Consider the following 102,552-nt stretch of genomic DNA (forward strand, 5'->3'; position numbering starts at 1 on the left):
ATTGCCGAGCCCTGCATATCTGCATACGCATTATGCAAATAAGTGTAAATATCTGCAAATGCTGATCTGCTCACTCCCCCAACCTCGCAGGTGCTGGGAACTGGGAGCAGTTTCCCTGGACCCAGGCTGGGATCAAACCCCCTCTGCTGGGAACAGCCCTGGGCCAGATCCGCCCCCTATAGCCCTGGGGGGCTGCTCTCTGGGGGAGAGGAGGGGGTATCTCTTACCTGCCCCCGCAAGTGGCAGGGACTGGGGGCACTGCCCTGGGAGAGGTTCCTACATCGCACTGGCCCTGCGGGAGATTCCCCCTCCTGGCAGGTGGCACTGGGGGAGCTCTGAGACTCCAGGGCAAAGGCCTCCAGCCCCCCAGGCCTGGGATTAGGAGGCCCTGGAACCAGGCCCTCTGGAGTAGCATTGTGGGTAGGGGGCTCTGACCCACAAGGTGGCTGGCCCCAGAGCCCAGGGCCTAAGCTTGCCCAGGCTCACGCCAAGGGGCTTTCTGTGGTGCCGGGTTGGGGAGGGAGGCCAGGCCCTGGCCAGTGGGAGAAGGGGCAGCGCCTGCCAGGGCAGCAAGGGGAGCTGCAGGGAGCGAGACGCGGTGTTTCTGTCTGGTTTCACTCAAGGGTCCTTCTGCGGGTGAAGCGCCTGTGACACCCCTGTGCTGCTGGGTTCTCCTGCCCCTCCCCTGGGAGGCCGTCCCCTTCGGGGGCTCTTGCCCTGGCACTCAGGGAAGGGCCAAACTGGGCAAAGCAGCCTGCCCCAGGCACCTTCCATAGCTCAGCTGGCAGAGCAGAGGCCTGTAGCGGGTGCTCGGCAAGTGCCCTTAGGTTGCTGATTCAACTCCAGCTGAAAGGAGAGATTCTTCTCCCTCCCCCTGGCTGCAGGCCCGGCCTTAGGACCAGGCAGCTGCCTTGGGTCTGTGCCTTTGGGGACTGGGGCTATAATTGACAAAAAGGTTTTGGGTACCAGCTGTCATGGCTCCTTCCCCACTCTGGCATGATAAATGTAGAAGTGGGGCCAGCAAGTGTACCCCAAAGCCTTATCTACCAGGCTTTGGTATAAAACTTCCCCCAAAATCTTAAAAACCTAGATCTTGGGAATAAAACTTCCGCTGCCACCACCCAAATGTTGATAAAGAAATCAGGAGGAAGATCATTTGGGAAATCTCACCCCTAAGCTAAAAATCAAGGCACACAATTAACCACTGCCAGGTTAATAAAAAGAAAAGAAAGAACTTTTATTATTACAACAATATTCCTGTTGCAAACATAATGACTAGATAGGGAGGTAACAAAATATACTCATGGAGAAACTCCATGGGCCTAGAACTTAGTTACAAAGAAAAGCCAAACCATCTTTTAAGCAGTGCCAGATCTCAGATCCCATACCCAATCCTTAAAACAATAAAACCTAACGAAACTACCTAAACTTTACCCTACTTACAGAAAATGAAGAATGGTGTCTTGGAGAGAGAGAGAGAGAGAGAGAGACATGCTTGTCCCTCTCTGTAGCTGCAGAGAACTCACCCAGAGAGACAAAAGGGAGGAAAAGAAAAAAAAACCAAATTCCTTTGTCCCAGTTTGAAAGTCCCACCTACATTCCTATTGGTCACTCCACCTGACTTGGTGTAGTTAACCCCTTAATCCCCAGGCTGCTGGCTAACCCTCATAATCATGACATGCCCACCAAATCACAGACGGTGCTGGACAGCCTCTGGCCACGCTGACTGTGATTTCTTCCTGTAGGTCTGAGATAAAACATAGTAAATACATTATTGACCACTTGACTAGACTATTGAATACATGAAAAGTAAACAAACTGCTTTCATATCCATGGAGTACCATAACAGGTGTATGTATACTGGTGAGCTGGGCCAGCAGTTTGCTGTGCCTGAGGGGGGTAAAAGTGACTTAGGGTTAGAAAGGTCCAGTGGGGACAAGGGTAAGGAAGTTGCAGAGGGACTGGAGGTTGTTTCAGATGGGGTGGGGATAGCCAGGAAGATGAACCAGCCCTCTGGTGACCAAGTGACTGTGTTTGACCAGCTTGCTGGAGAGTGTGTGTGGCTGGGACATGAATGTTTCCAGTCGGAGTCTGTGAAGGGACCAAAGATCCATAAGTCTATCAGGCCAGGGCACCTAGGCCCCGTCGCTGTGAAGCAATGGCCCACTTGGAAAGCTAGATTGAAAGCAGGGTGCCAGGGTACTGTCTGGACAGATTGCTTCATGATTAGTGGAGGAAAAAAACCCCTACTTTACCCTACTTACAGAAAATGAAGAATGGTGTCTTGGAGAGAGAGAGAGACATGCTTGTCCCTCTCTGTAGCTGAGGAGGCCACTCCCAGAGAGACAAAAGGGAGAAAGGAAAAAACCCAAATTCCTTTGTCCCAGTTTGAAAGTCCCACCTACATTCCTATTGGTCACTCCACCTGACTAGGTGTAGTTAACCCCTTAATCCCCAGGCTGCTGGCTAACCCTCATAATCATGACACCAGCTGCCAATCAAACGTCTTGGGCTGCGCAGGCCTTGAGTCATGGCAAGAGCTGGAGGGGAATGGGGAACGGCTGCACTTTGGAATGGGAAGGGGGTGTCTGGGACCATAAAGTAGAACAGTTTGAGCAGTGCTTTCAAGGAGGGCACCATGGCTTAGTTGGCTAAAGCACCTGCCTCGTAAGCAGGAGATCCTGGGTTCAACTCCCAGTGGTGCCTTGTTGTCAGGTCAATGGGTCTTTCCTTTCTTCAATATGTATCTGGTGTTGATTTTACCTTCAGCTGAGCTTGGTGGTACCCTCACAGTGGGAGTAGGATAGTAGCAAAGAGCAGGAGGTGCTCTAGGGGTTTGATTTAGTGAGGCTTAGCTAGACTTGCTAAATCAAGCTCTGGAAGATGGATTGCAGCAGCGATCTCCACCTGAGTGAAGACATGGCCTAATGGTGCAATTAGTTAGATGCCGACAATAACAGCCCCACTGCTGGTAACTCACAGAGGCTACATCTACACTAGAAGCTTTCTCCTTAAAAAAATATGTTAATGACGGACTCAATTGCACAAGTCATGATCTCATTTGCATATTTTCTGCCAATGGGATTGTTGTGCAAAAACAAGCAGTGTGAACATATTTTTTTGCACAAAATCCCCTTTTTTCACAAGATTCTTATGCCCCCCCAAAAGAGGTATCCTGATCTTGCAGAAAAAGGGGGTTTTGCACAAAAAGAAAACTTCCACACTGCTTGTTTTTGCACAGCAACTCCAGCACAAAATCAGTTTGCCAGAAAATATGCAAATAAGATCATGACTCATGCAAATGAGACCCTCGTTAGCACCTTGTTTGCTGAGAAAATTTGTAGGGTAGCCATAGCCGGAGATTCTGGTGCTGATCATGCAATAGAAGCACATTATGTTTAAACAGCTGCCGTATGAACGTACCTGAAAGTCACAAGGATCAATGATCTGTGTGAAAGGCAGGTGGCCAGTAATTAGAGCCCCATGTATGTTGTGTGCACAAGGGAAGGTAGGAATGTGCACGGGTAGTCTGATAACGGTGTTTAGTGTGTGTTTGTAACAGGCTCCTGCCCATCTCCGGTAGATTTGGGCACCTCCTCCACCAATTGCAATACACACTAGGCCGTTCCTCCCCAGCTGGGTGTGGTTCTTGTTCTTCTGCACAGCACAGCCCGTGGAGACCAGGGACCTGCCATTGGGCTTCCAAATCACACCCTTGTTGAATGGATGGAAACAGAAACCAGACCCACAGCGGGTTTGAGCTGGCTCCAGCTGAGGGACGGGTTTGCCTGGTTTATGGGCATTGGCACAGGACAGCAGTAAGGATTCGTATTCATTTATAGAATCTAAAAAAATAGAAACCTAGAATGTAATGGAATTGGAGAGATAAATGTGTCCATTGAATGGTCAGTTGGATTCAAAGTAACGCTCATATAATTTGTAGTCTATCACTGAGCTACATTCCCCAAAGTTTGCACTGTTAGGAGTTGAGAAGGGAACAAGAGGCTTTTGCAGCTCACACACCCCTGGGCCTGTCTCCATCACTTCTGCCTCTGCCAGGTGAAGGGAGGCCACTGGGCCCAGCATCTTTCTCCCCAACCAGGGCCGGCTTTTGGGGAGAGGGAGGGGCCACTGGAGCTGCTTGGTCCCCTAGCTGTGTCCATGGGGAAGTGGCTCTGCTGAAAACCAGACTGGTTTTCCTATTGTTAGGCAGGACCCCGCAATCCATGTTCTCTCCTGCTTTTGTAGCCTCTGTTGCCTTCTGCAGGTGTCCCTTCTGATGGGACAGGCACGTTCTTCTCAGGATCTGGGTACCATGTTGCCCTAGGAAGGGGTGTGGCCAAAACACAGGTTTTGCTGTGATCAGGATTTGAACCTGCACAGGAAAACCCTATTGGATTTTATAAGGCCAATGCCTCAACCACTCGGCCATCACAGCTCAAAGTAACAGCAGGCCAGGGAAACTCATAAATAATCTCAGTGCCCAGGCCTGACGTCACCTGACCCACAGAATTCACTCAGCAAAACATTTCACCAGTCATGCAGAGGAGTCCTGGCTGTTCAGGTCTAAGGCTGCCTTAGAGGGGAGTTCTGCTTCCAGGTCTCCCTCCTCCTTCTTGGTCTTCTTCCTTCCTTTCCCTCCTTCTTCCTCTTCTCATTTCCCCTTTTCCTTCTTCTCCCTGGTCTCCTGGGACCCCAGTTTATATAGTGAAAATTGAGTCCTACTTAACCAATTATTTTAATATGATTTTACTAACCAAAGCTAACATACTATTATGATTTACCTAACCAATCACACTCCACCACCTTTGTTGATTTTCCCCCAGCAAAATTAATGATACAGCCGACAGAAACAGCTACAATCCAGACAGCGATCACACAGAGAAACAATAGGAAAGTGAAGAGAATTATCACAGAGTTCAAGTGGAAACCTCACAAAGGAGATTCCAGGCAGCCAGGCCATGGGTGTCTCTGAAATTGCCCCTGTCCTGCCTGGCTGTTGCCAAGGTTGCTCTGTGAGGTCACTGCCTCTCAGCCAATGAGCTGAGGTGCTGTAAAAGTTCCTTGTGATGTCACTGCTGCTTTGCAGGCTCATGTCCTGCCACTGGCCAGCCCCTTCACATGTGTGAGCTGCTCCCCCTCTGCCCTGTCACTCATGGCTGGTTCTGGGGCTCAAGCAGGGAACATCAGAGGCTGCTCAGGGGGCCACATTGCTAGGCCAGGGGCCCTCCTGTGGGGCTGTGAGTGTTGCTGTCCCGGCTGTACAGACAGGGCCATAGAGCCTCAGGAGGCTGCAGCGGTGGGAGACACTTCCCTGGTTTCGGGAGGGAGACGAGACGTCAAGGCCCATGACTCGGAGCCAGCTACAGATACCCATGGAAAGCTGATTTTCAGAGGGGTGTGATCAGCCCTTCCTGTGTATCTGGCTTCTTCAAAGGGGCTTAATCAGGAGCTAAAAGTTGAAGAAGGGAGATTTAGAAGGGAGAATTTCTTTCCCTGACAGTCTTTTCTGTGTGCTCCAGTGGCCTAATGGACAAGGCCCTGGCTTCCTAAGCCAGGGTTTGTGGGATCAAGTCCCCTCTGGGGTGACAGTTTTTCTCACTGGCAAAGAGTTTACATTCCTCTGGTCTCTGAAACAATTAGCATGGATGCTCCACAGTTGCTCTCTCCCTCTCTGCCGAAGTTGTTCAGACCCTGCACTAGCAAATGCTGGTGTAAGATGCAGATGTTAGTGCTAAAAGCCCAGGTATTCAAAGTCAGAATGAAGAGGCATATTTTACTCTAGAAGGCCCAGGAGTGACAGCCTGTGGCAGAGCAGGGTCTGTCTGGAGACAAAGTGGACCTGAGGATGAGAAGGCCCATAAGAGGCAGAGACTCCAGAGCAGTGGGGTGGTTAGTTATTTGGTCTGGCAAAAGGACAGAAAAACCCCAGGCCCTGAGCATGGTGCGGGTGAAGCCCACGGGGCAGTTTGCCTGGTGGGGTTTGGAGCGTGGAGAAGCTGTGAAGCTCTGTGAGTGGCTAAGGTCCCTGGCTGAGCTGCGCCACCAGCCTTATGTGCGACTCAAACTGTCCTTCGTCCCCTTTTGTGTGTCTGTTGCGCTTCCAGCTTCTTTCCTCAGGTATGTTCATCCGGCAAAGACCCCAGCAGGGATCTTGTATCTTCCTTTGTGCAGCTCAGCCACAGACACAGCCAGGGCTGGAAGGAAATTGCTGCACTTTGGGAGTCAAAGGTGTTGTCTGGGACCACAGAGCAGTTTCACCCAACATCTTGAGGGGGGCACCATGGCTTAGCTTGCTCCGTCTAAACAGAAGAGCCTGGGTTCAACTCCCAGTGGTGCCTTGTTGCTTCCTTTGCTCACATTTTCCCAGGTCCTTCTGGGACACAGAAGAGGCCTCCCCTGGACACCCATGGAACTGCTGGGCTGACCCAGGGCCTGAAAGGGGCTGTAGCTGCTGCTGACAGGGAAGAAGCTGGGTGGTAAGATGCTGATAGGAAGAGATTCCAGCTGCCTCTTTGCCCTTGGTCTCAGTGCACCATGCCAGCCAGCAGCCACCTTGACCAAATGTCAAACCAGCTGGACTAGCCACCCCACATCACAGTGAGTCGCTAGTGGCCCTGTCAGAGAAGAGCCATTGGCAACTGCAGAGACGTCCCTTCAGCTGCCAGACACGCCTTTCTAAAAGGGCTATTTGTGAGCTGTGTTTGGGTTGGCTGGCTAGTAAAGTTGGTTAGTGCACGAAGCTAGTAATGCCAAGGTCTTGGGTTCAAGCCCTGTGCTGGCCACAGATATGTTTGCTGTGGTGACTGTTCTACCCCTGTCTCCCTCCTTTAGCTGCCTGCTATGGACAGGGAAAGAGAAATAGGCGAAAAACTGTGAGCTTTTCAGGAAATAGGCCAGAAAACTGGTAAGAGGAGGCTCCAGCCTGCACAGACCCAGGGGCTAAAAGGGCCTTGGCCTGGCCTGCTTTCCCCAATAGCAGGGAAACTCTTCTCTTCCCTCTATAGTGGGGCCACTTGTGGGCCTGCTGGCTCAGCTGTTTAGAGCTTGATGCTAAAAATAATGCCCAGGTCATGGGTACAAGCCCCTGCAGACCCCACAACAGCCAAATTAGTTTTGTTTGAGCTGCTCCCCATGAAATGCGGTGAGAGGGAGCCCTTGGCTGTGGGACCCACTTGTGCCTGTTGTTCAGGGTTAAATAAGTTCTTCCCCAGGAGGCTGCCTGTTCCCTTCCCACCTTGCATTGGCTGGGAATCAAATCAAGCAAGGGGCAGCAAACCCCAGGCACCATCATAGTCTGGGCCACAGATAACGACCCTCTTGGAGCTGTGATCCCAGGAGGAGTCTCTGAAGGCCCTGCAGTCCATACGGAGGAATGCCGACATTTTTGGCCAAATGGCCAATGGTCTAGCAAAGAAAGGCCACCTCCCTCCTACCCCCGCATCGTACCAAGTCAGAGCCAAGGTCAAGGAATTGCGGCAGGGGTATGTGAGGGAGGAACCACATTACTGTGCACGCTCTCGGAGAGGATGAAGAGCGGTGAGAGGCAGCCCACAGCTGCAGAACCCATTTGTGCCTGTTTTTTCAGGGTTCAAGTAAAAGTTCAGCAAGGAGTTTTGATGCTCCCTCTTTACATTGCATTGGCTGGGAATCGAACCCAGGTCAACTGCTTGGAAGGCAGCTATGCTCACCACTATACCACCAATGCCTGCCTGCAAAGTTGCTGGGAAAATTAGTTAAGAAATCCTACATCTGCCATGAGGCTAGCCAGAGGCGAGAGGGTGCCTGTGTGGTTTGGGTAAAGCAGAACTTCTTGGCTATTAGGCAGAGACCAGAAGTGGTGACGCTGGGGTAGTGGCTGCCCTGCACTCTCCGTGGTGTGAGGAGCCGGGCGGGAGAGGAGTCCCAGAGGTTGTTGGGTGGGAGAGTAGAGTTTATCAGACTTTGGGCTAAGCTCTAGAGCAGCCAAGGGAGAGACGGGGAAGTGACTTCTGGATACTCTGTGTGGCCCAGGGATGCGGACTAAGAGCCGTCCTTGTGTTTTTTGCCGTAAAGTGTTGTTTCTGGGTCCTTTGCCTAAGATCGAGCACGTCTGCCTTTCGGAGAGCCATGTCACAGGCACAAGCCCCCAGAGACCACTCCAGGGACACATCACAGGACCAAGCAAGGGGCAGAAACACTGGGCACTGTCAGTGTCTGGGCCAGAGATAAAGACCCTCTTGGAGCTGTGATCCGAGGGGGAGTCTCTGCAGGCTCGGCAGTCCAGGAGGAGGAATGCAACATTTATAAACATAAAAAGATAAGAACGGCCATACTGGGTCAGACCAAAGGTCCGTCTAGCCCAGTGTCCTGTCTGCCGACAGTGGCCAGCACCAGGTGCCCCAGAGGGGGTGGACCGAAGACAATGATCAAGTGATTTGTCTCCTGCCATCCGTCTCCAGCCTCTGACAAACAGAGTCCAGGGACACCATTTTATCCCCTGGCTAATAGCCTTTTATGGACCTAACCTCCATGAAATTATCTAACATATGGCCCAATGGCTGATGGCCTTGCAGAGAAAGGCCACCTCCCCACCCCTGCATCCTAGACCAAGTCAGACCCAAGGTCAATGAATTGCGGCAGGGGTGTGTGAGGGCCCGTGAGGGCAGGTCCCGCTCTGGGGAAGCACCGCAGCACTGTGCATACTGTGAGGAACTGGACCGAATCCCGGGGTGTGGGGAGCCCCTGTCTCCAGGGAGAGTTGTGGAGTCTGGGATGGAGATACCTGGGAAGCAGCGGCTGCAGCTTCAAGATGACAACGCTGATGACCTGCAGCTCCAGGGGACGCAGGAGGACTCCCAAACGTCTTCAGGCAGCGGGGAGGGAACATCAGGTGAGTGCTGGGAGGTTGCAACACCCAGGACATGTCGACACTTGCAGTCTCCTTCAGGAGAGGGCTGCAAATGGAGACATTCAAAATTGTAAATGAAACCGGGATTTAAATATCCTGCGCTATATTTGCATAATCGTGTCCGGGTGCTGTTTCAAAATACTTTATTATGAAATAAAAAACACTGTTTAGATGCAGTTATTTGGGGAGAAAACCCTTCTTCGGAAATAACCCTTAAACCCTCCCCTCTGGTCTGGACCTAACAGCGGTGTCAGCGTTTGGTAGTCGGGGCTCTGGACAGCACCTGCACAGAAGGAGATGGCAACTGCGGGACGCCCTGGCCAACTGTCCCAATGTCTCACAGCTGAAAAGAAAACAAAAGAGGCCAATGCAAACAGCCCCCTGGCAGCGAGGGAGTCAGCACGTCGGTGGCTGGGGCAGGGAGCTGGGGGCAGATTTTGACTCTAACTAGCTGGGTGACCTTGGCCCATTCAGTGAACCTCTCCCTGTCTCCATGGCCCTGTCTGTACAGCAGGGACAGCAACACTCACAGGCCCACAGGAGGGGGCTGGTTTAATGCTTCACCCCAGGGCCCAGCAATGAGCCCCCAAGCTTGCCCTGTGCGCTGGAAGCCAGGTTTGCTGTGTGAATTCTGTGGGGCGGGTGAGGTCAGGCCTGGGCACTGGGATTATTTACCACATTCCCTGATCCTGGGACACTGCTGTCTTCACAGCTGTGGTGGCCGAGTGGTTACGGCGTTGGACTTGAAATCCAATAGCGTTTCCCTGCGCAGGTTCAAATCCTGCTCACAGCGAGGCCTGTGTTTTGGCCACACCCCTAACCAGGCAACAAGCTGCACAACCCCTGCGCCACTCTCCCTGTCCCCAGTCAATCCCTTTCTGCGCCTTCCGAGAGAGACAGGGGCCATGGTGCCTCGTTATGGGTCCCTGGGCTCTAGGGAAACGCTCAGCTCCTGCAGCCTCTGCCCATGGCTCAGCCCTACCCTTGGGGGCTGCCCTGCTCCAGTGTGTGATAGGAGTTGAGTGAGAGGATGGAGCGTCTGGGCCTGCCCCCAAAGGTCCATCCATGAAGGGCAGAAATGTTGGGGATATGATGTGGGTCACTCCTCCCGAGGCACACAGTCCCCCCCACCCCGCCCCGTGTTGGGAGCAAAGGGTCTAGAGAAGTATTGGGGGGGGGGGGTCTTGTTCCCTGCTCTTGCTCTGCCTTGGGCAAAGAATTAGTAACAGAATATTTGTCCAAGTTTATGTACAGAAAAAAACTGACAAGCATGTTTCTGTGGGGTGGTGGGTATCGTGTTTGCTTAATGTGCAAAAGGCTCCTGGTTCAAAACCAAACAAAAAGTGGGAACAGGGGGTTCTGCTCCTATTTGTGGCTCCCCAGGTAAACACAGCCCCTGCTGCTTGGGGATAAGCCCAACTCCCAGGTTGAGTAAAGCAAGGAACAGCAGGAGCCCTGACCTAGAAAGGAAGGGGCCAGTGTGTGTGAGTGCATGGCCCAGACAGACAGCCCCAGGGTGCAAGGACAGAGCTGCTGGACATTTTTAGTGGTCCTGAGGCCAGGGGGGGCACATAGGTGTTAACAACACGCTCATGTGGTGCCATGTTCCAGCCACACCAACAGGGAAGGTTTTTTGTGGCATCACCTGATTGCCCCCAACTGTAGCACTTGTACCTGGCTAGATAGAGACCCAGGGCAGCTCCTGCAGGGCACCTTGGAACGACAGCTCTAAGCAAACCTATCAACTTCAAGTTATTAACACCTGCTAAAGCCTGGAATGGAACCAGGGACCTTTAGAGCTTCAGTCTAATGCTCTCCCAACTGAGCTACTTCGGCTGTTTCAAAAAATGTCTCTGGCCTGTAATTCTCTGTCCGGGATGTTTGGCAGCCGGGCCACATGTCGCCCTGCCCAGGAAGGCGAGACTGGCTTTTCCACAGCGCCCCTCCCCCACAGCCCAGAGCCAAGGTTCCCTCTAAGCCAGGCCTGGGCAATACAGGCCAGCGGGCTGGATCCAGCCCATGAAGCCACCCAACATGGCAGCAAGAAGCCTCAGGCAGATTCCCTGCTCGCCCTGCCCCCACGCACAGCTGAGAGAAGGGGCTGCTGGGCCCTTTGTGTCTCTCAGCTGTAGAGGAAAAGGCTTCATGCCTGGTCCCTGCTCCCAGCTTGTTTGTGGCCAATGGGAGCTGCCTGCTTGAAGCCCTGGCCAGTCCCCACAAGCTCTTATTCACCCAGGCGTGTGACCTGTACCCCCTGCGCAGGGAAGGGGCTGCCTGAGAAATGTGCTTGGCTGCTGGGAGTGTCTCCCAGTCAGAGCCTGCCTCTGGCACCCCAGCCCCTCCCTTCCCTCAGCCCACTGGCCCTCCCTGTGATGGAAAAGGGCAAAGACTTGGCAGATTTCATTAATACAGATGAGGCTGGTTTCCCTGACTGGGAATTGAACCCAGGTCTCATAGTGAAAGTGCTGAACCCTACCCACTAGACCATCAGGGACACATGAAGAGGCCTTTTTGCTCACCTACACTAGCCTTTCACAGGCCACTTTCTGTCCCCTTCAGGACACGGGTCCATTTTCCATTGCCCAGAGGGGACAAGAACAGAAACCAAACAGAACATCAGAACAGCCAGATGGGGCCATGCCAGTTGCCAAACTAGCCCAGGATCCTGTCTCACAACAGCAGCCAATTTCATTGCCCAGTGGGAATCCTCAGGACAGACACTTGTTAAGTGACCCCTCCTGTCGCCCATTCCCAGCTTCTAGAATACACCAGCTAGGGACACCTGCGCTGTCCATCCTGGTTAAATGCCATTGATTGACCTTCCCTGCATTAAATTATCCAGTTCTGTTTTGGATCAAATGTCTTGGGCTGCGCAGGCCTTGAGTCATGGCAAGAGCTGGAGGGGAATGGGGAACGGCTGCACTTTGGAATGGGAAGGGGGTGTCTGGCACCATAAAGTAGAACAGTTTGAAAGCTATTTTGAAAGAGGGCCCCAATGGCTTAGCTGGCTAAAGCACCTGCCTTGTAAACAGGAAATCCTGGGTTCAAGTCCCAGTGGTGCCATATTGTTGCATTTGCTCATGTTTACTTATGCCCTTCTGGGACACAGGAGCCGCCTCCCCTGGCCACTGACCACTGCTGGCTCAGGAAAAGGCTGATTGGGGAGGAGTGTTGGGAAGAAGGAAACAACAGGTGAGAAGCACCTGATGCCCACAGACCCTGACTCTCTATGGCTGCAGGAGCAGCAGTGGTTGCTCCCTCAGGATCTCTAGGCCCTGACCTGACCCCCTGAGGGAATCACAAGGGCATGTGGTGCTGGCTCTCCTGTCCCAGCAATTGCAGTCAGAGCCCTGCCTTGCCAGTGCCAGTCACAGCAGCCTCTGTACCTGCTCCAGGCTTGTTGTTTCCTTCTTCCCAATACCCCTCTCAAATCAGCCTTTTCCTGAACCAGCAGTTCCATGGGTGGCCTTAGATGCTGGTATAGACACACAGGACTATGGGTAATAAGCAGGAAGAAGTTGGTATCACAGGGACTTGGTGGGATAATACACTTTATTGGAATATTGGCACAGAAGGGTTCAGCTTGCTCGGGAAGGACTGGCAGGAAAAAGGGAGGACGAGTTTCCTTCGATATGAAACATGCGAACACTTGGCCTGAGGCGGAGATGGACACAGGAGACTTGTCAGGAGTCTCTGGGTGAGGTTAAAGGGGTAAAACCCCAGGGTGATGTCACACTAGAAGTCTATTACAGACACCTCCCCAGGCAGAAGAGGTGCCTGAGGCTTTTTAAACAATTAACAAAATCATCCAAAGTGCAGCTGGTTTCACACACACTCAGCCTCACCCACAGCTGGGAGGCAGTTTGCAGGGAGCTGAAAAGAAACAGAAGAGGGGAAACTGGAGCCTGGCAGAACCAAGTCTTGGGATTCTTCTGTGTCCAGATGTGCTAAACAGCTGGCAGCCAAGCTCCCAAGTGCTGGTCTGTTCCCACCCTCCCCAGGCAGGTGAATTCAGCGTCACCTACAGCTGGGACGCAGTTTGCAGTGAATTGAAAAGAAACTGGCTGGTAGAACCAAGGCTCAGGATACTTCTGTGTCCAGATGTGCAAACAGCTGGCAGCCAAGTGCTAGTTTGTTCCTGCCCTCCCCAGGCAAGTGAATCCCCTCCTCTGGGTGTTACAGGCAGGACTTTGCCTGTCTGGCTTTTAGCCAGGGAACTTTTCTATGCCCAGCAAACGTGACACCCACTGCACTGCAGAAACCAGCCCCCTGCCTTTTGCAAAGAGGCCCCTAGAAGCACTTAGCCCCCTTGTTGTCTCTGCCTGTAAAACAAGGAAAAAGCAAATATCTATCACTGGAAAATGTGGGTGTCAATCCCACTGCCTTTCACATGCAAAGCAAGCACTCTACCACTTGAGCTAATTCCCCACCTTTTATGGAAAAGGGATGCAATCTAGACACAGGCATTGTGTAGACACGGCCTTGGGGTGTCACTAAACTAGCCCCAAGACACATTCCTTGCTTGGACCAGGCATAGTCCTACCTGAGACGTGTGTGACTCAAAAGCCTCCTGTTCCCTGCCCAGTTCCCAACACTGGCTGCAGACCCAGCGATATTTGGTGACTTGGCTGCTGTCCCTGCTGGCAGGGAGCTGTCCCGCACCTGCAGTTCATCCGCCTCCCGGAGAGGCAGCAGCTCTGTGAGGGGGAGAAGCCGGGGCATTTCCCTTCATGTGTAAAACCATCACTGCCGGCCCGGCCTGGGCCAGTGCGCTGGCATCCCTCATGTCTGGAGCATCCGCCAGGGAAAAACTGAAACTGTATCCTGCCAGGCGGGACTCTGACCCGCTATAGGGCTTGGGGTCCCTCCAACCCTCCCCAGCAGGAAATACCAGACAAGGGGTCCCTCCACCCCTCCCCAGGAGGAGCTATGGGGCCAGGGGACCCTCCACCACTCAGCAGGAGCCAATGGGTGCCAGGGGGGCTCACACACAAACAGGGGCACACTCCCTCAATATTGGTGCCCAAGGAAAAACTCACTCTGTTCCTGGAACAGTGAGGAAGACAGAAACTGTGCAGCATCCTTGCTAACTGTTTCAGAGAGCAGAGGAGAGTAAACTCTCTGTCAGTGAGAGAAACTGTCACCCCAGGTGGGACTTGAACCCACAATCCCTGGCTTAGGAGGCCAGTGCCTTGTCCATTAGGCAGAAAAAATTGCCAGGGAAAGAAATTCACCCTTCTAAATGTCCCTTCTTCAACTTTTAGCTCCTAATGAAGCCCCTTTGAAGAAACCAGATACACAGGAAGGGCTGATCACACCCCTCTGAAATCAGCTTTCCATGGGTATCTGTAGCTGGCTCCAAGTCATGGGCCCTGACATCTCGTCTCCCTCCCGAAACCAGGGAAGTGTCTCCCACCGCTGCAGCCTCCTGAGACTCTATGTCCGTGTCTGTACAGCAGGGACAGCAACACACACAGCCCCACAGGAGGGTCCCTGGCCTAGCAATGTTCCCCCCTGAGCAGCCTCTGATGTTCCCTGCTTGAGCCCCAGAACCAGCCCTGAGTGAGGGGGGCAGGGAGAGCAGCTCACACATGCCAAGGGGCTGGCCAGGGGCAGGACATGAGCCTGCAAGGCAGCAGTGACATCACAAGGAACTTTTACAGCACCTCAGCTCATTGGCTGGGAGGCAGTGACCTCACAGAGCAACCTCAGAGACCCCCATGGCCTGGCTGCCTGGAATCTCCTTTGTGAGGTTGCCCCTTGAACTCACCTTTAAGCCAGATCCCTGGTCAATTTACCCTCTGGACCTTACCCACAAATCACGCTGAGCCAATCCTTTAGCATCTACCATCTAAAGGTTTATTACTACAATAATACAATATAGGGCACAGGACACATGCTTCTTTGCTCACCTGCACTAGCCTTTCCCAGGATGAGGGGTCCCTTCTCCCTTGCCCAGAGGGGACAAGAACAGAAACCAAACAGAACATCAAAGCAGCCAGACTGGGCCATGCCAGTTGTCCAACTAGCCCAGGATCCTGTCTCACAACAGCAGCCAATTTCATTGTCCCGAGGGAATCCTCAGGACAGACAGTTATTAAATGATCCCTCCCGTCACCCATTCCCAGCTCCTGGAATACACCAGCTAGGGACACCTGCCCTGTCCATCCTGGTTAAATGCCTTTGATTATGGCTGCCAGGGATCCCGATGTTGAGTAGCTCTGCATTAAGGGTTCTTATTAATGTCAAGAACCTCAAGCAATGTAAAGCCAGAGTGTGATGGAACTGGAAAGGAAAATGTTTACACTAGAAGGAATTTTTTCCAAGGGGGCACTTGGAGTTGAGACAAGGACCAGTTGATCTGCAGTCAAAGACTCTATCACTGAGCTACACCCCCATGGAAGTTAGAATCAGCAGCCAATGTTGGGAACTGAGCAGGGAACAAGAGGCTTTTGTGTAACACCCAACCCAGGTGCTACCCTTGGGCTTGGTCCGCACACTGAGCAGACGGGTGGGAGGGGTCTGATGCTGTCACATATGCAGGGCAAGTCACTCACCTGGCCCCCAGGGGAGGCGGGGGATTTCTATATTTTAGGAAGGGTCCTGAGTCCTGGCTCCCAGCCACGCACCTTGGCAGAAAGACCAATGGCCCCTGCACAAAGTGCATTGTGGGAATAAGAGTTGGGGCAGCAGGAAAGGGGCCGGCCCCTCAGTACCAGGGCGCAGGCAGGAGATGACGGGAGTGAATCCTGCTACCTCTGCCATGGCTTGGCCCAGGAGAGCTGGGGTCTAGCAGCTTTTCACCCCAGCTTTGTGGGAGGCCAAGTAGGAAGGGGCCTCTGGAGGCTCATAGCCCCCTGGCCTGCTGTGTCTGTGGAAAGGGGGGAAGAGGACACATACCTCTCACTGGGGAACAGGGCGCATGGATCCCACTCGTTCCTGCAGAAAATGAAACAGGCTGAGCATTTTGCAGAGAACAGGCCAGAGCCCTTCTCCTGTCCCTGGAGAGATGGAAATGGGGCCGTTCCTTGTGGGGAAAGAAGTGGGTGTGTCGGGAGTGGGGTTCGAGTTCAAACCTCTCCACAGACCAGAACCCCACATTAGGGGCAAGAAAGAGCCTTGAGTCAGGCAGTGGAGAACACTTGGCTCCTATTACCCTGAGATGGGATATTAGGAAATTTTTCACATGCAGCCTGGCTAGCTCAGTTGGTAGAGCATGAGACTCTTAATCTCAGGGTCATGGGTTCAAGCCCCATGCTGAGCGGTGCCCTTCCTTAACTCACAGTCTCAGCCTGTGAGCAATTGGCTCTCACCAGGGTTTTAGAAAGAAAAAGTCTAGTCCTGGGGTCCAGCTTTAGGAGAACCAACTGCAATTTCCATCTTCTGAGGAGAAGGGGAGAAGGGAAGAGGATTTTCTTCTCCTCAGTTCTAGCCACATCAGCCCAGGGGGCAGAAAAAATAACCCTCTGCCCGCTGATTGTCCCCTGTCAGCTTCTGTAGCTTCACCTCCTTCCACAGCAGCTCCAGCTTTGAGCTACTTTTGTGTGTAGGTTGAGCTACTTTTGGGTTCAAGCCCCATGCTGGGTGGTGCCCTTCCTTAACTCCCAGACTCTGGTGCTGATCATGCAATAGAAGCACATTATGTTCAAACAGCTGCCTTGTGAATGTACCTGAAAGTCACAAGGATCAATGATCTGTGTGAAAGGCAGGTGGCCAGTAATTAGAGCCCCATGTATGTTGTGTGCACAAAGGAAGGTCGGAATGTGCACTGGGTAGTCTGATAATGGTGTTTAGTGAAAAGTTATAGGTGTAACGGCGTTGCGCAGGAGGGTTTTTCTTGCACAAGAAGGGGCAGTGTAGATGCTCCTTCTGGTGCAAGAGTCTCTTCTGAAAAAAGTGGTGGCTCATTAGCTATGCAAATGAGGCTCAGCAATATTCTACATTTAGCCTCATTTGCATATTACTCATGCAAGAAGCTACAAGTGTAGACATAGCCCATGTGTCCCTTCTGCTGGGACAGGCATGTTCTTCTCAGGAGTCTCAGAGTTTGGGTACCTTGTTGCCCTAGGAAGGGGTGTGACCAAAACACAGGCCTCCCTGTGAGCAAGATTTGAACCTGTGCAGGGAAACCCTAGCGGATTTCTAGTCCAACATTTTAACCACTCAGCCATCACAGCTCTGAATCTTAGTAGCTCAGGGAAACTGGTAAATAATCCCAGTGCCCAGGCCTGACGTCACCTGTCAGAATTCACACAGCAAACCATTTCAACAGTCATGCAGAGGGGTCCTGGCTGCTCTGGTCTGAGGCTGCCTTGGAGGTGAGTTCTGCTTCCAGGTCTCCCTCCTCCTCCTTGGTCTTCTCCCTTCCTTTCCCTTTCCCTCCTTCTTCCTCTTCTCGTTTCCCCTTTTCCTTCTTCTTATCTATATAGTGATAATTTAGTCCTGCTTAACCAATTATTTTAGTTTAATGTTACTAACCAAAGCTAACATACTATTATGATTTACCTAACCAATCATACTGCACCGCCTTTGTTGATTTTCCCCCAGCAACATTAATGATACAGCCGACAGAAACAGCTACAAACCAGACAGCGATCACTCAGACAAACACTAAGGGTACGTCTAGACTACAGGTTTTTGTCGACAGAAGTTTTATCGACAGTTACTGTCGACAAAGCTTCTGTTGACAAAGAGCATCTAGACTACATTCAGTTCTGTCGACAAAGCAAGCTGCTTTGTCGACAAAACCCTGTAGTCTAGACACAACCCTACAGGCAATAACACCTTCTGTCGACAGAAGGCGTTATGCCTCGTAAAATGCGGTTTACCAGCGTCGACAAAACTGCTGAGTTCTGTCGACGTTATGTCGACAGAACTCAGTGGTAGTGTAGACGCAGGTATAGTTTTGTCGACAAAAGTCCACTTTTGTCGACAAAACTCTGTAGTCTAGACACACCCTAGGAAAGTGAGGATGATAATCATAGAATGCCAATTGCACAAACTCAACTATTGCTAAGCAGTTTTTTTTCTGAACAAATGCTGTTAACTAAGTTCTCTCTATCCACCCTTAGACCTGTTTCTTACTTGGTGATGGTGGGGGTCAATAGGATCAGACCCCCTGGTCACAGTCTAGTGTGACCCTATTGAAATGCCATTTAGGTGGAACATGAGCTCAGGCTTTATAATTAATTGCTGCCACTTTGCCTGCAGAAGGTTTTAGTTTAGATCTGCCAAATAGCTAGAGGCCTTCCAATGGACACACGTTGTTACAGAGAACCATTCCAAGCATAAGACACCAGAACCCACAAGCACAGTCAACACAACTGCAAAGGGATTCAACCCTTCAGTCTTCTGACCCAAAGTCTGATGCCTTTTCTTTTAGGCCACACAGTCCTGTTTAGGAATGGACATTTCAAAGTGTGTAAGAAGGGAGCAGTCTAGCTAGCCAAAGCCGGTTGTTCTGCCAAAGCCGGTTGGGTGGGGAGGGGCTGGTTATGGGGAGGCAGAGTCCTGTGCCTGTCTCAGGGCATCCCAGGGAGGCTCCTTGCAGCCCAGGAGAAGAAGGGGGCTCTGGGTGGAAGGAAACAAGCAAAGCTGGTCCGAGTGGCCATAAGCCAGAACTCCAGTTCAGCCTAATTGAATCACTACTGGCTCATGTAGGTCCCTTGGGCTGTGTCTCGACGGGCCAGTTTTTCCGGAAAATCAGCTGCTTTTCCGGAAAAACTTGCCAGCTGTCTACACTGGCCACTTGAATTTCTGCAAAAGCGCTGACTCCCTACTGTAAGAAATCAGTGCTTTTTGCGGAAATACTGTGCTGCTCCCATTCGGGGAAAGGTCTTTTTCCAAAAGACTTTTGTGCAAAAGGGCCAGTGTAGACAGCTGAGATTTCTTTTTTGCAAAAAATCCCTCCAACTTTATGAGCTTTGGGCTCCCTATCTGCAGGCTCCCCAGAGAAAGAGTTCTGTGCCTCCTGCTGGGTGTCTGATGCCCCCTGGAGCTCAGTCTGATGCTATGATCTGCCTGGCTGAGATGGGCTGGGCCCTAAAACTTAACCTGCCTGGAGCTTGCTGCTTACCCTTGTGGTCTCTTGTGTGGTCCCCAGGAGCTGCCAGGCTCTGACTCTTGCCCCCTGGCACTAGCAGGTGCCCCCCCCAAACAATCTTTTAAATTGTTCTTTCTGGTCCCTCTCAGGGTGTTTTTCTCCTCAGCAGCAGCGCACAAGAGAGAAGCTGTTGCCAGTGGCCCTGCAAGACAAGATGAGCTTTGCCTGCCCCCCTCAGCCTGACTCGTTACTTGGCCCCATTCCTGCCTCTCTTCCCAGTGGCTGAAAGGGGCTGCGGCTGCTGCCGACAGGGAAGAAGCTGGGAGGCAAGGTGCTGGCAGCAAGAGATTCCGGCTGGTTCTTTGCCCTGGGTCTCAGTGCGCCATGCCGGCCACCAGCCACCTTGACCAAACCTCAAAGCATCTGGACTAGTGAGCCCACATCACAGTGAGTTGCTAGTGGCCCTGTCAGAGAAGAGACGCCTTTCTGAAAGGGCCATTTGTGAGCTTGGCTTCTGAAGGCCAACTAGCTCAGTTGGTTAAAGCGTGGTGCTAATAACGCCAAGGTCATGGGTTCAAGCCCCATGTTGGCCACAAGGTTGTTCACTGCAGTGACTACTCTCCCTCCCCACCAGACACACTCTTTAGCTGCCTGCTATGGACAGGGAAGCAGAAACAGACAAAAGGCTGAGAGCTTTGCAGGACTGAGGCCAGAGAACTGGTAGGAGGAGGATCCAGCCTGCACAGACCCAGTGGCTAAAAGGGTCTGGCCAGCTTTCCCCTAATGGCAGGGAAAACTCTTCTCTTCCCTCCATTGTCCCCAGTGGGGTGACCTGATCCCAAATTCCTGCTGCTGCAGTGGCTGGCCCATGGTTCCTCCAGCCCAAGCCACAGAGGGAGGCTCCATATGTCCAGGTGATGGGACCATGTGTACAGCCCACAGAGCTGCTGCCAACCACCTGGTCACCTGCTTCAGTGGCCCAGCAGCCCCTCCCCCAAACCTGCTCCTGCTCAAGGCCCCCCTGAACCCACCCAGGCTCCTGCTCCTCTGACTTCTGCACTAGCCAGCCCACATCTCAGTGAGTCGCCCGTGGCCCCATCAGAGACGAGCTCTGGGCAGCGGCAGAGACGTCCCTGCAGCTGCCTGTGGGGTCTTTCCCAAAGGGCCCCTCGTGGGCTGCTGGCTCAGCTGTTTAGAGCTTGATGCTGATAACGCCCAGGTCGTGGGTGCAAGCCCCATGCAGGCCACAGGGGTGTCTGGTTTGGTGACTTGCCTTTGTGTAGCTGCCTGCTATGGACAGGGAAGGAGAAAGAAGCCCTGGGAGGTGAAGCAGCGGGAAGGAAGCAAGGAGCAGAGTGTCAGCTGCCAGCCCAGAGTCACAGGTGCCCTCTGCCTCCTGGGACCGCCCCTCCCTGAGCCGCCAGCCCCCTGTCTCTCACCGTGCGCCCCGTGGGGAGTCCACTCGCTCTGGGCTCCGGGGGCCTCCCGCTCCCACAGGGAATGACACAGCCCTGTGCCCTAGCCCAGAGCCACTCCCAGCCCGTGTGAAACAGGAGGGTTCATTGAGCATCTGACACAGCACAGGGACCCAGGCAGGCAGCAGGGGCTGCGGGTGGGGAGTGAGGGCACCAGAGGGGGCAGGGAAACAAGTAGCACCAAGACTCTTGCCACCAGGGTCTGGCCACCCGACTCCCTGCCCAGGCTGCTGGGCCCCCGACCACTTCAGCTGCCAGGTCAGCCCGGGAGCTAAGGCAGGAATGGGGGGAAGGAGCCAGTCAAACTGCAGGTGGCAGGAAACACCAGTCTCGCCTTCCTGGGCCGGGCACGACGGCATCATGTTAGTGACACGGCTGCCAGACATCCCGGACAGTTAATAACCAGCTAGAGGGGTTTATGGGTAGCTCAGTGTGGGGAGCCTAAGATGAAATATTTAAAGGTCCCTGGTTCAATCCCAGGCTTTGCCATGTCTCTCGGTGCAGCAGGGCCCTCTCTGGTCCCCTTGCTGTGCTAGTGCCCTGTGACATCCCCTCATCTATCTTAGCCACAGCCCAGCACTGGAAACTCCCATCCATCTGATTAACCCCCTTCACTTCCAACCCCTCCTCAGAGTCCTTGCTTCCTTGGCTAAAGTCCCCTCCCTTGTGTGTGTGGCTGGCAGTGGTTACTAGATGGATCCATTTACATGTAGCTTCACTGAGACCCCCCTTGTTGGCCTGCGCCAGGTCAGTCCGTGTCACTGGCTCAGCGGTTTCTCCCCCCAGCACGCTGCAGAGAAAGCCCTTGTGTGTGAAAGGGCCTCAGGGAGCCCAGAAACCAAGTTAAAAATAAACCAAAAGGAAACATTTTTGCGCCCAGTGGAACTCCTTGCCAGAGGATGTTGTGAAGGTGAAATCTACAAGGAGGTCCAAAACAGAACTGGATTATATAATGCAGGAAAGGTCAATCAATGGCATTGAACCAGGATGGACAGGACAGGTGTCCCTAGCTGGTGTATTCTAGAAGCTGGAAATGGGCAACAGGAGGGGTCACTTAATAACTGTCCGTCCTGAGGATTCCCTCGGGACAATGAAATTGGCTGCTGTCATGAGACAGGATCCTGGGCTAGTTGGACAACTCACATGACTCAGTCTGGCTGCTTTGATGTTCTGTTTGGTTTCTGTTCTTGTCGCCTCTGGGCAAGGGAGAATGGACCCCCTCCCCCCAATCCTGAAGTGGACAGAAAATGGCCTGCGAAAGGCTAGTGTAGGTGAGCAAAAAGGCATGCTTTACGTGTCCCTGGTGGTCTAGTGGTTAGGATCCAGCACTCTCACTGCTGTGGCCTGGGTTCAATTCCCAGTCAGGGAAACCAGCCTGCAGTTTCATGTGACACCTGCCTAGTCTCTTTTCTCACCTATCTGACAGCAGCTGTGACCCAAGAGGTTACTTCAGGTTCCTTCCCACCTCCCTGGTACTGCTAAGACAGCACTTGCCATTTTCAGAAGGGGCAGAACTGGGTCACTCAAACTGCCCCTTTCCTCTCCCATGTCTCTCCCCTGCAGGAAGCTCTGTGGCACACACAGCACTAGCCCAGCGCAGTGTCAGCTCGGCACAAGATCCATTGGTTCAGTTTGGTTGTTGGAGAAGACAACACAGAACTGGCTCCAGCCCCCACTCAGTAACCTGGGGAAATGACCCACCAGGCCTGGGCCCCTCGGAGAGGCAACGATTCCCCACTGGCCAGGGCAGAGCCTCCCTTTGACACAGTCATGGAGCCTTCTCCCCCTGGGCCTGCCTCCCCCTTCACTCAGCTCTCACTGCTCGGTGCTGCCAGGGAGGGGCCTCACCGCTACTCAGTGTTCCTGTTCCAGGAGCAGGTGAGTTTTGTCTTGTGCACCAATATTGAGGTCTTGTGTCTCTGTTCAGGTGTGAGCCCCCAGCGGCGCCTGCCAGTTACTAACAAATATCTTAGCTACACGTTATGGGAGAAAGACACTAACCCAAGGGATAATTAACACTGGGCTGCGGCTAGGCTCTGCCTCCCACAGGGTCACTAGGGAACAGATGGGAGACAAGGCATAAGGCAGATCCAAGGGGCTGGCTAAATCCAGTGTGAGAAGCAAATGGAAAAAGACCCAGCAGCAGGTGAGATAAAAGCATGAAAACATCAGGATCAGGACCAGAGCAGTTCGGCTATGTCTACATTGGCAAGATTTTATGCAAAATCTTGCCGCCTCTCTACACTGGCCACGAGTATTTGCGCAAGAACACTGAGTTTGTAACATACAAAATCAGTGGTTCTTGTGCAAATACTCTGACGCGCCCACTCACGGATAAGCCCTCTTGTCAAGTATTCTTGTGCAAGAGGGCCAGTGTAGACAGCAACGTTAATTTCTTGTGCAACAAAGCCCAATGGCTAAAATGGCCATCGAACCTTTCTTAAACAAGAGAGCATCTACACTGGCACGAATGCTTTTGCACAAAAGCACATGCTAGTGTAGGTGCTCTCCTGTACAAATGCTTTAATGTAAAAATTCTTGCATTAAAAGTATCTGCACAATGTCATACCAGTATAGATATAGCCTACAAGTAAATCCAGGAATTAAACAAAAACCAAAACAAAACAATAAAATGAAATCCCCATTCCTCTCTACTGCAAAACTAATTTTGACCTTTTTGACAATAGCCAACCACTCAGCCTGTGCTCTCTTCCTCCTACTTCCCAACAGGAAAGAAAGAACAATCATCAACAGCAGACAGCAATTACATTAAAGCAACACTGCCTGCCTGCCTGCCTGCCTGCCTGCCTGCCTGCTTGCTTGCTTGCTTCATGCTCAGAAAAAAACACTGTCACTCATTCTCATGGATAGCAAGACCAACCACTTTCAACTGCATTTCTCTAGTTATCAACTATAGAAATGATCCCTGAAAGTACAGTTTTATTAGCACCCGCTTCCTTACACACCCACACTCATGTGCATTCACTTTCTCCTCATGAGGAATGTTTTCAAACAACACTTAGAAAACTAAAAAACAGAAATAATCTCAGCAAAGTGCTTGTCCCATTCAAACACACTCCACCAGGTTTAGAAATCTGCATACTAGAATATGCTCCATGTCCCTGTTTACAGAAACATGCCTCCTGATTAGCATGTGGAGCACCTGGCAGCCAATCAAAATCTCCTGGGCTACGTCTATACTGGCACCCTTTTCCGGAAAAGGGATGCAGATGAGCCAAGTCAGAATTGCAAATGCAGCGGGGATTTAAATTTTCCCCGCTGCATTTGCATGAACATGGCTGCTGCTTTTTTCCAGCTCGGGGCTTTGCCGGAAAAAAGCGCCAGTCTAGACGGGATCTTTCAGAAAATAAAGCCTTTTCCAGAAGATCCCTTATTCCTCTTAAAATCAGGAAAATTTAAATCCCCGCTGCATTTGCAATTCTGACTTGGCTAATCTGCATCCCTTTTCCGGAAAAGGGTACCAGAGTAGACACAGCCCTGCTGTTTCTTCCTGAAACTGCAGTTCCTGGGGCTCCTCTAAGTCAGTGGTAACAAACCGCCAGTTCTCAGACCAGCAAGGGGCCAAGAACCCCTGCGTGCCGGGCAGAGGTAGAAAGTAATAAAGTAGAATTACTTGATCACATTACTCAAAACCTTTTTTAGGTATTTGTACTTTACTCAAGTAATTTATTTTTGTCACACTTTGATTTTTATTCAAATTATTTTATTTTTTTTAGACAATATTGTACTTTTTACTCCACTCCCATGTCCAGAGGTGCTGGGTTACTCACGACTCGCATCATTCTGATTTGCTAAAGCCCAGCTGCATGTGCAAGCACCAGGCATCCAAAAAACAGCCAATCCACAAGCACAATGCCCCTGCCAAGGAAGAAGCCTTTTAATAGCTGCTCCAACACCTTGTCATTCAAACCCAGTATCCCTGCAGGCCGTGCCAGCCTGAGACCTGAGCGAGCAGGGCGGCTGCCCAGGGCTCCGTGCTGAGGGGGTGATATGAGCAGTCTCATGTGACCTTACCTGGGGCCAGGCAGCTAAACAGGAGGGAACCCAGCAGCCAGGGTCAGGGGGGACAGAGGCACTTACTTGTACCGGGTGAATCCTCTGCTCTAGGGGTGTGGCATCGAAACCTTTTGTGCTGGCCGTAATGTTTTTCCTTTATTTAAAATGAAGTTTGATCAACTAACATGAGACAGTTCAAACGTTTAATCATTTAATGATTTAAGTTAAAATTTTCTCCCCAGCTGCAGCCCTAGCAAAATGGCTGGGGTGTGATTATGTCATTAGTGGCGAGTGTCCATTAGTAACCAAGAGTCCATGGAAAGGTTTGGGGCGGGCAGGGGCTCAGCAAAGGGGTGGGGTTTTGGGGAAGGGACGGGATAGATCCTGGCTTGCCCTGACATTTAAAAGGTGCCCTTGGGGGCACGTGGCACCCTGAGCAGCCTCTGATGTTCCCTGTGTGAGCCCCAGTACCAGCCCTGAGTGACAGGGGCAGAGGGGGAGCAGCTCACACATGCCAAGGGGCTGGCCAGGGGCAGGACATGAGCCTGCAAGGCAGCAGTGACATCACAAGGAACTTTTCAAGCTCCTCAGCTCATTGGCTGGGAGACAGTGACCTCACAGAGGGTCCACGGCAACAGCCAGGTGGGACAGGCTGCAGGGCTGGGGCATCTCAGAGACCCCCATGGCCTGGCTGCCTGGAATCTCCTTTGTGAGGTTTCCCCTTGAGGGCAGAAGGGATTGAGGGTCCCATCTGGGAGTGTCTCTGTGGAGATTTCCCCTTTCCCCAGGCTGTAGTGGGAGGGGCTGGCACTGAACTGAAGAGAGACCTGGGAGAAGCAAGAGGAAGGGCTGCAAACACCCAATGAGGATGGGATTTGAACCCATGCATGCAGAGCACAATGGATTAGCAGTCCATCGCCTTAACCACTTGGCCACCTCATCTGAGCTGTTGGGCTTTGTTACCAATTACCCAAAGCCATCACTGCCAGGAACCTTTGTGCCACTCGCTAGCTGGCCAGGGACACCCAGGGTAGGAAGGTTTTGGCTTTTCACAATGTTCCCTGGGCTGTTGTACAAAGCTCAGTGCTCGTAACAAACCCAAACAACCCTTGACTACATCTACACTGCAGGCTTCTTACACAAGAACTGTTTTGTGCAAGAGTTCCTGTGCAAAATGTCTTGTGCAAGAGCACGTCCACACTGCCATGTGCTTTTGTGCAAGAATGTCCGTGGCAGTGTGCACACTCTCTTGTGCTGGAAAGCTCTGATGGCCATTTTAGCCATAGGGATTTCTTGCACAAAAAAACCCGGTTGCCCATTCATACTACCTTCTTGTGCAAGAGCTCTTGCACAAGAGGGTTTATTCCTCATGGGGAGAGGAATAACTCTTGCCCAAGAAGCCCTTTTCCTTCATTTTGCTGTAAATTTACTTGCACAAGAACGCACGCACAGTGTAGATGTTCCTCAAGTTTATGCACAAGAACGGCCATTCTTGAGCAAGAAGCCTGCAGTGTAGACGTAGTCCCTGGGAGCCCAGAAAGGGGCTGTCTAGTCACAGTCTGACTCGGCGCGCGCTCTGCAATGGGAAGACGTCCACGGAGCAGGCAGATGGCAGCGGCACACGGCTCTGGTGGGCCCAGCATCCAGAGGAGCGTTTCCGATATGAGTGTTGACTGACAGTGTCCATCTCTGGTCTGATTTCACAGTGTGGTGAGACACTGGCACCCACAGCAGCATAGATGGGGTGGCTGGAGGGAGTGGCTGGCGGGCGGTCGGTAGGAGCAGCGGCAAGTGGCCAAGGGAGAGGGTGAGCCTCATTTGCATATCTAATGAGCCACCATTGTTGTGGAGGAGGCTCTTGCGCCAGAAGCTGACGGGGGACAATCAGCGGGCGGAGGGTTATTTTTTCTCCCCCCTGGGCTGATGTGGCTAGAACTGAGGAGAAGAAAATCCTCTTCCCTTCCCCTCAGAAGATGGAAATTGCAGTTGGTTCTCTCTCTGGTTCTACTAAAGCTGGACCCCAAGACTAGACTTTTTCTTTCTAAAACCCTGATGAAAACTGAGAGCCAATTGCTCACAGGCTGAGAAAGGGAGTTAAGGAAGGGCACTGCCCAGCATGGGGCTTGAACCCATGACCCTGAGATTAAGAGTCTCATGCTCTACCAACTAAGCTAGCCAGGCTCTCTGTGAAACATTTCCTACTATCCCGTCACAGCATAACAGGAGCCAAGTGTTCTCCACTGCCTGACTCAAGGCTCTTTCTTGCCCCTAATGTGGGGTTCTGGTCTGTGGAGAGGTTTGAACTCGATCCCCACTCCCGACACACCCACTTCTTTCCCCACAAGGAACGGCCCCATTTCCATCTCTCCAGGGACAGGAGAAGGGCTCTGGCCTGTTCTCTGCAAAATGCTCAGCCTGTTTCATTTTCTGCAGGAACGAGTGGGATCCATGCGCCCTGTTCCCCAGTGAGAGGTATGTGTCCTCTTCCCCCCTTTTCACAGACACAGCAGGCCAGGGGGCTATGAACCTCCAGAGGCCCCTTCCTACTTGGCCTCCCACAAAGCTGGGGTGAAAAGCTGCAAGACCCCAGCCCTCCTGGGCCAAGCCATGGCAGAGGTAGCAGGATTCACTCCCGTCATCTCCTGCCCGTGCCCTGGTACTGAGGGGCCGGCCCCTTTCCTGCTGCCCCAACTCTTATTCCCACAATGCACTTTGTGCAGGGGCCGTTGGTCTTTCTGCCAAGGTGCGTGGCTGGGAGCCAGGACTCAGGGCCCTTCCCCCAATCCTCCCTCTGGCCCGCTCACACTGTCTGGCTGCCTCCAGCACGGGCTGAGCTCAGGGGCCAGGTGGGTGACCTGCCCTGCAGCTGTGATGGCATCAGGCCCTTCCCGCCTGCCTGCTCAGTCTGGAGATGGAGCTCCAGTGGCCTCAGACACCCAGCAAGAGGAACAAAACTCTCTTTATTGAACCTCAGGTGATAGAAACCAAAACACCTGAACCTTGTAACAACCTCCTGAGTCTTAGTAGGTCCCACTGAGATTTGAACTCAGATTGCAGGATTCAGAGTCCTGAGTGCTGCCCCTTACACCATGGGACCTGTGGTGTGACAGTGCAGTGGGCACCTCTGACTCTCAGCTCTCAGGCTGGCCTCTGCTCTCCTGGCTCCCTCCAGCTGCTTCATCTCCCAGGACTCCCTGTGAGAAATGTGTCACTTTCACCCCTGGGAGCAGCTCAGCCATGCAAAGGGGCTGCCTGGGGCAGGACATTAGCCCTGGAGGGCAGGGGTGGGTGTGGCAGTGACATCACAAGGGCCTTTTGCAGCCCCTCAGCTTATTGGCTAAAGGAGGTTGGGAGGTGGTGACCTCACAGAGAGTCCATGACAATGGCCAGGTGGGACAGGCTGCAGGGCAGGGGCCATCTCAGAGCCCCCCCATGGCTTTGCTGCAGGGAGTCTCCTTGAGAGTTGCCCTTGAGGCCTTTTCGGAGCCTTTTCCTTTCCCACGACTAACTGACGTAGATGACAGACGTCGCCGTGGAGAAGGAAAGAGCCTCCAAGAAGGCCTCTGTAAATGCAGCAGGGGAGTTAGCTCAAGTGGTAGAGCGCTTGCTTAGTATGCGAGAGGCAGTGGGATCGATGCCCACATTCTCCAACTGCAGCTCAGATCTTATTCCTTATTTTCACTGTCAGGGGCTCAGTGGCCCCCTCCCTCTTCCTACCTGCTCTCCCAAAAGAGACCGACCTGGCTCCCCTTTCTTTGCCACCAGCAATCGCCATGCTGCAAAGCAGAGAGTGGAGATATCAGGCTCCGTGGTGCAATGGAAAGCATGTTGGACTTTTAAGCTGCAACAAAATACAGGACTATGTAGCACTTTAAAGACTAACAAGATGGTTTATTAGATGATGAGCTTTCGTGGGCCAGACCCACTTCCTCAGATCAAATAGTGGAAGAAAATTGTCACAACCATATATAGCAAAGGATACACTTAGAAAAACCGAACACATATGAAAAGGACAAATCAAATTTCAGAACAGAACGGGGATACCGGGTGAATCCTCTGCTCTGGTGGGAGCAGCAGCAGGGTGGGTGGGTGCCGGGGGTAGCAGCTCCCCATTCTCCCTGGGACAGAGGCCCCTGTGGAGGCCCTGTGGGGGGGAGGGTGGGGCAGGCTGTGCTGGAAGAGGCTGGGGGTGGGAGGCTGAGTGGCGTGAGGATTGAAGAACAGGACCCAGAAGCCTGATGCTGAAACTGCCCCTTAATGTGGAGTTTACATCCTGACTGATCAGAATAAAGTGTCTCAAAGGAGCTACAGCCCCACAGCCCAGCCTAGGGATGGCTCAGCCAGTGGGTTAGAAGCACCGGGACACAGAGAGACTCAGGAGCTGCTCAGAGACAAGCACTGGCGAGAAGCAGAACAATTCCCTGAGCAGTCGATTGGTTCTGGCTCATTTGCTGGGACTTAAGGAGAACAACAAAGTCCTGAGTCTCCTCCCTGTGACTGGCCGCTGCTCAGCCAATCAGAACTGGGACTAGAACTGGAACACTGTGTCTACACTGGTGGGCTGTGTCTACACTGGTAGGTTATTGCACAAGAAGGGCCACACTGCCCACTCGCTCTTGTGCAAGAAGTTTTATAGTAAAGTGTAGTAAGAAAGGGCTTCTTGCACAAGAGCTCTTCTCTTTTCTAGCAGGTGTAAGTCTTCTTGCACAAGAGCTCAGGACAGGGGTTTCTTGCACAAGAGAGTGTCCACACTGCCATGGATGCTCTTGCACAGAAACACAGCAGCATGGATGTGATCTTGCACAAGAACCCACCAGTGCAGATATAGCCCACAGGACCTTTGGAGACAAAGTCCAGGGCCCTGTCTCACAGCAGGGCTAAACACCATCCCAATCAATGTCTCTCCAAAGAAGGGAAGTTACCAGGAGTGGGGTTTGAACCCACACAGATAAACATCCATCGGAACTTTAAGTCCAACACCTTAATCACTCGGCCATCATGGTGCTGCTGGAAAAAGCACACATGAGAAAGTTCTCTCCCCAAACAGCCCAGGGACTCGCTCTCAGAGCATCTGCCCATCCGATCTCTGTACCAGGGCTTCCCACCGCGAGGGCGAGAGCTGACCCCTCCTCACAGCGAGGAGGGAAGCAGGGAAAAGGGAAACCAAACAAGACAAAACCTAACGTCCCCAGGAATTCAGAGGGACAAAGGCCTGGAGGGGAAAATATCCCCCCCCCCCTTCACCCAGTGTTTTCCCTGCCTTGCATTCGGCCAGCCCCCAGGGATCAGGCCAGTGTTTCCAGCCTTTGTGTTTACACCATGGACAGACAAACCCATTCACAAACCTTTGCCAGACCAGTAACATTTTATTTAAATATCACTGCGCATGCGCAGACTGCACTGAGCGCCGCACCGGGCTAAAATCTACTCACGGGCAGAGAGATTGCCCTAATTGCCGAGCCCTGAAATATCTACATATGCATTATGCAAATAAGTGTAGATATCTGCAAATACTGATCTGTTCGCTCCCCCAACCTCGCACGTGCTGGGAGCAGTTTCCCTGGACCCAGGCTGGGATCGAAGCCACCTCTGCTGGGAGCAGCCCTGGGCCAGATCCTCCCCCTACAGCCCAGGGGGCTGCTCTCTGGGGGAGGGGAGGGGGTATCTCTTACCTGCCCCCGCAAGGGGCAGGGACTGGGCTGGGGGCACTGCCCTGGGAGAGGTTCCTACATCGCACCGGCCCTGCGGGAGATTCCCCCTCCTGACACGTGGCACTGAGGGAGCTCTGAGGCTCCAGGGCAAAGGCCTCCAGCCTCCCAGGCCCTGGGATTAGGAGGCCCTGGAACTTGGCCCCCTGGAGTAGCACTGTGGATAGGGGGCTCTGACCCACAGGGGGGCTGGCCCCAGAGCCCAGGGCCTAAGCTTGCCCAGGCTCACGCCAAGGGGCTTTCTGTGGTGCCGGGCGGGGGAGGGAGGCCAGGCCCAGGCCGGTGGGAGAAGGGGCAGCGCCTGCCAGGGCAGCAAGGGGAGCTGCAGGGAGCGAGACGCGGCGTTTCTGCCTGGTGTCACTCAAGGGTCCTTCTGCGGGTGAAGCGCCTGTGACACCCCTGTGCTGCTGGGTTCCTCTGCCCCTCCCCTGGGAGGCCGTCCCCTTCGGGGGGCTCTTGCCCTAGCACTCATGGAAGGGCCGACCTGGGCAATGCAGCCTGCCCCAGGCACCTTCCATAGCTCAGCTGGCAGAGCAGAGGCCTGTAGCGAGTGCTCGGCAAGTGCCCTTAGGTGGCTGATTCAACTCCAGCTGAAAGGAGAGATTCTTCTCCCTCCCCCTGGCTGCAGGCCCGGCCTTAGGACCAGGCGGCTGCCTTGGGTCTGTCCCTTTGGGGCCTGGTGCTACAATTGACAAAAAGGTTTTGGGTACCAGCTGCCAGTCAAATGTCTTGGGCTGCGCAGGCCTTGAGTCATGGTAAGAGCTGGAGGGGAATGGGGAACGGCTGCACTGTGGAATGGGAAGGGGGTGTCTGGCACCACAAAGTAGAACAGTTTTAGGGTTGCTTTCAAGGAGGGCACCATGGCTTAGTTGGCTAAAGCAGCTGCTTTGTAAGCAGGAGATCCTGGGTTCAACTCCCAGTGGTGCCTTGTTGCCAGGTCAATGTGTTTTTTCTTCCCACCATTCTTCAACATGTATCTGGAGTTGGTTTTACCTTCAGCTGAGCTTGGTGGTGCCCTCACAGTGGGAGTAGGATAGTAGCAAAGAGCAGGAGGTGCCCTAGGGGTTTGATTTAGTGAGGCTTAGCTAGACCTCCACCTGAGTGAAGACATGGCCTAATGGTGCAATTAGTTAGATGCCGACACTAACAGCCCCACTGCTGGTGACTCACAGAGGCTACATCTACACTAGAAGTTTTCTCCTTAAAAAATATGTTAATGAGGGACTCAATTGCACGAGTCACGATCTCGTTTGTAGATTTTCTTCCAATGGGGATTGTTGTGCAAAAACAAGCAGTGTGAACATTTTTTTTGCACAAAGCCCCCATTTTTCACAAGATTCTTATGCCCCCCCAAAAGAGGTATCCTGATCTTGCAGAAAAAGGGGGTTTTGCACAAAAAGAAAACTTCCATGCTGCTTGTTTTTGCACAACTACCCCAGTGCAAAATCAGTTTGCTAGAAAATATGCAAATAAGATCATGACTCATGCAAATGAGCCTCTCATTAGCACCTTTTTTGCTGAGAAAATTCGTAGGGTAGACATAGGTGGAGATTCTGGTGCTGATCATGCAATAGAAGCACATTATGTTTAAACAGCTGCCGTATGAATGCACCTGAAAGTCACAAGGATCAATGATCTGTGTGAAAGGCAGGTGGCCAGTAATTAGAGCCCCATGTATGTTGTGTGCACAAAGGAAGGTAGGAATGTGCACCAGGCAGTGTGATAACGGTGTTTACTGTATGTTTGTAACAGGCTCCTGCCCATCTCCGGTAGATTTGGGCAACTCCTCCACCAATTGCAATACACACTAGGCCGTTCCTCCCCAGCTGGGTGTGGTTCTTGTTCTTCTGCACAGCACAGCCCATGGAGACCAGGGACCTGCCATTGGGCTTCCAAATCACACCCTTGTTGAATGGATGGAAACAGAAACCAGACCCACAGCGGGTTTGAGCTGGCTCCAGCCGAGGGACGGGTTTGCCTCGTTTATGTGCATTGGCACAGGAGAGCAGTAAGGGGTAGTATTCATTCATTTAAAGCAGGGGTCTCCAAACTTTTCAGCCCGAGGGCCGCATTAACTATCAAACAGCAGTTCGGGGGCCGACTACACACTTGAGGTCCAAATAAAAAACAATCAAAACATGGATGTTGTTTTTAATTATTTATTTAATATTATTTTATTCAGTTATTATTTAATAACACATTGATACACTACACATGAACACCTGTATTAGTGTGAATGGTGAAATTGTTTCCTGGATGCCAAAATAGAGCCCAGCCCACTAGTGACCTCATGAGAGAGCTAGCCAATAGGATAAGAACGCACTGGCCAATAGGGAGCAATTGTCCACGCCAAGTCCCAACCCCTTTTGCTGTGAGGGACGCGCAGAGCCCGGGCTCGGCCGTCGGTCTGCAGGGCGTGTGGCCGTCCGTTGGCGGCTCCGATCCCCCGCACCCCCGGCAGGGCGAGTCTCGCTGCCCAGGGCAAGGGCTGCGCGGGTCCAGAGTCCCTCCTCCGTCCCGCTGGCTCCTCCGGCTTCCCTCTCCTGGCTGCCTGCCCAAAAGAAAGTGAGTGCCGGCCGCCCCTGTCCTTCCGGCCCCTCCCCCTTTTGAGCCGGCACGCACGGGGCGTGCCGCTTACCCTGGCGTCCCTGCCCCTTCTCCTCCTGGGTCCTGCCGCCTTCCTCGCCTGCCGCGCCTGCGGCTGTGCGCCCTCGCTCCCCTCCCCGTGGGCTTTCCCCTGGGCTCCGCTGCGCTGCGCCGCTCGGCGCTTCTCCGGGGGAGGGGCTGACAGTGTGGGGAGTTTCTTCCCCGCCCCAGCTCCGCGGCGCTGCGCCGCTCGGCGCTTCTCCAGGGGAGGGGCTGTTAGTGCGGGGAGTTTCTTCCCCGTCACAGTCTCCACGGGCCGGATGAGAGGGCCTCGCGGGCCGCATCCGGCCCGCGGGCCGTAGTTTGGAGACCCCTGATTTAAAGAATCCAAAAAATAGAAACCTAGAATGCAATGGAATTGGAGAAATAAATGTTTCCATTGAATGGTCAGTTGGATTTGAAGTAACGCTCATATAATTTGTAGTCAAACACTCTACCACTGAGCTACACTCCCTGATGTTTGCACTGTTAGGAGCTGAGAAGGGAACAAGAGGCTTTTGTAGCCCACACACATCAGGTAGGACAGATCCTCACTGTTCGCCAGATTGTGACTGGTCCTAACAAGGGATTTGCCCTGAAAGCAGCAGAGCTGGGGCAGGATGGAGAGTCCTGAGATGAAGCTGATGGAGGGACGGCAGGAGAGCAAGACACCAGCTGTAGGTCTCTTACGGTGAAATATGCTGCTGCCACTTTGCCACCTCTGCCTCTCACTGACATTCACGGGTGTTCTTTTGTGCTGCCCAGTCTCTGTTCCCCACATGAACTCCATGGCCCCCTGGGCCTGTCTCCATCACTTCTGCCAGGTGAAGGGAGGCTGCTGTGCCCAGCATCTTTCTCCCCAACCAGGGCCGGCTTTTGGGGAGAGCAAGTGGCCACTGGAGCTGCTTGGCCCCCTGGCAGTGTCCATGGGGAGGTGGCTCTGCTGAAAGCCAGACTGGTTTTCCTATTGTTAGGCAAGACCCTGCAATCCATGTTCTCTCCTGCTTTTGTAGCCTCTGTTGCCTTCTGCAGGTGCCCCTTCTGATGGGACAGGCATGTTTTTCTCAGAGTTTGGGTACCATGTTGCCCTAGGAAGGGGTGTGGCCAAAACTCAGGCCTCGCTGTGAGCAGGATTTGAACCTGCACAGGGAAACCCTATTGGAGTTCTAGTCCAACGCCTTAACCAATTGGCCATCACAGTTATGAGAAAAAGCACGCCCGGGAAACTGGAAAATAATCTCAGTGCCCAGGCCTGACATCACCTGACCCACAGAATTCACACAGCAAACCATTTCAACGGTCATGCAGAGAGTCCTAGAAACTCTGGTCTGAGGCTGGCTTGGAGGTGAGTTCTGCTTCCAGGTCTTTCTTCCTTCCTTTCCCTTTTCCTCCTTCTTCCTCTTCTCTTTTCCTCTTTTCCTTCTTCTCCCTGGTCTCCTTCTTGGACCCCAGTTTATAGAGTGAAAATTGAGTCCTGCTTAACGAATTCTTTTAATATGATTTTACTAACCAAAGCTAACATACTATTATGATTTACCTAACCAATCATACTCCACCACCTTTGATTTTCCCCCACCAAAATTAATTATACAGCAGACAGAAACAGTTACAATCCAGAAAGCGATCATACAGACAAACAATAGGAAAGTGAGGACAAGAATCATAGAATGCCGATTGCACAAACACAACTATCGATAAGCAGTTTTTTGCCAGACAAAATGCTGTTAACTAAGTTTTCTCTACCCATCCTGAGATCTGTTTCTTACTTGGTGACAGTGGGTGTCATTAGGATCGGACCCCCTCCTCACGGTCTAGTGTGACGCTATTTAAATATCATTTAGATTGAATGTGACTCTATACTTTACAGCTCATTGCTGCCGCTCTTCAGTCTGGCTACAGAAGAAGGTTTAGTTTAGTTTAGGCTCACCAAATAGTTACAAGCCTTGCAAGAGGACTATAGAAAAACCATATTGTTACAGGCACAAGGTAGCAGGATCCCAAGCACACAAAATACTACTGTGAAGGGGGACGACCCCCTCAATCTTCTGATCCAAAGTCAAATGCCTTATCCATTAGGCCACGCAGTACTAGAAATAGATATCTTGACGTGCAAGTAGGGAGTAGTCTAGAGAGTCCATCCGGTTTTATTATTTTCCTTGTGTGAGGGCTTAGAAATCACGTCTGAACTGGTGTATTATTTTTAATTGGTGCAAATAAGGATTGCAGCCCAGGGATTTGTCCTGAGTCTATGTCACTCCATGGCTCTCTACCACCTAGGTCCTAGGCTATCTCTATACTGCACCTCTCTTCCACAAAAGCGTATGGAAATGAAGCGCTGATTAGGATATTGCCATGCTTTAGTTGCATAATTAATTAGGGTCCATTTTTGCACAAAAAGTAGCTGTGTAGACGGGGCTCTTCCTCCCTCCTGCTTCCCCTAACTCCAGTTTGCCCCTGGGCTTCTCCACATTAAGGGCTTGCTGTTGGTCCCATGGTGTAGGGGCAGCATTCAGAACTCTGAATCCTGCAATCTGAGTTCAAATTTCATTGGGACCTTTGTTGGCTGGTTGCTGCAAAACCCTCCCATTCCATGTGCTTTAGCCTCCTTGTCCTCAGGATGGTGAAAAGAGAATTTCGTGCCTCCTGGTGGGTGTCTAATGCCCAGTGGTGCTTGGTGTCTTGTCTGGCTGGCTCAGCAGGAGGCTGGGATGTGCTGCGGCCATGGAACCTACCAGCCTGGCTAGAGATGCAGGGGGCTGAGTTTGTGTTTCTTGCTGATGTTTTCACGTCTGTTCCCAGCAGCTGCCAGGCTCTGCCTAGTGCTCCCTGGCGCTAAAGGGAGGGAGTCTCAGGACTGGGCCTCAGAGAATGTGTGTTCCCTGCTTCTGAGAAAGGTGAAGAAACCTGTTCTACTCCCTGCGCTGGCTCTAGGCTGAGGGAAATTGACTCAACACACCTTGACTAGCTCAGCTGGTCGTGTGGAAAGGTGTAGTGTGTGCTTGGTAAGTCATTGTTAGGTTGCTGCTTTGACTCTGGCTTGAAGAAGAGCCTTTTCCCTAGAGCCCACCCTTAGCACAAGCTGGTTGCCTTGAGTCCATGTTTTCAGAGCCCTGCACTCAATTGACAATAAGATTCTGGGTACCAGTTTCCAATCACATTTCTTGGGCTGCACAGGCCTTGAGACCCTGGAAGGCTGGAGGGAAATGGGGAATGGCTGCACTTTGGAATTTAAAGATGTTATCTGCAACCATAAATTCGAACAGTTTTAGAGACACTTTTCTTTTTTCAGAAGAGGCTTTTCCGACATTTGGCCCATCTACACGGGCCCAAAGGTGGGGAAAACCTCCTCTTTCGGAAGAGCCCTTATTCCTAATAAAATGAGGAATACGGGCCTTCTGAAAAAACATGCCCATTTTTTTGGAAAGTGATCCGAAAAATGGGACCGATTCCCTGGATGTGGATATAAAGCTAGCTAAGTAGGGCACCATGGCTCATCTGGCTAAAACACCTTCCTCATATATGGGAAATCCTGGATTCAACTCCCCTTGATGCCTTGTTGTAGTCTTTGCTCACATTTTCCTATGTCCTTCTGGGACACAGAAGAGGCCTCCCCTGATCACCCACGAAACTGCTGGTTCAGGAAAAGGCTGATTGGAGAGGAACGTTGGGAAGAAGGAAACCACAAGGCTGGAACTGGTGAAAAGGTTGCTGTGACAGGCACTAGCAAGACAGGGCTCTGACTCCCACTCTGAACCCCTGGGTACCGCAAACTGGCCACTGAGTCCTGCTCTATGGTCGTCCCAGTGCTCTGGGAGCAAGCGATGTGCCTGTAACTCCCTGCCTCCCCCCGCCCAAGGGGTGGTGCCCAATAGAACAGTCCCTGTAAGAAATGTGTCACTTTCACCCCTGGGAGCAGCTCAGCCATGCAAAGGGGCTGCCTGGGGCAGGACATTAGCCCTGGAGGGCAGGGGTGGGTGTGGCAGAGACATTACAAGGGCCTTTTGCATCCCCATAGCTTATTGGCTAACGGAGGTTGGGAGGCGGTGACCTCACAGAGAGTCCATGACAATGGCCAGGTGGGACAGGCTACAGGGCAGGGGCCATCTCAGAGACCCCACCCCCCATTGCTGCAGGGAGTCTCCTTGAGAGTTGCCCTTGAGGCATTTTTGGAGCCTTCTCCTTTCCCATGACTAACTGACCTAGAAGACAGACGTCTCTGTGGAGAAGGGAAGTGCCTCCAAGAAGGCCCCTTCTGGTATAGCAGAGGAATCAGCTCAAGTGGTAGAGCGCTTTCTATGCATGTGAGTGGTAATGGGATTGGTGTCTGCATTCTCCAATTAAGGAAGAAATCCCAATTCTTCTTTTTATCGGCAGAGCCAGCCAGGGGGCTAAGTGGCTCCAGTAGCCCCCCTCTCCCTCTGCTTTGTACTTGCTCTCCCCAAAAGCCAGCCACGTTGGGGCAGAGAGCTGCTGGACTCCAGCTCTCCTGGGCCAGGCAGTGGCTGGAGCACTGGAGACAGGTTGCAGGTGGGGCAGAATTAGCTCCATTGGAAAAGTGCTACCTTTGTGCATGAGAAGTATCAGGATTCACTCCCATCTTCTTCCACCGGCTCCTTGGTTCTGAGGGGCCAGCCCCTTTCCTGCTGCCCCAACTTTTATTCCCGCAATGCTCCTTACACCATGGTACCTACAGCTGAGACCCAAAGTGGCGCCTGAGTCTCTCAGCTCTCAGGTTGGCCTCTGTTCTCCTGGCTTCTCTCCATCCCCTTCATTGCTCAGGACTCTCTGTCCTGCCGCATCTCCGCTGCTTTCAGGGCAAATCCCTTGTTAGGACCAGTCACAATCTGGGGTCAGTGAGGGTCCATCCCATCTGAGATATGTGTTACATGAAAGCCTCGTGTTCCCTGCCCAGTTCCCAAGACTGGTTGCAGATGCTTGTTTTCATGGGGGTGTAGCTCAGTGGCAGAGTGTTTGACTGCAGATCAAGTGGTTCCTTGGTTCAAATCCAAGTGCCCCCTTGGTGAAATTTCTTTCTATTGGCAATATTTTCCTTTCCACTTCCATCACACTCTGACTTTACATTGCTTGACATTCTTGACATTAATAAGAATCCTTAATGCAGAGCTACTCAACCTTGGAAGGCCCGGGGGCCACAATGAATGGCATTTAACCAGGATGGACAGGGCAGGTGTCCCTAGCTGGTGTATTCCAGAAGCTGGGAATGAGCGATGGGAGGGATCATGTAATAATTGTCTTTACTGAGGATTCCCTTGGGAGAATGAAATTGTCTGCTGTCCTGAAACAGGATCCTGGGCTAGTTGGACAACTGGCATGGCCCAGTCTGGTTGCTTTGATGTTCTGTTTGGCTGTTCTTGTCCCCTCTGGGCAAGGGAGAATAGACCCTCCCCTCCGCCCCCTGCATCCTGAAGTGGACAGAAAATGGCCTGTGAAAGGCTAGTGTATGTGAACAAAGTAGGTTGCTTCAGTTGTCCCTGGTGGTCTACTGTTTAGGATCCAGCACTTTCACTGCTGTGGTCTATGTTCAATTCCCAGTCAGGGAAACCAGCCTGAAGTTTCACAGGACCACTTCCTAGTCATTTTCCTCACCTCATTACCACATGTTACAGCAGCTGTGATCCAAGAGGTTACTTCAGGCTCCTTCCCACCTCTCCCTCACTGCTAAGACAGTACTTGCCATTCTCAGAAGGGGCAGAGCTAGGTGACTCTAACTGCCCCTCTCCTCTCCTGCATGGGCAGTGCTACAGGAAGCCCTGTGGCACACACAGCACTAGCCCGGTGGGGAAAGCACTGGGGGCTGGCAGTGGATGGAGTCGTGGTTCGCATGGCAGCCAGACAAGCAGTTAGGCTGGGTTTGTGGATGTTCTTTACTGCTGCCCTGTCTCTGTTCTCTGACTCGCCCCTTTCCCGTCCTGCCCTGCTCTGACTTCTGCCTGGCTGCCTCCCGCACAGGCGGAGCTCAGGGGCCGGGCTGGTGACCTGCTCCACCGACACCTCCCATCAGTCTGCTCCATCACTCAGTGCATGCCAGGGAGCTGAGCGATTGTGCCCTTGAGTGGCATTCTCAGCCACCCAATCAGCTTTGTGAGGAGGATCATGGAGGCAGGGCAAAGAGCTCTCTTGTTAGGCCAGCAAGGAAGCAGCCAAGGCCCCACCCCCAGAGAGCCAGCTAGAGACCATGTGGAGGGAGCCGCTGCCTCTCCCCTGTGTAGCCGGCACTTTTCCAGGAGGCAACTCTGCCCCTTGGGGCCTGTCTCCACTGCTTCTGTCACTGCCAGGCAATGGGAGGCTGAGTCCCAGCAGCTTCCTCCCCCAGCATGGCTGGCCTTTGGGGAGACAAAGTAGGAAGAGGGAGGGGCTATTGGACACATTTAGCCCCCTGGCTGGCTCTACCTGTGAGAAGAAAAACAGGGACTGTTCCCATTAATGGAGAATGTGGGTATTGATCCCACTGATTCTTGCATGCTAAAGAAGCGCTCTACCACTTGAGCTAATTCCCCTACTCTGGCTATAGGACCCCTCTTGGAAGCTCTTACCTTCTCCACAGGAACGTCTGTCTTCTAGGTCAGCTAGTGGAGGGAAAGGAGAAGGCTCCAACGAGGCTTCTCCTCACACTCATTCTCTCTCTGGTCTCAAGGGCAGCTCTCCAGAAGGAGACTCCCTGCAGCAAAGCCATGGGGGGCTCTGAGACTCCTTGCAGCAAAGTCTCTGAGTTTTCCGCTGCCCTGCAGCCTGTCCCACCTGGCCATTGTCATGGACTCTCTGTGAGGTCATCACTTCCCAACCTCCTTTAGCCAATAAGCTGAGGGGCTGCAAAAGGCCCTTGTGATGTCACTGCCACACCCACCCCTGCCCTCCAGGGCTAATGTCCTGCCCCAGGCAGCCCCTTTGCATGGCTGAGCTGCTCCCAGGGGTGAAAGTGACACATTTCTTACAGGGACTGTTTTATTGGGCACCACCCCTTGGGCCAGGGGGGAGGTTCAAGGCAGGAAGTTGGGGGAGGGGTTGTGATAGGACAGTACCTGTAAGAAATTAAAGTGTGGATTGGAGTGTGGGAGGCTCAAGGCAGGGATTTGGGGAGCGTGTGAGAGTGGTGAGGGTATCAGGGCAGAGGTGAGGATGTGCAAGGGTACAGAAGTTAGGACACAGGATTAGTGATATGGGGGGAGGTGCTTGGGGCTGGGATTGAGTGTTGAGGGGATCAATGGGACTAGAATCCTGCTCTGAGCTCCCTGAGGCCCTTTAACACACAAGGGCTTTCTCTGCAGCGCACTGAGGCGCGGAACCCCTGAGCCAGTGACATGAAATATCCATAGTGTGGACGCTCCACTGCTGCTATTTCAAACACACTCCTCCCCAGAGCCACTAAAAATCATTTCCTGGGGCTCCAAATCTACACTGAGCACGTCCCCATTAGATCGCTGGCAGAGGGGCCACTGACAATCAAGAGAACTGACGGGTTTTCTGATGGCGGCAAACCTCTTTCTCTGAGGAAGAAGCCATTTTTCTAAAGAAGCGTTTTCGGGGAAAGGCAAATGTGGACACGGAAGGGGGAGTTCTTTGCAAAGAAGAGGCCTTTGGGAAATAGCACAGGTGCCCTGGTGGCCACTCCAGCCACAGTAATCACAACTGAAATTCAAGACAGCGCCCATCAATGTGGACATTATCATTCCAAAAAGCAGCTCAGTTTTTCAATGCACATTTGCTGTGTAGACGTTCTCTTTCAAAATAAGCATTTCCAGAAGATCTCCTCCAGAGGCCGTATGTTTGCTCCACCCCCATTTTCACTGGCTTGCTTATCTGTGAGCACACAGCCCCCTCACACAGAGACTTGTGGGCCCTGGTGACCAGCCCTCTGTGTCTTTCCTTGTTCCCAGACTCATGGGGTGGCCTGTTCTGTGGGAGCAGATGCTAAAGTGACTCTCGTGCAATTTGAACCTACAGCCTTTACTAGACTAGCCTGGTACCTACTGAGCACTGCAGCGTAGAAATCCAATAAGCTTTTCCTTCTGCCAAAGAACCCCACCTGCTAGATGAGCCCACATCTCCTCTCTGTGTCTGACGGGGAAGGGGTTACAAGTCCCTTAGCCTCCTGGCTGGCTCTGCCTGTGAAAAAAGGAAGATGCCCTGAAGAATGAGGATACCGATCCCACATGCAAAGTGAGCACTGCCCTGCAATTAGACGTTCATTATAGGCCACCCATCTCCCTCCAGAGTCCACAGCATCCCTGCAGCTGCCTCTGGCTCTCCTCTGAAAGGGCCACTAGCGACTCCCTTTGCTGTGGGCTGGTTCCTTCAGCCACTTAGCGTTTGGTGCTAATAGCATTAAGTTGTTGGGCTCAATCCCCTTGGTGAGTTGGTGTTTCTAAGTCTTAGTGGTCTGATCTTCAGTCTAATGCTCTCCCAAATGAGCTGCTTTGCCTGCAACAAGCAGGCCTCTCTGGAAGAGATGGAGGGGGAGGGCGCTAATCAGATTAAGATGATTTGTCAGTGCCAAGCTGTGGCTGAAAACCCTGACATGACGATCAACCACAAGAATAACTGGAGGTTAGCAAAGAGATCCCTGCTACATGTTCCAAAGACAGGGATTGAACCAGGGATTTTCAGACCTTCAGTCTAATGCTCGCCTAACCGAGCTACTTTGACGGCAGCCAGCAGACCTCAGTGGCCTGTGACTCTCTGTCTGGGATGTTTGGCAGCCAGGCTGCATGTCATCATACACTGCCCAGGAAGGCAAGACAAGCATGGAACAGGCATATTCTTCTCAGGGTTTGGGTACCATATTGCCCTAGAAAGGCTTGTGGCCAAAACACACGCCTCACTGTGAGCAGGATTTGAACCTGCACAGGGAAACCCTATTGGATTTCAAATCCAGCACCTTAACCACTCGGCCATCACAGCTCTAAGTAACTCTAGGCCAGGAAAACTGGTAAATAATCTCAGTGCCCAGGCCTGACGTCACCTGACCCACAGAATTCACACAGCAAACCATTTCAATGGTCATGCAGAGGAGTCCTGGGTACTCTGGTCTGAGGCTGCCTTAGAGGTGAGTTGAAGGCGAAACCTCACAAAGGAGATTCCAGGCAGCCAGGCCATGGGGGTCTCTGAAATTGCCCCTGTCCCACCTAGCTGTTGCCAAGGTTGCTCTGTGAGGTCACTGCCTCCCAGCCAATGAGCTGAGGTGCTGTAAAAGTTCCTTGTGATGTCACTGCTGCCTGGCAGGCTTATGACCTGCCCCTGGCCAGCCCCTTGGCATGTGTGAGCTGCTCTCCCTCTGCCCCGTCACTCAGGGCTGGTTCTGGGGCTCAAGCAGGGAACATCAGAGGCTGCTCAGGGGGCCACATTGCTAGGCCAGGGGCCCTCCTGTGGGGCTGTGAGTGTTGCTGTCCCTGCAGTACAGACAGGGCCATAGAGCCTCAGGAGGCTGCAGCGGTGGGAGACACTTCCCTGGTTTCGGGAGGGAGACGAGCTGTCAAGGCCCATGACTTGGAGCCAGCTGCCAAGTCAAAAGCTGATTTTCAGAGGGGTGTGATCAGCTCTTCCTGTGTATCTGGCTTCTTCAAAGGGGCTTCATTAGGAGCTAAAAGTTGAAGAAGGGCCATTTAGAAGGGTGAATTTCTTTCCCTGGAAGTCTTTGCTGTGTGCCACAGTGACCTAATGTACAAGGCACTGGCCTCCTAAATCAGGGATTGTGGGTTCTAGTCCCACCTGGGGTGATAGTTTCCTTTCATTAACAAGGATTTTGCATTTCTCTGAAATGGTTGGCAAGGATGCTCTGCAGTTACTGTCTCCTTCTCTGCAGAAGCTGTCCAGACCCCTCACTAGCTAATGCTGGAGTTAGGTGCGGATCTGGTTGCTGAAACCCCAGGTATTCAAAGTCAGAATGAAGGGGCACATTTTACTCTAGAAGGCCCAGGAGTGACAGCTAGAGGGAGGTGGCTATAGCAGAGCAGGGTCTGTCTGGAGACAAAGAGGAGTCTGAGGATGAGAAGGACCATGAGAGGTAGAGACTCCAGAGCAGTGGGGTGGGTAGGGGGCTAGTTATTTGGTCTGGAAAAAGGACAGAAAATCCACAGGCCCTGAGCATGGTGCGGGCAAGGTCCATGGGGCAGTTTGCCTGGTGGGGTTCGGGGCGTAGAGAAGCTGTGAAACTCTGTGAGTGGATAAGGTCCCTGGCTGAGCTGCACCCCTAACCTTGTGTGTGACTCAAACTGTCCCACGTCCCCTTTTGTGTGTCTGTTGCGCTTCCAGCTTCTTTCCTCAGGCACGTTCATCCGGCAAAGACCCCCCCAGAGATCTTGTATCTTCCTTTGTGCAGCTCAGCTGCAGACACAGCCAGGGCTGGAAGGAAATTGCTGCACTTTGGGAGTCAAAGGTGTTGTCTGGGACCACAGAGCAGTTTCCCCCAACAACTTGAGCGGGGCACCATGGGTTAGCTTGCTTCTTCTAAACACAAGAGCTTGGGTTCAACTCCCAGTGGTGCCTTGTTGCTTCCTTTGCTCACATTTTCCCAGGTCCTTCTGGGACACAGAAGAGGCCTCCCCTGGCCACCCATGGAACTGCTGGGCTGTCCCAGGGCCTGAAAGGGGCTGTGGCTGCTGCTGACAGGGAAGAAGCTGGGAGGTAAGATGCTGATAGCAAGAGATTCCAGCTGCCTCTTTGCCCTGGGTCTCAGTGCACCATGCCAGCCAGCAGCCATCTTGACCATATGTCAAACCAGCTGGACTAGCCAGCCCACATCACAGTGAGTCGCTAGTGGCCCTGTCAGAGAAGAGCCATTGGCAGCTGCAGAGACAGCCCTTCAGCTGCCGGACATGCCTTTCTAAAAGGGCTATTTGTGCGCTGTGTTTGGTTGGCTGGCTAGTAAAGTTGGTTAGTGCATGAAGCTAGTAATACCAAGGTCTTGGGTTCAAGCCCTGTGCTGGCCACAGATATGTTTGTTTTGGTGACTGTTCTCTGCCTCCTTTAGCTGCCTGCTATGGACAGGGAAACAGAAATAGGCACAAGACTGTGAGCTTTTCAGGAAATAGGCCAGAAAACTGGTAAGAGGAAGCTCCAGCCTGCACAGACCCAGGGGCTAAAAGGGCCTTGGCCTGGCCTGCTTTCCCCAATAGCAGGGAAACTCTTCTCTTCCCTCTGTTGTGGGGCCACCTTTGGGCCTGCTGGCTCAGCAGTTTAGAGCTTGATGCTAATAATGCCCAGGTTACGGGTACAAGCCCCATGCAGACCCCACAACAGCCAAATTAGTTTTGTTTGAGCTGCTCCCCACGAAAAGCAGTGAGAGGGAGCCTTTGGCTGTGGGACCCACTTGTGCCTGTTGTTCAGGGTTAAATAAGTTCTCCCCCAGGAGGTCACCTGTTCCCTTCCCACCTTGCATTGGCTGGGAATCAAATCAAGCAAGGGGCAGCAAACGCCAGGCACTGTCATGGTCTGGGCCACAGATAAAGACCCTCTTGGAGCTGTGGTCCCAGGAGGAGTCTCTGCAGGCCCTGCAGTCCATGCGGAGGAATGCCGACATTTTTGGCCAAATGGCCAATGGTCTAGCAAAGAAAGGCCACCTCCCTCCTACCCCCGCATCCTACCAAGTCAGAGCCAAGGTCAAGGAATTGCCGCAGGGGTATGTGAGGGAGGAACCACATTACTGTGCACGCTCTCGGAGAGGATGAAGAGCGGTGAGAGGCAGCCCACAGCTGCAGAACCCATTTGTGCCTGTTTTTTCAGGGTTCAAATAAAAGCTCAGCAAGAAGCTTTGATGCTCCCTCTTTACATTGCATTAGCTGGGAATTGAACCCAGGTCAACTACTTGGAAGGCAGCTATGCTCACCACTATACCACCAATGCCTGCCTGCAAAGTTTCTGGGAAAATCCTACATCTGCCATGAGGCTAGCCAGAGGCGAGAGGGTGCCTGTGTTGTTTGGGTAAAGCAGAACTTCTTGGTTATTAGTCAAAGACCAGAAGTGGATGCCTCGTTATGGGTCCCTGGGCTCTAGGGAAACTCTCAGCTCCTGCAGCCTCTGCCCCTTGCCCAGCACCCCATGGCTCAGCCCTACCGTTGGGGGCTGCCCTGCTCCAGTGTGTGATAGGAGTTGAGTGAGAGGATGGAGCGTCTGGGCCTCCCCCAAAGGTCCATCCATGAAGGGCAGAAATGCTGGGGATATGATGTGGGTCACTCCTTCAGAGGCGCACAGGCCCCCCACCCTGTGTTGGGAGCAAAGGGTCTAGAGAAGTATTGGGGGGAGTTCCTGGTCTTCCTGCTTCAGGATGACAATCTGCTCCTGCAGGCACCAGTGCTGCCAGGTGCTAAGTTCCCAACACTGGGCTGAAAAGTACAACCACTGTCAGGTGTACTCAGTGGTAGTGTTTGAGTGCCGATTGTAGAGGCCGATTGTTCAATCTCAAGTGCCCCCTTAAAAAGTTGATTATCCTAAGTGAAACATTTGCACCTCCAGGTGTGTCAGTCATGGATTTCTATTGTACAGGGATTCTTAAAATGTCAGCAAACCCCTCATGTGTTCTTGTGCCAATGCATGTAAACCAGGCAGACGGGTCCCTCAACTGAAACCAGTTCAAACCTGCTGGGTGTCTGGTTTCTATTCCCATCAACTGAGCAAGGCTGAGATCTGAATGCCCATTGGCTGTTCTGTACAGAAGAACAAGAACCACGTCCAGCTGGAGAGGAATTGCCGTGATCAATCTTCTGGAACTTGATTCAGCCAGTCAAACTAAGACTCACTAAATCAAACCCAGAGGGCACCCACCAGCATCCTGCACTTCTGCTCTTTGCTCCCTTTGGCTTCCTGCTGTGGGGACAAGGCAAAGTTCAACTAAAGGAAGCCGACTCCAGGTACAGATGAATGGATGGTAGGAAAAGCAGACACATTGGTCAGGCACCGCTGGTTTCATGCACACTCAGCCTCACCTACAGCTGGGAGGCAGTTTGCAGTGAGCTGAAAAGAAACTGGCCGACAGAACCAAGGCTCAGGATATTTCTGGGTCCAGATGTGCAAACAGCTGGCAGTCAAGCTTGTTGTCCTTGTTAGGGGTGTGACCAAAACACAGGCCTCAGTGTGAGCAAGATTCAACCCTGCACAGGGAAAAGCTTTTGGATTTTTAAGCCAACTCGTTAACCACTTGGCCATCATTACTGTAAGAGACCATTCTCCTGTACTTATATGAGAACAAAAAAATTGTGACTTGCTCGCTGGCCAATTCGGATTGCTATAGGACAAAGGAATTCTCCCTTAATTCTGTGCCCTCAGGAAGGGACAGACCCAAGGAGGCCAGGCCCCCACCTGGGGTCGCCAACCCAAACTGTGAGACCCAAGGGCTTACAGTCCAGACGATTAGTGTTTGCTGCACTTTTCCCTTCCCCCAGCAATTCTAAATCTCAAGGCCAACTCTACAGTCCCAGTGGCTGGGGGAGATGTGCATGTTAGAGCCTCTGCCCACTGAGCTGTAGCTTTCTGTTCCCAGGGAGCCAGACACTGCCAGGGCTGGAGGGAAATGGGGATTGGCTGCACTTTGGGAGTCAAAGGTGTTGTCTGGGACCATAGAATAGAACAGTTTTAGGTACTGGACTGCAGAGGGCACCATGGCTTAGCTGGCTAAAGCACCTGTCTTGTAAACAGGCGGTCCTGGGTTCAACTCCCAGTGGTGCCTTGCTGTGGCCTTTGTTCACCTTTTCCTATGTCCTTCTGGGACACAGAAGAGGCCTCCCCTGGCCACCCATGGAACTGCTGGTTCAGGGTGGCTGGTTAGGGAGAAGGAAACCAGAAACCTGGAGCGGGTGCAGAGGTGACTGGCACTGGCCAGGCAGGGCTCTGACTCCCACTGTAAGTCCCTGGGTACCACACATGGGCCAGTGAGTCCTTCTCCATGGTCGTCCCAGTGCTCTGGGTGCGAGAGACGTGCCTGTAACTCCCTGCTGGGAGCGTGGGCCCTGCCCTGCCTGGTGAGGGAGGGGACAAACACAGGCTGGTTGACAGGGGCTCTGACACTCCAGCATCGGGGTTGTCCAGCCCATCAGACGGATTTAAACCAGGCCGGTCGGAGCCTCCTGCGCTCGCCAAGGGGGATTCTGCACTTGCTGCCTTGGGAGCCAGGGTCACATTGCAGAGCTCCCCCAGGGATGTCCCATGGCACCACCAGCCCAGCCCCAGCCTCTCTCCCTGCCCTCAGCAACGTGGCTGCGTTTTATCCTTCCCCTTCAGTGACAACTGCCCATTCCCCACCAGCCCCAGATCCTGTGGGACCTGCTCCCTTCCCCACGAGCAGTGAGCGCCAGTGCGACTCCCTGCTGAGGCTGCAGCTGTGGGAACAAGCCCCTGGCTTTGTGATGGAGACGAGATGTCAACGTGTTGAGTTTCACCCATGGCTAGTGTGGGGTGACCCACACTTTGGGGGCAGCTGGAGATGCCTCCTAAGCGCTGGTTTTCAGAGGGGTGTGATCAGCCCCCCCTGTGTTTCTGGCTCCTTCCAACGGCTTGAATCTGGCACCTAAAAATTGAGGAATGTGCATTTGGAAGAGGGAATTTCTGTCTCTGTTCTCTTTAGTGTGCCCCAGCAGCTTAATGGACAAAGCAATGGCTTCTTAAACCAGGGATTATGGATTCAAGTCCCACCTGGGTTGACAGTTGTGATGTTTCCTGGTAGGTGTAGAGTCTATTTGGCTTCCTCTTTGCCATGTTACCTGTGAGATGTTTCAACACTGGGCAAGTGTCCCCTGGAACTGCCATTTCCCCCCAGACAGGACCCCTCAGGAGCAGACAGTGACACTGGTGTTAGGCGCAGACAGGAGGAGAGTGTTTGCTAAAAGCTGAGCTGTGCACAGTGAGGTCACTTGCAGAGATGCAGGCGCTGGCGTCTCTGTATGCGCCTTGGCACCTGTTACCCATTGGTACCCGCCACCTCCCACCCCCTGCCAGCACCCAGACAGAAGGCCAGTGCACATGGAGCCAGCGACCATAGCAAGGGAGGCAGCTGCAGCACAATTCCAGGCCTGGGGCACATTGAACAATTGTTTGAAATATTTTTAAAACAAAAAAATATGAAAAACTTTAGGCTCCGTCTACACTGCAGGGTTCTTGACCAAGAACGGTTTTGGGCAAGAGTTCTTGTGCAAGAGCTCATCCACACGGCTGTGTGCTTTAGCCCTAAAAGCAAGGCAGGATAGCTCAGTTATTTGAACGTTAGTTTGCTAAGCTCAGGGTTATGAATTCAATCCTTGAGATAACCATTTAGTTATCTGGGGCATATCTGCCAAGGATGGTTCTTGGAGCTTCCATAAGTGCAAGGACAGAACTACCTGACCTCTCAAGGCTCCTTCCAGCTCTATGAGATGGTGTATCTCCTTATAAAGAGAATTGTGGACACTCTCTTGTGTAAGAAAGCTCTAGCCATAGGGGTTTCTGGCGCAAGAAATCCCTCTTGCCTGTGCACACTGCCTTCTTGTGCAAGAGGGCTTATTCGTTATGGGGAGAGGAATAACTCTTGTGCAAGAAGCCATCTTTTCTAATGGTTTACTGTATATTTTCTTGTGCAAGAATGCACATGCAGGGTAAACACTCCGCTAGTTTTTGCATAAGAACGGCCATTCTTGTGCAAAAAGCTTGCAGTGTGAAAAACCTCACACCAACAAGTGCACCCCAGGAGATCCCATTGAGATATGAACTCACATTGCAGGTTTCTAAGTCCTGAATGATGATTCCAAAATAGCTTATTTCGAACTAGCACGTCTACACTGCAGGGAAACCTCAGAATAGTCTGAGCCAGGCTCCCCATTGTGGATGAGCTGTCTCGATTTAGAGCCCTGGGAAGAATAACTCAGAATGGCCCCAGGGAGGGGCTAGTTCAAACTAGCAGCAGTGGCGCAGCTACACAGGCCTTATTTTGAAATAGCTAAGTGACAGGGCAGAGGGGGAGCAGCTCACACATGCCAAGTGGCTGGCCAGGGGCAGGACATGAGCCTGCAAGGCAGCAGTGACATCACAAGGAACTTTTTCAGCACCTCAGCTCATTGGCTGGGAGGCAGTGACCTCACAGAGGGTCCATGACAACAGCCAGGTGGGACAGGCTACAGGGCTGGGGCATCTCAGAGACCCCCATGGCCTGGCTGCCTGGAATCTCCTTTGTGAGGCTTCCCCTTGAGGGCAGAAGGGATTGAGGGTCCCAGCTGGGAGTGTCTCTGTGGAGATTTCCCCTTTCCCCAGGCTGCAGTGGGAGGGGCTGGGGCAGGCAGGGGTACAGGAGGGGCTGCCACTGAACTGAAGAGAGATCTGGGAGAAGCAAGAGGAAGGGCTGCAAACACCTGATGAGAATGGGATTTGAACCCCTGCATGCAGGGCACAATAGATTAGCAGTCCACCACCTTAACCACTCGGCCACCTCATCTGATTTATTGGGATTTCTTACCAATTACCCAAAGCTGTCACTGCCAGGAACCTTTGTGCCACTCGCAGGCTGGCCAGGGACACCCAGGACTGGAAGGTTTTGACTTTTCACAATGTTCCGTGGGCTGTTGTACAAAGCTCAGTGCTGGTAACAAACCCAAACACCCCCTGGCTACATCTACCCTGCAGGCTTCTTACACAAGAACTGTTTTGTGCAAGAGTTCTTGTGCAAAATGTCTTGTGCAAGAGCACGTGCACACTGCCATGTGCTTTTGCACAAGAATGTCCGTGGCAGTATGCACACTCTCTTGTGCAAGAAATCTCTGATGGCCATTTTAGCCATAGGGATTTCTTGCAAAAAAAACCCTGTTGCCCATTCATACTACCTTCTTGTGCAAGAGCTCTTGCACAAGAGGGTTTATTCCTCATGGGGAGATGAATAACTCTTGCCCAGGAAGCCCTCTTTTCCTACGTTTTGCCGTAAATTTAATTGCTCAAGAACGCGCGTGCAGTGTAGATTCTCCTCAAGTTTTTGCACAAGAACGGCCGTTCTTGAGCAAGATGCCTGCAGTGTAGATGTAGCCCCTGGGTGCCCAGAGAGGGGCTGTCTAGTCACAGTCTGGCTCGGCACGCGCTCTGCTATGGGAAGATGTCCACGGAGCAGGCAGATGGCAGCGGCACACGGCTCTGGTGGGCCCAGCATCCCAGAGGAGCGTTTCCGATATGAGTGTTTACAGACAGTGTCCGTCTCTGGTCTGATTTCACAGTGTGGTGAGACACTGGCACCCACAGCAGCATGGATGGGGTGGCTGGCGGGAGTGGCTGGCGGGCGGCTGGTAGGAGCAGTGGCAAGTGGCCGATGGAGTGGGTGATCCTCATTTGCATATCTAATTAGCCACCATTGTTGTGGAAGAGGTTCTTGCGCCAGAAGAAGCATCTACACAGCCCCTTCTTTCGCAAGAAAAACTCTCTTGCGCAATGCTGCTACGCTTAGCCTCATTTGCATATTTCTGGTGCAAGAACCTGGCAGCGTAGATGTAGCCCAATTGTTTTCACTGTCGGGGGCTCAGTGGCCCCCTCCCTCTTCCTACTTGCTCTCCCAAAAGAGACAGACCTGGCTCCCCTTTCTTTTCCCCCAGCAATTGCCATGCTGCAAAGCAGATATCAGAGACAGCAAAGCCAGCATTCTAGGAGGCTCTGTGGCGCAATGGAAAGCGTGTTGGACTTCTAAGCTTTGGTGCTCACTGTGACCTAGGCCAGTCATTCAAAGGTTGTGGGTTCAAATCCCACCAGAGTCACTTTAGCTGCTTCCTCATTTCCAGAGCAGCTTTTACAGAACAGGAAATCCTTAGGCTGACACCAGGATGGGCTTTAGTCCAGACAGTTCCCAGGAGACCACAGCGAGGGTGGAGGCAAGGGCTGCTCTGAAAGGCTGCAGGTGCCACCAGACCCTTTCGTCCCTCCATGTCTCCTACCAGTGCTGTGCAACACTCAAGCTATGTCTACACACACTGTTCTTCTGAAAAAGCTAGGCAAATTGTGAACCCTAGTTTGCATAGCTTTTTCTGGAAGAAGCTTTTCCAACATTTGGCCTGTTTACACTGGGCCAAATGTGGGAAAAAAAACTTTTTTTGTAACATCCCTTCTTCTTCATAAAATGAGGTTCACAGAGGCACCAAAAAGGCACGTCTGCTCTTCCAAAAAAAAATCAGCAGCTGTGTTCTCTGGACTAAAGCGTCATCTCTGTAGTGTAAACAGAGCCCTGATGTAACATCTTATTTTAAGTGTAGGTGCAGCATAGAGGGTTGACTCAGAGTCCTTAGTGCTGCCTCTTAGACCATGGGACCTACAGAAGACACCTGTGACTCAGCTGGGCCAAACTGGAGCCCTGGCCCAGGCCCACTGGGACCAGCTTTGCTTGTTTTCCGTACACCCAGAGCCCCCTTCTTCTCCTGGGTTGCAAGGAGCCTCCCTGGGATGCCCTGAGACAGGCACAGGACTCTGCCTCCCCACAGCCAGCCCCACCCCACAGGCTTTGGCAGAACAAGGGGGGGGGGGAGGTCTCTGCTCACCCTACTGATTCCCTCTGAGACGTTGAGCTTTTGTCCTGCCCCCCTCAGCTTGGCCTCCCTCCTCTGCCCCATTCCTGCCTCACTTCCTCCTTGGGCAAGTCACACAAGGGAAGCAGCAGGAGGAGCCGGCCCCATACGCCAGCTTCCGAGGGCAGGGGAGGCTGAGACAGAAGTGTCCATCAGGTGCCTGGCCTGACCCATCTGGCTTCCCCAGGCTGGCACCAAGGGGCATTCTCAGCTGATGTCACCCCCCGCCCCGTCGCATGTGAGTTGGGCTTCTCCCAGGCAGGAGGAGCTGCACTTACCCGGGCACCCAGGGGAGCAGCAATAAGAGAACACCCTGTGTTTGTGCCTGGTTTTGAACCAAGAACATTTTGCATGTCAGGCAAATGTGATAAGCACTACACAAAAACACACAACTGTTCTTTAAAGAATGGAACTTGTCTGACTGTTCTGTTCCTGGCTCTTTCCAACACCCTGCTCTGCCGGGGAGGGGAATGCACCTTGTGAACACTCCACCTCTTGTTCTCATGGAAGCGACTAACCCGAGCTGCCAGCTCCTCGTTTCCTCACCAGCCCCTTGAGATTTGTAGCTCAAAGCTGGAGCTGCTGTGGAAGGAGGTGAAGCTACAGAAGCTGACAGGGGACAATCAGCAGGCGGAGGGTTATTTTTTCTCCTCCCTGGGCTGATGTGGCTAGAACTGAGGAGAAGAAAATCCTCTTCCCTTCTCCTCAGAAGATGGAAATTGCAGTTGGTTCTCTCTCTGGTTCTACTAAAGCTGGACCCCAAGACTAGACTTTTTCTTTCTAAAAGCCTGGTGAAAACTGAGAGCCAATTGCTTGCAGACTGAGAATGTGAGTTAAAGAAGGGCATCACCCAGCACGGGGCTTGAACCCATGACCCTGAGATTAAGAGTCTCGTGCTCTACCGACTGAGCTAGCCAGGTTCTGTACAAGAAGTTTCCTAATATCCCATCACAGCATAACAGGAGCCAAGTGTTCTCCACTGCCTGACTTAAGGCTCGCTCTTGCCCCTAATGTGGGGTTCTGCTCTGTGAGGAGGTTTGAGCTCAAACCCCACTCCCAACACACCCACTTCTTTCCCCACAAGGAACGGCTCCATTTCCATCTCTCCAGGGACAGGAGAAGGGCTCTGGCCTGTTCTCTGCAAAATGCTCAGCCTGTTTCATTTTCTGCAGGAACTAGTGGGATCCATGCGCCCTGTTCCCCAGTCAGAGGTGTGTGTCCTCTTCCCCCCTTTCCACAGACACAGCAGCCAGGGGGTTGTGCACCTGCAGTGGCCCCTTCCTACGTGGCCGGGAAGAAAGCAGCTTGGACTGACGGGCGAGTCTCACTTGTTGATCAGACTCCCAGGGCCTGAGCTCTGGGGCCAGCCCGGGGCGGGAGGGAGAGGGGGTGTGAAGAAATTCCAGGGGAGGGGGAAGAGGTGACCCAGTCCTCCCCCAATCAATATTTTTCTTTTTTGCTAAAACAAGTTTTGCTTCTATTTTTTGGGGGGGGGGTTGCGTGAGGGTTTTCAAAAATCAAAAAGGGGGGGAGTGATGCTGAAAAGTTTGGGAACCACTGCAAGGGGACAACCCAGCAGGGTCTCAAAAGGAGTGCTCCAGGTGAGGTTTGAACTCACAACCTCAGCATGTCTTGTACAAGTACTGCCTTATAAGTACTGTGCGCTAACCCATTGCGCCACTGGAGCAGATATTTGAAGTGCTTCTTCAAAGTCCTTACAGTGACAATATCAAGACGCACAACGTGGAGTTGAAGTTTCTGCCTGTGCCCTTGTTCTTTCTTTTCACAGGCAGAGCCAGGGGGCTCCGCACATCCAGAGACCCCTCCCTCTTCCTCTCTGGTCTCTGAAATAACCCACCCTAGTGGAGCACAAAGCTGCTGGAGGCCAGAGCACTAGAGATGAGTTGCACGTGGGTTAGTGCTCCCTTTGCACGTGAGAGGTAGCAGGATTCACTCCCATCTTCTCCCACCTGCTCAGTGGGGCTCAGGGGTTGGCCCCTTTCCTGCTGCCCCAACTCTCATTCCCACAATGCACTTTGTGCAGGGACCGATGGTCATGGTCAAGGCGTGTGGCTGGGAGCCAGGACCCTTCCCAAAGTATACAAGTCCCCCGCCCCCGTTCTGCTCACACTCTCTGGCTGCCTCCAGCATGGGCTGAGCTCAGGGGTCAGATGGGCGACCTGCCCTGCAGCTGTGATGGCATCAGGCGCCTGACCACAAGTCTGCTCACGAAGCTCTAATGGGCCTCAGACAAGCAAAACCCCCCTTAGTGAACCTCAGGGCAAGGAAGCCGAAAAGCCTGGAGCACAAGGACCTCCCAGCAACCACCCCAGCCCGTCCCACTGAGATTTAAACTCAGAGTGGAGAATTCAGAGTCATTAGTGCTGCCCCTTACACCTGGGACCTAGACAGAAGGCCTGGGGTAGACACCTGGGACACACAGTTCTCAGACTGGCCTCTGCTCTCCTGGCTTCCCTCCAGCTGCTTCATCTCTCAGGACTCTCTGGCTACGTCTACACGGCACATTTAATTTGGAATAAGCTATTCTGGAACAATTTATTTGAAATTAGCACGTCTACACTGCAGGGAATCCTCAAAATGAGTCCAAGGAGCTTCCCTAATGTAGACGTGCTACCTTGATTTAGAGCCCCAGGTTGAATAACTTAGAATGGCCCTGGGGAGGGGCTATTTTGAAACAGCCGAAGTAGTGCATGTACACAGGCCTCATTTTGAAATAGCTATTTCAGAATAGGCATTTTTCTGCATACAGTGAGGTCTACAGAAGTTGGAATCAGCCATCCGTTATTTCAGTTATTTCAAACTAACGGAATTGCTGTGTAGACTCTTGCCTTGTTATTTTGGAATAACGGCCATTGTTCCAAAAGAACTTTTCCATGTGGACAGAACCTCTGTCCTGCCCCAGTTCTGCTGCTTTTAGGAAAACTCCTTGTTAGGACCAGTCACAATCTAGGGTCAGTGAGGGTCCATCTCAGCTGAGATGTGTGTTACACAAAAGCCACTTCTCAATACTGGCTGTAGATGCCGCTCTTGCATGGAGGTGTAGATCAGTAGCAGAATGTTTGACTACAGATCAAGTGGTCCCTGGTTCAAACCCAAGTGCCGCCTGTGAGAGTGTTGACTTAATGAAGACATTCACCTTTCCTGGATTTCCATTGTATGTGAACTGTTTAAATCTGTGGTCACCAACAGGTTGATGGCAAGGCCTTGAGCAGTGGCTTGCAAGGTGTCCTGTCTGCCCTGCCCCTGTTTCCCTCTCACCCCCAAGAAGCTCCACTACTTCCCTCCAGTGGAAATGGAGGCAGTGTGGGCTTCCTGGGGATGGACAGAAGTCCTACAGCTCAGTGCCACTGTGGGAGATTCCAGAAGTGCCCTGGCTGCTCTGCTGGGTGTACTGCAGGAGGAGGGAGTATGGGCTCCCTGCACTGCACAGGAGGGGGGAGTCAGCCCTGCAGGAGGCTTCCTGGGGTTGGGGGGTTGGCCCCAGGGCGGGCAGGCAGGCGCTGGTTTCCCTGGGGGGAGAATCCTGGGAGATGCAGGGGACTCGCTGGCTCCCCAGCTGCAGAGCTCTGTCCCCACAGCATGTATCATTGTAAATGCTTCATTGTAGATTTAAATAGCACTAATAAAACAGACCATTTATGTCATAGCTAGGAACACGTGATTTTAATGGCATGTTTGGCAGAATTTAAAAATAAACTGTCAGAGTGTGTCAGTGGGGGCTGGGGACAGCAAGTGACGGACAGGAGGAGAAGAGAGGGGGCGGGGCTTTGAGGAAGGGGCGGGGCGCTGGATCTTCGCCTGTTCGGGGTGGGGAGGCGGCAAAACCTCCCCACGCTGCCCCGCAGCGATGTATCTGCCCCGCCCCCATCTGACACGTCATCTGCTGCGCCCGCCCACTTCACCTCAGCGCCTCCGAGTCCTCCTGCCCCGCCCCCCCCTCTCCTGCTCGGCGCTGACCGGAAACCGAACCAGGCGCGCGGCGAGTAACGGCCCCAACGGCTCCTTCAGAATTCGCGCCACAGAGTCAGACGCCCAGGCGGGCGGGGCAGGGAGCGGCGGGCGGGACGCACTGAAAACCCGGCCGGCGCGCGGCAGAAGAAGGGGGAGAGGGGTCGGACCGCGCGTGCGCAGCGGGTCAGTGACTCCGGTCTGGGATCCGCGCCCGGGCTTAGCTCTGACCCGGAGCTGCCTGGCCCCGCCCCCGCCTCGCGCGATTGGGCGCCCGGGCCGGGCGGCAGCTGCGAATGCAGGGGGCGGGGCCGGGGCCGCGTGTCACGACGCGGGGGGTTCCGCACGTGCCGCGGAGCCGGAGCGGGGGTGCTGCTGCGAGTTCGGCCCAACGGGGCCTTTCCCCGGGGTGAGGTCCGTGGTCTGACCGGGGGGGGCAAAGCGGGTCACAGCCCGTGTCGGAAGGGAGCAGCTGGGGGGGGGGGGCACAGAGCGAGTCTGCTACCTGGGGGGCTGTGTCTGAGCAAGGGGGGCAGCCGCCCCCTGGGGCCCATGGGCCTGAGCTTGTGGGGCCCGAGGGGAGGGGAACACGAGGGCCTGGAGCAGGGTCTGTGGCCGCTCTGGGTCCTGCCCTGGGGTGGGGGGGCCCTTATCACCCCCATTCTCCACCCCACCTGGGGCAGTAGAACACCCTGCTGGGGGGAGGGGCACCCCTGACTTAGCCGCTGGGGGACACTGGTCCCCAAATGGGACCCTGGCTCTGATGATCGTTAATGACGGGGCGAGTCACGTGCCTCAGCAGCACCCCAGTATTATTGGGGGCAAAGGGGGAACAGAATTTGATTGTGAAACATGAGTGGTAAATGGGAGGGGGATTAATCCCACTGCCCCTTCAGGGTCCCTCCCCAGTCCCCACTCGCTGTAGGGGACACAATCCTTCAGCTCTTGCCTACGCCTATAAACGGGAGCAGCACTGGCTTCTGGGTGCCTTAAGAAACGTCTGGCCCTGTAGCATCTGAGAGACTAGCAAAAAATCTGGAGTGTCATTGTTGCATAAATTGCAAGGTTTCGTCCCCTTGGAGGCTAGTCTGATTTACCCCAAGAAGAGAGTCACACTTTCAGGCTGGGTCCAACTCAAGTTTATTGGTTGCAACCAAGGTACGGCTAAGGAACTCAATGTTCAAAGCAGAGCCGACGACCAACATCTCATAGGCAGGGGTTCTTATAGGGTTAACATCCTTTCTGGTTTAGGTGCCTTAACATGATAGGTTACTTCATTTTTGACGTTTAGCATTCCTATAGGTCAGGTTAATTTTCCAAATGAGGTTAAATACAGTGCCTACTTGCTGACTTTGCGGTTACAGCTGTGTTACATTCATTCACTTTTGCTGAACAATGGGCAAGCCATACTTCCCTTTTTCCTTTCCTGCTTGAGCCGGTCACAAGTTTAAAGGATGTGGAATCTATCCATATCTCTACTTAACAGAAGACTGGTTTCACCTCCCCTCGTCTCCTTATTATAAGTTATTACTTGTGACAGGCCTTGACCTTTGTCATGTCTTACTCCTACACAAATAGCAAATATATCTAAGCATTAGCAATGTATGTATATTGTACGTGCCCCTCATAGGGGAGTCAATGGCTCCAGGGGATTTAACTTCCCTTTTACACATCATCATGAGCTTCCGTGGCACAGCCCACTGCCTCAGACGGCAAACATGGAGCGGTGGGCGGTGCCCATGAAAACTTGTTGGTTTTTAAGCTTCTTTTAGTTACAGACTAACACGGCTCCCCCAGAGACTTTTAACCAGGCAAGGTTCTGTGTGTCTGAAACTGCCTGGGAGTTTTCTTAGGTAGCTTGGTGCTTGTTTGGGGCATTTCTGAGGGTCTGACTTCTGTGGCGGTTTTTTAATTTCTGCATTTCCATCCAGCAATTGTGATTGGCTCTGAGTTGTACAACCTGCTTAGAAAAAAATAAAGCAGCTTGAACAGGCTACGCTGCTTCCTCTGATCGGGAAACAAAACCAACCCGCAGGGCGGGGTTGCAGAGGGGCCATGGCTTCCGGGAACCTGGCCAGGAGCTTCCAGGGTGAGGTGACATGTCACGTCTGCCTGGAGTATTTCACAGACCCGGTGTCTATTGAGTGTGGGCACAACTTCTGCCGGGCCTGCCTCAGTCGGTGCTGGGGGGAGTCGGAGCCCAACTTCTGCCCCCAATGCAGAGAGACCATCCCACACAGACACCTGCGGCCAAACTACCAGCTGGGGAACCTCGTGGAGCTGGTGAAACGCCTGCAGCTCCCAGCGGGGCCAGTGCCCGAGGGGCAACCAGAGTGCGAGAGGCACCAGGAGGCCCTGAAGCTCTTCTGCCAAGAGGATCAAGCCCCCATCTGTGTGGTGTGCGACAGGTCCCGGGCTCACCGCGCGCACACGGTGGTGCCCATCAAGGAGGCTGCCCAAGAGTGCAAGGTAGGGACCAGACTTACAGGGGCAATTTCTCTGCAGCGCCAGAGCCCCCTGCGTGTTCTGACCTGCCCTGGGTAGAGCCAGGGCCTGCCCGGGAACACAACCCAGCCACATGGAGCTGGGCCAGGCCCAGCAGCGCTGCTGGGCAGTTACCAAGGGCTGGAGGGGGGGGGCCTGCTCCCCCAGCCTCACTGCTCTGTGGCGCTGTTCTCGCTGGGCACGAGCCAATGGCTCCAAGCAGCCCCCAGCACCGCTGTCTGTGTTTGCAGGAGCAAATCCTGAGCTGCCTGCAGCGTCTGCGGGAGGAGAGAGACGCGCTCCGGGGCCTGGAATCCGACTGGGCCGAGGAGAGCGAGAGGCTCCTGGTAGGTGCACGGCCCTGCCCAGCCGCTTTGCATGGTGGGGGAGGAGCAGTGACAGCATCAGGCGGGTCTCTGTGCTGGCTGGTGTCTGGGTCCTTCAGAAGGTTAAAGGGTTTCCATGGTTAATGCAGGGACACAGCTCAGGGTCACTTCAGTGTGGGGCGGCCTCCGCTCACAGCTACCTGGTATAAATCAAGAGTAACCCCACTGGGGTTTAGGTCAGGCTCCTCTGTTACCCTGGTGCTAGTTCCCACTGGAGTCGGTGGGGTTCGGGTCAGACTCTTGGGGGACGCTGGTGTTAGTTCCAACTGAGGTCAGTGAGTTCACCCCAGGCTTCCTGCAAGCACCCTCTGGCTCTGCCTCTCTCCCGTGAGGGGCAGCGATGAGGCCTGTCAAACTGCTGCATGTGCCCAGCTGTGGCAGGGTCAGGCTGAGGGGAGATCTGTGCTGACCCCCAGGTGTGAGTGTCAGACACCCCAGGGATGCCAGCGGCTGGTTTGGGCCCCATTTCCCAAGGCCCGGGCTGCACCTCAGTCTGTTGGTGCAGTGAGGGGGGTTGGGGTGATTTTTGGTGACACTTTTGCCCTGGGACAAGCCCTGGGCGAGACCCAGCCAACCTGGCAAAGACACGGAGTGAAACGCTCTGCGCAGCCCGGACAAGGCCCTGCCACTTCGCACAGCCCCACTCACCCGCGTCCCGGCCCCGCCTGCTCTGCGCCCCCAGAGGCAGACGGACGTGGAGCGGCAGCTGGTGGGCTGGGAGTGCGAGCAGCTTTGGAAGTTCCTGGCGGAGCGAGAGCGCCTCCTGCTGGCCCGGCTGGGAGAGCTGGACAAGGAGATTGGGAGGAGGAGGGAGGAACACGCCGCCCGCCTGGGCGAGGACATTTCCCAGCTCAGCGCCCTGATCTTGGAGCTGGAGGAGAAGTGTCGGCAGCCGGCGCTGGAATTGCTGCAGGTGAGACGGGGTCAGACATGCTCGGAGCCCAGTCACTGGGGGCTCACAGGGTAACTCAGGGTAGAGAGCAGGGCCCGGGGCAGCTGCAGGGCCAGGGCTGCAGAGATGCAGGAGTTTGGCCCATTGGGAAGGCTGGTGAAAAAGTGGACCTGGCCCCCCTGCAAAGCAGCTGATGTAAAAGGGGCTCGGCTCCCCCTAGCACAGCCCTTCAGTGGGTCTCCCACCTGGGGGAGCAGCCTGCGGAGTGGGGGAGCAGCGTGACCCCTCTGGGGCAGGGAGCCAGGCTGGGCCATGGGCACTGACTCTCTGCTCTGCCTCCTTCCCCTCTAGGGTGTGAAAAGCGCCGTGAGCAGGTACGTCCGGGCTCCATCTGCCCCTCACCCCCGTCATGCTGGGAGCAGGCTCAGAGCACAGGCTGTGAATCCAGCCACAGCCCCCCACCATGGGCCTGTCTCACCCTCTGAACCCTGCCCCCTCTGTACCCACCGCCCGGGGTGCCACTGCCACTGTGCGAGTGTGAGGCACGCTGGGAGGGTACTGCCCCCAAAGTTCTGGGCTGGGGAACCCTCCCTGGGGGCTGCGCTGGCTCAGGGGAATATTAATAGAGCTGAGGCTGGTCACCCCAAGGTCCCAGCTGGGACCTGCCCCCAGCTTTGGCGTAGCTCGTGGGGGGAAGGGGGAGCTGTGGGGAAAGAGCTGAATGTCCCAGGCTAGGCCTTGGGGGGAGTGTCCCCATCCCAGAGCCCCCACTCCATGGGGAGTGACCAGGCCCCTGGGGGCTGAGCGGAGAAGCTGAGGAGCAGCTGGGTCTGGAGAACGGGCCCCTCTCTCAGCCATGGGAGCTGCCCAGCCAGGCCTCTTTGGGGCACATGGGCTGGGCCGGGTGTGCGGGAGCTGGGCCTGGTGTTGCCTGGGCTGTTTTCCCTCTGGCTGGAGAGAGGCCCCAGGCCAGGCACAGCAGGAAAAACTCCCTGGGCAGCCGAGGTAAGGGCCCTGTGAGCTCTGCCTGTGGCCCAGCCCCCACCTGCTCCCCTGTCTGGCTTGGGGGGAGGGGGAGCTGAGGTGGGAGACCAATAACGCCCTCATGTCTCTGCAGAGGCGAGGAGGCGACGTCGCCGCATCCAGCGCCCAAGTGCCCGGAGCTGGAGCGGAGAATCCGGGACTTCCCAAGAGAGAACAGTCTCCAGGGGGCCGTGACGGGATTCCTGGGTACGGGGCGGCGCTGCTGGGGGCTCCTCTCTCTCTATGCGGGTGTGGGGAGGGGCGTGGAAAGGCCCAGCTGGGTCCCTGAGGCCCCAGGGTCTGCTCCTGGGGGGCTGGCGGGTTCCTGAGCCTGGAGGCTGCTTTGAGCAGAACGGCAGGATCCCAGAGGGATGTGGATGGTGGAGAACAGGGGCAGGCGGTGAAGGTGCCTCCCCCGCTGCCCCAGTCCCTGCGGCCGCCCTCTCCTGCTGCCAAGCAAAGGGTCCCCCAGCCCAGCCTGCGCGGGCCGAGGGGCAGGGGGAGGTTTCTGGGGATGCTGGGAGCTGGTTGCCGTGGGAGACGTTGTCACAGACTCGGGGCCCGAGTCCCAGCTCCCTGGACGTTTGTGGAGCCTCCCTGGCTGACACCAGACGTGCCTGGGCCCGGTGTCTGAACCCCTTGGGCCAGATGCTCAGAGCTGGGCAGGTGCCCAGTGAGTCACACGGGCCTGGCGGGAGTTTCAGCAGCCCCAGAGCAGCTGGGCCCGTAACTCCCACTGGTGCCCATAGGAGTTGGGCACCTCCCCTGTTCTTGTGCGTGTGAAATCCCAGGGGCTGTGTGGCTGGGGGTGGAAACATCTGAGAGAAGCTGGTTCCGGGGCCTTGCTCCCCAGGACCCTCTGGCAGCGCGGGGCAGAGCTGGGCTGTGAGCCCTGGGCACGGCCCCCTCCCCCCCACTGATGGGTTTTCTCTTCCCCTCCAGGGGCGCTGGCTGCAGAGAGAGGTGATGATCCCGGGTGCTGCCCTAGGACCGGGCACAGCAGCTGCTGGGAGCCTGTTCCCCCGCCCGGAGCAACCCCTGGGCTGGGCGGGCGCGCGAGGATCGGCGCGGTGAGGGGGGCACAGGCAAGGAGCGTGGGACAGAGCAGCCGAGGGGAGACAGAGGATGTGGGACCTTGCTCTGTGGAGCCAGGGCAGAGCTGGGGGCGGCGGGAGGAGTTGGGACATCCCTGCTCCTGCTCCGGGGGCTCTGCAGTGGGAATTCTCACCTCTCTCTCTCTCTCTCTCTCTCTCTCTCTCTCTCTGCTTGTTCCAGGACTCAGGCAAGCCCGAGGATTCGCAGGTAACTGTCCTTGCACTGGTGTCAGTGACTCCAGCTCCTGCCCTGGGGAGAGACTGGCTCACCCACCCTTTCCCCCTCCAGCACCATGCCTGTGCCCTAGGCCTGGGAGATGATCCCGGCCCTTGGGGGAGCAGTAACCCCAGATCCTTGGGCCCACTCCTGTGCAGAGACCCCAGAGGCAGGGGCTGGGAGCCACACCCTGCTGGCAAAGCTGGAGCCCGGGGAGCAGCTGGGGGGTGTTATGGAGCTGGGTTGTGGCTCCAGATCTAAGGCCAGGAGACGCTTCCCACCTTAACCCTGCTCATCCCCCGCCCCACCTCACAGCCTGGGGCAGGGAACCGCTTCCTGGCAGGGTCCTCTCAGCACGCTGCAGCCTGGGGAGAAAACTCCAGGCGTGTCCAGCCAGTGGGGCTGGGCCCAGGGCAAATCCAGGGTCTGGCTTTGGGCCCCAATTCCTGTTTAAACACAATGGCTATGTCAATACTGCATTGTTTTGTGCAAGAAATATGCAAATGAGGCAAAGCATGGAATATTGCCATGCATCATTTGCATAATTAATTAGGCTCCATTTTTGCACCAGAGGTTTTTGTGCAAAAAGGCACCGTCTACACCGCTCCTTTTTGCACAAAAGTCTCTTGTACAAAAAGCGGCCGCTCATTAATTATGCAAACGAGGTGCAGCAATATTTCATGCTTCCACTTGATGGCTCCTGTGGTGTCTTCCAGCTCTATAATTCTATGACAGGGCAGGGATCACTAGACGATTCCCTCTGGCTGCTCCAGGCACTGCAGTGGCAGGAGGCAGGACACTGGGCAGAGGGACCAGGGGTCTGGCCCAATATGGCTGTTTTGCATAAAAATTCATTATAAAAATAAAAAGTTGAAGAGAAACTCCCCCAGACACTGGCCCGTTGAGCTAGCGATGATGTTAACGCAATGCCCCTGGCAAATAGTGAATTTTCAAAGTCTTGGCCTCCTAGGAAACGTGTTTTTCTACCAGGTTCCCAGGCACAAAGCAGGGTGCTGGAGCGAAGTCACTGACACAGTCCCACAGAGCCATGTTCTGGCTGCTGCTGTTTCTGTGCCACCATTCCCTCTACTGATCCATCCCCAATGGCCCGACCCTGGCACCTTCTGCTGCCCCCCGCCCCTCCCCCCCAATGACCTTGTCCTGTCCCTTGAGGTTCCACCAGCTCTGGGCGATGGCAGCTCTGAGTGGGGAACCTTGCGGCTAAGGCAGGCCGGGCTGCCTCCTCCCCACATACGGAGCGTCCAGGGCTGAGCCCTGCTGGGGACAGTGACTGCAGCTCCAGCTGTCACTGACCCAAGCCAAAGGCTCAGTCTGGCCTGGGCAGCTCTGTCTCTGCATGGGAGAGAGGGGCAGGCAAACCGGGCCTGTGGGGCCAGCAAACCCCTGGGCCACCCGCCCTCTGTTCACCAGTACCCAGCAAACCCCTCCTCCCCAGCGCAGGGCGACTGGGGCGGGTCAGTGCTTAATGTGTCACCGGAGAGGTGCCGGGCTCCAGCATTTTTGTTACTTTCCCAGCTGATGCAGCAAGAACACAAGGGCCGGGGCTGGAAACCGCCAGGCCCTGAGGTCTCAGAGGGGACCAAGTTAGTCTATTCTAAAAAACCCATGAGTGGTCCTGTAGCAGCTGAGAAACCCCCAACAAATCTATTTGTTAGTCCAGCATTTCTCAAACTGTGGGTCCCGAGGCCCTGGGGGGTCACGAACAACTTGGGGGGGGGGGGTCGCAGTATCACAAGTTTGAGAACCTGTTAGTCTGTGGGCGCTGCAGGACTTTGTAAGCCCGCTGGGGCTGGGAACTGATGAGCACAGAGGGGCCTAGCACAGATTCGGTGCTGAGGGTCCCTCCCCCAGGCAGGCCCAGCCCAGCCCAGCCCAGCCCTGCCCTGCTGCTACCTGTCACTCAGACACTAAAAGGGTCCCGACATTTCCTGACCTCACATGGCACCTCAGTGGTTTGTGCCCAGCCCCAGGCAGAACAGATCCCCAGGCAGCCCAGCTCTGTGGGCCGGGCCCCAGGCAGGGCAGGCGTGTCCCTGGCAATGTAGGTTGGAGCTGCCGCCTCCCCCACCTGGTTCCTCCCAAGCTGTTGGAGGGGCTCACTCGGGCCCTGATGACACACTAGTGCCGTGGTCACCAATCAGTAGATCGCGAGCTACCGGTAGATCTCAGGGGCTCTAAGAGTAGCTCTTGAGCCCTCTCAACTGCGCACCTGCACAGTACATTTACATTAGATTTCCTCATGTAATGTAGGCGGGGCTTCAAGGAAGGGGCGGGGCAGTAGATCTTCGCCTGTTCTGAGACTTAAAAAGTGATCTTGGGTGTAAAAAGGTCGGAGACCACTGCACTAGTGGGTTGGCCGGAGCAGCCCCATTCACACTGGCACAGACAGCAGCTGGGAGAGCTCGTCTGGGCCCTGCTGTCACACCCACCCTGCGCGCTCAGGGGAAATTCAGGAGCCACCCAGCAGATTAGCAGAACGTTCATATGGCCACAGCCTGTGTTTCCTGGGTGTGCCTCAATGCACATGATAAAATTTATTCCGCACATGGCTAGGAACAGCTGGAGGGAGCACTGGTGTACACCCCCCGCGGTCCTAGCGAAATCCCGGCTAGAACCTGCCCCTCCCTTCAGCCCCTCGGTTTTCATAGTGCCTGTTCCTCTTGCCCCCATGGCCTCCCTTCTGCTCCTCTAATCTTCCCCCACCCCCACTGACACCTTTCCACCTGCCCCATTGCTGCCAGCCCATCTGCTCCTCCTCAGTCTCTCATTTTTCACCCCTCCCCTGGTACCTCTCTAGGCCCCTGGCACCCACCCTTCCCTTCCCACCCACTGAGAATCAAACCTGTCACCGTCACCACCCCCATTTGTCCTGGTGCCTTCCCCATCCGTGTCCTCTGGCATTTTTCTCCCCCCCCCCCCCCACACGCTGCCCCTTGGTGCTTCCCCTTTCTCCTCCTGCCCCACCTCCCTTCCCTCACCCCTCCTGCCTGCCCCCTCCCCTCACACTCCCTCCACCTTCTGCCCCCTGGCCCTGCATCCCTCTAGCCCTTGGGACCAGCCCCTCTTGTCACTGCTCCTCTGCCTCCTTGAGGCCCCTCTCTGCTTTCACCTCTATCAGAATCACAGAACTGGCAGGGACCTCGAGAGTCATCGAGGCCCCTGGCTCTGTGACTCTCTCCCCAGTGGATGTGACACTGGATCCAGACACGGCTCATTCCAAACTCGTCCTGTCTGAGGATCGGAAAAGTGTGAGACACGAAGACACGCGCCAGGATCTGCCCGACACCCCCGAGAGATTTGATAGTTACCCTGAAGTGCTGGGCGCCGAGGGGTTCGTGGGTGGGAGGCGTTACTGGGAGGTGGAGGTGGGAGACAAGACCGAGTGGACTGTGGGGGTCTGCAGGGAATCTGTGAGCAGGAAGGGGAAGTTCCCATTCTCACCTAAGAATGGATACTGGCTCATGTGGCTGAGGAACGGGGCATACAAGGCCGGCACCTCCCCCAGCACCCTCCTCCCCGTGAGCGCCAGGCCCAGCCGGGTGGGGGTTTTTCTGGACTACGAGGCGGGCGAGGTCTCGTTTTACAATGTGACTTACAGGTCCCATCTCTTCACCTTTGCCGGCACCTTTTCTGGGACGCTGCGCCCCTATTTCTACACTGGGGGCACCAACGTGACTCCCCTGACCATCTGCCCGGTGCCGGCCCAGGCCGGAGGGAATCCCTGCCCCTGACAGTGACCCTGCGGCACCGACAGGCCCCTCCCAGCGCTGCTGTTCCTTTCCCCAGTGATGGGAGCCAGTTACTGCAGGTACCTGAACATTTTGTGCCAACCGGTCGCTGCCCCTTTCCCTTTGCAACTGGAGCCTCCAGTGGAAAACTGGACAACTGGCAGCCCAGCCCAGGCCGGGTGAATGGGACCCCCTGGCTGGAAAGAACCCAGGCTGCCTTTCCCCCCTTCCCCAGGTTTGCTCCACCCCAGCACAGGGTGAAACTGGTACGAAATGCGGCCAGACAGTGGGTGGGGTTTGCTGCCCCACCTGGCCCCCTCCCCTGCCCCAGGGGGAGCAGATGGTGGGGGAGGGAGAAGGGGATTTTCACTCCTGTCAGAATTTTTTAACGCTGTGACATCTCAATGTCAAATATGATGGAAAAAAATGGATGCTAATTAGAAACTGTTGTAACAAGGTGTCTGTGCAGGAACCTTTCCCTTTACAGTTCACCAGCTTTTTATTAAACTATTTTTAGAAATGGAATGATTGACCTTTATTCTTCCCTCACGTCGATATCGACGTTTGACGTGTTTACATTTGTATACAGCACTTCAAGCAATCCAAAACATTTCTCCAAACTCAATTCATTATGGCATTGTCAGACTGTTCAGTGACAATGTCCATGTGTCATAACCAGCACGGCCACACACATTGGAAGGGGTATGGCCAAAACACAGGCCTCGCTGTGAGCAGGATTTGAACCTGCACAGGGAAACCATATTGGATTTCAAGTCCAACACCTTAACCACTCGGCCATCACAGCTGCATGTACTGGGGGGACCAGGGAAACTGGTAAATAATTCCAGTGCACAGTCCTAACATCACCTGCTATAGAATTCACACAGCAAACCATTTCAACAGCTGTGCAGAGGAGTAACTAATTGACCATTCATTTCCAGTTGGAAATAGGTCAATGGAGGGATGATAGGAGTTGCTATAGAGAACTTTCTGGGTGTCTGGCTGGTGAGTCTTGCCCACATGCTCAGGGTTTAGCTGATCGCCATATTTGGGGTCAGGAAGGAATTTTCCTCCAGGGTAGATTGGCAGAGGCCCTGGAGGTTTTTCGCCTTCCTCTGTAGCATTGGGCACAGATCACAGCTGAAGGACTCTCTGCATGTTGGGGCCTTCAAAGTATTGGAAGGCTTCAATATCTGAGACATAGGTGAGAGGATTATTCTAAGAGGGGTGGGTGAGATTCTGTGGCCTGCACTGTGCAGGGGGTCAGACTAGATGATCATAATGGTCCCTTCTGACCTTAAAGTCTATGAGTCTATGAGTCCTGGCTGTTCTCGTCTTAGGCTGCCTTGGAGGTGAGTTCTGCTTCAAGGTCTTCTCTCCTCTTCCTTTCCCTTCTCTTCTCCCCTTTTCCTTCTTGCTGGTCTCCTTCTTGGACCCCAGTTTATATAGAGAAACTCAATACTGCTTAGTTCTTCCTTAACCAATTATTTTAGTATAATTTCACTAACCAAACATAACATACTGTAACAGAATTACCTAACCACTCATACCCCACCGCCTTAGCTGATTTACACCTAGCAAAATCAATTATACAGCAGACAGAAACAGATCCAAGCCAGACAGTGATCACACAGACAAACAACAGGAACATGAGGACAAGAATCATAGAATGCCCATTGCACAACCACAACTATTGGTAAGCAGTCTTTTGCCAGACAAAATGCTGTTAAGTTTTCTCTACTCACTGTGAGATCTGTTTCCTGCCTGGTGACAGTGGGTGCCACTAGGATAAGTGACCCCCCCTCCAGCCTTGTGTAGCACTATTTAAATGACATATAGCTGGAATATGAGCATGTGACCCTAGGCTTTACAACTAATTGCTGCTGCTCTTCAGTCTGGCTGCAGAAGAAGGCTTCAGTTTAGACCTACTGAATACCTACAGGCCTTCCAATAGGGTTACAGAAAAACCACATTGCTACATAGGACCTTTACAAGCCAAAGATAGCAGGATCCACAAGCACAGACAAATGGAGGTAAATACAACTGCGAAGGGATTCACACCCTTCATCTTTTGATCCAAAATCAGACACCTTATTCTTTAGGGCACACACTCTTGTGTCGGCTACGATTGGACTTCCTGAAATGTGTAAGTAGGGAGTAGTCTCCCTAGTCCATCAGGTTTTATTTTCCTTTTTTGGGGGTTTAGAAATCACATCTGAGCTGGTGAATTATTCTTATTGTGTGTAACTAAGGATTGCAGCCCAGGGATTTTTCCTGAATCTATGTTACCACCTAGGCTTTCTCCATACTGCACCTCTCTTCTGCAAAAGTTCATACAAATGAAGTACTGATTAGCATATTGCCATGCTCATTTACATAATTAATTGGGGTCTGTTTTTGCACAAGAGGCTTTTGTGCAAAGAGGATCTGTGTAGACTGGGGCTCTTCCTGCTTCCTGCTTCCCCTAGCCCTGGGCCTCTTCCATGGGGGCAGGGAAATGCAGGGGGCCATTTCAGAGTCTGGTTGGGGGCAGTGACCTGTCCATCACGTGATGGGAGAGGGGAGAGTGGCGGCTTCCACTAGAGCTGGTACTTAAATAAAAACAAAAAATAAACAAGCAGCTGGGATGGGGCAGCTGGAGGGGCCGGGAGAGCAGAGGCAGCCTGAGAGCTGAGAGCCCCAGGTGCCCACCAAAAACATCAGCTGTTTGTCCCATGCTGCAAGGGGCAGCACTCAGGGCTCTGAACTTTGCAACCTGAGTTCTATTGTCAGTGGGATGTTCCTAGGCTGGTTGTTGCAAAACCCTCCTGCTTTAGATTTCTTGTCCTCAGGCTGGTGAGAAGAGATTTTTGTGCCTTCTGCTGGGTGTCTGGTGTCCACTGGCGCTCGGTCTCTCATCCGGCTGGCTCAGATGAGCTGGGGCCATGAAACCCACAAGCCTGGCTAGAGATGCAGGGGGCTGAGTTTGTGTTTCTTGCTGCTTCCCCTGATGCCCTCAGGTCCTGTCCCAGCAGCTGCCAGGCTCTGCCTATTGCCCCCTAGCCTCTGCTAACCCATCCATTGGGTGTGGAGCTATTGCCTTGGGATCTGTCTGGGAGAGCGAGCAGCACAAGTGAGAAGCTGGCCCAAGATTCACTCAACCCATTTTTTTTTTTTTTGTGTGGATCTGTCCCTCTTGCACCCCTAGAGACATTGAAACAAAAAAAGACACAGAAGAACCCAGCTATTTTACTTTTGCTGTGACATGAATGGATCTAGCTCAGGGGTCCTTCTGCATGGGAAGCTCCCCTGTGCTCCTGGGTTCTTCTGCCCCTCAGCATGTCTCCTATGCACACTGCCTTATAAGTACTGTGCGGTGATCCATTGCGCCACTGGAGCAGATGTTTGAGAGTTTTCTCCAAAGTCTTTACATTGAGAAAGTGAAGAAGCACAAAGTAGAACTGAGAGAGAGAGGCAAGAAGATCAATATTCAAGGATTTACACAAACCAACATTTCTCCAGTAGGACCGACTAAGATTTGATCTCAGCTTGTAGGAGTCAAACTCCTGAACCTTGCCCCTTAACACTATGGGAGCAACACACCATGATGTGCTTGAGGTTCTCAGCTGGTAGCTGGTACTCTACTGTCCTTGCTTTTTCCATTCAGCTGCTTCACCTCTCCAGACCCTGCTCCATTTGTAGGCAGCCTATGGGAATGAGCTGGCTCCCTCTCTGCAGAAGGAAGAGAAACATTGCCCTGTCCCTCCCTCCTACTTAGCTGGCAGGCCCCAGGTAAGGTCACATGAGATTATCCAAATACATCCCCATCAGCCCACAGCCACTGTTCCATATCTAGGGCCAGCAGTGGGTGCACATTAATAAATGAGGCAACAACTCACAGGAAGAAGTCAGGGACAGGGCTAATCAGATGATCTTGATTTGTCTTTGCCAAGCTGTGGCCATAACCAGCAAGGTAAGGATCAAACACAGGAGTAACACCAGCTCAGCAGATATGTTCCTGCCCCATGTTCTCACATGCTAAAGCCTGGGATTGAACCACAGACCTTTAGATTTTCAGTGTAATGCTCTCCCAACTGAGCTACTTTGACTGCTGGATGTAGAGCTCTCTGGCCTCTAATTCTCTATCTGGGATGTTGGGCAGCAGTGCTGCACAAATTAGACATCATCATGCCTTGCCCAGGAAGGCCAGACTGGCCTTTCCACAGCGCCCCTCCTCCACAGCCCACAGCCAGAGCCAAGGTTCCCTCTACGCCAGGTCTGGGCAATACAGGCTAGTGGGCTGGATCCAGCCCATGAAGCCGACCAACATGGCTGCCTGAGGCTTCTTGCTGATTCCCTGCTTGCCCTGCCCCCCCCCCCCACACAGCTGAGAGAAGGGGCTGCAGGGCCCTTTGTTTTTCACAGCTGAAGCTCTGGCACATCCCAGCAAGCTCTTATTCACCCAGGCATACAACGTCTGCTACCCATGCAGGGAAAGAGCTGCCTGAGAATTGTACTTGACAGGTCTCCAAGAGCTGTTTTGGTTTATGGTCCAGGACAACACCTTGGACTCAAAAAATGAGGAGTAACATTAGTTTGAACCAAGGGCTTGAACTACCGCGTCCAGGCACGCACTTCCTGGTTCAAATCAGCTGTGATTTGGACTAGTGCGCTGGGCGAGATCTTGCTAATGAAGCGGGGGATATTTATCTCCACTTCATTAGCAGTTTTGGTCACCTACATTTGCATCTCTAGTCCGAACTAGGGAGCAAATGTAGATGTACCCAAACAGCACTCCGAACTGAGCCCATTAAATAACAGAATATTTAATTTCCATCATAAAGAGTAACAACTATTTCATTTCATGTTGCGATATGAATCATCATTGCCTGTTTGCTAAATCAAGAAGAAGGACAATTTTGTTTTATGCCTCAAAGGAACAATCTCTGTAAGATACCAAATAGCTATGGAATGTGTTGCAGTGTTAATGTTCTTTTTATTTGATTTCATACTAAAAACATGAAGTAATGTACCTTGTTAACTATCCCTTGTTTCAGTATTTTTTCTTCTATCAAATTATAAAACTATATTTAGCTAAGCTGTTTGTGAATAACTGGCGGGTACCACAGTAGCACACATCCGCACAAGTGCAAACGACCTCACTAGTGGTGCACATTATGAAACTCATTCCGCCCATTGGCAGCCACAGTCCTTTCAGCCACTGGGACACCCTGAGAAAAGCGGCAGGAATGGGGCCAAGCGCGAGTCAGGCTGAAAGGGGCAGGCAAAACTCATCTTGCCTTGCAAGGCCACAGGGAGCAGCATCTCTCTTGTATACTGCCACAGAAAAAAACATGCCTGAGAGAAGTGTCGGCCTTAGAAAGCTGCAGACAGTTGCCAAAGTAGTTCAGTTGGGAGAATATTACACTGAAGATTTGAAGGGTCCTGGTTCAATCCCTGGCTTTGGCAGAAGCCTTTCTCGAGATGGCTTAGTCTATTTTGCATCTCTCCATCTCTGGTAAGCAAACATCTGGGCTATGTCTACACTTTTGGGTTCTTGTGCAAGAAGTTTTGCGCAAGAACACGTCCACACTGCCATGTGTGAGCTGTGCTTTTCTGCAAGAGCATCCATGGCAGTGTGGATGCTTTCTTGTGCAAGAACTTTCCGATAGCCATTTTAGCCATAGGGCTTTCTTGCACAAGAAACCCCTGCCGAGCGTCCACACTGCCCTCTTGTGCAAGAGCCCCTGTGCAAGAGGGCTTACACCTGTTAAAAAAAGAGCATAGCGCTTGCACAAGAAGCCCTCTCTTACCATGCCATACTGTGAATCATCTTGTGCAAGAACAGGCGGGAAGCGTGGACGCTCTGCGGATTCTTGCACGAGAACAGTCGTTCTTGCACAAGAACCTGCCAGTGTAAACATAGCTCTGCAGTCAAGTTCAAAGTCTGTATCAAGAGGCCGGGAATGAAATCATAAAGACGATGATATTTCAGGGTTAGAAACTGGAGAGGGGATTTTATGCCACCTCAGAGATTGCTGACACAGTAGAACAGGGCTCTTGGCTTCAGCTGCTCCCAGCTGTCGTGGAATAAACACACGCTAGCTTTAGGGTTCAAGACAGACAAAACCACCTTAATAACCCAGCTGGGGGGGCGTTGTCACAGATGGCAGGGAGTCACCCCATACCAATACAAGCCCTTTCCTCACACTTGTTACCCGGAGAGCTGGGGTAAACAATTGCTGTGCTATGGGCTATGCAATTTAATTAAAGCCTAAGGTGCCCTCCCACAGAAGCCAGATTCGGCCTGGTATCCTGTATCTAATCACCAGGGAAACAGCTTAGAAATCACCAAACAACAAGAATTTAGGGCCAAACCCTGTATTTTAAATGTAAGACTAAACATTAGCAAACAGCATACAACTCAGCAACAGTCCCACCCTAACCCTGGAAAAGAAGAAGATAGAAGAGTCCCACACACACAAGGGTATACATTACATTCAACGCGGCGATTGATGTTCGATGTCCGTGACCTTCAACCTTGCGGCTAGTAAAAAGCCTTAAGGGAGGACAAACGGAGCGATCCCTCGATGGATGCTTCTCGCCTCCTGCGAGCTGATGCTTGGTGGGCACCGGATCCTGTCTGAGTATCCGTAAGCGAGACAGTGTTATAAGTCCCAAAGTCTTAGTGGGAGCGGAAAAGGCTTCCCTTATTCCAGTTAAAGTCACTAGCAGTGGGTAGTCTTGTCAGACTGCAGGCTGGAACCTTGGCCTCCTCCGGGTAGACGATGACACAGGGCAATGATGATTACAGATGCACACACAGGACATGAAGGGGGCCAAAGAACACTAATGCTCCTTGACAAGGGTATATAAACATCTCATGGCGGGAAAACCATGAAGAGAGCGGGGTGCAGAGAACTAGAGCTGGGTGCATAAAACTTGGGTGCCGTGTGCAAAGAATGGGTGCACACGCAGGCAATTGGACGGTGTGCACAGCCTTGGTGCTGAGTGCACAGGTTTAGTGCTGGGTGCACAGCCTTCCTTTACCTGTTTTGACGGGAAAACTGCTCTGAGGGAAAAAGAACCCCTCAGATTCCATTTTGTATTCTACCCGGGCAACACACTCAAATGCCTGAGATATTTATACCTTCTTACAAAGTCACAGTGGAAATTTTCAGAGAAAAGAGGAAGTAAGGCACTTTATCCTTAAATGGTAATCTCTGCTTGACCCAATAACAAATTGCAAGCAGTGCGATTTTTTGTGTGTTTAACAGCATTGTGGTTTCTTGCTCAACCTGTTTAGGAAGCTCGCTTCTGATGCAGGACGCACTGTGTACGGTTCAGTCTTTGGCCAGGCTAGTGAGGCCTACCTCCACAGTATGTATTGGACATAAATATTTTACTTAATTTAAAATAAAGTTTGATCAACTAACATGAAAAAGTTAAAAGGTTCAATCTCTTTAATAATTTAAATGCAACTGCCCAGATGCAGTCCTAGCAAAATGGCTTGACTAATTATGTAATTAACAGTGAGTTTCCATTAGCAACAGTAATCTACAGAAGGTTTTCAGAGGGCAGGGCTGTGACTGGCCGGGCCAGGCCAGGCCTGAGCACCGCTGAGGGAATCCAATCAGGGGAAATTGCTGACAGCCCTTGACTGGAGACCTTCCCAAAACATGCCACAAACCAGTCACACTGAGCACTTCAGCTGCCAATCCAGCCTGCAGGAAGCCTCATGAGCAAAACCCCTCAGATACCCCAGCTCTTCCTGTGCCACAATCAGCCCTGGGCTTACACACAGGTGAGGGGTTATACAGCCCAATTGCTCCAACCCAGAACAGATCCACCTGGTTCCAAAGAACCAGCCATGAATCCCTGGTCAATTTATACTTTAGATCTTACCCACAAGATCACAGTGGACCAATCCTTTAGAATCTAAAGCTTTATTAATAAAAGAAAGAAAATGTTAAGAGTAAGGCTGTTAAGGAGAATACATTATATACATCAATCAGCAAGTTCTTGATGCAGGATCTTAGCGGAGATGTTACAAACTGTTAGCATAAAAGTCTTTGGCGTACATCATACGTCAGGATGGGTCAGCAATCCTTCCTGTGTCTCTGTCCTTAGCAAGGCTGCATCTGGGATAAGTAGCAAGACTGAAGACAAGATGGAGCCCCCCTCATAGCATTTGATATTCATTTCTGGTGTCTCCCAAGCTGGAGCTAGTTACATGGTCAAGTGACCTGTTTCATATGCCAGCAGCCATTGTGCCCTGGCTGCTTTGCAGCTTTCCACAAGCATTCCTCAGGTGTGTATTGGCCACCCTGAGAACCATTGTCCTTGGAGCTATACTGATTAGCATAGTCACTCATTGCACATTCCTTCCTCATGACAGGCAGTCCATACACAGCATCAGCAGAGCCCATAGTCATAACTCCCCATACAAACTCCAAACAAGTACATGAATACCACACATAGAATCAGCACAATATCAGCTTTCATTTGACACCTCGCATGTCTCACTCTGTACCAAATTTGGGGCAAACAGTTTCCCGTGAGCACAGCAATGATCTTAAGGTGTGTATGCTCACCTTAAAATCCAATAAAGTGACAGGGACCTCAAGAAAGGGTTGGGGTCTTGAGGAAGGATCTGGGATGCAGAAGCAGGCAGGTGTCTGGGCAGGGGGAAGATGCAATGTGTGGCAAGGAAAGAGGGTGCAAGAGAAAAGGAGGGTGTCATTGCAAGCTGGGGGTGCTGGTGCTGGGGGAAAGGGAATTGAGGTGATTGGGAGGGAATGTCTGGGAAGGACAGCAAATATTATCTGGATTTGGGCCCTCTTGCAGCAACATCTCTAGTCACACTGTCTTGGTCACGCCAGAGGGAGGCTCAACTGCTGCAGCAGCAGCCACAAAGACTAGGACCAGCCCAAGACACCAGACGCACCACTACTGTACCCATTCAGTCCAGGGCTGGAGGTATTGCTACTGCAGCCATGCAGCTCAGGAACAGCCCCAGAGGCACCCCTGACATGGCCATGTGGTCCTGGAGGCCAGCAGTGCAGTGGCAGCAGTGCCTCTAGTGCCGGGCTCAGGTTGTGTGGCAAAGACTCAGCCTAGCGCTGCCTCCTCTCTAGTAGTTACAAAGCATGAAGTGGGAATGGGGCTAAGCTCCTTCACCCCCAGCACATGTTCATTTTGAGGTGGGGCCTGGCACTGCCTTGTGGACAGGATCAAAGTCTTAGGAAAGCTGGATTCTGCTAACAGAAAATTTTGCTCACCCCCACTATAGGGTTTCTCACCTGTGTGGGATCAATTATATGCAACAAGCCTTGAACTCTCGCTATAGCATATCCATAGCAGTTAAAGCAGTTAAAGGATTTAACATAGCATATCCATAGCAGTCAAAGCAGTTAAAGGATTTCTCTCCTGTGAGAGTTCTCACAGATAACAAGGTGTGACCTCTGACTGCAGCATTTCCTACAGTGAGAGCAGGTGAATAGCTTCTTCCGTATGGGTTTTCCTATGTCTAACAAGGGTTGAGATCTGACTGAAGCTTTTCCCACAGTCAGAGCAGCTGAAGGGTTTCTCTCCCGTGTGAACTCTCCTATGGATAACAAGCTGTGAGAGGTCATAGAATCTTTTCCCACAGTCAGAGCAGCTGAAGGGTTTCTCTTCCGTGTGGACTCTCCTATGCCTAACAAGGGTTGAGGTCTGACTGAAGTTTTTCCCACAATCAGAGCAGCTGAAGGGTTTCTCTCCTGTGTGGGCTCTCCTATGGATAACAAGGTATGACCTGTGACTGAAGCTTTTCCCACAGTCAAAGCAGCTGAAGGGTTTCTCTCCTGTGTGAACTCTCCTATGGATAACGAGGTGTGACCTCCGACTAAAGCTTTTCCCACAGTCAGAGCAGCTGAAGTGTTTCTCTCCTGTGTGGACTCTCCTATGTCTAACAAGGCCTGACCTGTGACTGAAGCTTTTCCCACAGTCAGAGCAGCTGAAGGGTTTCTCTCCCGTGTGAACTCTCCTATGGATAACAAGCTGTGAGAGGTCATAGAATCTTTTCCCACAGTCAGAGCAGCTGAAGTGTTTCTCTCCTGTGTGGACTCTCCTATGTCTAACAAGGCCTGACCTGTGACTGAAGCTTTTCCCACAGTCAGAGCAGCTGAAGGGTTTCTCTCCCGTGTGAACTCTCCTATGGATAACAAGCTGTGAGAGGTCATAGAATCTTTTCCCACAGTCAGAGCAGATGAAGGGTTTCTCTCCTGTGTGGGCTCTCCTATGTCTAACAAGGCCTGACCTGTGACTGAATCTTTTCCCACAGTCAGAGCAGATGAAGGGTTTCTCTCCTGTGTGGGCTCTCCTATGTCTAGAAAGGCCTGACCTGTGACTGAAGCTTTTCCCACAGTCAGAGCAGCTGAAGGGTTTCTCTCCTGTTTGGGCTCTTTCATGTTTAATAGGAGTTGCACTGTCACTGCAAGCACAAGGTGAATGTTGATGGGGGATTTTCTTTTGAACAGTTTCTGTGTTTGTTTTCAACCTTCTGATCCTCTGACTGGATTTATTCTGTCCTGCTCCTGGATGGTTTCCCTGCTGCCTTTGTAGACTACGCTGACTCTCACAAGTCTCTCCTTGCTCAGGACTCTGAGAAACATGCCCTTCAGATCTTTCCACTAATACCCCACATGGAGCCATTTGCTCAGGTCCTTCCTCCTGAAGACTCCTCTCACTGTTCTCATTCAGCATCCCATCACCTGCTGGGATGGAGAGAGAAACCACACAGGAGTCATTCTCTGTGCTGAGCTGAAAGAAAAATTCTGAATGGTGAACAGAAAATGTGGGACAAACCCAAAGAATGGCTGGAAAGATACAATAATCATGAGCTGAGTTCACCCTGCTCCCCCATTACTCTTTCCCCATCCGGCACTCTCAGACCAGAGTTGAAACAGGCTAAAGGGCCAGTCAGACTTGATGAAAACACACAACCAACATCTGCTATGAACACACAGAAATTGGTCTGAGTCAGTTTAGCTGATATCTCACCTGTGTGGGTGTCACTGATGATCTCCCCTTCCTCACAGCCTTGGAGATCCGGGATCTGCAGCTCTTCCCTTCGCTCCACCCAGGAGAGCACATGAGCTTTGGAGACTGGAAATCCTATTTCGGGAGCAATTAACCAAGTGCTGATCTTGTTCATTAAGGTCTGTGCCATTCCTGCTTCCAGAGCCAGGAACTGAGTCTCCTACCCAGAGAGGCTCCTTCCCAACCTTCCAGAGACTGGTCTCTGGCTGGTACAAAACACCAGGACACACCAATTCCATACTCCCCCTGCCCCACTACCATGTTGGGAATAGCCCAGCAGACTCCCATGGGGAACTGAGCGCTCTGCTGCACTCTTACAGGATACAACTTGGTCTCCTGTTCCATACTTGGGCAGGACAGGAACACACTGCTAATAAGGGGAGAACTCTAGGACTTTCAGGACTGACAGACACTCCTAGCCAGGATTCATACTTGAGCTGACATATGTCAGATCTCTAGGGCTGGGAGGGAAAGGATCCAGCAGAGCTCTAGAGCCCTATGGGCTCTGCCCACAAAGCTCTTGGCTGGGGGATGGAGTTGTCCTGCTCTTGGGCTCAGATTCTCTACTTGAGCCAGAAGGAGGCAGGGGAATTGTCTGGTCGGGAAAATGAATCCTTGGTTGGCCACTTCAGTCCCTGCCTATGCTCCACACTCCTGATACTGACTGACTGTGCCTGGGTGGGCCCTGTAAGCTGTCCACAACAGCTGTCAGTCCTGCAGACAGCCAGAGCAGTGTCGGTCTGTTCCTGTGGCCAGCCAAGGTGGAGACAGGCTGGGCTGCTTCTCTGCTGCTCGTAGATGCTCCTGCAGCTCAGCTCCCCTTCTGCAGCCTTGGTTCTACTCTGCCAGCAGCAGCAGCCTTCCTCTTGTGGCCAGTCCATTTGGTGCCCCTCTGGCTTACACAGAATCTACTAGAGGCAGGGAAGGACTCTGACTTGGCACCTTCCTTCCAGGGGCTCAGCACAATAGCACAAGGGGACCCTGCAGACGCTAAGACCAGCTGCACCCAGCCCCACAACTCTCGTCCCTGCCGTTCCTGCCTGGGTCCTTCTGCTGACACTCTGGCCAAGGCACAACATGGGGAAGATGGTGGGAACCACAATGAGACCTTGGCTGTGGAAAGAGCAGCACCGCTATTATGTCACTGAACCTCCTCTCACACAGGAGCCAGGATTACTGGGGCACATACTGCTGATATTGGGGGTTCGGGCAATGAAGGACCCTGAACCAAACCCAACCCAGCTGCTCCAGAGCCCACCCAGCTTCTGTTACCCAAGGGGACAGGAATCCTCACCCAGCCAGCTCACAGCCTTGTAATTCTCCTGCATCACATCCCTGTAGAGAGCTCTCTGGCCCGGGTCCAGCAGAGCCCATTCCTCCTCAGAGAAATACACAGCTACCTCCTCGAAGCTCACCGGCTCCACCATGGCCATTTCCTGTCCCTGGCTCTGCAGGCCAGGGGCTAAGCTGGAGTCGGACATGGGTGTTCTGCAGCCTGGCAGGGGAAGAAGGGGAATTGGAGACATTTCAAAAAGGGCTTTAATCCTTTCCACACCCAATTCTGCTCAGACTCTGTGCCTGGTGGAAAACATGCTGGACTCTGCAGTTTTGGGCAAACGCTGAGTCTAGATATTCCATAAACACCACACGCAAGTTAGATCTGAAAGCCCTATTTATTTATCTCAATACCTACCTTGAGTTACATTACTTTGCCTGCAACAATGGGATTCAGTTCTCAGCACCCAGTGTTTCTGCTAAGAAGTCACATATTCATCTACCTGAACATGGACATAGGTTTAAATTTAATTTGGGCGGCAGTATTTATAATCCTTAGTCTTCATGCATTGATTAGCAGCCCAAACTTTGGTTCTCTCATCTGACATAGACTTTATAAACCCTCTCCAGAACAGAGAAGAAGTGAAGTTAATATGAGTATTCAGATGCATATTATTAAACGTGTGCTGAGTGTTTGCAAGATAAGACCTTAAAATTCATGGATTCATGGCATCAGAAAATATCCTTAGCCATGCAGTCTGTCCCCTCTGCGGCACAAGCCATTACATTTAGCCCAGATACCCAGGCACAAAGCTCTGTTCCCCCACACTATGTTTTCTAGAAAGTCGCCCTGTGTTGATTTGAAGACATCAAGAGATGGAGAACCCACCCGTTCTTTGCTGATTGGTTTCAGCAGCGAATACTCTTACCCATCAAATATTTGTGCCTCCTCTCTAGCCTGAAATTCTCTGGCTGCAGCTTTCAGTTACTGACTCTCACTGAACTGTATCCACTAGACCAGGGGTGGGCAATTCATTTTGTTGGGGTGGGGGGGAGACTCCAGGGTTTTGGAAAGTGGTTGAGAGCTGCACTCTTCCAAGACATTAAGCAGGAAATACAGCGTATGTGATGGACACTGGGAGAAGAAGGGAACTTTGGGTGAGGGTTTGGGATGCAGGAGGGAAAGGAGTCTGGGAAGGAGTTGCGGTGAAAGAGGCAGGTGTGATCTGGGGCACTGGAGTAGCCAACTACTCATGAGATATTTCAAGTAAAGTTAATTTAGAGAAACAGCTGAGTGGACAAATAAGGGGCTGAGGGTTTCTGACCATGAAGAGCTTCTTGCATACTTGGATGCAGGAAGAGAACAAAGAGTTTGGGTATGTGGAGTTGGGGGCAGAGAATTCAGAGGGGAAGGGAGAGGTTGTGGTGCCAGAGGCAGGCTTTGGCTATGAGACTTACCTGAATGACTCCCAACCAGTAGCCAAGCACCTCTCTGAGGCAGACAGGGAGCCTGCCCAACCCTCGCACAGGCTGCGGGGCCATGTGGGTGTTTGAATAGCTATGAGCTGGAGGAGAAGGGGCATGGTGCTTCCTTTCTGGCCAGAAACCAGCCAATTGTCCTGGGAGTGGAAGCAGTGCTGGTAGCCTTCCTGCTTCATCTATGGGCTCACCTTCACTTTCTGAGTGGCTTGCAGGTGGGAAGTAGCAAGCACGGAACTAGCCCATTGCTCGCCAAGCATCAGAGGGCCGGATGCGATGGCCTGGCGAGCTAGATCCGGCTCATGGGCTGCGTTTTGCCAGGCCTGCACTAAACTGAAGAGCCCTTGCATATCCAGCAGTTTCTCGCCATGAACAAACTGATACCATGGAAGCCAGTCAGCTCTCAGACTTTCAGCCTATTTATTGTTTGAAACCAACCCCATATTGAAACTGACTGAGCAGTGAAATCTGAGCCTGCAGGTGCCGTCCATTGTGTGCTTTAACGTCACCCTTTAGCATCACAGCCTGTAGATCAGTGATTCTCAATGTGTCTGCAGGTCCCTGTGCAGTGTCCCTGGGGCTCCTCATTGATCTCATTTAAGGGCTGTGTGCACCGTGGTCACTAGGTTTGGTTGGTAACTTCAATGACAATCCCATGAAGATGATTTTGCTGGAATTTTCTCATTTTTAGAATCGCCACATGAAAAACTCACCTTGTCTGAAAACTCCCAGGGATTTTCCTCTTGCTCTCTCCAGTGCAGAGGGCAGAGTGTCTGGTGGGGGAAGGGATAAGAGAAGTGAGATTCTAGGCTCTTCTCTTTATAACTATGTCCCCACACTGAACTCTGCGTTTCACTTGTATCAGAGACTAGAGACACACTCAAGTGTTTAGTATGAAAAGACTTGAAATCTTCCGTGTCCTCTCTTGCTTGGGCTCCTCGCAGCAATGGAGCCAACATCTCTGCATCATTCCCGCCCCAGGAGACAAACTGAAAGTGAGATTTACTTTTCTCTCCTCATCCCCTCCCACCCCGTTTCTCTCGGTCACTTACCACCTCTTGTCATAACCTAGAGCTGCGCTGGGGGAAGACATTGCCATGACATTAACTTTACCTATTTTGATCCATTGACACGGGAGGTTCAGAGTTTGCAAACCCCTGGCTCTATTTGCAAGCAGTTGTGTCTGTTCGCTCAGTGTCTCTAAGGAAAGCACCATGATAGGGCCGTCATTCTCCATGTGGGAAATGTAGCAGGGAAGGGTTGGCTTCAGAGGCAAGATTGAATAGTTTCTAATACTTAAACAACTTTCCCTACTCCATCCCTTCTAGGTACCTTTGAATTCCCTCAGAGTCTCCGACAGCACAATCGTTTTTTGGCAGAAATCATTGACTTCAGTCTTCATGGCTGAGAACGATAGGGAGATTCCCAAATCTGCACTGTCCTTTGTGGGTGATGAATCTGAGGAACTGTCCTCAGATTTTAAATATTGTGACAACAATATTTAAAAAGGGCTCTAGAGGCAATCCTGGCAATTATAGACCAGTAAGTCTAACTTCACTACCGGGCAAATTAGTCAAAACAATAGTAAAGAATAAAATTGTGAGGCACGTAGAAGAACATAATTTGTTGGACAAAAGTCAACATGGTTTCTATAAAGGGAAATCATGTCTTACTAATCTATTAGAGGTCTTTGAAGGGGTTAGCAAACATGCAGACAAGGGGGATCCAGTAGATATAGTATACTTATATTTTCAGAAAACCTTTAACAAGGTCCCTCACCAAAGGCCATGGGATAAGAGGGAAGGTCCTTTCATGAATTGAGAACTGATTAAAAGACAGGAAACAAAGAGTAGGAATAAATGGTACATTTTCAGAATGGAGAGGGGTAACCAGTGGTGTCCCCCAAGGGTGAGTCCTCGGACCAATCCTTTTCAATTTATTCATAAATGATCTGGAGAAAGGGGTAAGCAGTGAGGTGGTAACATTTACGGATGACTATCCTAAACAGTTTGGTATCAAGACAGAAGCACACTGTGGGTGTGTCTAGACTACTGAGTTTTGTCGACAAAAGTGGACTTTTGACGACAAAACTATACCTGCGTCTACACTACCGCTGAGTTCTGTCGACATAACGTTGACAGAACTCAGCAGTTTTGTCAACGCTGGTAAACCTCATTTTACGAGGCATAACACCTTCTGTCGACAGAGTTCTGTCGACAGAAGGTGTTATTGCCTGTAGGGTTGCGTCGAGACTACTGGGTTCTGTTGACAAAGCAGCTTGCTTTGTTGACAGAACTGAATATGTCTAGACGCTCTATGTCGACAGAAGTTTTGTCGACAGTATCTGTCGACAAAACTTCCGTCGACAAAACCCTATAGTCTAGATGTACCCTGTGAGGGACTCCAAAAAGATCTCCCCAAACTGAGTGATTGGGCAACAAAATGGCAAATGAAATTTAATGTGGATAAGTGTAAAGTAATGAACATTGGGAAAAATAACCCCAACCATACATACAGTATGATGGGGGCTAATTTGGCTATGACAAATCAGGAAAGAGATCTTGGCATTATCGTGAATAGTTCTCTGAAAACATCCACACAGTGTGCTGCGGCAGTCAAAAAGGCAAATGGGATGCTAGGAATTATTAAGAAAGGGACGCAGAATATCTTACTGCCCCTGTATAAAACTATGGTACGCCCACATCTTGAATACTGTGTACAGATGTGGTCTCCTCACCTCAAAAAAGATATTTTGGCCTTGGAAAGGGTTCTGAAACTTAAACGATTAGGGGTTTGGAATGGGTCCCATATGAAGAGAGGTTAAAACAACTGGGACTTTTCAGTTTAGAAGAGAGGAGACTGTGGGGGGTTATGATAGAGGTATATAAAATCATGAGTGGTGCAGATTGGGCGAATAAAGAAAAGTTATTTATTAGTTCTCATAATAGAAGAACTAGAGGACACTAAATGAAGTTAATGGGTAGCAGGTTTAAAACTAATACAAGAAAGTTCTTTACACAGCGTGTAGCCAACCTGTGGAACTCCTTGCCAGACGAGGCTGTGAAGGCTAGGACTATAACAGTTTAAAGAGAAGCTAGATAAATTCATGGAGGTTAGGTCCATAAAAGGCTATTAGCCAGAGAGTAGAAATGGTGTCCCTGGCCTCTGTTTGTCAGAGGCTAGAGAGGAATGGCAGGAGACAAATTGCTTGATCATTGTCTTCGGTCCACCCTCTCTGGGGCACCTGATGCTGGCCATTGTCGGCAGACAGGCTACTGGGCTAGATGGACCTTTGGTCTGACTCAGTACGGCCATTCTTATGTTCTTATGACTTGTTCTTCCAGTTCAGAGGAAATCTCCTCTGGCAGCTGGAACTGCCCCATCTCCCACCTGGACAGAAACAATTCAATGTGATTTTCTTTAATTTACAGATGATAAGATTTGTCTAGTGAGTCTCAGCTCTAACAGGCCTGGAGTTAGAATTCCTTGAATTCCCCCAGCCTGAGAGCAGGGGCAACACAGTCCATGGCCATGCAACCTTCCCCTGAAAGGTCTCATTGCTGTTCTTCACCTACAGCCTGGAGAGACCAGCTGGGGACAAGAGTGGAATTGAGTCTCAATGGCCAATTCCCTCTTTGGCCTCCAGGCTGTGGAAGCAGGCTCTTTGCTGGCCAGGCCTCTCGCGCGTATTGCCATCCAAGCAAAAGGTCAACTTCCCCTTGATGAAAACCCTTACACTATGTAACTTAAAGGTCAGTGACGAACAGGAACCAAAACCAGACCTAAAAAGTTCATGTAAAGTTCATGCTGGTTGTGCTGACTGTGCCATGCCCGATAAGGCAGAAAAGGAAAAACAGGAAACCATCTCACCCCCTTACCCCTGTCACTTAGCAGACAGGGTCTGCTAGCCTATCACAAAAAGTGCCCAAAAGCTCTCTATAAAACAGCTACCCCTCCTATATCAAATTGAGGAATCCCGAATAAACATTGGATGGCAGAATACGAGCCAGGCCCAAGGACTGATCACCCGAAGGCTACCTCCCGCTCACCAAACCAGAGTTCCTGTAGAGCGTAACGTATACCAACTATGCTGTTGTTGCTGTTGTACTTTGTGTTTTTTCTAAGTGTGAGTATTGCTATCTAAACTTAGTTAAAAGCTTTGTTAAGTAGTATTGTTAAGAGTTTTAGATAAGTAATTAGACTTATGAGTAAGATTAATGTAAACATAACTGTTGATAATCCCTGGTCCCTTATTGACAACTATTGGGACTTAGAAAAAGCTCAGGGAATTTTCATTTATTGTATTGCACTTTTCTTATTGCTCCTACTAATAGTTATTTGGCGGCCACGCATGTAAGAGACTAATAAAGAAAAACTATAATTGGAAGTATTTTAATAAAAGTTTAAAAGATATTTAGTAATAGTTTGCTTGTTTCTGCGCCTTCCTGGGACTAGCCACATTTCCAAACCTTTTACTTTAAACCACACAGGCGATGAGGGACAGGAGTTTCCCAGGTGAAGGGCTGCAGGAATCTGCCACTAGGAAATAGACTGAGACACCAGCTTGTCCTTCCCCAGCTCCTTCCACACACGTCTCCGAACAGCCCTCAGGTAGGACAGACTCTGGGTCCCTGCTGCCCTGGGCTGAATGTGCCCAGTGCCCAGCAGTGACAGACCCACATTCCAGCCCCACAGACCTGAGGCAGCAAGTCTCCAGGTGGGTGACAGCTCTAGGAAATATCTGAAGTCAGACTGTGCCCCTGAATGGGGAATTCCAGAGTCTGCTGTGCAAGGGTGAGACCCTCAGAATTGAGTCAGAGACATTTCTACCCATAGATATTTCTATCTATTTCTGTAGAGCCCTGGGGAGATGTGGTCCTAACATCAGCTCCAAGCTCTTTCCCTGCACTGTGCAGTGTGACAGGAGTGCGAGCCACCTACCTGTTCAAGCAGTTTCTGATGCCCTAGAGAAAAAGAGACAAAAAAGAATCTCAGCTGCACTGGACACTCACAGCGAAGGCATTTTGCAAATATGGAGAAGAGACGCCCTGACCTGGCCCCAGGGCCATAGATTCTGTGAGCTAATGGGGCTTTGCCATCTCGAATAGCTCTGTGCCTGTGACTGCAAAGCACAACAGTCACTCGCATGGCAGCAATGCACACGCCGTTACACCCAGATTGGACGGCTGGACCCTAGTGCTTGTTATTCAGGAGCCCCCCTTCCCTGTGTGGGGAAAGGTCGAGGTTTCTAAGATATTTATTAATAACTTGGGTGCCACGCGGGGAGGGGGCGGGTTCTCCAGCAGCCGTCAGGCCCGCCTGCGAAATTCGCGCATGCACAGCGCGGGGCTCTCCCAGCCGGGAGCAGCGGGAGCCAATGAGGCGACGCAAGGGAAACAAAGAAACAGCCCCACCCCCAGGGCTTGAGGTAGCAGCCGCCCCCCCGCAGCCAGAGAACCCCCCCAGCGTTGACCACCTGGCCCCTCCCCCCCTGCTCTGCTCCCCAGAAGCAACGCGGTGACCAACCACTCCCTGCGGGCCCCAGTGGGTGGGCGGGGCCTGAGCAGGGCAGGGAAGCACAAAAACCCGGCGCCGGCCGTTCGGAATGGAGGGGCCCAAGGAGACTGCGCATGCGCAAGGAGTCAGGGGCTCCCCTGACCAGATGTTGATCCCGGCGCTAGAAGTGGGGTGGGCCCACGGGGGGGGCCTTTGCCGGACGCGCAGCAACAGGGGGGGGTGGGGCCGGAGTGAGCACACTTGGCTCGTTAGACACGGGGCGTTACTGTGCAAAATGCCCCCTCACCCGGGGGCAGGGCCGTGTCACTCCCCAGCGCCCCGCACGCGCGAACCCGCAACAGCCTCCCCCGCCCCGCCCCCAGGGAAGAGGCGGGAGCTGGTCACGTGTCGGCACTGTGACGTGCGGGGTGGGTGCTGCAGGGCGATGGCTCCAGCTCCTCTGAGTTGACATCCGGACTGTACGAGCCCCCCCCCCCCCCCCGTGATTCTCTGTCGGCCCAGATTGCTGCTGGGATCACACCGCCCCCCCCCCCCCTTTGCTGCTTCTCCTGTTCCCGGCCCGCAGCCCCTGGGCAGCGCGCTGGGAGCCGGGACAATCCCACCCCCCTGCAACTGGCCCAGGGACACAGGCTGGAATAGGGGAGGGGTCTGTCAGTTCCCCTCCTGCCTCTCTCCAGCTTTTCCTCCAGGGCTGGGGGGTCCTGGTGGCTGAGACCTTCCCATTCCCAGCCCCATGTGCTGCTGCCCCCCCCCCCCGTCACCAGCCCCTAGGGCAGGGGTGCAGTGTTCCCACGGATACGGGATACGCCTGTCACAAGGAGCGACCTCTGCCTTTGCCCATCCCCCTCGGGGGCCCCAGAGCAGGAGGCCAAGGGCCCCTCCCACTGTTGAATGTGGGCAGGTCTGGCCTGGCCTCTTTCTCCCCAGACCCTCCCTGCCCCGTCCCATTCCCCCTGGAATCTGCCCCCTTCCCCCCAGAAGCTGGAGCCCTGCCCAGAGAGGAGGAGCCCTGGGGTGCCAATGCAGCTGGGGTGATCACAGGATCATCGTGGGGGTGGCTCAAAAGCGGCTCTTGGCTGATGGGCTGGCCATAGCAGCTCCTGCCCAGGGTAGCTGGAGCATCTATGGATCCCCCACTGTCCAGACAGCTCTGTGATATGAACTGGTGAGAACCACAGGGGTAGTTGTGGGGAGCCTCAGACTCTGGGCTGGGGCTGCTCATGAGCCCCTCAGGAGTGTTCTCTGTAAGCTGAGCGCTTGGGCAGCCACTCAGGAGAGATTCAGGTGCTGCCCAGCTGGTTAGCGGAGCCCCACAACAGGCAAGCTGTGTTTCTATGGGTGGTGCACAACTGCACCTGTCTTGGTGCACAGAATGAAATTTATTCCACACAGATGGAACCAATTTGAGGGAACCCTCTCCCACTGCCCAGGCAGAACAGCCTGAGTGACAGAGACCTGCTCCCTCCCCAAGCCCCACAACACTCTGGTTTCTGCCCGTCCTAAAGGAACTTTTGCCCCAAGTCACTGGCACCTCCCGGCTGAAAGCAAACCCAGCGCCTGCGGCCAGTCCTATGGCACCGGCACCAGCGATTTACTGGCCGAGGGAAGGGAGAAGAGGTTTGAAAGAGAGAGAAAATATTTCTCAAGCCCCTCCCCCCCCACTCCTCTCCGCACCCGGGTGTTTTGTTACTTTTGCAGCCCCGGGGCCTGTTTTCCGGTCGCTCTTCATGGATCTTTTCACGTGGCTCTTGGTTTAAAGCCCCGATCACAATTTTCCTTCTGCTTCTTCTCGTCTCTCTAGTCACCCCCCCCCCCCCACACACACACACCCACCCCGCTCCGGTCCCTGCCTCCCCGGGCTGCACGAGGCTGCCCCAGGGACGGGTTGTGTGAAAGACCCGCAGCGCGGGGCAGGCCCGGTGGGGACCCGGGCGGGGCAGCCAGGCTGTGGCCGGGGGAGCCCCGGGCCCCCCCAGACACCCCGGAAGGGTCACTCCCCACAGTCTCTCGGGAGCTGCCCGGGGCCCTGGGATCGTGGGGCCCGCCCAGGAGGCGGCTCCCGGGCCAGGCGCTGGCTCTGGGACCCGGGGCACAAGCCCGCCCCAGGGTGGTGGTGGGGGGGGGGGGTCACTCCGTGGTGGAGCCCAGCGGGGCACGACCGGCCACGTGGCTCCAGGCCGGGGCTTGCGCTGTAACCCCGCGGCAGGCCCGGCTCGCCCGGCAGGGCCAGGAGCTGCCCCAGAGAGGCCTGGGCGGGGGGGAAGCTGCGGGCCGGGGACCCGACATCCAGCGGGTGAGAAAAACGCTTCCCCTGGATCCGGCCTGGGGTGGGGGAGTCACGTTGTGCGGGGCCCTGGGACTGGGGCGTTTCCCCGCCTGCTGCAGCCGCCGCCGCCTGGCCCTGCCTGCGGGTCCTTTGCCCGGCCGGGGGCTGCGGCTCGCACCGCTGGGAAGCCGGAGCCGGGTCGGAGCCGGGGAAAGGGGCCAGGCTGCGGCGCGGGGCCGAGGGGCAGCGCAGGGGGCTGCAGGGGGCTGGCTGCGGGCTCTGGGGGTATCCGGGGGCAGCGGTGGTTTCTCTCTGCCCGCCAGAGCAGGACTTGCGAGGGCGGGGGACTAGCCCGGGCCATGGGGGTTGGTCGGTATCTGGGGTTGTGCCCGGCGGGGGGGGGGGAACTCACCGTCCTGGGGGTGGCGGAGCGAGACCGAACACCAGCAGCCAGGCATCCCACGTGCACCGCGGGCGCTAGGACCCAGGCGGCGGCGGGCGGGACTCGGGGCGGGGCCTCCCTTCCTCCTTGCAGCCCCCCGCCCGGGGGGAAGAGGTGACCCCGCCCCCAGGGCGCTGCTCCCGGCCGCCTGTGCCCGGGAAAGAGGGAAGCGGCTCCAACTCTAAGGCGTTCGGGGGGCGGGGCTGGGACTGGGGGACACTCTGAGTTGGGGGGGTGAAGGGAAGCGGAGGATAAGGGGGAGGGGCTGTGGGAGGCGGGAGGGGGCACATGGGAGCAAATTCAGCCTGGGTGGGGAGGGCTCATGGGACGGACACTGGCAGCTGCCCCAGCCCGTGGGGTAGGAGAGGGGGAGGGGCTGCCCCACCCAGCCGCGGGGAGTGGGATGTGGAATCTGCTTCCCTACAACTGGTCACCCCAGCGTGGGGCAGAGAATTTCCCTCCGCAGTTACAGGCAAATCTCCCCGGGCAGCCCCTCCCTTCCCGCCCCCCAGCACGGGGCGTCCAGTTTAATGTCCCTGTTAAAACCGGTCTCAGCATTTGTGGGGCCGAGTGCACAGGGCTGGGCAGCTGCTGTCTCGGTTCTGCCAGGATTTGGTCTCCAAGCAGAGTCCCTGCCAAGCACAGCCCAGAACTGGGGTTCCCAAGAGCAGGTCAGATTCTCTGAGTGAGGGGAAATGAATGTTCCAAGTCTGGTGCCGGGTTGGTTAAAAATCCTGGTTCTCTGGGCCTGGTTCAGTTCTGCCAGCTCCAGCTGGGCCAATGGAGTTTGCATCTGCTGAGCTGTCCCTGGGGATTGTGGGGGCAGCCTGGGGGGCTCAGGCATGTGGGGGGAGAGGTCTCTGGTTACTGCACAGGCAGAGGAGGCTGGTGTCTGCCTCTGCTCTGGGTACAGAGCCCTAGAGCTGGCTGAGTTTCCTGGGTCAGATGCTGCTGCCTCTGACATCCTGCTCTGGGAGCCCAGGTTGAACAGCGGGTCTGTAGCAGGGAGACATTCACTGCGGCCCCTCTGTGCCCGCCCTGGGTGGGGACATTCCCCGGTGCCTGTTACTCACCCCTTGGGGCAGCCCCCGGCTCTGCTGACATCAGCTCCAGGGGATGGAGGGAGAACGGGGGGACAAAGCTCGGGAGGGGCAGGAAAGTGACTCAGCCAAAGCAGCCTCTTCCAGCCTGAGTTTGTGCTGGAGGGGAGGGGGCTCCTGTCTGTCTGCGGCTCCCAGAGCTGCTGCCTCAGTGATGTGGCCAGGCTCCCACTGGAGAGCAAACGCCCATGGGCACCAGGCAGGCACTAGCCCTCCCAGCAGAGGGGGATGGGCAGGTGGGAAACTGGGGAGCCCAGAAGGGGCAGCAGATGCAGAAAGTCGGGAGAGAGGTTTCCAGCCCCCAACCTGCTCAGACCCGTTCACTGCATCATCCTGGGTAGGTTGACTGTCCTAGGAGTAGGGTGCAGGGAAGAAAAGCCAGTTCCTGCCCCTCCCAGTCCTCGTGGATTGGGAGCGGGGAGTGGAGAGGACACTGACCTCAGGGACAATGTTGGGAATCCTCCGGTTTGGAACTTCTGATCTTCTCTAGCGTCTGTCTCCGAGAGACTGTCCCAGGGAGGGTGTGAAAGTGCCTGGTGGGCTCAGCCCCGGGGGAGGGGCCAGGCCTGTGTTGTAACCACACAACTGAGGTTTTCCCAGCATGGTGGAATCTGAAGGAACTGGGGTGTGAAATGGACCAAAGGCCCTTGGGAAACCTCCTCAGTCACAGAACCATACGATGCTAGAACTGGAAGGACCCCAAGAGAGCCTCAAGTCCAGTCCCCTGCCCTCACGACAGGACAAAGCAGCATCTAGACCATCCCTGGGAGGTGTTTGTCTAACCTGCTCTTGAATATCTCCAGAGATGGAGATTCCACAACCTCCCTAGGCAACTTATTCCAGTGTTTCACCACCCTGACAGGAAATGTTTCCTAATGTCCAACCTAAACCTCTCTTGGTGCAGTTTAAGCCCATGGCTTCTTATGCTATCATCAGAGGCCAAGAACAATTCCCCCTCCCCTCCCCTCCCCTCCCCTCCCCTCCCCTCCCCTCCCTGTGACACCCCTCTGGACCCGACAGGACCAAGACCCACGTCTACCTTTTGTTCCAGATGATGCCAGCTTGCAGTACACAGGGCAGGGAAATGGCTGTGATGGAGCTGGCTCAGGTAGAGGATTGTGTGTGTGTGGGGAGGGGGGGGCAGGAAATAAACAGGGTGGGGCAGGGTGGGGTAAACCTGCTGGGATTTGCTCAGCCTAGGGCCTGATGGTCTGAACAGGCCCATTGGGAGGGGGGTGAACGTTCTCCCATCTCTGAAAGAGGAAACTGCCCATGGACTGGGAAAACTGACCAGAGTCTCCATTGGTCCATCAGTGGCTACTAGCCAGGCTGGGCAGGGAGGGTGCCCTGAGCCCCTGTTTTCCAGAAACTGGGAATGGGTAATGGAGTGGATCACTTGGGGTTTGCCTGTTCTGTTCAGTCTCCCTGGGGCACCTGCATTGGCCACTGTGGGCAGACAGGACACTGGGCTAAAGGGACCTTTGGTCTGACCCAGCCTGGCTGTTCTTGTTGCTGTTTCTCACGCTGGAGACAGAGCTCGCTGGCCAGAGGCTGCCATGAGCTAAGAAGGGGCTGGGATTCCTGTCCCTGTGGCCTGTGCTGAGCTCTGCTCCCACCTCCGCCTGTGGCAGGCATGTGGGTGACTGAGAAGACCCTGCCCTGCTCCATCTGCTGGGAGACACAAGGAGCTCTCCCCCCTCTCTGGAGCCTCCTGGCCTCTCTGGGCAGGGTGGGGTGGGATTCTGCTCCTCGGGCCCCCTCCATTGTGGCGAGTGGGGATGTGGCTGGAGCAGCAGGTGCTGAGTGGGGCCCCCTGTTGTTCCAGGTTCTGGTGACCTTCGAGGAGGTGGCTGTGTATTTCACCGCGGGGCAGGGGGCACTACTGAGCTCCGCGCAGAGAGCCCTCTATAGGAGTGTCATGCAGGAGAACTATGAGACGGTGGCCTCGCTGGGTAAGGATTCCTGCGCCCTCAGCTAGCAAAGCCCTAGGGACGGCATTTCTGCATGGGTCAGGTTCTTCCCTGGTCAGTTTGATGGGAGGGGAGTGGGGCCCCAAGCCCTCATGTGAGGGACACTTTCATCCCCGTGCCACCTTCTGGGGAACAGGAGAGTCAGACACCTAAGGGACAGGCTAATTCAACCCTCATCTCCCCAGCTTCCAAGGCCAGAAGCGGGGAACCATCCTGCCTATGTTATTTCTGCTTCACGCACTGTTCACCTGCCACCTTGGGACTGGCTCCATCTGTGGAGGGGTCTGAGTTCCACGGGCTTCGAAACAGGCAGAAGTTTAACCCCTAAGCTGTGTGTGTGTCAGCGAGTCCTCTAGAAATCCACAGATCATTAAAGCTCCTAGTGAGGGCATAACACTGGGCCCTGCACCCCCCCTCCCCCACAGTCAGGTGGCTTATTAGTTCAGAGATACAATGTAGAACAGACTTGTTAGCAGAGGAACCAGGAGCAGTCAGCACAATCCATCTTGGGGAGGAGGGGCACAGAGCTAAGGGCTCTGCCCCAAGCCAGTGAGACTCACTTCCACCCTGCACAGCTCATCGCTGGCTGCATCTCAAACCTTTATCCAGCTTCCCAGGGAAAAGGTGTCCGCTGGTCACATCCCCTTCTCAGGCTCAGATTATTGTAAGCCTGGGCTATTGGGAATGTGCTGGTTTGGGCATCCTTCCTCAGTGAGTCACCTCCAAATTCCCATCCCTGTTCAGATAATGGTGCAGTGCCAAGGGAAACTGAGGCACACACACAGGGTTACTACAGGACAGTAGAAATCACATGCAACATAACAAAGCAAACAGAGTGAATACAGTCCTGACTTCATCACATCCCCCAGTCCTTTCCTTCCCAGAAGTCTGATGCTCTCAAGTCCTGGTCCCATGTAGGATGAGATTGGGCTCATGGAATGTTCCCTGTGACACACACTCTCTGCTCAGATGCCATGTGTCTTCACCTTGCCTGATTTCACCCCTGGGCAGGATTCTCCATTTCCAAACCTGACCTGATCGCCCAGCTGGAACGAGGGGAAGAGCTGTGGGTCCCAGATCTCCAGCCCTCCAAGGAAATGGGGATCCTGAGAGATACCCGCACAGGTGAGAAGTCAGGGAAACTGACATAAAAACATACCAGAAACGTGGGAAAAATCTGGGACTTGCAAAAATGAGCATTGTGTGAGAGCCCTCACTTCTGCCCCATGTCTCCCCGGTAGGGCTGCAGGTATCATCCTGCCAAATACCTGTCACAGCTCCCCAGACATCCTGTTACATGTCAGGAGTTTCCTCCCTATGATTTCTTCCCTGGGAGTGTTTGGGTGGGACGTGGACCCACACACAATGTCTCAGTCTCACGAATTATTATTATGCTGTGCTTTCTGGCTTAGGGATGTAAAGGGCTAGTCAACTAGCTGATAAGCAAATGCTTATTGGATAGTTGACAGGCTAGTCGACTAGTCGCTTCCCTGACCCCTTTCTGCCTCTATCACAAAGAGGCAGCAAGGCAGGGAGCATGAGGGTATTTCAAAGCAACAGTGCCACTTGAAGTTTGGAGCCAGACCCCGGGTTCCGTGCAGCGCTGCACTTTGAAATGCGGCCTGCAGCCCAGAGCCAACTGAGACGTCTCCAGGCTGCACATGTCATTTGAAAGCAGCAGTACTGGGAGGAGCAGGGCTACTCAACATGTAGCCCTTGGGCCACATGCAGCCTATGGACCGTTTTTTTTGAGACCCACAGCACAGCTTGGATTTACGCGGGGCTCAACACATGGCCTGCGGGTGGGATCCTTTCCCTCTCCTGGGAACACTGCACAACTGCAAGTCAATATAATCAGGGCTCGATGATCACGGTGAAAGCCGCTCACCAGCCCCGCATTGTGCATGTGTGTGCCACCGGCGAACGGGGCACCGGGCTGAAATCTACTCACCGCGGGCGAGTATATTTAATACTTTGTCGAGCCCTGAATATAATGGTGTTCTGTCGATATGTCTTTTAGTAGTTAATTTTCTGGACTGTCATCATCATTAAAAGTGCTGTCATATGGTGCAAATCAGGTAACTATTACATTTTATTACTATCAGCAGAACTGACTTAAATAGGACCTGCATGTTGTGTAGTCTTCCCTTAATCTTTGCATTGATACCTATCAATGTTATAGAAGCTATCTGCATATATTTGAATATATATTTGCACACGTATGCAACCACACTTAAGTTGTGGCCCTCAGCATCTGCGGTGAGTATCAGTGTGGCCCCTGGGGCTTCTGCAGTTGAATAGCCCTGATGTGGAGCCTAGGATCAGCTGGGCTTCCCCCTCAGATCCTAGGCTCCGAGCAGCGCTGCTTCTTTGAAATGCCGCAGGGAGCCTGGCCTCAGGTTCCTCATGACGTTTCAAAGTGGCAGCACAGTACAGAGCCCCAGGTCAGTGGAGGAGTCCCCAGCTGACCCCAGGCTCCACATGGCGCTTTCACTGTTGAAATGTAGCAAAAGCAAAAGCCATAGGGCTGCTGCTCCATTACAAAGGTGGAGGCTCCCTATCGACTAATCAAACAGTCGATGCAAAATGCATGGACTATTCAATTAGTCAATACTTGATATCCTTATTATATTTTTTTCATTCCCCTGTTGGTCCTTTCTCCCCAGCACAGTAGGTGCTAGGACAGTGAGGGAGAACAAGGAGGAGAATCAACAGCAGGAAGGTCCCGGCACCGTAGAATAACAGGGAGTATTTTTGGAAGGAGCTGAAGGGGATTTTTCCCAGTATGTAGAACACAGGAAACTCTTGGGAAATTAACTCAGGGAAGAGTGGCAGCTGAAAAACAATTCAAGCAGAAAAGTGGAGGAACCCATTAAATGCAGTCTTATGGGCGGGCTGGCATGTGGGTTTTTGGGGGGTTTTCTTGCTTGACAGTCCCCTCCTCCCTTTTTTTGGTTGACCACTCTCCCCCCCCCCCCCAGCAGCTTAAAAAAGGGTTCCATGGCCAAATAAAATTGGAAACACAGGACTAGACTGTTAATTCTCTAGTCAATGGTAGTTCACAGGCAGGAACGGCAGGTACCTGAGTTCTGGGGCTGGTTGCAGCTGTTGTTAGTGCCTGCAGGCTCTCTTTTGTACTATTGTGCTGAGTCCCTTGAAGGAGGGTACAGTCTGAGTCCTTTGCTGCCTCTGGTAGGTTCTGTGCAGCCCAAAGGGGCACCAAATGTCAGGCCAGACTGGCCACAAGAGGCAGGCTGGGAAACCACACAAAGGCTGCTGCTGGCAGAGTAGAATGAAGGCTGCAGAGGGGGAGCTGAGCTGCAGAAACAACCACAAGCAGCAGAGAAGCAGCCGGGGCCAATCTCCACCCTGGCCAGACAAAGGAACAGCCTGGCACTGCCCTGGCCGGCCGTGGGAGTGACAGCTGTTGTGGGCAGCTGGCAGGGCCCAGACAGGCACAGGCAGTGGCATCAGGAGTGTGGAACATAGGCAGGGCATGAAGCATCCAGCCAAGGGTTCACTTTCCTGCTCAGGCAACTTCCCCTGCCTCCTTCTGGCCAGAGTAGAGCATCTGAGCCAAAGAGCAAGGCAAGCCCAGTCCCCCAGCCAGGAGTTTTGTGGACGGAGCCCTTGGAGAGCTAAAACTCTGCTGCAGAGCTGGCCCACGCTATGGACTGACCGGGCAATAGCCTGGGGCGCCCAATTGTAAGGAGCACCGCGTGGTGCTGCCGAGCTGGGTGGGGGTGGGGCCACACATGCGCCGCGTGCTCAGGGTGCAGGAATGACTTGGGCCGGCTCTGCTTTGCTGGGTACTTTCTCTCCAAGCCCTAGTGACCTGCCATGTGGCAGCTGCAATCTGAGGCCTGCCTGTGGGCCTCAGTATCAGACCTGCCAGCCATCCCTAGAGCTCCCCTTCTGAGCAGTGTGTTCCTGTCCTGCCCTGGGATGGGGGGAGGAATGGAAGGGGCCATGTGGGAAACTAAGTTATATCCTAGAGAGTACAGCTGAGTACTCAGCTCCCTTGGGGAATCAGCTGGGCTGTTCCTGAGGCAGAGGGGATGCACCTTTACTGCAGGTGAGTGTGCCTGGGATCCTGCATCAGCCAGAGCCCAGTCCCTGCAAGGTGGGGAAGGAGCCTATCTGGGTGGGCAACTCAGATCCTGGCTCTGGAAGCAGTAATGGCACAGACCTTAATGAACAAGATCAACTCTTTTAATTGCTTCCCAAACAGGATTTCCATTTTCCAAAGCTCATGTGATCTCCTGGGTGGAACAGGGGGAGGAGCTGTGGATCCCAGATCTCCAAAGCTGTGAGAAAGGAGAGATCATCAGTGACGCCCACACAGGTGAGCAATCAGCTAAACTTACTCAGAAAATAATTTCAGTGTACTCCTAGCAGATGTCATTTTCATCAAGTCCTACTGACCCTTCTGCATGTCTTAAACACCAGTCTGCTGGGTGGGGGAAAGATTATGGTGAAGGAGGGTGAATTCAGCTCATGATTATTAAATCTTTCCAGCCATTCCTTGGGCATGCTCCTCCTTTTCTATTTCTATTTGAGAGTTTCCTTTCCACTCTGCACAGGGAATGACTCCTGTCTGGTTTCTCTCTCTGTCCCAGCAGGTGATGAGACACTGACTGACAACCATGAGGAGAGTCTTGAGCAGGAAGGACCAGAGCAAATGGCTCCATGTGGGATGATGTTGGGAAAATCTGAAGGGCATGTTTCTCAGAGTCCTGAGCAGGGACTCTGTGAGAGCCAGCATAACCCAGAAAAGCAGCAGGGTAACCACCCAGAAGAGGGACAGGGTAAATCCAGCCACAGAAGCAGAGGAGTGAAAACAAACACAGAAACTGTTAATCAGAAAATCCCCCATCAACAGTCACCCTGTGCTTGCAGTGACTGTGCAACTCTTAGTAAATGTGGAAGAGCCCACACAGGAGAGAAGCCCTTCAGTTGCTCTGAGTGTGGAAAATGCTTCAGTCAGAGGTCACACCTTGTTAGACATAGGAGAACCCACACAGGAGAGAAACCCTTTTGCTGTTCTGACTGTGGGAAAAGCTTCAGTCGGAGCTCACATCTTGTTGGACATAGGAGAACCCACACAGGGGAGAAACCTTTCAGTTGCTCTGAGTGTGGAAAATGCTTCAGTCAGAGGTCACACCTTGTTAGACATAGGAGAACCCACACAGGAGAGAAACCCTTCACCTGCTCTGACTGTGGAAAATGCTTCAGTCAGAGCACAGATTATCTTATTCACAGGAGAATCCACACAGGGGAGAAACCTTTCAGTTGCTCTGAGTGTGGAAAATGGTTCAGTCGGAGGTCATGCCTTGTTAGTCATAGGAGAACCCACACAGGAGAGAAACCCTTTAACTGCTCTGACTGCAGGAAAAGCTTCAGTGTGAGTTCAAGCCTTGTTGCACATAGGAGAACCCACACAGGAGAGAAACCCTTCAGCTGCTCTGACTGTTGGAAAAGCTTCAGTACAAAGTCAAATCTTCTTATCCACAAGAGAACCCACACAGGGGAGAAACCTTTCAATTGCTCTGACTGTGGAAAATGCTTCAGTCAGAGGTCAGAATTTGTTAGACATAGGGGAACCCACACAGGGGAGAAACCTTTCAGTTGCTCTGACTGTGGGAAAAGCTTCAGTCAGAGGTCACACCTTGTTAGACATAGGAGACCCACACAGGCTTTCCCTATCCTGCTTGCTGGCAGCCCTGCCTCACACGCTGTATCCCTCATTTCAGTCCCTACTCCAGAGCCGAAAGAGGTCCATAAGATCCACTAACTCCAGAATGCCAGAAAAGGAAATCTAGTCTATTGGAAGTTCTTAACCTCAGTCCTCCCCCCTTTGCTTCCCCTCACCTGATGACGCTGGAGCAGCAGAGGATTGAGGTCTCTCAGTTAGGGCCACATCAGTGAGGATTGGGGGATTGGAGGAGTTTCTTTGTTTCTCACTTGTATGGTCCTCAATGGATTTTTTTTGTGGGTCAGTGACCCCTGACCAAAAAATGGTTCTCCACTCCTGTGTCAAATAAAGAAAACATTGAAACCTTTTGTGTTGGGCATAATGTTTTACTTTATTTAAAAAGAAGTTTGACAAAGTAATGAGAGAATCAAAATGCTTAATCCGTTTGATAATGTAAATTAAACTGATCTCCACAGCTGCAGCATTAGCAAAGTGGCTCAGGTGTAATTATAATTAATAGTGAGTGTCCATTAGCAACTGGTAGTCCAAGGAAAGGTTTGCATCCACCCATGTTATCCACAGGGCATATAGTGGAGAGAGCTCCTCCCCCTCTCCCAGGAGAGTGTCACAGACCAGAGCAGGAGAGTTAAATCTTTGCACACCCCTTCGGAACGGTTGCTGACCCCTGTTGTACTTTTTCTAAACGACTGGCTGAGCAATCCCTAGGCAGGGCTGTGGTCTGTAGCTCATTGGAAGTAACTTTATTCTGATCAGTCAGGGTGTGAAACTCCTGACTGATGGTGAGTTTCAAAATCAGGACTTCTGGGTCCTGTTCCCAGCATTGTCCCAGACTGGCTGTGTGATGGCAGACAAGGCCCTGTGCCTTTCTCAGTCTTTGTCACTCCCTCTGTCAGTTGGGTGTAACCATCCTCTTCTGCCTGTCCCATCACAGGGGAATATGGGGAGCTGTAAGGAGCTATGTGAGGGTGTCACTGGTAGCACTGAGTAATAGGAGGTGTCCTATCAATGGGACTCAGTACAGATACTGGGGGTGTGTGCGCAGTAGAGTCCTGTTCTTCCCCCTTCCATTGTGCAGGGTCCCATGTGAACCTCCCCAACCAGCGCACACAGGGCCAGAAGCAGGCAACTCCTATGGCCAATAGATGGCACAGCAGCCTCCCAATTCCCCATTCTCCTTATTATTGGGATGCTTGATGATCTGATTCGAGCCCATCCCAATTCTATGTGACCGATGGGGCTCTGCTGTGTAACAGCTGCTACAGCCAATGGTGTTGCTGTTTCATTGTGTGTCAGGACTACTGGCCCCTCACTAAAACTCAGGGCCCATTGGGTGGCTTCAATAGCCCCCAGCACCAAAAGGAAGAGGGAGATGTTGGGATATGTAAATTAATAGGGGTCTGGAATGATTCTACATTAGTGGTTTAGAGGTCAGCCATAGCGTTATCCTTTGAACATTACCCTTTTGTTTTTTGTAGTTTGGGAAGAGTCCAGTCGCAAGCAGTATTATTCTTTCTCAGTGAGAATCAAGGGAGGGGCCCCTCCTGCAGTCAGACAATATCCTATCCCTTGGGCTGCTGTCTAGGACCTTCCCACTGCCATAGAAATCCTGGAGCAGTGAGGTCTTATTGAACCTGCAGGTTCCTATGCCAATGCTCCAGTATAGCTCCTATGTAAACATGGTCCTAGAGGTTAACCACTGACTACTGGGAACTAAACCATGTCACTCCCTTTCTTGCTCCTTTGGTAGCCTGCCTCCCTGAAATGATTGCCCAAACCCAGCCAGGAGACAGATGGTTCTAGGTGCTGGATGTTTCTAATGGCTTTTGGTCTATTCCTTTGGCCACAGAAAGCTGATGGAAAACTGCCTTTACTTTGCTGGGTTCATAGTTCAGTGATGTCTTTTGCCCCTAGGCTACAATAATGCTCCCACCCTATTCCACTGGGAACTTTGGTGAGTTCTGGATGTACTGGGTCCTTTCAGGGTGTATGTACACTGCAGAGTTTGCACAAAAGCTGTCCACACAACATGCACCTTTTTGCACAAGAGAGGCCTTTTTTCACAAGACTTATTCCTCTTTCTATGAGGAATACGCCTTTTTGTGCAAGAGCTCTTGTGCAAAAAGGGATGAGTGGATGGGAAACAGGTTTTTATGCAAAAACAGCCCATCAAAAGAAGTGGTGGTGGCAATCAGAGCTTTCTTGCTTTTGCAATGCACTTTAGTAGTGTGGATGTGCCGTTGCACAAGAAGCCTGCAATGTAGACATATCCTTCTTTCTACGAGGAAGAGCTCTTTTGGAAAACGGCATGTATGGATGGGGAAGAGGGAGTTCTTTCGAAAGAAGAGGAAAGAGGAAAAGGCACAGGTGCCTTGGTGGCCACTCGGTCCATAGTAATCACAGCTGAAATGCAAGATAGCATCCAGTCAGTGTAGACACTATCTGTCAAAAAATTAGATTGCTTTTTTGATGCTCTTTGGCAGTGTGGACATGGTCTTTTGGAAGAAGGGTTTTCGGAAGATCTCTTCCAGAAAAGCTTCTTTTGAAAGAAGCCTGCAGTCTATATGTAACCTCAGTTAGGGAAATATTCAGTAGGTGGATGAGATCCTTATCAGGGTGGGAGAGGGAGGAGGTAGCTGCTACTACCAGGGTGGTTCCTCAAGGTCTTTCCTCCTGGCTTTCTCAGCGCCTGGCTCCAGAGCACTTCGTGCCAGCTGGATACCACATTCCAAGCCCCTTTCTGTAGGGGTGAGCCTCCATAGACCTCCTTAAGGGCTTCCTAAAGGAAATGGAGACTGTGTGGCCTAAAGGAGAAGGTGTCTGCCTTTTGATCAGAAGACAGTTTGAGTCCCTTTGCAGTGGCGATGGCTTTCCTGTGTCTGTGCCTGTGGCCCTTCTGTCTTCAGCCTGGAAACCTCCTCTTGGCTCCAGTGGGGCCCTGGGAAGGAGTTGTTGGGCAGGCGGGAGCTCTGGCTGCTCCCACTGGAGCCTTTGCCATTCTTGCCTGGCCAGAGTGAGAAGGGGGAGGTCAGGCCAGTGTGTGGAGCTTGAGGGGGCTTATTAATAGCATGTCTGGGCCCTCGGTGTTGCTCTGCTTCTCACATATGTGGGAGAAACCTTTTGGGGCAACATCCCTTGCCCCACTGAGCCCCTGGACTGTGAATGATGAGGGGACTTGACAGCGGCCTGGCCCTGATTTCCTGCCACCTTCTCATCCTGGTCACAGAGCGTCTGCAGCTGCCCATGTGCTGGTGGATGGGGCCTTCACTCAGTATTTGGCAGCCTGGGGAGAGGGGGAGCAGCCTGGCCAGGGGTCTCTGTAGCTCTGCAGCCATGCATAGGCCTGGCCCTGCCTTGGTTGCTGTGTGGCTTCTGAGCCTTCCCTTGGAACTGTTAGCATCAGCCCCAATGCTCAAGGTGCCCAGGGGAGGAAAGAGGAGCTGGGCTCCAAGCTGGGACTTTTCCTTCATCCTGTGTCCCCTGGCTCCAGCCTGGCCCTGGGCCTCTTTCCAGCCAGCCCCATAGGGACCATGGGACAAAAAGCAGCGAGGTGCAGACCTAGCCTGCATGATCCACTTGTGCTCATTTTTTGGGATTAAAGTAGAATCTCGCTAGGAGGTGTTGCTGCTCCCTCCCTACATTGCATTGGCTGAGAATTGAACCCAGGTCAACTGGGAAGTAGCTATGCTCACCACTATACCACCAATGCATGCACCTGCAGCTTGTGGGAAAATTAGGGAGGTGGGGAAGTGGCTGCTGGCTGCTCTGCATGGCCCAGAGATGCGGCCCAAGAGCTGTCCTTGTGTTTTTGTTTTTGGCTAAGATTGAGCATTTCCTGCCTCTCAAAGAGCCATGTCACAGGCACAAGACCCCTCCAGCCTTCCAAAAAGCCTGCAGCATAGACATGCAGTGTGAAAACCTCACAACAACAACAAGCCCTGCCCAAGTAGATCCTACTGAGATTTGAACTCAGATTACAGAATTCAAAATCCTGAGTCCTGCCCTTTACACCATGGGACCTACTTAGGGAGTTGTGTGTGGACACCTGGCACACTCAGTTTTCAGGCTGGCCTCTGCACTCCTGGCTTCCCTCCTGCTTCTTCATCTCTCTGACTATGACTACACGGCACATTTATTCTGGAATAAGCTGTTCTTGAATAGTTATTCCAAAATCGTTTATTTCGAACTAGCACATCCACTCTGCAGGGAAACCTCAGAATAGTCTGTGGCAGGCTCCCCAATGTAGACGCGCTATCTCGATTTAGAGCCCCAGAAAGAACAACTTAGAATGGCTGTGGGGAGGGGCTAGTTCAAACTAGCAGCAGTGGTGCATCTGCACAGGCCTTATTTTGAAATAGCTAATTTGGAACAGGCGTTATTCTTTGTAGAATGAGGTTTGCAGAAGTTGGAATAAGCTGTCTGTTACTTCAGAATTATTTCAAAATAAAGTAATTGCTGTGTAGACTCTTGCATTGTTATTTTAGAATAATGGCTATTGTTCCAAAAGAACTTTTGTGGGGTGGACAGAACCTGCGCAGCCCAAGAAAAGCGATTGGTAGCTCATACCCACAATCTTTTTGTCAATTGCAGTGCAGGGCTCTGAAGACAGGGATCCAAGGCAACCACTTTGGTTGCCTTCTGCTAAGGCGAGGCCGGAGGGAAAAGAATGGCTCCTTTAAGCTGGAGCTGACCCAGCAACCTAAGGATCACTTGCCAAGCACACACTACAGTCCTCTACTCTGCTGGCTGAGATATCAAAGGATGCCTGAGTGATACTGTTTTGTCCAGGTTGGCCCTTCTACAAGTCTCTGGGCACGTGCCCCCCCACAAATAGATGGCATTACTGATGAGGGGCAGAGGGACTGTCACAGGTACTTCACATGCAGACAGACCCCCTGAGTGAAACCTGAGCAAGATCCATCCATGTCACAGCAAAAGGAAGAAAGTTGGGTTCTTCTCATGTCATCTTTGATCCACAGTCTCTAGGGGTGCGGTAGGAGCAGGTGCACAAAAAAACAAACCACTTGAATGAGCTTTGCTCTAGAAACACACAGAAACACCTCTGAGGGTTTCCTTGCCTGTACTTAAATGTTGACAAAATTTTTCTTACCAACTCTTTGGCCAACTCAGATTTCTGTGGAGTTACGAAATTCTCTCTTGTTCATTCTGTGCTCTCAGGAAGGGAGCAAATTGAGGAAAGCCGGACACCCACATGGGGACTCCAACCTAAACCCTGAGACTAAGAGGTTTACAATCCAGAAGATCAATGGTTGCTTCATTTCTGTCTTTCGTCAACCCTGACTTCCTTCAGCCCTTCCCAACTTCAAGTCCAACTCCACAGTCCAAGCAGCTGCAGGAGATGTGCATATTAGAGCATCTCCTCACTGAGCTGTAGCCTTCTGTGCCCAGGGAGCCAGACACTGCCAGGGTGGGAAAGCTGGAGGGAAATGGTGACTGGTCGCTCTTTGACAGTCAAAGGTGTTGTCTGGGGCCATAAATTAGAACAGTTTTAAAGAGGCCTTGGGGGTGGGCACAGTGGCTTATCTGGGACCATAGAGTAGAAGTGTTTTACAGGCCTGCAGGGGGCACCATGACCTAGTTGGCTGAAGCACCTGTCTAGTAAACAAGAGATCCTGGGTTCAGTTCCCAGTGGTGCCTCCCTGTAGCCTTCATTTCCCATTTCCCTATCCCCTTCTGGGACACAGCAGTGACCATGGAACTGCTGATTCAGGAAAAGGCTGATTGGGGAGGAGTGTTGGGAAGAAGGAAACCACAAGCCTGGAGCGGGTGCAGAGGCTGCTGTGACTGGCCCTGGCAAGGCAGGGCTCTGACTGCAATTGCTGAGACAGGAGAGCCAGCGCCACACACCCTTGTGATTCCCTGGGAGTGTCAGTGCCCAGAGATCCTGAGACTGCAACCTCTATAGCCAGTGGTGGATATAGGGCAGGGCGAGCGGGGTGGCCCCCCCGGGCCCTGCGCTTCAAGAAGCCCCACTCATGCACCGTGTCAAAAGGGGGGCCCCGTGAAATTGTGCTGCCCTGGGCCCCGCAGAATCCTCATCTGTCCCTGTCTATAGCCATGGAGAGTGACTCTCCCCCACCTCCCTTAGGATGGGCAATGGCTGTATAGAGATAGCCTGCCCTAGGTGGTAGAGAGCCATGAAGTAACAGACTCAGGAAAAATCTCTGGGCTGCAATCCTTAATTACACAAAATTAAAATAATTCACCAGCTCAGACATGATTTCTAACCCCCCAAACAAGGAAAATAATAAAACCAGATGGACTAGTTAGACTTTTCCTTGCTTACACATTTCAAGAAATCTATTATTATAAATCTTGATACTTTGTGGCCTAAAGGATAAGATGTTTACATTCAAATCAGACCACTGAGGGTTTGAGTCCCTTTGTAGGTGTGTTTACTTTGCTTTGTGTATGCTTGTGGGGCCTGCTATCTTTGGCTGGAAAGGTCATCTGTAACAATATGGTTTTTCTGCAACCCTATTGGAAGGCCTGTCGCTATTCAGTAGGTCTAAACTAATGTTTTCTTCTGCAGCCAGACTGAAGAGCAGCAGCAATTAGCTCTAAAGCCTAGAGTCTCGTGCTCACATTCCACCTAAATGACATTGAAATAGTGTCACACTAGGCTGTGAGA

The 102,552-nt window shown here is 52.9% G+C and overlaps 3 protein-coding genes, 18 non-coding genes and 1 pseudogene across 25 annotated transcripts; 12 read left to right on the forward strand and 10 right to left on the reverse strand.

The window, feature by feature from the left end:
• Positions 1-2,632: 2,632 nt before the first annotated feature.
• Positions 2,633-2,706, forward strand: TRNAT-UGU (transfer RNA threonine (anticodon UGU)). Its single transcript has one exon. It is a non-coding gene; the product is annotated as a tRNA-Thr (tRNA).
• A 4,930-nt stretch (positions 2,707-7,636) lies between these two features.
• TRNAG-UCC (transfer RNA glycine (anticodon UCC)) lies at positions 7,637-7,708 on the reverse strand. Its single transcript has one exon. It is a non-coding gene; the product is annotated as a tRNA-Gly (tRNA).
• A 1,893-nt stretch (positions 7,709-9,601) lies between these two features.
• Positions 9,602-9,683, forward strand: TRNAS-AGA (transfer RNA serine (anticodon AGA)). The gene has a single exon. It is a non-coding gene; the product is annotated as a tRNA-Ser (tRNA).
• A 6,398-nt stretch (positions 9,684-16,081) lies between these two features.
• Positions 16,082-16,154, forward strand: TRNAK-CUU (transfer RNA lysine (anticodon CUU)). The gene has a single exon. It is a non-coding gene; the product is annotated as a tRNA-Lys (tRNA).
• A 3,297-nt stretch (positions 16,155-19,451) lies between these two features.
• TRNAI-AAU (transfer RNA isoleucine (anticodon AAU)) lies at positions 19,452-19,525 on the forward strand. The gene has a single exon. It is a non-coding gene; the product is annotated as a tRNA-Ile (tRNA).
• Positions 19,526-21,704: 2,179 nt separating this feature from the next.
• TRNAE-CUC (transfer RNA glutamic acid (anticodon CUC)) lies at positions 21,705-21,776 on the forward strand. The gene has a single exon. It is a non-coding gene; the product is annotated as a tRNA-Glu (tRNA).
• Positions 21,777-23,097: 1,321 nt separating this feature from the next.
• Positions 23,098-23,349, reverse strand: LOC142821708 (small nucleolar RNA U3; annotated as a pseudogene).
• A 1,935-nt stretch (positions 23,350-25,284) lies between these two features.
• Positions 25,285-25,366, reverse strand: TRNAS-GCU (transfer RNA serine (anticodon GCU)). Its single transcript has one exon. It is a non-coding gene; the product is annotated as a tRNA-Ser (tRNA).
• Positions 25,367-26,532: 1,166 nt separating this feature from the next.
• On the reverse strand, positions 26,533-26,605 carry TRNAK-CUU (transfer RNA lysine (anticodon CUU)). Its single transcript has one exon. It is a non-coding gene; the product is annotated as a tRNA-Lys (tRNA).
• An 844-nt stretch (positions 26,606-27,449) lies between these two features.
• On the reverse strand, positions 27,450-27,521 carry TRNAQ-CUG (transfer RNA glutamine (anticodon CUG)). Its single transcript has one exon. It is a non-coding gene; the product is annotated as a tRNA-Gln (tRNA).
• A 480-nt stretch (positions 27,522-28,001) lies between these two features.
• Positions 28,002-28,074, forward strand: TRNAT-AGU (transfer RNA threonine (anticodon AGU)). Its single transcript has one exon. It is a non-coding gene; the product is annotated as a tRNA-Thr (tRNA).
• Positions 28,075-30,986: 2,912 nt separating this feature from the next.
• On the forward strand, positions 30,987-31,060 carry TRNAT-UGU (transfer RNA threonine (anticodon UGU)). Its single transcript has one exon. It is a non-coding gene; the product is annotated as a tRNA-Thr (tRNA).
• Positions 31,061-37,702: 6,642 nt separating this feature from the next.
• On the forward strand, positions 37,703-37,775 carry TRNAC-GCA (transfer RNA cysteine (anticodon GCA)). Its single transcript has one exon. It is a non-coding gene; the product is annotated as a tRNA-Cys (tRNA).
• A 3,819-nt stretch (positions 37,776-41,594) lies between these two features.
• Positions 41,595-41,676, reverse strand: TRNAS-UGA (transfer RNA serine (anticodon UGA)). The gene has a single exon. It is a non-coding gene; the product is annotated as a tRNA-Ser (tRNA).
• A 2,868-nt stretch (positions 41,677-44,544) lies between these two features.
• TRNAG-UCC (transfer RNA glycine (anticodon UCC)) lies at positions 44,545-44,616 on the reverse strand. The gene has a single exon. It is a non-coding gene; the product is annotated as a tRNA-Gly (tRNA).
• A 1,745-nt stretch (positions 44,617-46,361) lies between these two features.
• On the forward strand, positions 46,362-46,435 carry TRNAT-UGU (transfer RNA threonine (anticodon UGU)). Its single transcript has one exon. It is a non-coding gene; the product is annotated as a tRNA-Thr (tRNA).
• Positions 46,436-50,357: 3,922 nt separating this feature from the next.
• Positions 50,358-50,462, forward strand: TRNAR-UCU (transfer RNA arginine (anticodon UCU)). Its single transcript has 2 exons — positions 50,358-50,394; positions 50,427-50,462. It is a non-coding gene; the product is annotated as a tRNA-Arg (tRNA).
• A 2,394-nt stretch (positions 50,463-52,856) lies between these two features.
• On the reverse strand, positions 52,857-52,950 carry TRNAI-UAU (transfer RNA isoleucine (anticodon UAU)). The gene is made up of 2 exons: positions 52,913-52,950; positions 52,857-52,892 (listed from the first exon to the last, which is right to left on the reverse strand). It is a non-coding gene; the product is annotated as a tRNA-Ile (tRNA).
• A 2,573-nt stretch (positions 52,951-55,523) lies between these two features.
• Positions 55,524-65,602, forward strand: LOC142821532 (zinc finger protein RFP-like). Its single transcript, XM_089771206.1, has 9 exons — positions 55,524-55,646; positions 57,164-57,701; positions 57,968-58,063; positions 58,785-59,015; positions 59,346-59,368; positions 60,112-60,224; positions 60,960-60,980; positions 61,293-61,319; positions 64,533-65,602. The coding sequence occupies exons 2-9, from the start codon at positions 57,288-57,290 to the stop codon at positions 65,078-65,080; spliced, it is 1,473 nt and encodes a 490-aa protein (XP_089627332.1). The 5' UTR covers positions 55,524-55,646; positions 57,164-57,287; the 3' UTR covers positions 65,081-65,602.
• A 198-nt stretch (positions 65,603-65,800) lies between these two features.
• Positions 65,801-65,882, reverse strand: TRNAS-UGA (transfer RNA serine (anticodon UGA)). The gene has a single exon. It is a non-coding gene; the product is annotated as a tRNA-Ser (tRNA).
• Positions 65,883-71,457: 5,575 nt separating this feature from the next.
• LOC142821650 (uncharacterized) lies at positions 71,458-87,191 on the reverse strand. 3 transcript variants are annotated; one of them, XM_089771057.1, is made up of 6 exons: positions 87,088-87,191; positions 83,834-83,856; positions 79,606-79,665; positions 77,433-77,633; positions 76,100-76,213; positions 71,459-75,813 (listed from the first exon to the last, which is right to left on the reverse strand). In XM_089771057.1, exons 4-6 carry the CDS (start codon positions 77,617-77,619, stop codon positions 74,537-74,539), a joined length of 1,578 nt encoding a protein of 525 aa, XP_089627183.1. In that variant the 5' UTR covers positions 77,620-77,633; positions 79,606-79,665; positions 83,834-83,856; positions 87,088-87,191; the 3' UTR covers positions 71,459-74,536. The 3 variants fall into 3 exon arrangements, with proteins under 3 accessions (XP_089627182.1, XP_089627181.1, XP_089627183.1); XM_089771056.1 differs by lacking the exons at positions 83,834-83,856; positions 87,088-87,191 and adding an exon at positions 80,225-80,951 and having other exon boundaries at positions 71,458-75,810; XM_089771055.1 differs by lacking the exons at positions 83,834-83,856; positions 87,088-87,191 and adding an exon at positions 80,225-80,949 and having other exon boundaries at positions 71,458-75,813.
• On the forward strand, positions 86,561-96,250 carry LOC149522706 (uncharacterized). Of its 3 annotated transcripts, none has more exons than XM_089771069.1 (6): positions 86,561-86,702; positions 89,269-89,325; positions 90,043-90,169; positions 91,199-91,312; positions 94,419-94,532; positions 94,807-96,250. In XM_089771069.1, exons 2-6 carry the CDS (start codon positions 89,269-89,271, stop codon positions 95,979-95,981), a joined length of 1,587 nt encoding a protein of 528 aa, XP_089627195.1. In that variant the 5' UTR covers positions 86,561-86,702; the 3' UTR covers positions 95,982-96,250. The 3 variants fall into 3 exon arrangements, with proteins under 3 accessions (XP_089627195.1, XP_089627197.1, XP_089627196.1); XM_089771070.1 differs by having other exon boundaries at positions 86,562-86,702; positions 94,810-96,250; XM_089771071.1 differs by lacking the exon at positions 94,419-94,532 and having other exon boundaries at positions 94,810-96,250.
• Positions 96,251-102,552: the final 6,302 nt, after the last annotated feature.

This window comes from Pelodiscus sinensis, chromosome 19 (assembly GCF_052426305.1).
Source record: "Pelodiscus sinensis isolate ZL-2025 chromosome 19, ASM5242630v1, whole genome shotgun sequence".
Taxonomy (NCBI): domain Eukaryota; kingdom Metazoa; phylum Chordata; order Testudines; family Trionychidae; genus Pelodiscus; species Pelodiscus sinensis.

Coding starts and splice junctions, on each gene's coding strand:
- LOC142821650 (XM_089771055.1), bottom strand. CDS start 80,294: ATGAAGACTGAAGTCAATGATTTCTGCCAAAAAACGATTGTGCTGTCG. Junction 77,634..79,605: donor CCTGGGAGTTTTCAGACAAG/GTGAGTTTTTCA, acceptor TTCCCCTGCCAG/GCTGCAGAACACCCATGTCC. Junction 75,814..76,099: donor CATCAGTGACACCCACACAG/GTGAGATATCAG, acceptor TCTCCATCCCAG/CAGGTGATGGGATGCTGAAT.
- LOC149522706 (XM_089771069.1), top strand. CDS start 89,269: ATGATGCCAGCTTGCAGTACACAGGGCAGGGAAATGGCTGTGATGGAG. Junction 89,326..90,042: donor CTGTGATGGAGCTGGCTCAG/GTAGAGGATTGT, acceptor CTGTTGTTCCAG/GTTCTGGTGACCTTCGAGGA. Junction 90,170..91,198: donor TGAGACGGTGGCCTCGCTGG/GTAAGGATTCCT, acceptor ACCCCTGGGCAG/GATTCTCCATTTCCAAACCT.
- LOC142821532 (XM_089771206.1), top strand. CDS start 57,288: ATGGCTTCCGGGAACCTGGCCAGGAGCTTCCAGGGTGAGGTGACATGT. Junction 60,225..60,959: donor GGCCGTGACGGGATTCCTGG/GTACGGGGCGGC, acceptor CTTCCCCTCCAG/GGGCGCTGGCTGCAGAGAGA. Junction 61,320..64,532: donor GCAAGCCCGAGGATTCGCAG/GTAACTGTCCTT, acceptor CTCTCTCCCCAG/TGGATGTGACACTGGATCCA.